We start from the raw sequence: 127,638 nt of genomic DNA on the forward strand, positions 1-127,638 counted from the left end.
GAAAAATAACCAGAGGTGTAAAAAAAACCTGACATTTATAATCATCAGCTGATCAGTTGACCTCTCTGAAGCCACGGCGATCTGCTAATTTACAGCTGGAGGCAAACTTACCCACCACCCCACTGTGACAGGTGCAAAAAAAAAAGGGAACCAAGGTGTCTGTGGATGAAAGATAAGACAGCACAAAGTATCGAAGACCGAAGCTGAACGTGTCTTGGGGTCAAAAGCTCGGGTGTCAGGATTTTATCTGCATGGACATTGTTTGGGGCGTCAGTCAAAGCTATCAGATGGCCTCGTCTGACCGACAGCATTAGATGCGTTAGAGAAATGCTGAAAATACAGTCAAACAGACCAAACAGTTGCTGCTTCGCACTGAAAAAAGCCAATCTGCTCCACCCAGGACTTTGTTCTGCTTGATTCAATAACTGTTTAAATGCTGATTCAGCATTCACACTATTGTTTTCCTGTTTATAGCTTCAGAAAATGTTTTGTACTCAATCTATTTCTGCATACCTTGTAGTATTTTAACCTTTCTTATATTAAAAAAAAAATGGGTTAATCAGGAATAGTGTGCTATAGTTGTTAATACTTGTAACATATGTATATTTATTATTTTTACTTTATTTATTTATTTTTATTTGTAACAGCCATGCTAGCTTTCTTCACACCTATTGTTTTTGTTCTGCAGATAGAAGCTGGGGAAGATAGCAGATAGAAGATTGGGGAAAGCACAGGCCAGACAAGGAAATTACCATATTTACTAGGAAAACTGAAACATTATCTGTCATAAATGCTAAAATAAAATAAAAAACACTGCATTGTATCTTTGTTGATTTAGAAAAAGCATATGACAGTGTCCCAAGGGAGGAGGTGTGGTATTGCATGAGGAAACCTGGAGTGTATGTTAGACTGCTACAGGACATGTATGAAGACAGCAGGACGGTGGTGAGATGTATTGTAGGAGTGAAAGATAGCTTCAAGGTGGAGATGGGAGTGCATCAAGGATCGGCTCTAAGCCCCTTCTTGTTTGCTCTGGTGATGGACCGACTCTGGCAGGAATCCCTATGATGTTGGATATTGGATCACTTTGATGACTATGATGTTTGCAGATGACACTGTGATCTGTGGTGAGAACAGGGAGCAGGTGGAAGAGAACTTAGAGAGGTGGAGGTATGCACTTGAAAGAAGAGGAATGAAAGTCAGCTGTAGTAAGACAGAATGCATGTGTGTGAATGAGAGGGAAGCCGGTGGAACAGTGAAGCTACAACGAGCAGAGGTCACAAAGGTGCAGGACTTCAAGTATTTGGGGGCCACTGTCCAGGAAAATGGAGAGTGTGGTAAAGAGGTGAAAAAGAGAGTCCAGGCAGGATGGAGAAAAGTTTCAGGAGTGATTCGTGACAAAAGAGAGGCAGCAAAGGTCAAAAGAAAAGTTTACAAGACAGTGGTGAGACCAGTTATATTGTATGGCTATAACTTAAATGTGTGGTCAAATTAGATCATTTCAGACACAGATGGACAGAAATAAAATGTTATATTTTTGGACACTGAAACTTGCTAAATGCAAAGACAATTTAAGAAAGTATTAACATCAACTTCCTCTCCCCATTGTATGTGTTGGACCTTTGGTGATCAGTCAAACTTTCACTGACTGTCAAGTTTAAAGAGATTATAATCTGACCCACAGTAGACGTTGTCACTGGGGAATTGCAAGCCTTAATCACAAACACCAACTAGGACATAGTTGCATATAAATATACTTTGTGTATTATTGTACTTACTGCTAAGTGAGGACAAAGTAAAAGGGTCTGAGTTGGTCTAACAGTACACAGAAAATATGCTTGTGTTGGTCGTTATGTGCCTGTTGCTATGGCACAGATTTTATAAATACAATCTGGAAAGATGATGAGAAAACGTGGCCGAACAAATACAAGTAATTCCACTGTAGGACTGTCCCACCCCGCCACTTTGACAACCCTAAAGACTCACCCTGGGTCTGTTTAACCACTCAGCCAAACTGTTTACTCCCAGTGGTGTGATGGGGAAGAGGAGGGGGGAAAAGATGCATAGCTGCTATTTTTACCACTCGGTGGTGCTTTCTGTGTAATTCTGGGCACAAGAGCATGTGTGAGCCGCCGTCGATGAATGTTGGTGTCACAGCTAAACAGGAGGCTGGCATGGCTCAAGGTGACCGTCTGCTTGAGCCTTCCTTGCTGTGGCCAAATCATAATGTCGCCCCTGGCAACAGGATGTTGCCCTGGTCTTGTGCCAACCTGCTGCTCTGTGCCAGACCCAGAACAATCAGAAGACCCGGTGTGAGGGACATGTCTCTCCTCCTGTTTGTTCAGTCTTATTTTCAGGCTTTCTTCCTGCTGTCGCTCTCATTCCCGTTTAATCCGTCAATTCTCTCATCATGGGAGTTTCTCTAAGTCCTCCAGATGTGCTGAATTATGTTATCTCCTCCCCTGTCGTCCTACTCAGCGTTTAGCAAAATATCATCGAGTTGCTTATCGAAAGTTTGTTTCTTTGTGTTGTTGAAGCAAAAGAGGATTTCATTAAGCCTGTGTAGGGAAAACCTCTGAACAAATTAAAATTTAGGCAAACTTGTCTGCTTTATAGGCCAGCTGACAGTAAAACCTGGAGGGCATACGCCTCCGCCACCCACGACACAAACAGGTAGAAACCTGAAACAGCAAAAAACAACACATCGCTTTTCTCATTAGCAAAAGGAGAAATACACAAATTCCACAGCATATGGAGGAGTTCAGGCTGGGAGGTGTTCAAAGCGGCCTGACTGTTTTACGCCATATGGTGTCACTAATTGCTGTTCTTTCACAGCAACGGAGAGGTGCGTCAGAAGAGACGGACAAAGGGAGGTAAACACAGCCTCCAAAACTGGGGCAAAAAAAAAAGTTTGGATGGTTCTGATGCAGCAGCGAGCGGCTTCTGCCGACTTACAGACTGAGCCTGAAGGCAGAAATTCATCAGAACTGTTGGAGATTTATGGAAAGAAACTAATTTGAGAGAAGTTCATTATCTAGAAAGATAAGAAATTTGTTATTCAAGTGTAGTCATGAATTAGGTATCTACATTAGATTAAAAAAACAAACAATTACAAGCAGGATTTTGCAAAAAACATTTAAAGGAACAATCACCGAACAAAGATCGCACTAAAGAGGCATGACTAAAGGAAGCAAAACCCATCTCTGCTAATTCTGTTTAAACTGCTTTTGGTACTTCTGTTAATCTTGTCATGCAGAAACTAACAAATATTCTCATCTACACCTAATTTTAGCTTGAAATCTAGAAAACTGACTGAATTATCATCATTTTTAGGAAATGCTAAGGTCAAATAACGGTGGTGGCCATCTTAAAGTGAGTTGACTTCAAGAGTTAATCAGTTGTAGATGTACATCAATTTATTACTTTTTGATCCTTTTATTAAAATGCATTCGTTGTTTCATTAGCTATTTTGCTAACAGATACACACACAAATACACACAGGCAAAAACATTATTATCTACTTTTTGCCTTTCAGTAGCAAGCAGTAAAAAAATGCATTTCTCTTTGTTTTATATAAAACATCCAACATCAGCTCACATTTAGCAGGACAAACAACACAAGCTGATCAGATAAATAATCCCATCCATCCATCAATCAATCATTTTTTACTCGCTTTTTCCTTTTCGAGTTACAGAGGTCACTGGTGCCCATGTCCAGCAATCACTGTGCAAGAGGCAGTGGACACCCTGGACAGGTCTCCAGTCCATCACAGAGACAAACGAGACAAACAACCATTCACTCGCTCACTCACACCTAGAGACAATTTAGAGTTACCAGTCAGACTAGCATGCATGTTTTTGGTCTGTGGGAGGAAACTGAAGTACCTGGAGAAAACCCACGCATGCACGGAGAGAGCATTCAAATTCCACCCAGAAAGGCCCCCAGCTGGGATTTGATCCAGCAACCTTTTTGCTGAGAGGTAACAGCTCTACCAGCTGAGCCACCGCGTCACCCGATAAAAGATCCCATCACAATAAAACCTACAAAATGATAGCCAAACATTTAAAAAAAGGAAATGGATAGCTAAAAGCAAAAAAAGCAAGCCAACAGTAGCCAAAGACAAGCTAAAATAATCAACTACCAAAATAGGGAGACAAGTATTTCTGTTTGTAAAAATCTTTGATGCTACAACTTAAATTAAACAACAAATTTCTCCATCTTTAAAGAGCAACATGTTTTGAATTTTGCACACCTCTGCATTTTCTGTGCAATCTGCTTTTAAAACGGGCGTGACTTCTAAAATTAGATCAGCCGAACGGGACTCGTAGTGTGCGTCCACACCTGCACACAGTGATGCAGAGGAGCCACGTGGCTGCTGATGCTGCGGCTCTCAGCTCTCACAGAAAGTGCCACCTCACAAGCCACACAGGGAGCAGCCATACTGGATCTCTGCTCTGCTGTCACCTGACTTTCCCGCTAAATCGCAGGCGTCATCAATCTGATGCTGACAAAAGGGAAACATGAGATCCAAACACACAGAGGGGCATTGTTGCCTGAAATGTTTGTGTGCAAGTCATGTGCTGTGAATAAAGAAAACGGGATTTTTGGTAAATATGCAAAAGAAGCTACATTACTTTAAATAAACTCAAATGTCAAATGAACTGCGAGTGGTTTTATTAAAAGTCCTGCCGTCAAGTTAGGTAAAAAGAAACATACTTCATCCTGTCAGCTTCTGCAGGGATTAACAGTCTGCTTTATCCTCATACAGAACTTATACTGTCACACATAATATAGCTTAAACTGATGTTTATTTTTACTGTTTAAGTGCATCTAAACAGTAAAAACTACTCATTCTGTCAGCAGGATTTCTGATTTGACTGCTTACAGCAACATAAGCACTAACAGCTGCATTCATCTCCATCATTATTCAAAAAAAATAAAAATTTCAGCAGTGCGACTCAAATTAAAGCACAATATTAGTTCAAACATAACTTACTGTGACCCAAACGCTTCAGTCTGTTTGCAAACTGCAGCTTATGACATTGCAAATGCCTTGTCCATGCCATATCAAGTAATGTTTTCAATTCAATTCAATTCAAAAATACTTTATTAATCCCAGAGGGAAATTAAATAAATAAACAGGAAATTAAATTTAACCATGCAAACTTAATTTCCTGAATTACAGTGAAAACATGTTTCCTCAATGTAATTCAGTTCAGTTCAGTTTATCCATACAGCACAAAGTCACAGTAAAGGTCAACTCTGGGCACTATAAAAAAGAAAAAAAAAATCCAAATCATACATTAAATTCTGTTTGAATTAGACTCCATTAGAGATTCAGCTATCCTGAGTGATAACATGTGAAAATCTCTATTGCTTTACACAATCTGTGCAAAGTGAAGCACTAGGTCACCTTTAAAAATGCTGCAAACCAAGTTGTGTCAGTGTGAGTAAGCACTTTACCTTGCAGCCTCTGCACCACGTTGGCGATGTCTCTGTAGTGCCTGGGTGATGCCATGCTGCTGCCTTGAGGTCACCAAAGTCACGTCCCGGCTCCTGCGTTTGTGTGTGTGTGTGCATGTGTGTGTGTCCACCTCTGCAGGACTCTCATGCTCTGACTGAGCAGCAGGTTGTGTTGCAGTAGTTTGCCGTCTTCACACTGACTGCAGGATTATATCCCAAGTACTTCATGCCCAGGTTACAGGGATCGTGCCTGTTACAGTAGAAGGCTGCAGTCCTCACACTCACCAACGCTCCTCCCCTGGTACTGATGATGTAAGAGCGTACTGTATGTGCAGGCGGGCATGTGTGTGTACTTCACATCTTAAAGCTGCCACCTCCCCTCCCTTGCCTGAGTGTTATCCTGCAGAGATTAGTTTCTGGTCTGGAAGTGCTGCCATCTGCTGTCCAACTGTAGGATTGTTCCTCAAACAGACCTCAGATCTTGAAGGACGTCTTGCCTGCAGAAAAACACACAATACAGGACAATAGAAAACAAGTTACTGCAGAGAATGTCTAACATGTTAGCTGAAAGATGAAGGTGGATGTGTGCGTTTGTGTGCGTGTCTTTTACTAAAATATTTTATGAACCACAGGGCAAATTTTAATGAAACATACAGAAATTATTACTAGACAAGATAAGAAAAACAAGATAATCACCACATCCAATGAACTTTACAATAAAAAATTTTTATTTATTCTGACAATTTTACCAATATTGTGCTAAATTTTGGTGTGGTAATAGCTGAGAGGCGTTCACAACACATACTTCAAGGGTTCTTCTTATTGCACAAGATCTTTGCTTAAAGCACATGTTTCAAACTCAAGGCCCGAGGGCCAAATATGGCCCTTGTTAACATTTCATCTGGTCCCCAAGATGATATTTTAGAAGTAAAATTATTGTATTGCTTCTCATTTTACTTAAAAACTGAGCTTACATTATTTAGTGCAGACTTCTCATTGCAGCCAAATTTGAAACAATGAAAAGTTAGTTACAATTATTTTCGTAATTTGTAAAATTTTATGTGGAAACAGTGAGCGAGAATGTCAAGTGAGAACAATGAAACTTGCTGAGGAACCTGCAATCAAGAAAAGATGTTGTGTGTCTGACTGGAAGAAATGCATTGGCTGAAATCGACCCTTGGTTTGAAATAGGATTTTAATTTTGGCTCCATTTTCTAACTGAGTTTGACACCCCTAGCTTAAAGCATTAACTTTATTTTTTAAATTTGATGAAAACAAGTAAAGGCAATGGGCATTCTATCCAGAAACGCTGGACATAAAATTAATTTCTTATAGTTTGTGTGCTGGTTTTATTCCTGTCCACAGAGACACGTGGCGACTATGAGACACACAAAGACAAGAGACCAACAACCATCACTCACACCTAGTGACAATTTTAGAGTTACCAATTAGTCTAACATGGCTAGGTTCATTTCTTTCAGGTTAAAGGAGAATTACTGCACTTCGCAAATCACATAATTTACAGCACATTATACAGTTTCTTTAACATAGCAGACCTCTCGTATAAAGAAGTGCAAGAGCAAAAGCGTGCAACTAGATTGAAGCTAATCAAAGACAACAATAAAAACATAAAACACCCATCTCTGCCTATAATCGCCCCTCAGAAATCCAAACTCTAGACTGCTCTGCTGCACGCCAGATCAATGCCACTCTTTGAAATGCAGGCAGGTGTGATGAACCGCTCGGCTCCGAGCACTTATCACAACGTGTAATCCCATTAGACAGGACCTTTCATCGTCCTCTCCGGAGACTTCTTGGGAAGAGCTGGAAGAGCAGCCACGACGCTCTGACCAGCAACGCCTTTCAGTAAAGACAACAAAACCAGGACCGTAAATTCTTCAGGTGTAACGAACGACTGGCAGCAGGTGAATGAGAATTTGAAGGAACAGCCCTGATAAGAGTGTTGTTGGGTCCCGATTATTTTTTCCAACAAAACCAACCACATAAACTCAATATAAGCATTGTTGTATGCTGTCATGTAAAAATGAAAATAAACAAGCCCCAAAACAAGTAAATAAGTAAACATCCATCAGATTTAGAGTTGTCCAATCGCAGCTACCACAGCAAAAATCTCAGACGTGGATTTATCTTTCCTACAGAGTGGCTTACAGCTACACATGTCAGAACCTACTGTTTGAAATGCAAGTGCACTGAAATGTTGCAGAATAGGCTGAGCCCTCTGCAGCAGCAGCAGCAGACTGCTGATTCCTACATTTTTACACAGCTCAGCTTGGGGTGACCTCTAAAATTCAGCGTCCCTGAGGACCAAACAGATCCAGCGAGAGTGGAGCACACAATGCTGCAGCAGAGAGGAGCCGACACAAAGCTTATGGGTCAATAGGAAATCTTCTGCCGGTGGCAAAAAATAAATAAATAAATAAACTACCCTTTAAAAATCCCTTTACTTATCTAATCGTTGCACAGGCAGAGAGCTCGGACCAGAACCACTGGAGTGGTAATCTCGTCAATTCTTAGTCAGCACTTTTCTAAAACCTCATTAGAAAGTTTGTTGTCACGCTGAATTGTCAAATGAACAAAAAGGAAACAGAGATAATGCTGCAAATCTATTTTATGTGGGAGCCGAGGGAGACAGGGGCAAAAATGTTACCATTTTTTTACTTTTTTTTATATTTATAATAAAAAAAAATATATCAAAACACAACCCCAAACCCAAAACTAGACATGGTTTAAAATGTAAATAAAAAATATGCAACATTTTCAAATCTCATAAACTCATATTTTAATTACCATGGAACAAAGTAAACATCAGGGATGCACAATATTGGATTTTTGGCTGATACACGACATGCCAATATGTTAAACTTATTTGGCTGATAACCGATACCAATACCGATATTTCCCCCCCCCCCCTAGACTTACTTACAGAGACTGCATAGCTTTTTCTGCTGTGGAATAAAAATACCACATTATTCTGCATGGTCTTTGTCAATTTGGCCTGCTACCAAATGCAGATGCCAAAAAGGGGCTGAAAATGAAGTAACACTTCAACTTGGATTATGTTTATTGTCAAATTTGTTCATGACATTTACTCTTTCTAACACAATGACAACACTCAGTCATAAAAAAACAGCACTTTTCACATATATATATATATACACACACACACACAGCACCTTTTATATCAGTGAGTTATTTTGGTGGAATGGCTGATGTCCAATATTTAACTTTATGGTTAATATCAGCCGATACCAATACCATGCCGATAATATCGTGCATCCCTAGTAAACATGTTAAATGTTGAAGCTCAAAGATTTTTTTATTTTTTTATTTTTTAAATAAGGTATATTTAAAATTTAAGGCAGCAACACATCTGAAAGAAAGTGGGACAGGGTTGTGTTTCCCACTGTGAATTTTCTCTTCTTTTAACAACAATCTGTAAACATCTGAGGTGGAAGTGACTGACTCATTCTTGTCTGATTCTAGTGATTCACCAGTGCTGCATTGGGATTTCTTTTGTTCAATGAGAACTTAAGTTGTTCTAACACTTTAAATACATTTATGAACTGATGATACCTTCAAAGATGTGTAAGCTGCCTGTGCCATAGGCACTAATGTAGCCCTATACCATCAGTGAGACGAGTTTTTGAACTGTGTGCGGATAACTCGTTTATCACAGGGTTTAGGGGACCGCGCCCCCCATGATAAGTGAAAAACCGTGAAGTAGGAATACAGCAGCCCAAATTCAAGTTTCACTCCCAATCTCCCTCCTTCTGTGTAAATAAACAATTTAAATTTAAATACTGTAATATTTTAAATAAACAATCCATGCAGCATGGATTGTTTATTTAAAATATACATTATTTAAATTTAAATTGTAGAGAAGAGAAGTGCAGCAGGACATCAATGAGCTTCGAGAAGCCCCTTCAGCCGGAGGAGAAATGTGGAGAGCAAAAAGAGAAAGAGAGCAGAGGGAGCTTCTCCCTACACCTGTGGGCTGCACACAGGGACTAAATCATTTAAAATAATTTGTTTAAAATAAACAATCCATGCTGCTCATGTGGCTCATCCATCCATCAGCCAACTGTGTGCCATGTCTAATATCACTTTGAAAAACTGCCAAAGAGCGAGTCCGCGAAAGTCGAGCCGCGAAATAGCAAGGGACTACTGTACAGAGAATGCCCTGTCTGTGGTTTCCAAAAATAATTTCAATTCCTCTCACCACAGAGCAGTTTTCCACTTTGCCTCAGGCCATTTTAAATGAGCTTTAGCTCAGAGAAGGCAGTGGCATTTGTAGATGGTATTCTCACTTCTTTGTATGATAGAGCTTTAACCAGCATTTAACCAGCAAACTGTGTTTCCAGACAGCAATTTGTGGAAGTGCTCCTGGTCCAGTGCAGTGATGTCAACAACAGAACCAGACCTGTTTTTAACGCAGTGGTTCCTCAGGGCCTGAAGATCACAGGAATCCAGTATTGACTTTCAGTCTTTGAGCTCAAATATTTCAACAGATTCTTGAAATCATTTTATTATAATATGAACTGTAGATGATGTGATATTCAAAGTATTCCCAGTTTTCTGTTGAGGAATGTTGTTCTGAAATTGTTTCTACATTTTTAGATGCAGTTTGTTGCTGGCTGGTGAACCTCTGACCATCTTTACCCCTGAAAGCTTCGCCCTCTCTTAAATGCTCTTTTTAAACCCGGACTTCTTGTTACCAATTTACCAAATTATCTGCCAAATGTGTCTCCAGCTGTTTCGAATTTGTACCCACACTTTTAAAGCCCTTTGTTGCCTCTGTTTAAGCTTTTGCGAAGCATTGCATCATCAAATTCAAAATTACCATGGACTTTCCTAAAAATGGTCCAATCAATAGTTTCAACATTTTATGTTTACTGTGTCCTTTTTAATTTTTTTTTGAGAATTGCAAGTCATTAACGTCCCAACTTTTTTTTAGTTAGTCGTATACAATAACTTAGAAAACTTTATAACCAATTAAACAGTTTGTTTACATTGATGAAAATGTGACAAAAAAACTAAACCTGAAGATAAACGATTCAGAGCAGTAAGTCATTTTGCACTTTCTAAAGAAATTATTACATTTTACTAAATCACTTTTTTTTTTAAAGCAACTGGTTTGCAACTATTTTGTATTTATTTTTGCAAACATATAAGTGTATTTAACTTGAGAATTAAGAATAAAAATGTTAACTTTCTGAGATATTCTGCGATAAAGAGAAAGCAGGTGCTAAAGTGGAGCTTGCTCTGGCCTGTGTGGCTCAGGGGGGAATCTTTTAAGCAGCCTTTATGACATTAAATGTACAAACAGCAATTAATCATATTAAATAAGGCACTGTAGCTAAAAAAAAAAAAAGCATAATAAAGTAATTAGTAACACTTGCAGCGACCTTAATATGTCATATCAGCTGCTGTTAAACGGCCTGTTGTAACGGGGTTGAGGTTGAATACAGTACAACTGATAAAACATGCTGCTGCTGTTAATTGGTTTTATAATTAACAAATCAGTTTGGGTTTGATCTTTGGCTTAGTATTTCATTTTTAAATTTACTTTGTTTATTGTGATTCAGCAGTCATATTCTTGATTTTATCATCGCCTCAGCCATCAGATGCCCTTGGTTTTCTTCAACTCTTCACTCGTCACCTGTTTCCATTTACACGTCACTCTCGCAGTACAAATACTTTTTATGTTTGTGTATCTTGCATGTGTTTGTCTGTTTACTGTGTTTTGGTCAAGATCAGATGTTTTAAAGTTAAGTCTTGTAAACAAACAACAAACAAAATTCCCTGTTGTAGTGTTGAACAACGTGAGCTTGAAATAATAAAGTGCAATTCTGATCAACTGGGACATGTTGGACAGACATCCAAGTAGGGATGCACGATATTATCGTCATGGTATCAGTATCGGACGATATTAGCGATAAAGTTAAATATCGGACATTGGCCATTCCATCAAAATAACTCACCAATATGAAAGGCGCTGTTTTCTTATATATATATTACATATTTATATAATATTACATCATTTTCAGCCTCCTTTTTGGTATCTGCAATTGGTAGCAGGCCAAACTGACATAGACCATGCAGAATAACGCATTTTAATTCCACAGCAGATAAAGCTATGTAGTCTCTGTAAGTAGGTCTAGGGAAAAAAATATCGGTGTTGTATCGGTTATCGGCCAAATAAATTTTAACATATCGGCATATTGGATATCGGCCAAAAATCCAATATCGTGCATCCCTACATTCAAGCAAGACCAATACCAAAGTTGGGTTGTTGCTATCTTAAAACAGCTTAAGTGTGAACAATAAAATCATTTTGCTTAGTTTTGAATTTTCTCGTTACACAATTATTCCAGCAGAAATTACATTTTCGCTACAGGCTAACTGCCCCGGGCTGCAATGGATGTGCTATAAACTAGCTTTTGCTATAATGTGCTTGCAAATAACTATATAATTCAATGTAAATAATTGTGTAAAACGACAATTTATGGGCTCACAAAATAGTCATTGCATGAACCGCTATCTATTTTAAAGGTTGCAATTATTTTAAGAAGGCAGCAGCAACTATTCACTCGGGTCTTGGTCCCACGTAGGTTAGAGGTTAGTTTGTTAAAATGCTTGTTTATGACCAAAGATACTCAATGAATAGCCACGAAGACTGGACAAATAAACAAATAAATAATATCCACAATATTTTTCTAAGCATTAATGTGCCATAGCATTTAAAACTGGAAAGCACAATTTGTGACCGGATGCCATGTGTTTACCTCTGAGCCAAAAATGACTGAAAACAGGTCAAACATTGAACTTATTTGTTCACCTACTCAGACTGAAGCCAGATATGTAAATAAATCAGTGGTTTCCACGTGGTTTGCAGCTGATTCAGCTTTGTTTACACCGAGTGTGGACCCACATTTTAGAATATAGGCTTCAACATCTGGGGAAACTATTAACTTTAAAATCATTTACCTCTTTCAAATTGTTTTGATATACTTTACAATATCAGTAAATGCATTTTTAAGTAGCTGTGTCCATTTTAGAACAAAGGTTTCTTTAAACCAGAAATCAATTTTTGTTTCATTTCTGAATTTGATTTTCAAAGAACTAAAATTGGAGTTACAGAGCTGTGTTGTTTGTAACATAATTCAATGTCACAAATTCAGATAATTGCTGGTCTGCACAACCACGCAGCTGCTAATTGATTTAATTGTCGAGTAATGGCTGATTTGTGTTCATTCAAGTCGTTTCAGCAGACTTTTCTCACACCAAGGCTTACCTCTGTGTTGATCAGTCGTGTTTAAATCGCCTCATCATCACACACGGTGGAAAGAAAACTTGTTGGAAACTTTAAATATGACTGGATTTTTACTCAACGAGACCAAAACAACCTGAGCGCCACAAAACCTCGAGCTGTGATATGTGGCGCCCCCTTCAGGACAAAAAAGAGAACAACCTCAAAAAGATGTTTTTATTTTTTCAAACCCTGATTAATATATTTTTAATTTAGTAAATTTAAGTTGCTCTTATAACTCCCCCAGCATAAAAAATACACATTAGTGTCATTTTCACAAGCATGGATTTTAATATTTTTACATCTCCGTCTTCTATCGTTTATGTGTGGACGGGACGAGGAGGCAGCAGGTCGATGAGATGAACCCAGATATTCCTCTGCTCAGCAGCACTTTCTATCACTGGGTCTCCCCTGGGGTCTCTTCCTTGTGGGACGTGCCACACTTTCATAGGAAAGTGTCCAGGAAGCATCCTAATCCGATGTAAGCGACTCCTTTCGATGCAGAGGAGCAGCAGCTCTATAGCCTCGCCCCGGATGACGGAGCTCCTCGCCCTGTCTCTACGGCTGAGCCCAGCCACCCTACGAAGGAAGCTCAATCTGACTGCTTGTATCTGTGATCTAATGCTTTCAGTCAACCTCATGATAATAGGTGAGGGTTAGAATGTTGACAGACCAGTAAATCGAGAGGTTTGCCTTTCAATTCAAATCTTCTTTCACCATGACCGACCGATGCAACACTCTCATTACTGAGCATGAGGCCCTAATCCATTGATCTATCTCCTGCTCCATCCTTCCATTACTCCTGAACAAGATGCCAAGATACTTTATACTCCCAGACCCGGAGGAGGCATTTTTAATATCATATTTTAAAAAAAAATGTTGGATGTTAAACTAACCCTCGGGGAATGTCGTGGACGAGGCCAACCATTGAGTAAGAGTTGAATCAAACATCTGACTCCCCCCAAACTGCAGTCAGGATTACTTATTTGTTTGCTTTTAAACAGTCAGATCTCTCTTGTAAATGAGTCCCCGAGGCTCAATGGGATTAACCTGTCTAAATAAAGGTTGAATTAATAATTATGTAGAACTGTTTTAGTTGCAGATTTAGGACAATACCTTTTTATAATTTTCTGTAGGAGGTGGAGATGCAGCGAAACTCTGTGGATCTGTACTACTAGGGCTTAGTGTATTTTTAATTAATGTTTTTCTTAGTTCTTATCTTAGATCTTATTGCCGTTTTTCTTTTACATTTTATACTTTTTTTTATTGGGACCCTGTACACAGTTTCATTCCACCTCATGTACCACATGTGATGCGAATGATAAGAACCTTGAATTTGCTGAATTGGGTTTTCTGTTTTCATCTTATACTTTTTTAATTTAATAAATATGTTCTGTGGAACGCAGAAAAGTATGCATCACATGAGAAGTCACACAGTTATTACAGACTATATAACTCCATCTTTTGGAAAAAGAAGGAATAAAATAAACCTTTTTTAAAATAACCCCCCCCCCCCCCCCCTCCATATTGACCAGGGTTTGTATATTTATACACAAAACTGCTCAAAGCATTAATTTATTCAAGAATAATATATTGTTGTTCTTAACTTTGTATTAAACTTAAATTTAACATAACTTTATTTGATTTTTTTTTTAATGAGCCCACGTTTTTCAAACACCTGACAACGATTAACACAATCACACACTGTTAGCAAAATACCCCAAACTTTTTGTAAATTTAAATAATTTCTGTATAAATTACACTCATTTAAAAACTGTATTTTGTACTAAATAAATAAATAAATAATCTTGGAGTGTAAGCAATCGTAAAAACTGTAATTCAAGAGCGATGTTGATGAAAGTATTATTATTCATTAGGACAATATAGATTGAAAAAATAGTCTAATATAAAGAAAACGTACCATCCTTTGATTAGCTGCAGCAATATATAATGGCTACGTCTTTTAAGGATCCATTAAGTACTTAGTTTTAGAACAATGTGAAGCTATCAGCCTAATAAAACACAACCAGTTCTACATTTTTACACAATTATTGTTCAACTTGATGTCAAGGTGAAGATTTGACTGTACAGAAAGTGGTTAATTTGACAGCTCTCATCCTTTCATCTACTTTGTATACACTGATGGTTTAGATTTACTAGTCTGGATTAAAACAATGCATATTTTCCTCATTGTAGTGACTTTCAAAAACTCATAAAGGCAAACGTCCAATCCAGGCCTCGCTGCTCCGGCAGCCACACACGGAAAAACTGAGCTTAACAACAAAAATGCTGAAATTTAGGAAACAGTCAGGTCCCATTCTTATAGGCTGGTTAAAAATATGCAAGAGTAAGCTCATATTTGCACCGTACCACTAAGTAAAGCAAAGCCAATACCTCCATCAAGTAGGATTTTAAGTAAGCTCCTGCAGACTGAAGTAAAACAATATGAGACTAACCTTTACATGATTTACCTAAAAGTATTGACTCTCATGCTGTCGTGTTAACTTTTATAGCATTTGTTGGCCTTAAGGAAATGATGAAAAAGGAAGGGATTGCAGAAACACCCTGCCTCTCCACCTCCAGGATCTCTGTCCCGCTCAGATAAGCCACTCCTGTTACTAATTTCTAGCAGAAAGGCAGGAAACGTGACAGTATAGTTTTCCGCTCTCATAAACAAGATGACTGCCAGGGTTTGCCGTCAGTCTCTGCACGCCTCTGGGTCCAGTCCCATGTACAGACAGAGAAAGTGAGCGAAGGAGAAGAGAGTGAGGGAAGTAAGGAAACAGGAAAGAGACGAGGCTGAAAGACAGGAAAACTCATCAGAAGAGAGGAAAGAGAACTCGCAGAGGGGGGGGGGAAGGAGAGACTTTAAAAAGAAAAGCTTAAAACAGAGTATTAAACACTTTTTTTGTCATGGCTGAGAACAACACAAATGTCTTTCTGGACATTCTGCAGTCCTTCGATGCTGGTGAGTTTCCAACTTTCCATCCTCTTCTGTTTGATGTGGTCACTTCGCTTGGTGCTGCTTTGTCTCAGGAATTTCGAGCTTTAATCCCTCCTGAAACTGATGCCTGGCTGCTTTTGAGCAATAATTGATAAAAATCAATAAATTAGACTATACAAAAGAAATCTTTATCATAATATGACAAGTTTACACCAGTGGAACTTTGCATTATTTTCGCTCCAGTTTGTCTAAAAGTCACATTTATACAATATTTTACTGGTGTCTGCTTTTCCCTTTTCTAAATTTGGTGGTAAAATAAAGACTTTTGGCCAAGTCCTTTAAACACTTAGTGGTTTGAAAGGAAACTGCTTTGTTGTTTCTGGGAAAAGTCTGAACTGATTTATCTTATCTGCAGCTTTCTCTCTTTTTTTCTACAGAAGAAGAAGTGAATAAACCTACTCACTAAAACTAGTGAACAGTTAAAACTGCAAAGGGCTAAGTGTAAGACAGATTTAGAAAAATTCTAGCTAAAAAAATATTAGTTAAAAGCGAAATGCAATTTTTTTTCCCCTAAAAGATTAAAGTAACAATAGTAAAAAGCTAAAAGGTTCAAGGTTCTTTATTGTCATTTGCATCACATGTGGTACACAAGAAGGAATGAAATTGTGTACTCAAGGTCCTAGTTACACCCAAAAAATAGCAAAAATATTAAGTATAAAAGAAACAGAAATGATTTAAGATATACACCAAGTTATACGCTAAATGAATGCTAAACAATACACTAAAGATCTAAGATAAACACTAATAATGTAAAATAATATGGTGTATTAAGCAGCAGCCTGAACATGAGTCTGTAATGAGTAGATGGGTGTGAATACAGCAGCATAAAGGCAAGAGATCAGCAGCATGGATAATCAGCAGCGCAGATAAGTGACATATCATCAATTAAAGTGGCATTACAGTGATTTTTCTCTTTTTTTTTCTTCTTACAGTGATTTTCTGGTTATGGATTTATGAGTCTAACAGCTTCCGGGTAGAAGCTGTTCCTAGAAGCTGTTTGTAAAAGTAGCAAAAGGTTATATAATTGCTAATGTAGTAAAATACTAGCCAAAAGCTAAAAGTAGAAAATAATGGGGGGCGGGGCAAAGCATTATTCAACTAGAACAACGCTTTTGAAGAAATTGTAAATAAAGTTAAATGTTTTTAAAAGTGTAAAAGTTACAAAAACAAAAAGTCATAGCAACTATTTTATATAACAAGGTTAATGTTTTAATACATAAATTACTAGAATACCATAACCTATGCATAAGTAGTTTTCTGTATTTGCACAATTGGAAGAAGATGTTTATGTATAACAAATGAATGTATATATTTGCATCAATATGTAAATGAAGCCATCGGTGACTTCTTTGGCCTCACCATTAAAGGGGGAAAGAAGAACTAAGAGTGTTTGATGTTTTTATTGTATAGTTGAAGCACAAAGCATAAAATCTCACTTTTTATTTCACAGTTCCTTTAATTATAGCTTTCTGTGTCTCCATTGCTGTGGGTCTGCTCCTGGGGGCCATGGTTTACGTGATCCTGACATGGATGTCTCGACACAGAGCAGGCTCTGCCAGCATCACCCGGCGCCCGCCCCGCACCTCGCACACTTCCTCCCGCAATCGTCCTGGGTTCAATCACAGCAGCAGCTACGATCGCAGGAGCAACAACAGTTTGTTGAGCGCAGCTTTCAGCTTCCACCGCCAGAACTCGTCCCCGGATCACCTTGATGCTGTGGGGCATAAATCCAGCTTCAGGGCCTCCACCTTCCACCCCCTCATCCAGTGCAGCCAGATCGCAAGGGAGGCAGAGCAGGGGAGCCAGACCACGCTGCCTCGTACACCAACTCTGACCATGTCAGCTGGATCAGCTCAAAGTGCTGCCCAGTCACCTGCCACCTCACCAAGACCTGAGTCGTTTTGGGGGAACAACAACCTGAGGGGGTTCAGTGTGACGCAGACCCCACCTCCGGCCTACGAAAGCATCATTAGGGCTTATCAGGAAACGACCACCTGACAGGAGTGTCACATGAATGAGCTCTGACCTAAAAATAGGATGACTATTCTGATTTACAACAATAGAGGGTCAATTCAAAAAACGTTCAATACAAAAACAACTGGACTTTGTAAAGTCCAGTTGTTTTTGTATTTAATGTTTTTTTAATTTATCATGTCCTGGATGACTGAGAATCTTCACCAGCACAAGAGGATCAATGATCCAGTTATCTGATCAACACGTTCACAAGATGAAAAAACATATTTAACTTGTTTTTCTTTCATTATAGCATTCCTTTGACACATGTGAAACTGTCTGGTTACTATGTGAACAGATTTTATCGTTTTGTAATTGTTTAGACTGGACTGACAAAAATATGTAAATGTGTCCTTCAGTTTTATGCAACAACGCACAAAAAATGTTTTATGTGTGGAGTCAAAAAAGGGAGATGTGTGTTAATTTGCAAAACTATGCTGAAGACATGGTTAAACTGATAATGTTAATGTATGTTTGAATTGGGAGACGTGTTATTTACTGAGTCACCTTGTGGAAAATTCTAATAAATATGTTCGTATGAAGAATAACTGCGAGAGGATACTATAAAGGGAACGTGTGATGTAAACAGATTTATGCAGTTTATTATGCTTTTGATGGACTTAACTTAATGCAATGCAATCACAAATCAGATGTTTTACTGAATAGATATGGAGAGCATACGAATGTATAAATAAAGTGGTGCATTTCTTTTAACAAAGACAGCAGGTGTTATGACAAAATACGTATCGTTGCTGGAGGTTGAACTAGTTTTGTTGTAGAGTTTAATTGGAAATGAAGTGGTCTGACAAAAAAGGGTGAACAGTGTCTTTGTCCTAACTTTTTGATTCTTGTAGAAATGTTACATGCTTATTCTATTAAAACAGGTCTTTTTTTTTTACATCATTCTTCTATTTATTTATTTTTTCAGTTTATATGCGTCCTTTTACGATAGTGTGCTGCTGTCATTGTCGTCTACTGTTGCCATCATTCTTTGTTAAAAATAGGTCTCTCTTGTAAATGAGTCCTCGAAGCTCAATGAAACTAACCTGTATAAATAAAGGTTGAATGACTGAATTTAATATATTCACAATATGATAAAAAACCTGTTCATCCATCCATGCATGAATGGATGAACTCCAATCCCCTATGGTCAAGATGTCTTAAATGATGCATAATAAAAAGAACGAAAATGCAACGTAAACAATAGAAAAACTTCCAGTTTAAACATAAAAAAGTTGCATAATTGTATTGGCATTTTATAGCTATTATTTAATATTTGTATATTTAATATTATTTTATGGGTTACTGACAGTACTGTGTTACTTTGGTTTTAAAATCAGTTATTGCAGATTGCTTTACTGTTTGGTGCATTTGTTTTTGAAAAGATAGCACAACATTGTAAAAATATCAATGTAGTTCTTATATATTTTTTAAAGATTGTTTGTATATTTTATAAATGAATCCAAAGTTAATGTCCAGTAAAAAAGAAGAAGAAAGTATCCTAATATTTAAAAGGACTTTCTTGTAAATGAGTCCTCGAGGCTCAATGGGATTTACCTGTTTAAATAAAAGTTGAGAGAGAAAACGCTGCGGCTGCAGTTGATGACGTATTATTTACGAGACGAAGTTGTGTTTACGAACCTTAGCTGCTGCAAGAAGACATCGCAGATTTATGAACGCTGGCTTTTAATTAAAAGGTAATTGTGTAATTTCGTTATTAAAGTTGGCTCCCAAACCTCTGCACATGTTAACTTTGTATGTCAGCTCCTGTTTTACCGTAAATGCGAGCCACAAAAAGTACAATTAATCTTAATTTCACTTCCTCCTGTTTTCAAATATTACTGCGTCGCTTTTGTGTTATTTGCCTTCCTATAACAGAGGCTGTGTTGCGTAAGTGTAAGATTAAAAAGATAAAAGTAAGTAAACTGACATTTAGTTTCTTAGTCGTCAATTTTCTATTTCGAATTAGCAAAGTTAGCTAAGGTTAGCTAGGACAGATGAATGAGTACTGTAGAAAACGACTATCAACAGCTGTGTTGCTGTGTGGCTTGTTTGTTAAGAGATTTGTGGTTTAAGTGATCAAACATTCATGACTTCGTGTTTTTGAATCCTAGCTCACAACGTTTTTTGTTTGTTTCTGGGTGGTCTAATAACAAACTCAGAAAAGAGGTGGAGGATGTCTGTTACAGCTTTACGTTTGATCCACTGTCGAAGGTTGAGCTCAGCTGGGCCTCCTGCTGTGAACAAAGTGCTCCAATGGAAAGCTTTAAGTAAGTTATTACACCTTTTGTTGGCCTGCCTCTGTCAGCAGTCTTGATCAAATAAAAAATAGGACACCGACTCGAAGATCAAAACTTTAAGGAGATCCATTTACAATATTTAAACCTTTACCGTACTAAAAGCAATGCGTTTCTCTGTGAACTGAGGAGAACGGTGTTGTGGTTTGGATGCTGAATGTTGCTTCTTTAAATGTTCTTTTGGGATTTTAATAACACTTAGTGTAGATCTTTGAGCATAGCGGTGATTTCTTTCAAAATCAAACCATTTAAAAGATCCTAGGGCCATTAACTGCAAAAAAAAGGTTGTTTTTCCATCCATCCATTCATTATCTTTTACCCACTTCTTCCATTTTGGGTCACGGGGGTCACTGGTGCCCATGTCCGGCAATCGTGCGAGGGGCGGGGTACACCCTGGACAGGTCGCAAGTCCATCACAGGGTTGTTTTTCAACGCAGGCAAAAAAAGAAGTCCTACGTCCAAACCGAGATTATCATCTTTGATGGTTGTTTTAATTCTTTTCATCAAGCAAAAAGTATTTCAAATATGAAAAAGATAAAGTGGCTCCTACAAATGGTGCATTCAAAGATGTGCAAGTTAAATGCACCACGTCCACTACTGCACCTGCATCCAATTAAAGAGGTTTGTTAATCTGTGTGCTGACTCAGCTGTAATCTTGGTTCCAAATACCAAACTTGTGATTTTCCTACCTGGCAGAGCCATCAGCTAAAAAATAATATTTTTTTGGCTAATGGAAATTTGCTTTGATCATGATTAAGAATTAGTTACTTCATCTATTTTTTTAACGTCCTATTTGAGAGATCGCTAAGGCATAATTAGGAAATTTTGCTCTGACGAAAGCTGCCTGATTTTCTGGAAAGTACAAAAAAGACTGATATTCTATCCACTACAAAAAAGATAGTCTGAGCATTCATCAAAGAACATTTGCTGACAATTTCATAAAAATCTGTAAAAGATTATGCCAGTTTTCATAATGGATGACACTTTTCATTGAACAATGAGGCCAGAATTTAGAATATTAAAACATTGCAACTTTTCTATTTTTAACCCAAATACATGATCTTGGTATCGTTTGGAAGTGTTTTTTTAAGCACTTTTCAGTTGAACTTCTTTGTTTTAAATTTGACCTTTCTTGAAAAGTTTAACACGACAGCATTAATTATTCTAGATTTTGAAAACGTTGCAGCAAGGGTCAAAGGAAAGTTTTACAAGACCGGAGTGAGACCAGCTGCATTGTATGGTCTGGAGACGACCGCAATGACAAAAAGACAGGAGAAAGAACTGGAAGGGGCAGACATGAAGATGTTCAGGTTCTCCTTTAGGACTGACAAGGATGGATAAGATTAAGAATGAGATCATCAGAGGTACAGCACAGGTTGAACAACTGGGAGATAAAGTTAGAGAGGCCAGACTGAGATGGTTTGGACATGTCCAGAGGAGGGACAGTGGGTATATTGGTAGAAGGATGTTCGAAATGCAGCTGCCAGGAAAAAGACAGAGGAAGTCCAAATAGGAGATTTATGGATGCAGTTAGAGAGGACATGGAGGTAGTTGAAATGAGGACAGAGGATGCAGAGGACAGCGTGAGATGGAGGAGGATGACTCGCTGTGGCGACCCCTGAAGAGGAAACAGCTGAAAGCAGAAGGTGCAGTCAAAAGGGACAAACCTTTGACCTGAGCACAGTAACCACCTGTACTTTTTTGGAAGATGCCAAATTTTAGAAATTACAGTAAAATACCAAGAATAGCTTTATGAACAACACAACTGAACTGTTTTATTCTAAGCAGACTGTCCATAACCTTTAGTTCTGCTCATCCTAAACAGACTCATTCAGAAAAGTGGTGAAGTTTTAAATATGGTTTGTTAAAATGCTTTTTGCATTGTATAATTTAAATCTGCATTTGTGGATGTAACGACAAACACTGCTCACTGACAACCTTACAGTGATGTGTAGAGAATCATGTTTTAATGCAGTGCTGGCTGAACTGAAGATAACCAATTATTAGGCATTACTGACTTCTTTATTTAAACATATTTAGATTTACACGTATTGTCAGAATCATGCTGTTTATTTTAGGTTATAAATCAAAAAGCATTTATTTTTCATTATGATGAGAATCATTGTTACATCCTTATACAGTATTTTAGTGCAATGAGCTTCTCTTTTGAAATATTTTTTGTTTGTTTAAGCTGTTTTTATATTCAGTTTAGTTTCTCAATTGTTGTAAGTTAATCATTTGTGAGATATTCCCATTAGGTGTTGTTTTAAAACACAATGAATGTCTGTACTAACATTTGAAATGCTCCACTAACTTTGATTTTCTTTCTCGTGAATTTAGGGAAAGTAGCTAAAGTAACTGGCGCAGTTGTCTTTGGGTAAGTTTTAATATTTAAAAGGCAAATTTTAACACTTCTCAATAACCAGATATAATTCCTGCCATTAATGTTACAATAAAGAATTGCTGTGCTACAATTTATGTATTTACCTCTTTGTAGGGGTTGTCTTTTTATTACTTATGAAATGGTTGCCTTGGATAAGGCTGTGACCGTCGACACAAGTGCAGTCCAGCAGGAGAAATATAAATCTTTCGTTTATCTCAGGGCCACGCCCTCTGCTGAAAATGAAAACTTTGCTTCAGGTAAATCTAACAGTAAGAATGCGTCTCGATTTATTTAAAATGTTTTTTAAAAAAGAACATTTTTAGCTAATTCAATCCACTTGGAGGATATTTGGCAAATATACTCTATATTAATGTATTTCTTATATGTGTACAAAGTCCTACAGTTTTTTTTCCACGTCCAGCTGGTTCGTGGCTTTTGTCTTATTTTTTTGTTGTGTGTTTCCTTCCTCTCCCTACTGTCTTTCCTGTCTGAATCTTTGGGTCACTCTGTTCCATGATCTCCCTTCCACAAATCAAAGCTAACATGTTTTAAGGGAACTGTCACGACAGACTTGTGCTTTAAAGTTTACTCACAATATTTACCTGAATATCATTCCAGTTTTGTAAAAGTTGGTAGCTGTTGCTTCAACTCTGCTTGTGCTGCAGGCCTCACGCACAAAACGAGAAGGGAGCTTCATAAAGCGGCGAGGCGGTTGGTGGAACTATCCTCGAGGCTTTTCCTGCAATCCCTAGATGGTAAGACATTTTTAAGATGCCCTAATAGACTTGCAGATGCTGCACAATTTAACACTGATTGCAGGGTATTGTATAAAGCATGTATAATTTCATGTTGGTTAAAGGAAGCTTAAAAACACATTTTTCAGAAAACCTCTACAATCCAACTTTGTGGTGTGTACATGAGGAACAGGGAAAGGAAACACCTGCCGTACACGTAGACATCCTGTTTTAGATCCTCACATAGTTTCTGCTTTATTGTTCATAACACCCTGTCTCTTAGTTTGTTTTTGCATTGAACACTTATGGCTTTAATTAATTTCCACACATTCTTCTGTGTAACACCTTATACTCAAACTTAGTCTAGTAAAATGTAACTTTTGATCCTTTAGCTGCAAAACTTGCTTCCACAAGGTGTTTGTAAAAAACTAAAGTAGATCATGATAGTTATTAGATTTAGTTTGAATTTAAGATTATTTGTGGAGACTGTTCTGTAGTTCTAAAGTCAATCTGCTATTTTATTCTAAATGTAACGTTTTTTTTTTTTTTGTTTTTTAAGAGCACTTCAGTCGTGTTGATGCAAACCCGCATGAAGTTGCATTATGGGTACTGCTGAAGAGGACCCAATCAGCTGATCGTGACACAAGGCTGCAGGCTGTAAAGGAGCTTGCAGACAATCACCACTGGCATGGTAGAAGTCCACGATCTGTACTCTTTTCAAATTGCTTTACACAAACTAAACTTGTATTAGATTACAGCTTTTATGAATAATCCAGACTACCAGTACCAGACAGCAGCGCAGGTTATCGACCAGCGGACAGCAATAGGCCTGGCCCGAACTCCTCAGGTGGATCTGCGATTCTTCCGACCCCCGCCTACACTGCCGGACATGGAAGATGTATGTTTTAAGAAACAGTACCCCCTGTAAGATACCTGACGTCTGAGTCTTTACCTCACACAGGTATTGCATAGAAGAGGGAAACAATGTTTTTTGTTGTTTTAGGGTTTGTCTGCAGAGGATGGACTACGGCAGCTGCTTGGCTCTCTTCCTTTGTCTGAGGTGGACAAATGTGTTCAGTACTTCACCTCACTGGCGCTCAGGGAGAGCACGCAGTCCATGGCTGCACAAAGGGTAACAATGACAGAGATATGCACACATGTAATTATGGATCACAGGACAGTAAGACACAAACGGTTACCTAAAAGTTAGACAATTCTAGTCCAGTTAATAAAACGTGCCCTCACTGATGTTGCAGGGTGGACTGTGGTGTTTTGGTGGCAATGGGCTGCCTTATGCCCAGAGCCTGACCTCTGTTCCCTCAGAGAAAGTGGAGTCCTTCTGTCTGCAGGCTCTGGTGCAGCACTCAAAGGTAACGATGCATATGAACATAATTTAGTCTGGATATACCAATTTCCTTTTTTTTTAAAACAAATTATTTTGATTGTTGCACATGTTTTTCTTAGTTCATATCTTAGATCTTATTACCGTTTTTCTTATATTTTATTGTTGGATGTAACTGGGACTCTGTGTACATAATTTCGCTCCACCACATGTTTCACATGTGGTGTGAATGACAACAAAGAATCTCTGAATCTGACATTGTGTTTTCCAAATCTGCACATTTCGAATTTTAGCAAAAATTAATTTAAAATCAGAGGATCTGTTTGATTTTGTGGCTTTTTATGGCTGTAGGGATTTTATTTTGTTTTTATTCCCATGCAATTTTAGCTCTCGATTATCTCATGACTGAACTATTTTAATTAGTCGGAATGACTCAAAATGTGGTTTATTTGTAGTTTACCAGAAACACTTCTAAATACTTTGCAGGTACAGAGCCACTGTGACCACATAGTTGCAAATGGAGGTCTGCAGCTCCTTCAGAGGCTTTACCAGCTCAGAAGGGAGTCCCTGAAGATTCAGAGAAACATTGTTTGTATTATAGGAAACCTGGCTCTAGATGAACGGATCCACCAGGCCATAGTCCAATCTGGTAAGTGTGTGCGTGCATGGTGCAGTTTAGTTTTAATTACAGATTATCACATTTCCTGATTATGATTTAGAAAATTCCTGCTTGATTATATTTTTTGTTAGTTTTTGATGTCATTTGTCTTAAGTGAAAACTAAGCAGCACATTATATTTGGTCCAAACATTTTTCTTTCACCTTCAGGCTGGCTGCCTGTCCTGGCTGCGATGATGCAATCTCCTCACGTCATGCAGGCGTCTCATGCCGCTCGAGCTCTGGCCAACCTGGACAGAGAAACCGTGAAGGAGAAATACCAAGATGGCGTCTACATCCTCCACCCACAAACACGTAGCAAGTAGGACAACAGTTACTGTTTTAAAGATTTATTTTACATAAACAAACTTTTCCAACACTTACTTTTGACAATGTGTTTGTTTGCAGTCAGCCAATCAAAGCAGACGTGCTGTTTATCCATGGGATTTTAGGAGCAGCTTTTAAGACATGGAGGCAGAAGGACCGCAATACGGTAGAAAAATCGAAAGATGCTGAAAGCAACGATGACTACACCGAGTGCTGGCCAAAGGTGAGAAATGCTCCTAGTTCTTCTAAATGAAAAGTAAACATTATCTCAATATTCTTTTGTTTGTTCTTGTTTATTGGCAGTCATGGTTGGCAGCTGATTGTCCTAATCTGCGAGTTCTGTCAGTGGAGTATGACAGTCATCTTAGTGACTGGATGGCCAAGTGTCCTGCTGAGAATCAAAGGTGAACACTTAAGTTTCTTCACTTATCCACTTGTGAGTTAGTTTAGATTAAAGTTACATAAATTTTCTTTGCTAATTGAAAAAAACATTTAGTCCAGGGGTATTTTTAATTAGGCCTGCCGCGATAAACAATAAAGCAGTGAATTGCACGATAAATGAAAATTATCAACCTCATTTTCTTTTATCGGCTTTATCGTTTCTTCTCTCTTTGCTAAAAGCAGTTAGTAGCTGAGAAGCTAAGCTACAAGCTAAGCTAACTGGCCGACCTCGGGGGGGGACTCCGTCTTGCCGAAGCGCCAAAATTCACAGTTGAAATCCGTGCCTTTGTGTAAAAAGTTGTTTTTCGCTGCAAAAAGAAGCTGAGAACTTGTTTACTGATTTTTTTTTTTTTTTACTAAAAGTTTTGTGTGAAAAATGCTATGTTAAAGAGCTCAAGCCACACAGAGCGTCCGCCATTTTGAGAAATGAAGAGACAGCCCATGTCATGTCAAGGGGCCTCCCTCCCATTTTTCTTAAAGAGACACGCTGCTCGCTCGCTCACTATCCATCCTTTGGTTCAGTTTTATACTGCCATCCGGTGGTCAAAAAGAGGTACTACACGCAAAATAAATTAACCAACATTTCTTCTTAAATTTGACAATAATTACTAATTATTGTCAAATTTCAAACAAAATTATTGTTTATTGCAATAATTTCTGAGACAATTAATCGCCCAGCAAAAATGGTTATTGTGACAGGTCTATTTTTAATACTTTAAGTGCAAATAAAATGGCCTAACATTCTTTGGAGGAACACATAACATCTGCCACCATTCATGCCAAAGTTTGACTAAGATCATCCAGAAGTTAATAAGGTATTCTGCTAACAGATACTGAAAGTAGCTTGTATAGTTAATGGCACAGTTTTAAAGAAAGATCTTGCCAGTCTGTTGGAGCTCAGAGTTTTGTATGCGTTGGGAATACCTCTCAGATATGAACACACCATATTTAACTCTATATCTGCAGAACTAACTTAGTTAAAGCATTTTATGTTTGATAAGTTCACTTAGCTGTGGCAGCCATCTTTAACGAGGTTGACTCCAAAAGGTGGATGTACAGATGTAGATCCACTGGGTACAATCTGAGAGTTTCATTAAACTCTTTCCAGTGGTTCATGAGATATTTTGTAAATCATGCAGATAAATGAACACACGGACATACAAAAACATTAACGTTTCTTAGCTTCCGTGGTAAATTATGATTACATTTATTACTGGTCCATCTGCTAGGTTTATTATTAGCAATTCGGTTCAATTAAACTGAAGATTATTTGTTTCTTCAGGAAGTCGTTGGCTTACAGAAGTCGAGAGCTGCTCAATAAGTTAAAGCTGGCAGGAGTTGGAGAAAGGCCCGTTGTTTGGGTAGCTCACAGTATGGGAGGTATTCTGTCAACAAAATCTCTTGAGTGCACTTTAAGAACAATTTATTATATTTCACACTTGTGCACTAAGATTGTGTGGTATCTTCTGTTTGATTCTTCTGTCAGGATTGCTTGTGAAGAAGATGCTGCAGGACGCAGCTGACGACCCAGACATGCAGGAGTTGTTAAAGAACACTAAAGGAATAATGTTCTATAGTGTTCCTCATCATGGTACCTTGATGGCAGAGTACTCTGTTAATGTCAGATATCTCCTCTTTCCCTCTATAGAAGTCAAAGAGCTCTGCAAAGGTGAGTGTTGTTTTGCTCTGAGGTTTAAAACTTAGAATTTTTAAATTGACATCTCTCTCTGTTTAAAGACTCACCAGCTCTACATGACTTGAATGAGAGCTTCCTGAACATTGCCAAAGAAAATGAAATCAAAGTTTTGAGCTTCACAGAGACCAGGCCTACAAATATTGGACACATGATCAAGATTTACGTGGTACCAACACAGTCAGCAGGTAAGTAACACTATCATACGGGAAATGAGGCATTCCTGTTTTTGAGCTTCACATTAGCTCAAATAAGCCCTGTAGTTTCTTAACTTTTGCATCATCTCATGTTTTGTTTTAGACCCTGGCATTGGAGAACTTATTCATGTAGATGTTGATCACCTCAACATTTGCAAACCAGAGAAGAAGGACTCGTTTCTCTACAGGCGCAGCCTCCAGTTCATCCAGGAAGCACTCCAAAGCTACATCAGCCAATGACAGAAACTTATGAACACAAAATCCAGCGCTATCACCTGCTGTATGCTTGAAATCTGAGGAACACTGACAACCTTCCACTGACAAAACCCCAAGCTCTATCTTCCACAGTTTAACAATGAGTGATCATAATACAGACTGAATTTTTTCCTGTGATTAAGAAACATGCATCCTGTTTGTTTGTCTCCCTTATGAGTCAGATAACTTACAGATTGGTTGCATTCTTACAAGACACATTTCCAATTGAGCTCAGTTTTAACTTTGCATTTCAGACATTGTAATCTTGCACAAAATGAATATAAATTTACTTAAAGATGTACTCGCGTTTTTTTCCCAAAGGTCCTCTTCTGTAGTTTGGATCAGAGTACACAGTGGGTTAAAATGTTATTTTTATATTATGAATTTTACTCAAATGTCTCTGTTTTGTGCCAAATGAATTTTTTCCACACCTTACACTGGATGGCCCTGAATTAATATAATTAGGTTACTGTATTTATTATTCAGAACTGAAAAATAAAGATTGATTGCAGTACATGCCTGATACTAGCAATGCTGATTGTTGTCAATGAATTTAATAAATAAGTTGAACAGTTTCTTTGGCTTGTATATGCCGTTTTATCTGGTAGTTTTTCAAATTATTGTATATACAGAGCAGTGATGTGCATTTATGCAAATGAGAAAATAAAAAAATTTGTAATACAAGTATTTTAACATATAGTGTGCATATATTTCTGAATACAGTATATAATTTATAGCCATAATTAATATCGACTTATCAAATTATAATAGTGACGTATGTATGGGAACATTTTTGGTATAATTCATCGGTTTGTAACAGAATATAAAAGTAAATATTTATAAACTATAAAGCTTAATGGATTAAAAATGTAACAAAAAAAGGCTACATTTGCTTTCCTGTTCGCGCTGCATGGAAGAAACATTGTCCCTTGTTGCACACCGTAGATTATCAATGCGACAACAGTTAGCATAAGAAGCTGCTTTCCCTGTTAGCATATGTCTGGCTTTCCCTGTCGGATCTGATTAAACTGAAGTAGTTTTTTGCCGTAGTTAGCGTTCAGTTAAACATTTTCAGGTAAGATGGTACCGGTTTTATACTTTAAGTATATGAAAGTGGTTTTGTCATTCTACACTGTTATATTGAGCTAACATAAAAGGCTAACCAGGAAGGATCATTAGAACCAATGAACTAATATTTTCTTACAGTTTATCTTAAAAGACAAAGCGTCGTTGCATTACTGAAATTTGATACTGTACGTTATGAAAATGACGCATTTGATTTCCTGTTTTTCTTCAGTTAATGAGAAGCGATTTACCTCAGCTGGTGAACAACACTACCTGTCAACATGGTGAACGTGCACAAAGGTGTACTTGTTGAATGGTAAGTAAGCTTCGAAATAAGGTGTTTCCATTGATAAACTACCATCACTGGAGTGCTTGTTTCATTTTTTTAAAGTCTTTCTGTATTTCCCTACTCTGCTCCTTGGACCAGTGATCCTGCCATGAAGCAGTTCCTCCTCCACCTTGATGAAACCATGGCTCTGGGAAAGAAGTTCATCATTAAGGACCTTGACGACACACACATTTTCATCCTGGCGGAGGTGGTTCAGACTCTGCAGGAGAGAGTTGGAGAGTTAATGGACCAAAATTCATTCCCCATCACACAAAAATAACTTCAACTTTTTCTAAGAACTTACTCTTTTTGGACTGCTTAGAAACCTTAGGAATTAAAGACATGCTTTACTACCGATACTTGGTATTTTATGTCTTTTATTTTAAAATTCTTATTACTTACGAGTACTAAAAGTTTATCTTTGCCACAATATTGATTCATCCATCCATTGTATTCACTAGCTGTACTATCCAGGGTTGCGGGGTAGCTATGTAGAGGTAAATTAGTCAAACAAAAAAAAATTCACATAAAATCGTACAAGATTTGAATGCGTACAAGGTTGGTGACAAACTGGGACATCCGAGTCTTACAAAGTAACTTAAGTCACATGCACGGGCAGGCAAGTGTGAATTGTGTACATAAAAAAAAAACATTTTTATGCATTTGTGAATTGCTGTTATACAATTGAATGTTGTATACATTTGTGAATACTTCTGAGACTAATTTATCTCCATGGAGCTGGAGTCTATGGCCAACCATCCACATTTTCATTCACACTATCAATATATTTGCTTCTAAAATTCAGTAACATGGTTAGAATTTGTAGCAACTTACTGTAATATTAGTGTACTGACTTACAGTTACTAATGTTCATGCATAAAATTGGGGATTGCACTCCCAGATAGTTGCATATATTGTACACCTGTTTTTTTAATTTACTGTCATATATAACAGTAATATGTTTGTATATATACAAACATATTTGTAAATTAGTTTTATTGGTATTTTACTTTGAGCACAATGTGCAATGTTGCCAGGTGTCTGAATGACTGCAGAACACAGCTGAAACAGATTTAGATACAATGTTAAGACTTTCAACAAACCGGAAGTAGAGATGAAACTATGTAGACCACAATGCATTGTAAAATAGTGAATTTGAGCATGCGCGTTACTCATAACACATGTACATGCATAGACATGTCTGTACGTGCATGTGTTCCCTTGCGTGAATCTACAGTACTGTACCGTATGCAGGTATTTGTTTACACATATGTACTCTGTTTCCCTCTAGTGTTTACTTTTTAAATTGCACAATAACTGACTAAGGCGCTTGGTTTGCATTACATTTAAATTCATTCGCGGGGGAAAAACCTTATAAAATATATTAGAACCATAACGGGGTGCACTCATTTTTTTTAAAGTTATGTCATCAACAGTAAAACCATCGATTCGTGTTTGTTGGAATGCTTCATTTCCGGTGTTCAAAATAAAATGTCTCGATTATTAAAAAAAAAAAAAAAAAAAACTTAAATTCTGTAGTTGAAAAAGTTTCTTTGCTTTGAGTTTGAAAAGATTCCCGGATGAAAAACAAAATGTCTTATATACACCAGAAAATAAGTTACTTTATTTTTCCAATCTTAAATTCCAAAAATGAAGTAGCTGAAGGGCCACTATCAAACACTCCATGGCATGGATGAAAAATTTCCTAATTTGTTCAACTGTCTCAATCGAAAACATTTATCGGTTAATCCTCAGCATAATTAATATTTGACGACTTTGAGATATTTTTTTAAGATACTATTATTCTGAAAGATTAAAGGAAGTAACATTTAAGGCTACCGCTTTAATTGACAAGCAGCGACCATGGACGACTATCTGGCAGAAGAGGAGGTTGGTTTTGATCCTTGAAACTTGTCATTCCACGAGTGTTTTGCCCATATCAATTAAACATCAACGTGATATTTTGATGTTTTTGAAGCGTTTTAAGTTTGTAAAGGTCGTTACAGACGCCGAGTTCATCTTAGCAACTGCGTCGGCTGGCTAGCTTAAATGCACTTTATTTTTTTTCCTAGCAGACCACGTTTGTCGTCGAAGAAGTGAGCAGAATCATAAAAGATGTAAGAAAAGCATTAATTCTTGTGTGTGTGTGTTTACGTTATTTACAATTTCATGGGTTTTTGTTCGTTCTGTTAAAATTTGTTTAGCTATGAACGGTTGCTAAGGACGCCATAACGGTTGCTAGGCACCGTTTAGTCGGAGCCTTGTGTTTTGTTGGGCTTAAACAATAAACGTTGATTTAACGCGGTTTAATTCAAGTTTGTTGTATTGTTGTGTATGTGTGTAGTCAGTAGAAACAACCATAGGAGGAAATGCTTACCAACACAACAGAGTGAATCAATGGACAAACAGTGTAGTGGAGCACTGCCTCAGTCAACTCAGCAAACTGGGGAAACCCTTCAAATACATTGGTATGAGGACTGCTGACCCAGTATCAATACGAGGCATTTTCTTGTATTTATACAATAGTAACATTATTTTCCCCTCCCTTTAGTTACTTGCATCATTATGCAGAAAAATGGAGCAGGACTGCAGACAGCCAGTACATGCTTCTGGGACAACACTACTGATGGTATGCTAAGAAAACACTTAACACTTTTGGATATAGTTTTTGTGTGAGGATGAGCTAGCTTTAAAAATAACATTTTCAGTAACTTAAAAAATTGTAAAAGTAGCAAATATTGCTACTTTCTTCAACTAAAACTGACTATTTTATCCAACAGCTACCTGTGCAGTGACATGGCAGAACAAGTCCATGTACTGCATCGTCAACGTGTTTGGTTTGGCCATCTGAAAACACGACATCCAGTCTGAAATCTGTATATTTTTCTTTTTATATACAGTATAATAGTGTTACCTTGTTAAACATTTAGGTTTGATTTCAATGTTTAGTGTTAAGTGCAACTGATCGCAACAATACTATGCCATATCTACTTTGCTTTATTTACACGTCACATTACACCGCCACATGTACAGCCTTTAACTCACAGAGAAACAGCATTTCAAAAGAACGTATTTTGAACACCTTAAACATAAACTAGTCACACTTACATTTACATATTAGAATCATTTAAAATGAAAAGTAAAGACAAGGCACCATCCTGATTAAAACACTTCTGTTTACAACAAAAACACATTTGTTTTGGCTGTTTTTGTCCACAAGCTCCTGACTTGGAAAAGAAAGCAAGTAAAAGTGGCAAACTTAAAAAAGTTATTATGAAAATGATCACTTTAAATATGTTCAAAAAAAGGCAACATTTTATTTGGCCAACAATGAGTACTGTACATGCTGGGATAAGAATTTTTTAAGTACCAGAGCAGTAGTCTCATAAGCACAGAGTTCAGGAAAAAGTCAAATAAAGTCATGAAAATGTGTCCATATACATCGTCTTATAATACAATAATAAATCAATTTTTGGCAACATAAATAAAAATTGTGAAAAGTGCAAATTTACAGCTGCTTTTCAAAAATAGTAAGACCTTATATAGCCAAGGCTCTCTATACAATTAAACACTTCTGAGGATTTAATAACAAACACCTTTTACTTCCTACCGTCACTATAATGTTAGAGTTGTATCTTTCAGTGGTTTCTGATCCTCAGACTCTCAGAGAGCAGAACGGAATGATATAAAGAACAAAAGTATTAAGAGACAACATTGGCTTACCGCAAAGCATTAAAAATAACAGTGGGTCTGCGTGAACCCTCATCTCTTAGTAGCACTTTTCCTGGTCATTTTTTAATCAAGTTGGGAAGAAGTGCTGCTTACGAGAGGAAAATTGTTCACAATATCAGTAAAAACTATTTTCTGTTGATCTTGCCCTTGTTGTTGAGTGTTCACCTTAACTTTCAAAAGTACAGTACATTCAGCAGAGTTCTTTTAAAAATATATCTGTGTACACTTACAGTATCATTTTAAGTTACATGTGCACTCTCACCTTGTTTGCACACACGTTAATCTATTGCAATTCATCCATCATAGTGTTCAACTGGGAGACACAGGAAGAGCGATTTGCCGTTAAGTCTTCAGTCGCTGTCGCTCTCATCCTGATATTTGGCAGTTACTTTGTTAGCGCGTCCATTTTGTAACGGCATGTCTTCATAATCACTCCTGTAGAAACACGAGAACAGACCAGTTAGGTTTGCAAACGTTTACATGAAACGATCAACAACAACCGATGATTCAGAAAAACGACAGAATAGGACTGTTACCCATAAATGACTTCGTCATCCGAGTCGTTTAACATGGAGAAAGCTGGATTATCCTTCAGCTGAGAGTCTGACAAAGTTGGATTAACATACTCATTAGATACACACTGCAAAAAGTCTTCCAATTTACTACAAAGTAAAGCATTACCTACCATAAAGGGCATTTTTTGAGGGGGAGTACACAAACGCTAATGTGTACAAGTAGAAGTTGAGCAGACCGTAGAAGGATAAAAATTCAGCTGGTATTTTTTAATTAAGGAGGAACACGTGTTAGAAGGTTGTTGGATCAAATCCCAGCTGGGGTCCTTTCTGGGTGCAGTTTGCATGTTACCTCCAGTATACGTGGGTTTCCTCCGGGTAATCCGTCTTCCTCCCACAAACCAAATACATGCATGTTAGACTGATTTGTAACTAAATTGTCCCTAGGTGTGAGAGTGAATAGCAGTCTCATTTGTTTCTCTGTGGCCCCGAGATGGACTGGAGACCTGTCCAGGGTCTGCTGGACATGGGCACCAGTGACCCCCACGACCTGGAAAGGAAGAAGCGGGTAAAATGGCTATGTTATTTTATGGTCCAGATTATCTTAAGCTGAACTGAAAGGGACCAAAATGAAACACTGCTGAAAGGATATAGTTTTGATAATGAGTAGATAATTCAGCCACAAAATTATCTTGAAGAGCCTTGGCACCAAACCTCAGGTACAAAATGACCATGCTAGAAGAAAGAGACCGATTGGAAAAGTTTCAAATCGAAAACTTAACAAGACAACAATGGTTTTTCTTGAACGCACCTTATAATGAGGACTATGAACGTTAGTGCTGTCAAAAACTTTAGCCTGAGATCTAGTAAAGAAAGAAACCAATTAATGTTATGTTAAAAGCTGTGGTTGAAACTAATTTGGAGTACTGAGGGATGCTGGGATACCTGAGTAAGGCATGTTCTTCAGTTCAGAACAAGCTCGGACAATCAGAAATATTAGGTAGAGGATGTAGAAGATTACAACAATCAGGAAGAAGACCTTCATACCCTGAAGAAACAAAACGTTACTACACTTACATTGTTTCCTGGGATGTTCTTTAAAGAGCCACAAAAGGCGAATGTTTTACCTGAAAGTTTGCAATATCCACTTTGTGCAGGTAGGTGGGATCCTGGAGCTCATTAACCCTGAAATGTCAAACAAAGATCTTTTCTGTCTTGGTTTGAGTTACAGCTAGAATCAAATTTATAGGTAACACTTACGTTTGCCATATGCCAAGTGTGACCACTGAGAGCCACAGAAGACCTACGATAATCAGCTTGGGCAGGTAGAATGTGAGGAATTTCCTCTCGCCCTAAAGAGAAAAAATAAAGACCATAATCGACGAGTTGAAGAAAAAAGCTGAAAATATGGATCAGTGATGGATGGCGTGCTCCCACCTGAACCCTGATGCCGTGGTAGACACAGAGCCAGAAGAGCAGGAGAGCACACAAGAAGAGAGCCTGCAAAAAAGCGTCCAACGTCCCCGGAAACCAGCTGTTCACCAGGAATGACAGCGGGAAAAATGGATCTAAACAACCACAAAAATGTGTTGACAGCACTTTGATTAGAAAACCGTGTTGATGAGTTTGTCTAAAAGTAAAAAAAAAAAAAAAAAAAGGTTTGTTTTATTAACCTCATAAAGGTGTTTCACCTGAGTATTTCATCATAATCACCTAACGCTGTAAATGCTCCTCTGACAGGAACAGGTTTAGATCGAGGGGAAAAAAGATTAAACGTATAAAAATATCTAATGATCAGACATTGTCACAATTCAGAACCCACCAAAACATTTCTGGCTTTCCACTGATTTATTCACAGGCTCATTAAAGAACTAAAATTAGTATTTGTTGTCCTACCAATTCCTGGATGCGGTCTTAAAATGTATTACATTTGGTAAAAACTACCCTATGATAGCCTTATTGGGGCGGTTGTGAAGCGGTGGTAGGGCTGCAGACTTGGGATCAGAATGTCACAGGTTTGCTTCCCCACCATGCCCACATATCGTGGTGTCCTGGAGCAAGACACAAAATCCCAAACTGCTCCTTGGGTGCTTAAACAGCTGTCTGCTGCTCCACCTGGGTGTAGCTCACGTGTGATGGTCAAATGCAGAGCACATCAACGTATGGGAACATACATTAATGACAATAAACGACACATTTAAACATTGATTGGAAAATAGGAATAAATCCATGTTTGTGATTGGTTAACATGCTCAAAGAATGGAGATGACAGCAAGTATTCTGAAATCACACACATTTTTGTTACAAATAATAAAACCAGCAAAACACTGGGTGTTTAATAATAATTTGCACAGCTTTCAGAAAGTGATTAAATAAGTACCGGTAAGTAAACATTCCCCACCAACTAAAATCTCACCATTGTAGAGAAGCAGCAAGGGGAGCAGGATAGACATCCACTTCTGCTCCATGCCCCAGTCCCTCATGGAGAATTTTCTCAGTGAGTGAGCAAACAAGCACTGAATCATAAAAAATATAAATTAAATTGGTCATTCCGGGTTCTGTTTACAGTCTTTTGTTCTAAAATAATCAGACTGAATTTAGGATGCTGACATTTTTTAGAGGTTTTGGTAGTAAATGTAAAGTTCTTACCGTCACCATGAAGGTCAGCACCACAAAAACAAACCGGAACCATATTTCCACTTGGGAGAAGGTGGGATTGTAGGTTTTCCACTGAGACAAAACAAACAAACAAAAACAACAACAAAACCTAACAGGTAAAAAGGTTGTAAAATTCATGTAAACTTGAATCCAGTGACAAGAACAGTCTTTTTCCACCTACCACAAATGTGACCTTGATTCCATACGTTATGTTTTCAAGACCCTTGAAGCGGACTGTGACCCAGTACTGAGTGTAGTTCAGGTAACCCAAATGCAGCATGATAATCTCATCACATTTCTGGAAGAATAAAAAACAAATCATGTCTTGAACGCCAACATCTGCTCTGTGGAAACCATTTTAACACAGCGATCAAATTCAGCACGTTTATCTCAGCTCTAAAAATTTAATTAGCATCTTTATATTTTTTATTAACTCTTGTGTGAATTATTGTCGCCTACGCTGGCATGTTGATGGACACCTACAGCGCCACAGTGGAGTGTCCGTGATTTCTGCGGCACCGTCTTGATGTGCCTCACGTTGGCTTCCTGCATCACTCCCTTCAGCTCAACTTTGATCTCAAACGACTGCTTGAAGTCTCCCACTGATACAGACGGCAGTAATGCTTTATCAGACGTGTGAAGGCATAAACGGTAATGCTATCAGAGTGTAGGGTTAATAATAAAAATGTAAACTTTGAACAGCGATCTGTCGAGGTAAACGGCTCATTTTGTGTTCTTACTGTTGCTGTTTTCAGCCTGCATCACACAGGTGAGCCACAGCTGCTGGTTGTAGGTGGTGAGAAGAGGAGAAAGTAGATTAAAGGGTCCAGTCTGAAAACATACAGTCAAGGAACAAAACAAAAAGCATAAAAAAAAAATGCATATTTTATACACATTTTTGTACGTTTTAGTTTATATGCTACTAAATATTTCATTTTTGTGTTTGTTCAACCCTTTTCTTAGCTTTAGTTGTTGCTGCTATAGTTCTAATTACTAATTTTACAATGAATATCTAATTTTACCTCTTTTTTTCAGAACTCAACAGTAATATGTTAATTTATAGTTAATTCAGAGTTTTTGATATTCATAAGGGCATGAGATTCTTGTACCAACAAGACATTGTGTATGAAAATATTAAAAACAAGTTTATTAAACGCCAGTGTTGGCTGCACACTGTAAGACACGCATCATGTGCAGATAGGTATAAAAAAACTGTAAAAAATATTCAATAAGAACTGATGCAGTGTACGATAGCACTGACTGCACACATTTTTATACTCTTGTGCAATAAATATTTGGTATTTAAAAAAAGGTTGGAGGAAATTTTCACTAAGGGAGAAAATCTTTCCAGCAAATTGTATCTTGCAGGTAAGTCTTTCTTACATCAGGGGATTTATTTTTATTATACTGTACTAAAATTCTTAATAAATAAATGAGAAACAAGCGTATGTCATGTTATTAGTAATTATATAATATTGTGGTGTTAAACACATGACTTGCTTCATAAGTCAGTTGTCAGGCAACTTAACATGTTGCTGGAAACTACACCTGGTTTTGTTTTTAAGTCTCACCTTTACAGAAGCATTGTTTTCCACTAACTGATCACAATTGTGCTCAGCAATAATCCTTGGACCTAAAAAAAAAAAAAAAAAAAAACAGTTGGATGAATGATATTAGGTTATCTTTCTGCTACTTACTGTGAGAGTTGCGGACTTCTAAAGTCAAGTCCCCACACCCTGAAAAACACCTCTTTTGCCATTTGAATCCTCAAACCCAACTCATCCCCACTTAAGCTTTTTGTGCTCATGTGCTTGAAGACAAATTACAGCAGAAAATGTATTATTATTACTTATGGATTATAAATTACTCTCAGCTACCAATAGCATTTAACTTTTATTTATTATTAATTTGTAGTATGCATCTCTAAGTTCTGTCTACATTTAGGAGAAAAAAATGTTGCATCCAAAAATGACAGAATGAACTGACTGGTGTCAGTGGTGACCTACAACAAGCAGGTTTATGATGGATTCATTGTAGTCAGAGGCCTCAGTCTGAGTAACTAAGAACCATTGAAGGCTTTGGGTATAATCTGCTGAATAATTGTTAATACAATTTTGTTGTTACTAAATCTGCCTTTTTTTAACCATTCTCAGAATTGCAGCAGTTAACTTGTTTTTTAAGTGCCTGAAAGGGCCAGATACTCATTTTTGTTGTAGTTGCATGCACTCTGTATAAAGGAGTCATTTCCAATAGCAGTTTTTAGCAATATAGTTTCTAAAAAAAAAAACCTGCTTACACAATACCTTGTACTATCAGTGGATCATAAATGTTTTAAACCTTCGATTTATGATATTTTTCTCTACTTTAGGTTGGTGGTAATGTGCTTTGTCACTTGTCACTGCAAGCATGTTTCATTTTGGTAGAAGATAATAAAAAAGTTTTTGTCATAAAAAAGTGGGGACCCAATGTTTTGTGACAAAACAAGAAAACTGCCTGCAGTGAGCTGTAACATGGGCTCACCTCAACTCAAGCATCTGTACCAAAATGTATTATTTTATCTGAATCTGGCTGACAGTTATTGATAGATACAAAAAAAATACCAATTTATACATATAGTTGATATTATGTATGCACAAACATTTGTGAAAATAAACTCTGATCACTGATGACTGACCTGCTACTCCAATGACGACTGTGAGGCCAAAGCAGATCAGGAAGACCACAAAAACCAAGACAAAATGTCTTTTAGACAAAGTGTAGAGCCGCATGGGGGCCAGTCTGTCACGAGAAGACAGTGAATAGAATAAACACGAACACAAACTGACAAAAAGCTCTCATTTGTTGCAACAATTTGAATCGTGGTCAAAGCGGATATGTAATGTAAACACAATGCTAGCGAGATGCTAGCAGATGGAAAGAAAAAGCGGCACGGGAGCTTGAACATTTATCCGTCGTGAATTTATGCATCAAATACACATCACGGGTGTGTCCGCTGAATACAAATATTAAACTCACAGCTCCATTTCTTTCGGCTGACAGCAGTTGTAGCTAGAAAAAGTGTTAAACTTTCACCGTGAATCCACATCCGTGTAGCAACATCAGCCCACGACAACTACAGTCTGTCAACGTAACGTTCGCCACTGAGGAGGAGGAGCCAGTTATCACGTGATATTAAGGCAAGTCTTTATATCACATAATTATTAGTCCAGTTCTTGTTTCAGAACCCCCTACCGAGCCACCCACCAGAAAACCATTTAGGCACGTAGCTATTGATAAAATAATTGAAGCACAATTACTTGGATTTTGCATAAAAAAGAGAAAAAGGAAATAGGATAGACGTCTATTTTCAAACAAATCTCAAGCTTTTTGCAAAGTTTTTACTCAATAAAATACTGTTAGTCTAACGTTCATCCTGTATATTCCTACAAGTAAGAATTTAAAATTAAGAGATCTGAAATAGTATTTCTAGTGGAAAAAAATGCCAATATCCCCACAGCATTGACTATTTATAAAAAAGATAAATGAAACTGTATTTGTTTTAACCGTTTATTTTTTGCCATTCTATTGCTATACTTAGTGGAGATCCATTATTCAAAACTCTACTCAAAAATAACATTTCAAATAACCAATATGCCATCTGGCTATTTCAATCACCACTGCTCCAAGGACAAAATACACTACTTTTCTAATTCATGGGCTTTCAGCCCCAAATATTTAAAATACACAGTTTCTATGAGAAATGAAAATGATACCTAGAATCTTAGAAGATACAAGGTTCAAATATTTGTAATGTAGTAATTTTTCTAGGTATAATTTGAATTTAAACCATTTTCTGAGTTAAACTCACTTTCCACCAAGCTCATAATAAATATCCAAAGCAGACTTTTGGTTATGCCAGTCATTTCTTTAAACTACTTATAGAGGACCCAAATTACATTTGTGGGTGTTAAACGTTTTGAGGTATTCAGAATTTTTTTTACAAATATCTGAGTGTTTTTTGTTATTAATTTAGTAGCAAATATATTAATGTTCAGAAAATCGCGCAATGTTTATAGATTTTAAGAACATTTTGAAGGACTTTATGATATGATCATAGAGATACATAAAATGTTAATTATAAGTTGCATAAGTTTGAGAAGTCTTGAGGGATACCTGAGAACTGGACGCCTTTGTGAAAACGAGCTTTGTGCGCATGCGTAGCAGAACGACTCGGCACGTAAACGTCCACTTTTGATTTCTAAGCGTTTTTCTGATGTTTATAAACCCAGGAGGGCAAGTTAACGTTTAGTTTGCATTTAAAAATACGGATTAAATAAATAAATAATTAAAATTGCGACGTGACGTCCACACTTGTCTCGAGCAGAAACGATAACTGATGCGTTCAAATGTCATGATGACATTTGAACGCATCAGTTATCGTTTCTACTGATGATCAGTACCAGTTTTTTCAGTGCTTCCGCTTTTCCGCATCTCCTTAGCGTCCACATATAAAAATTAAAACGATAAGTCCACAAATCAAAAACATTTTTAGCGTTAACGCAACGACTTTGTTAGCATCGTAGGCCCGTAATGAGAGCTAGCTGCTCAGTTTCCAATCACCTACCTATAGAATCGATCATCACGGTAAGGTGTAAGGTCCTCCTTCAGCTCGTTGTAAGCCTCCTGTATTTTCCTACAAAAGTATTTTAGCTCGCTGTACAGAGGATTTTCCAAGCCGGGCGAGTAGTCATTGTCCATTATTATTAATATTATTAATAGTAATATTTCCCCCCCACCGAGCAGAGTCAGACGGCTGAAAGAAATGGCGACGAGGGAAAACCGGTGATCAGCGCCGAGGCCTTAGGGGCGTTAGGGGGCCATTAAATAAAGAAAAGTGCAACCCAAGCTGTTCTGTTTGTCTCGCTTCATAGAAAGAGGAAAAATAGGAGGGGGAGACATGCGTTAAAAATGAAAAGGGGGCGGAAATACACCGCCAACAAACGGGAGGAGGGTCACGTGATCGCCTTTCAGCACCATGGACAGGGACGAGCTGCAGCAGTGATGCTCACGAGTCATACTGAAATCAAATACAATGCCAGGTGGAGCATGTTGGAGTTTTAAGGTACTCCTTTCAAACATGAAATCCAACACAATAAATAAAAAAAAGAAGAAAAACAAAAGGTGCAGTTTGAAACGGTTTACTCCATTATTTTTCCAGAGGTGTTGATGCAGTTCTGAAATGCAGGTATGCACTCAGTGTAAACAAAGCGCTCAGCTGAACTACATGGAAGCATGACCTACATTGTAGGTAGGTAAATATGGCTGAATCAGCTTAGAAGCTCAGAGAAGACGTCCATGTGGAAAAACAAGAGAGGCTCTGCTGTTAAACTTAAAAGAAAAGAGAATGAACAAATATCGAATAAAAAATAATGATATCTGGAATCAAATAGGGCAGTGGAGCATCCAAAGGGTAGAGCTTGGCATCTAAAGACACATGGTATTTGCATTTCTTCTGGACCGGTGATTTTAACGTTTCAACCCGTCTTTTTATTTGCAGGCTCAACAAATCTGAGCGTAAATACGTACAAACGCATCTGAACTGCTGAAGTTGGTTCACAAAAGGCTCTTCCACGAACGCCACTATAGCTGACCTAATTTCAGTCACATCAGCAGTTTATGTAAGTAAACAAATGCAGTTATTCACAAAGTTAGTTTACAATTATTTAAGGACCCGTTAATCATCGATATATTGTTTTTACTTTACAAATTCTTCTTTACATTGCAATGAGTACTTTTGAAGTTCTTTCATTTAAAAACACAAACTCTCCCAACTTCGCCTTTCTTTGAATTAATTTAGATTTTCTAACAAAGAGCTCCAGAAAACCCAACACAACAGCAATATTCTGTGACTAACATTTATCAGTTTCACAACATAAAACTGATCATGGTGAAAATTGTACATTTGTAAAACAAACCATATGAGTCTTACCTGAACCCTGGCCCAAGGAGTCTATTTTGTGACCTTTTTAGGTTATTTCGATAGATTTATTCAGTTTTCTAAACGGTTTCAAAGTTGGCCTTTTCTCTAAATATTTTGAACTATCATCTTGGATACCAATAATAACCCCAGATACATAATTTAAAAGGCAAGACTTTTGTTTTTTCCTCAATGACATTTTATTAAAAAGATGAGTGACATATAGTTAAAAAATAATTTACATGGCATGCCTTGCTATCCATCCACCGTAAACATTCAGTCACCGTATCAGAGTCGTAAAATTTTTCAAGTGTGTTTTATCGTCCTTTAGATCTACACCTACAAATACAACGCACAAATCTCTTCTAGAGAAAAACTAAAACCTACAGTATCTACAACCGGTCATCATCTGTTTAAAATGAATCCTTAACAGAGTCCATGGGTCATGTTGAACATGAACCGAATGGTTTCCACAAATGAACCCATGTGAATGATGTGTGTGTGTGTGTGTATGGAGTGATGACCAAACACATATGAAGAAAACAAGTTTAACAATGACAGGATCGATGGACTGCACAGGTGAATCCAGACACACCGTTACTGGACACTTACACTCTATAAACTAGTCTACCAACTACATCAAACAGGGCAACTTACTCATTCAGGTCTTTTCAACATGTTAAACTGAAACTGCCTGTTCTCCCCACTCCCCCAAACAACCCCACATTCCCATCTTACAACTCGAGTTACTTCTTGCAAATCCACCAACACACAAAAAAAAAATGTTCAAAATTTTCACATTTACAGAATGAAAAGACACTTTTACCTCTGTTGGGAAATAATCTCATAAATAAAATGGACTGATCAGCATCTGAGATACTGAACTTAAAAAATAAAAGAATTAGTATTAAAATGTGATTTAAAAAAAGCAACATGTTTCTTCCCTATACAAAATATTGCACAACACAATGTTTGTTTTTCATGACATGCTTGTGATCTTTTTTTCAAGATTTGAAAGTTTTTTTTTTTTTTTTCCTACAACCCATTACCAACATTCATGCAGCTTGCTGAGATGGAGAAGGATCACAGAAATGAATGCATGGATCTCACCATCAGACCAAAATAGAGTTGGTTCAAATCACTTTTGTTCCCATTAATGAACTTCCACTTCCATCTAGGCTTGCTCGTTCGCACTTTAGGTTTAGAAAACTTGCAGTTTTGACACAAATCTTTGAGGTGGACCTGCCTAGCTTTGTTTAGTCTGGGTATTTCTCTTCATTATAGATGAAATTATACATTATAACGTGCCTTTTCATGTATTACTGCTCATTTTTCTTGTAAGGGATCTATAGTTTAAAACATAAACCAGCAGTTCAGGTTACAAAATCAGCTTACCAAGTAGACAAATGTCCACACCTTCATTTTTCCATGGAGGCTTACTAAACTGAGTGACAAAGGTTTCAGCTCAACAACAGTTACTTTGTGGTTCTTACTGTTGACCTCAGCAGTATTACAGCTTTACTCCACACCTGAAATTAAAACAGTGGAGGCAGGTGTAAACAGAAAACTGTGTCCAAGTCGCCTAAATATCTTTACATTTACACGACTGATTTATTTACACGACTTCTGAGAAGAGCATGAAATGGCATAGGTGAAATATACAAAAATATTTCCTGTCCCATGCTTAAATGTTTAGTGTTCTTAAAGAGCAAAGACTACCTCCAAATACATACTCACTTCACAGAAGTGACAGCAGGTGACTTTTTTCCCCACTTCATACCAGAGGTTAAATGGTTCAGCCGAGGCTGTGGCGACGTCTTTGGCACCCATTTGTCACCATATTTAGATATCCAAGTATGAGATACGTCAGCCAAAGCTATTGTGTAAACCACTCCCACTTGAAGTGCACGGCAATATTCAAATTCAGTCTCCCAATCAAAGCAGGTAAGGAAACTGATGAGAGGGTATTTTACTATTACCAATATAGGCAAAAGTTTCTATCTAAATAACAAACATGTACATATAAATTATTCCATGTAGCAGATGTTTCCTCAACCTGCAAACTTCAATAAGATCGACTGCACCTCACCTCAGCCGTATTATTTACCTTTTGTAAATTTTTACAGTGAAAAGTCTCACCTCTTAATAGTGCTCCTAAATGATGCATATATCAGCTTCAATCCCAGCCAGGGCACATTAAGATAAAAAAACAAAACAACAACAGGAATGACAGAGTAAAAACAAATAAACCCTCCTAACTTTCATTATATACCAATTTTTTTTTTTTGTCATTTAATAAAATATAAGCAAAAGCAGTCTATTAATGTGATAACTGTTTCACTAAAGTTTTATACAGCAATGGATTTCAGTGCCCAGTAGTACCTGTGCGCTCTGGGGGAAAAAAAGTAACCTTTAATCTCCAGAGTGTGGTTTTCAAGTATTACTGCTGCTTTTATTGAAAACTGCACCTCGACGTTCCCTCTCCCCTTTAATCTACAAGCATCTTCTATCTAAAGCAGCATTTATTTGCATGATTACCCAAGCTCAGTTCTTTGGCCCTACATGCTTGGAGGGTGCCACTGACTGCCAAACGGAGCAGATTTGGCGGCGTTTACAAACGCTGATAACGCCTATTGCACCATATGTAGTGGCAGCACTGTGTAGTGCAGTGAGATTGTATTTCTCTCTGTGGTTTCAATTTTCTTTTTATTAAATCTACCCCGAGAGCTTATACAGCTCAAATTGAACAATTAGGCCCCCTTTAGTGGAATTGCCTTCAAATTCCAGATAAACTCAGGGTCAGATGAGAGGGGTCAACTCATTTGAGGCGTTGAGTGACGTTTGCCAAAGCCACAGCAAAAGCCTGAACAGCAGAAAAGGGGTACTGGAAGTCCAGGATGTAGGCGTTGCCATCAATCCTGCCAAACTGCATCACCTATGAAGCAAAATTATACAAAAAGGTACTGTCAATAAAAGGCAAACGAATGACCTTCTCATTATGTGTAAAGATGATTTCTCCCAGTAACCTGATCTGAGCAGATGTCTTACCTGCCTGCCCTCCAGTTCAATTTGAAAGTTCTTGGCTGACTCTTGTGTGACGCGTCCACCAAAATCCAGCTGGTACACCTGTGTGGCTTCATTCCACAGTGGCTGCTTGTTGGCCATGACGTAAACAAACCCCTGGCTGCCCAGTCCTCGGTCTTCTTTCTCATTGGCTTTTCGACACTTGATTTCATCCAGCTCATTGGCAGCCCTCAAGTTCCTTTTATTCTTCCAACCCTTCTTACCGCTCTGACACTGATTAAGGAGCTCATCCCCACTGATAAAAAGCTCTGGTTCACTTTCTGAACTATCTTGGAACTCACTGTTGGCAGTGGCCTTGCTCAGCTTCTTGGTCTTCACTTGCTGTTCTTTTTGTCCTTTCAGCTTCTTCTTGTCTCTTCCTCCCAGCCGTGGACTAGATATAAGGGAGTTGAAATCGCCAAGAGCTCTGCCCTCCTTTTTTGTTTTGCTCCCTTCGGCTAGCTGAGACACATTAGCCTCCTCGGCCCGACCATCCACCCGCTTGCGGTTCTTCTTGGTGAACTTCTCAGACCGCTGTGGCACAGGGCTCTCAGTCAAAGAAAGCACCTCTTGGAAACTTTCCAATGCCTCCGCCACGCCCTCTTGTAAAGCACCGTGACTTTGTAGTTCTGCTGGTGGTGGTAGTGGTGGTGGCGGAGGAGGGGGAGGAGGAGGGGGTGGTGGTGGTGGTGAGAGCACATTTTTGTCTGCTGCCATGTGAGACACTTTGGGTGGTAGTGGTACTGCAGGACTGGGCATAGGAGGACAAGAATTATATGTTCCCCACGGTGTGTGAAGGGCAATGGGAGGTATGGGCAGTCCAGCACAAGCACTTCCTCCTGGGTACAAAGGTGGGAGGGGACAGCAGGCCAAGTTGGCAACATTTGCAGAATAACCTGGAGATAAGACGAGGGTTTCCTCCTGCTGTGAGAGGGGCACAGGCGCCACCACCTCCTTTGGGGAGGTGCAGGGGCGTGGAGACCCAGGGATAGCTTGCAGGTGGGCTCCATTATAGGCAGTTGCAGGTGGGTACTGAAGAGAGATCTGGTAGCCTGTAGCTGCTGCTGCAGCTTGGAATGATGCAGCACTAAGGCTGGTGGGGGACTTTGGAGAAAGGACTAAAGGCATTCTGGTTACATCCAAGTGCTGGGCAGAGCTAAGAATAAGAGGGGGTGGTTTGTGAGGTGCAGGCGGGAGATTAGAGTTCAATGAAGCTGTTCTTTCCTGAGGAACCCAAACCTCCTCTGTTGCAGCTGGGTCCCATTGATATGGGGGTGGGCGTTTAACAACAAGCCCTAATGCCTCATTTCCTCCTAATGCCAGATGCCTCAGTGACTGGTTCAGCGTTTCATCCTCAGTAAATGCTGAATTCACATAATCAGCCCTGTCTCTGTTACTTCCTCCTCCTGCTGCACTCCCAGATCCTTCAAGTGAGCTCATCAAACTATATGAGGACTGGGAGGCTAGAGGAGCTGCGCTGTTGGAGTGAACTATAACTGTGCTGTGTGGCGCTCCATTCCCCAGAGGGAAATCCTGTCTGATAATTGTTCCTCCTGCTATTCCATTGGCGCTCCCTGGTGCAGTGCCTCCAACACTGGACCCACTGCTACACTGACTGCAGGTGTATAAGGCTGTTGGCACCCTCTGCTGGAATGAGGATGTTAGTGCATTATTTTTAGCCTTGGGAGGCAGTGGTCTAGGTGGTTCCAGCATCTGGGAAACTTTGAGTGCTGCCTCTCGGCTGTTCCTCCTAAGGGTTGCATGAATCAGACCACTATCAAGCCTCTGACCAGAGTTCCTCCCAGCCGCATTATTGTGATTGGCTGGGTCAGGGTATGGAGGTGGGTCTCCACTGGGTATAGAATAACGAGGTGCAGTGAGTCTGTTAAGGGTAGCAGAGGTGTAGGGCAGCTGAATTTTCTTGTCTGCTGCAGAGGATGACGAAGTGACCCTGAGAGTGGCAGAGTTGCCAGGTCCTTGGAGAGTGTAGACATTCTGATTGCAGACAAGACGCGTTCGAGGGCGACACACTTCTTCCACATTCCCACTGCTATCAAAGGTTGTTATTCTCTCGTAACCCATTGGTGTGGGATACTGCGCTTGTTGCGAACCTGATGGATAAAGCGAGAAATCTCCCTTTTTCAGGCAAAGATCACCAGGGGGAGGAGTTCCACCTGTGGCCAGTCCTGTTGCAGATAAGGAGTTGGAAACTGCAGAGGCGGCTGACGATGAGGCAGCTGCAGATGCTGCAGCAGCAATGGCTGCAGCCACAGTCCCAGGGTAAGGAGGTGGTGGGTTCATCTTACTGAGCTCTAAAGGGGCACTGAACACAACTGTATCACTGTCAGCCAGCTGGGGAGTTGACCGAGTTGTTTTGATTTTCAGTAAGTGCTCCTGTTCACCCCCCACTGTTCTATCAACAATTAAATCAGCTGGTATGTGAGGAATTTGGATCTGCAGGGCTCCTGGCTGCAGCTGGTGCAGAGCAGCACCTGAGGTTTGGCCTGATGACACGGAGGAGACAGGGATCTGAATCTGAAGCTGCTGCTGAAGCTGCTGTTGAGAATGAAGCTGATGATGCAACTGTTGTTGCAGCTGAATTTGTTGCTGTAGTTGTTGCTGCTGTTGTTGCTGTAGTTGTTGCTGCTGCTGTTGTTGTTGTAGTTGTTGCTGCTGCTGCATTTGTATGTGCTGTTGGAGCTGCTGTTGAAGCTGCTGCTGAATGTGCTGCTGCTGTTGCAAGTGTTGGTGATGGAGCATCTGCTGTTGCTGAAGCTGCTGATGGTGGTGCTGAATTTGTTGATGATGTAGCTGCTGCTGTTGACTTGGTTGTTGCTGTTGTTGCTGTGATGAATGAGATGGTGGAGGTGCAACCATTAGGCGCCCCATTTCTAGTCCCCCAAAAATGACCTGACCAGGACTGGAGTACCTGGTGGGTACAGTGTACTGGGCTGTCAACATTGTATCTTGGCTTTGGTCTGGCCCACTGGCAGATGCTCCAGCAGGGGATGCAGTGGGATTACTTAGAACATCCAGCTGAACGTTCTGATTAGCCAAGAGTGACTGGACCAAACCAATGTTTTGGGCAGGAGACATGGCCTGTGCAGGACTGTGGATAGGGGCAATGGGGATGTTTACAGTGCAAGGAGGGTTGTCATCAGCACCTCCAGCAGGACCTGTGACAGGTAGGTCATCTTCATCCTCGCTGAAAACATTAGGGCTGAAAACAGGCAGGTTGATGTAGTCCATAGAGATCTTGCGCACCTCTGGCAGGTAGATGGTCATCTGTCTAGGCTGCAGATGGAGGAGGCTTGTCTTGTAGATAACTAAGAAGAGAACAAAACAGGTTAAAAACAAAATCAAATTAAGTTATAAACAACAAATATTAGGATCGTGATAGGTTAAGGAGTTAACCGATTACCTGCTCCAAGATTGGTTGGTAAAAATGCAGCCAGCCCCACTATCTTGAACTTTGTCCCCCAAATATTGGATGTGACCTGAGCAAGATAGTTTTGCTGCAAGACAACAAAAAAAAATGCTGTCACTTAAGTGTTAAAATAAACATTTTATAAATTACAAGTAAATAAATAAAACATTTTTTGGAGAAACAATAGGTCTTTACCATATTATGCTGACCTACCTGGCCCACACAGACATCACTGCCAATTGATAGAGAGGGCTATGATCCTTGAAAGGCTTTTCTTCCCAAAATTAATCTGCAATTTACCTGATTAATGTCATCCAGAGGAAATTCTCTTCGAGACAGACTGGGTGAACCAATGGAGGGTTTCCGTATGGGTAAGCGTGGAGACCTGGAGATCTCTTGCGTAGCTCGGGACAGTTTGGGTGATTTTCTGGGGTCAATATTAATCCTGTTGGTAAAGGGACAAACTAAGTCTCTACAGAGAAAGTAGCAAATGAAAAAAAAGGTTTAAGCATGCTGTAAAACAAAACAAAACAAAACAAAAAAAACAATAATTTAAAGTTCTTAGTTAACTTCGAAAGGGTATTTAATTTCAATAGCAGGAAAGTTATAAATGAAAAATCACAGAAATTACATAACTCCATGGACATCGCTTCGTAAATTTTCTACTATCCATACAAAGAATTACTGGATTTTTATCAAAAATAAAATGTTTTTTATATTCTTGTTTTTTGTGAATACTTTTGTAGCCATCTAAAAGAAAAAGACAAATATGATTGTGCATAAATTGCTTCGTTCAGCTCTAATTAAACAAACGGATTAAAAAAAAAATTAAACAGGACAAATTTTCAACACGATTTTCTGTGATTCTCTGCAACTCCCACTTCTTTCTGCTATAGTTCGATTATTTATCACAAGTCAAAGATGTCATAATATTTAACTTTTTTCATTTTAATGAGCACATCTTGATATTTACATAATTCAGTTTTTAAACCAAACACATTTGGTTTTTTGTTATTTGGTCAAAGGGAAAAAAAGCTAGTTTTAAACGTTGTAGGAGTGGAGTTAAATTTACAGTCTAAAGGTGGCTGTCAAAGGTGTTAAAAGTTGTATAAAATTAGAATTTAAAAAATAGAATGTGGGAGACAATTCTCTTGTTCTACAAAAAAAAAAAACATCTAAAATTTACTTTTCATCCTTAATTTGCATTTTCTGAATCCACAGGATGTTTTTACGCAAACGTAACCATTGTACTGCTCGTCATAAATGCCTTGACTTCACTTCAATCATGTTTAAAGTTGCAGTGAACAGGCCATTATTTTTCATTTGACATGGATCGTTGCAGGAAAGTCAATTTAAGATGTAAAAATAAAGAAGAAGAAGTTTGGCACAGTTTTTTGCAGGTCATTTAACTAGTCAAGTTACCTTGGGAGTTTGGGAGATTTACTTCCTCTCGATATCTTTGGAGACTTCTTGCCGACCCAATCGTCACTCAGCTCAATGTCACTAGAGTCTGAGCAGTTACAGCTGTCAATCATCGCTGATATCAAACTGTTGCCATAGATCTCATCTGGGAAAAATATATACAGAAAGTCATTCAGAAGAAATTAAACTTTTTTTATTATGACAAACATCCATCCATCATCTGCTGCTTGTTCCAGATTCATGTCATGGGGCAGCAGCTTGAGCAGGGAGGCTCAGACATCGATTTCCCCAGCCACCTTTTCCAGCTCTTCCAGGATTCCATTCCAGCCAAGAGACTCTCCAGCATGTCTTGGCTCTTCCCTAGAGTCTCCTACCAGCTGGACATGTTCGGTAATCAGATGTTGACTGGTAAACAGAGATTCACCTTGCAGCCCAGCTTCCTCTTTATCGCAATGGACCAGCACATAGTACACAAAACTGCGAAAGCCGCACTGATCAGTCTGTTGATCCAACGCCCTATTCTTCCCTAACTTGTGAACAAAACCTCCCAAGATACTTAAACTCCTCCACTTGAGGCAGCACCTCACTCCCAACCAGGAAGGGGCAGTCCATCCTTTTCTGACCGAGGACCATTGTCTAAGATTTGGAGGTGCTGATGCGAATCCCAGCCCCTTCACACTTTGCTGCACACAAAATGGAGAACACAGCACGAGAATACCAGCAGGACATCTGAAAATAGTAGCGATGGAATCCTGAAGTCACAAAACCGAGCCTTGCCTCCTGATTGCACCAATAAATTCTGTCTATAAAAGTTACGAACAGAATTGGTGACAGATGACAGCACTGTCTGATTTGCACACTAAAGAGGTCCAACTTACTGCTGACAATGCAAACCAGACTTGTGCACCCTTTTATAGGAATTGAATGATCCAAAGCAATGGACCCACAATCCAATTCTCATGGAGCACCAACCACAACATATCCCTAAGAACACAGTCGACAAATGACATACATTGTATACATTTAACCAATCTCCGTGATGATCACTGCTGAAATGCTCATGTTGAATTTTGAAAGAGATCAAGCAAATATACAAATAAGAGTTGCTTCAGGAAATTAGTCTATTGGTATTCTGGCACTGCAAGAGACATTTAGAGAAGTACCATCATTTCCAGACTATAAGCAGATATTTTTTCCACATGCTTTGAACCCCGCAGCTTATACAATGCTGCGGATGATTTATAGATTTTTGTAATTTGACAGGCTAATGAGCTTCCTGCCACTAAAACATTTACCCTCATCACACCCCGGCGCTCACATAGGTGCTTAATACACATCTCTCCTGGGGGGTGGGTCCTCGTGACTCAGTGAGACTACCTGTATAAATAAAGTAAAAAAAAAAAAAATTGGACCGACGAAAAAAAAAATTGGACCGACGAAATTACCAAACAGGTCACAGTGGACCAATGAAATGAGGAGTGGTGGAGAGAACGAGGAGGGGGAACTTGTCGTGAAGGCACAACAAAGTATTCGCAGCCACTCAATATCAGTATGAATCGTGTATTAAAGTGACACTTGGAGCCAAGGTGGGAGGCTTGGATGACTGGTGGCAAGAAATTGTTTACAAAAACTGGTGACATTCAAAGAGCAACTTTTGCTCCAGTCTGCCAGTGGATCCTGACAGAGGAGCAGTTAAAAAAAAATTATCTGCAGGAGGAAGATGAAGATAGCGATCAATGACTTCCTGGTAAAATTTAATGTATGTATTTGTGTATGTTACCGGTATGTATTTAATCAAAAGTTAAAAAAATCTTTCTGTGTAAATATCTCATGTTATAGCGTGGACATCCCACGGCTTATACACAAGTATATATGTACAAAATTATTATTATTGTTTAAATTTAATGGGCGTGGCTTATATTTGGGTGCACTCAATAGTCCAGAAATTACAGCATTTTTATGCTTTCACAAAATTATGACAAAACTACAGGAAACCATGTGAACTCTTTTAGTCAACCCCCTTTTTTAAAGTGATTATAATGCTTCATTTTTTTGTTTGCCATAGACCAATGCCACTCCAGTTAGAGTCAAGTTAATTTATTATTTATTTGATGGACATCAAAGTGTGAATAGACTGGAACCATTTCATGGCTGGCTTCATTTATCACTGTTTAGGGAAGAAGTACGTAGATCTATGACAAAAAAAAAAAACTAAGGGTCATCAGAGCTCCCATTACACAGCTTTTAATTAACATGGATCCAATCTGCCTTCTGCAGCTTAAACACTCACTGTGTGCCGAGTCAGCAGAATATGGAAAACTACAGAAGGATGCCAGAAACACAGTGAGCAGCTGCACTTGGATTTTCAAGAATAGATCATTTGAAATAAACAAGTATTTTAGAAAACAAATTGTAATGAGTTTTGACTTATCAGAACATCAGATCATGATGCTTTTGTAATCATCAAACTGAAGGGTTTGCAATATCATGTATTCTTGAACTAAATTAATGACATGAAATAAACTCAGTCCTACCTGTTTTACCATCTGACTTTGGGTCCATGATGACAAACTCTGGACGCAGTTTACTTATCCTTCGGCCCTTCAGGATAGGCACCAGACCTCCTAGGTACTCCAGATACAAAGTATAGCATGGCCCTCCCACTTCAGGGTTATCCTCAGTACGCTTCATAGTGCAGTGCAGTCGCTCGTTCCCAGACGTTGGGTAGCTCACAAAATCACGCATGTTATTGGGATCTGGAATCGGGGGCTGGAAAAGTGACGTTAAAGCAAAATATAATAACATATACACCAACCATTAACACAACAGGTTTTTTTTTCAGCTCAATAAAAACTTGAAAACCAATCATCTTAAAAATTCATCACGAATATTGATCAGGTAAAATTTGACAAAGCTCTTCACAGTTTTTTTCAAGGCTTTGAGGGATTTTGTCCCCTTCAGTGCTGAGTTACCTTAATGGTGGGGATAAAAGCAGCAGTGACGTAGGAACAAAGACGAGAAGGCATGGTGAGCTTGGCAACATCCTTTTCCTCCTTTACTGCTGTGGCAACAACTTGCTGGCAGAGTAGCTGAAGCGACGCAACACGGTGCTCCACTCGCACAACGTAGAGCGCCGGGCCCGATGCCAGAAATAGACGCGAGTCCCGGTGACCCCAACAGAGCGTAGTGATGGGGCGCTGCGGTGGGAAGGAGACGATAAGTTATCACACAAGGTTGGTGTCAAGGGGCTGAATGTTAAAGTTTTTCACTTTACTGGCTAAAATTCTTTCTGAGTTTGTTTCTTTTTCAAGATGCATCACTTCTATATAATTTTGATCAGTGACAAACAAAATGTGTGAATAAATAAAAAGGTTTACGTCAAATAAAAGTTTTATGCTGGTAGTTCATTTTTAGTCCACAGTAGTCTGTCCTTGAATTTTGGAAAGTCGTAAAATTGTTGAATGTCAGAAAGTACAAACTGAAACATCTTGACCAAACGGTCATGGTTTATAATCAAATAAGTAAAAAAAAAAAAATGCATTAAATTTCTTAGAGAAGTGTCTGAAAATTTACTTTACAAAATCAATGTTTTAAATGACTCACTTTGTTCTTCCAGTGGTTATTTTTGATTAACGCATCCTTTAATAAATAATAAATACATAATATAGTATTAGATTTAGTTATAGGACATAGTTTGTTAAAGAGAAAAAAAAAATCAATCAGTCACAGATTTAAGAAGACTCTCAACTAAAACAAACTAAACTAAAAGTAAAAAAAAATTAAAAAATACATCAGGGACTTTATATTAAAGGGATCCATGATTAGTTGTCACAATAGACTTTATTTGAGAAATATTTATTTTAGATGTAAAAACAATACAGTAAAAATATTGTAGGCCATTTAGTTGTTATAAAATTGAATAAAATATTGTCACACGGACGTCGCCATGTTGTTTAAGCTGCAATGCATTCTGGGTAAATGAAGTATGCTAGGTCCTGTAGTGCTAGCTCCATCCAGCCAAAACAGCTATGAGTAATGTTACTCCTTTTCAGTTTGAACCAGAGCAGATTTCCTGTTGCAGTTAGAGCTCATCACCTGTGCAGGTGTGTCGAGAGTGTAGGTGTGTTCTCCAAGAACATTGTAGAACTTGACAATAGCATTCCTGGTGGGAAGGGGACAGGGGGTTTCAGGAGAAAGGGGGGTTCTCTCCATCCCTGCCACAGCCAGGAGATCTCCCTGAGAGCACCACAGAACTACAACATCTAAAACACAGGAGACAGAACAAATTTTAATCAGCATGAACATAATTCAGGCATTCTCTAGATCTCACAGAAGCTGTAAAGAAACCAACAAGTAATTGAGCTACATAAAACACATAAAAATACAAAGCCAGTGGAGCATTTATGTGAATAAGACATTTATGCACCTTTTAAACCAGTGTGGATGAGGGTGGGTGAGAGGTCATCATAATTGTTCATCAGGCTGATGTCTCCAGAGGTGAAGCTGACTGTTAGTAGAGGTTTCTGGCTGTGCACTAAGAGACAAAGGACAAATGTAAGTTAGACAGCAAGTGTGAGAGTTCTTATAAAAAGAATACTCAGTGATGCTTTTCATTAGTTTGTATTTTACAGAAGCTTTGAGTTTGCCTTCTGGTCAATTTCAAACTCAAAGATGTTGCACAGAATAAGAAAGAACACAATCACAGCACGTACCCAGGGCACTCACCTGTTGTTCAAAGAGCATGAACTTAATGCTATGCATAATTAAGATTGATCAAAATTAATTATACAGGCAACACTGGTCTCATTTTTTCAGTCTCAGAGGTTGATTTTTAGCACATTTATCACCTACAAGTTCTTTCACCAAGACATTAAAAAGGAGTTCATTAATATACACTGTTTTACTTAATGAAATGTATTATTTATTCTTTATAATTTAGTTTTTAGGTATTTATCAGTACATACTTAGGCTTAAATATTCAACGCTTACCACAACTATGATCTGACCTATGGTTTAGGGTAGGTATGTGGCTGAAGTGGCCTAATTACAGGACAAAATTATTATGTCCAACTACGATAGGACACTGCTTCTTTAAATTACTGTAACATGTTATGTTTTGATTGGTCAGTACTACCTAGAGAACATGACAGTCGACCAACAAGACTTCCATCCATATCTAGGATTATGAATTAAAGAAAAGCTAAAACAAAAATCTCCCTCAAAATAATTCTCCAAATTTCATTTCAGAGTTTGCACCTCTGCCAGCTACATCACCTAATATTTAGATTTATACAGAAAAATTTACCTCTGTTAATTACCATAGATAAATATGATGCAACTCTAAATAGGATGAAATAATTTTAAAAAATGAAGCATAATGCAGTAATGATGTGAACATTAGTGATAATTTTTATGGAACAATAAATTCTTATTGAATGATTTAAGTAGTTAGAGCATAATCAGTGTTCCAGCTCAAGCAATAACTTTTCAGCTTTACTACTCGGCCTGTGGTGAAAGAAAAGGAAACAAACAGCAAAGTGGTTGAAAGACAGACCCACAAAGACATAAAATGGGCAAGCGGGAGTAATTATGGTACCAATAAAACGTGCATGTTATTTGTACTGGTAAAATCAAAAAGTGAAAGCGATTGAAGAAATACATTTTTCGCTTCTGGTTGTACTTTAAAAGTTATCTTTTTCACTTCTCAAGCTTTATGAAATGAAAATACACAATGCCTGCAAGCTCAGCACTACAGATAATTTCCTATGACTAACTAAAATTGTGCAGATATTTAAATCAAAATCTTATGCTTAAGAAAATACATAAAAACCTGTAAAGTGCTGTAAAGAGAAGTCTCAGTCAAATTATTTTAACATACCTTCAGATAGAAGTACTCCAAATAAAACCCTTTCGAAGATAGATGATTTTTAATGACAATTAATATTAATAGACCGACTTTGTTGAAAGGGTGGAAGGAAAAAAAAAGCATCCTAAGCCTTATAGGTGAGACAATGAAATGTTTGCTTTGTTTCCCTTTTTACCTCTATATTTTGTTCCTGGACACAAATGAACCAGGAATTTTGAGCTTTATATGTTGTATCCTCATATGTTGTTCATTGGTGAGCTCATGGAAAGACTTAAGTTTGAAGGTGAAGAACAGATTCAAGGATGAATTTATGTTCAGACAAAACTTTAAGATACCTTTAGGTGGAGTGTAATCATCAGAGTCTGTGTCACTCTCACTGCTGTCCTCCACCAGGAAGCTGGGGTAGTTCCAGGACATGCTGACAATACCATCCGACTCATGCAGCAGTATGTGGGCCAGCATCCGCCCGTGGCAGTCCATCACTATGACCTGTCCGTCCGCAGTACCAAACAGCACCTGTGGAAGAAACGGTGCAATATTATGGTACTTGGAAAAATACGGACAATAAAAAAGAACAAGGAAATAAATAGAATAACAAAAAATGAAATGGTTTCACTCAGAAAAGAAAAAAAAACAACAACCAAAAACAGAAAATAAACAATTAAAGATTCATTAAAAATGTTGAATTAAACATAAATAAGGGCACTGAACAAAAACAGCAGCATACATGTATACACACTAAAGTATATATAAACAAAGCCTAAAAAATAGATTTGAAACAGCAAATGCTTGCTGTCATTTATAATAAGCACTTTCAGACTGTAACTCTACCATATAAAAACCAAGAATAAATACTCAAGTTAGCAAAAAAAAAAAAATCTAAAACTTTACTTTCTATTAGTAAGGATGATAAGGCATTTGAGACTAAATGGTCGATCTTTTAAAAAGTGTTTTAATTATTACCTAAACAGTATAAATCAGGGGTTCTCAAACTTTGTGTTCAGGGACCCCTTACAGGGGAGAAAAGTTTCAGGGACCTCCTCATAACCCTGATGTTTATTAAATAATTGTATTCAATTTGTCTCTTTAATGCAATGGAAATATTTGTGTAACATAAATACTTAAGACCTGTTCTTTAATAGTGTTAATACAATTTTATACGTTTAAACACAGGGTATTTTTCATTCAAGACACACTAAATTAACAACATTTTTAAGTTCTACTTCCAAAAATTACAGTGTTGAGAAAATTACCAGTATCAAAAACCACTTTAAAACCCACCTATTTCCATAATGAACATAAATGTATTGCAATTTCTTCAAGTTACCACAGAAAACTCTTTACATAAAACTGAACAGAATCAAAACAGCAGTCATACCACATAACAGGCTTCATTTGTAAACTGATCGATGCCGGAACGCATCTTTTTCTGGGGGTCCTCCCCCAGAAAAGTTTGAATAAAGTAGATGCAATTTCCTGCATTTTGGTGCATTTTAACAGGTTGTTAAACATCTACGTGCTTGTAAAAAAAAAATACAAATATTAAAAAAGTAAAAGTTTTTTTTTTCGGACCCCCAAGCACCAGCTTGTGGACCCCAGGGGGATCCAGGGACCCCAGTTTTAGAACCACTGGTATGAACAATAAAACTTTGTGTCCATCTACTGAGCCTTAAACATATGCATCCACCATAATTTCAACATTAATATTAAGTCTGATTAGATATCATCTGTGCGTGGCAAACATTGAAATCCTAACTATGCGTTTGTGGGTCTGAATGTTACCTGCTGGTCATCTGGAGTCCAGATTCCACAGGTAATCTGGCTTTCCAGGTTGATCTCAGAAGACCAGTGTCTCTGTCCGCTGACAGAGCCCACCAGGACAAACCCATCCCGATATGAGATGAGAGCCTGCGTGCCGTCATGTGACCAGGTGAAGTCACTTACCTACATGGGTGAGTAATGAGAAAATAAATCCATTTCAGAGTCCAGCTACTGATGACGTATAACAAATTAAACAGAATTTTATGCAGTGCCTTGTCCATTTTAGAGATTTTTGCAACTAAACAATTTAACAGATGTATTATTATTGTATTTTTTTACTTTTACTGAGTTACATGATTATAGTACCAAACTCAGTTTTCAAATATGAAGTTTTTTCTTTGTCAAATCAACAAACAGAAAGAAATAACAACATAACTTCAATGCTTAATTTATGAGGTAAACTAATGCAATTACCTGTGTCTGCCCATTAGCAAAAAAAGCTCATGAACCACTGGACAGATGTTATTGAAACTGAGAAATGAATCATTGGATGTATATCTGACTAAATTCTGGAGTCAATCAATTCAAGATGGCAGCCATAGCTAATCAACCATAGCAAATACAAAACTGATATAAATTCTGTCAATTTTATAGATATTACGCTAAAATTTGAAGCCGTAGCACCCGAGTCTTCCTCAACACATGTTCTGAGCACTAACTAACACTTGAGATTTTAGTTTGAACTTAAGTATGAAAGGTGGCACGTGATGCACATTCCTTCAAGGAATGCTTGTTAAGAAAGTTAGTACCATATTTAGATTATTAATAGTGAGATTCTCAGTCAAGTCAGTCCTATCCTTTGGCATCCTGTTAGTTTTGCTCTCACAAATGTTTTATTCAAGTTCACCGGCTTATTTGATTTTCAGATGTTGAAAATGATGTTGTTTAAGAGTTTTTTCCCCCTTCTTTGGCACACTGTCGGTTCAAACTAAGTACATTTGAAAAAGTTAAAAATGCATTTGAAACTGCTGACATACATCTTGATGGCATTCTGCTCTTACCTGAGCTCCACGGTCGTTGACGAGCTCCACAGACCAGCGGCCCTCATACTGAATCCAAACAAAAATCCCTCCATCTGTATCACAGGTGGCCAGTTTCTGGAAAGGTTCATTCCACCGCACCAGTACCACCTTTAGGGCGCATACAAAAATAACACAAAGAAACAACAGACAAAATATTTAGATGAATTTCTTAATAATTTGCAGACAAATATTCAAACATGCTCATTCAAGTCTTTTTTTATGCAGAAATCAACTTAGCAGAAGAGCTTGAAGATATTCCAAATTATCAACAAAGAATCCATCGACAGGCTCAGTTTGAGTCTTTCAAGAGAATAATCTGCTGAATGTCAAAAATAGAGACAGTAACATCTAAAACCTAAATTAAGAATCATGTTAGATTTAAAATTTAAAAAGAAAAAAAAAGGAAATATTGGGTTAACCTAATTCTGAGTAGTCACAAACTATCCAAAAATAATCCAGCACGTTACAAAACAATTTTATATTCAGTTCATCAGGTTCATAAGAATGAGCATTTTCTATTAACTCTTTCAAGCTATGTGATAACAACTTAAAAAAAAAGCTTGCTCCTACTGTGTTTGTTTTAAGTCAAAGTCCGTTTTTTTTTACCATTTTATGTTTAGAGCACTTCATTTGTTCACATGTACATTTTTCAATAACGGTTAAAAAGAAAGCAACAATAAAATATGCAGTGGAAAAGGAGTTAAGTAAGACGCTGAGAGCACCGACGCTTCGCTCGCAATCCCCTCAGAAAATATACAGCGCCTGTAAACGTGCAGAAAGACAGGCAGCTTATACCAGAGTTGACTCAACTATACAAGGATTTGTTTTCCCTGAGCGATAACGCAGACGGATTGTCACTGGCCTCAAGTGTAAGATGCAGATGAAGAGGGCTTTAAACACAGTGGTACAACAGAAAGTATCAAACTATTTATAACCAGTTTTGTTGACGCTGTCACCATCATTAAAGATGCCCAATATGCTTCTCTCCTCTCTGGTCTCGTGTAGCGTGACTCAGCCTATTCCCAGAGGAGTAATCCTAAGAAAAGAGCAGCTCTGCTTTCACTGACTGAAGCACGTGGGCTTTTCACGCTTAAATACACAACACAGGACAGGGTTTTAGTGAGGCTTAGGCTCTCGGAGTGCTACTTCAGTAGATCAGTGTGTGTGCTGGATGAGCCAACCAGTCTGCCCCTCGCATTTTAAAAACAAAGAACACATCTTTCCCTTATTCTTGTGCAACACATTCACTGTCTGTCTATAAAATAGGAATTAAAGGTAGTTGAACAACCTAAACGCTGCTTTTTTTCAATTAAAAAAGGTAAAGCTTGATAACTTAACAGAAGCTCATGTTCTTTAAAGATACAGAGAAGATATCAAATAATTGTTAAAAAACGCATCTCTAAAATTTCCAGATGTTATTAAACCACACAGGACTTGTAAAAGGCATAAGGTCGATATTCTAAATATTACAACATAATTCATAAGAACAATGAAAAAGGCAATCTTAGGTTTGCACATGCCATGTTTCACGTGAATTCAAATTTTACTAGTCGCAAAGAGTTGAGCCTGAACGGTGAATGTACGCTGTTGTTGTGAGACAGCCTGCAAAGGGGACAGCTGAGCACCTCAGTGACACAGCGATCAGGGAGATCAGACATCACATGGAGACAGACAAGATAAGAGCGAGACACCGCAGGACAACAAGGGACCAAAGACAGATCACAGAAAAATCGAACGAACACGTGAAAACACAAAAACACGCTTCTCTTGAACAATTTATCATAGTGAAATACAGGGACTATTGTCCACGTGTTTGTGAAACCTTGATTATAAAGTTAAGCAGCATAATCCAAATCAATCAGATACACAGAACAGAAAAAAAACTTTGGCATAATAGTTTCTGTTGGTAGAGCCAGATGGTCCAACAGAACGACTGCTCTGCAAGCAGGCTGGTCAAGTTATTGACTCCTGTGGGTGCAGTTTTAGGAAAATCTACTGACCCTTGCAGCTTCACAGAAAAGCCCAATCAAATCATGAGAGCTTGGTGTTGCACTGATGTCAGCAGGACTGAAAGGACACTGACTGTGAGATGTCACAGTGGTGTAATACTTGCTCAGAATATTTTGCAAACAGGTTGATATTTTTTAAATGAGCTACAAGAAGTATTTAAAAAATGGCTTACTATTATGAAAAAACTCAATAGCCTTAAATTATAATGATGATTAAACAATGTTGACTGAAAAACTGTAGCAGCTATGTTGGATTTTGGGACAAATTTGCCAAGAATTGTTAAAAGTTAGTTCTTACCAGTTAATGTGATGTAAATATTGAATTCCTAGAAACAAGCAAGAAGAAAATAGACCCCATTGTCTCTACAACTCTACTGCTTTGTCTGTTCTGGGTCTGACGAGATATTAAAACAACAGTCAAAGATAATCCCTTCGATCTGCTCGTACAAGAGCAAGGAAGTGTGAATGAGCAAAGCGAAATAGATGAATTTGCAAAGTGACAGTGGAGATCCTTCAGGGAAGGACAGATTTCATCTACTTTGAGCTGGGAATGCGATGTACTCTCCCCCGGCAGATCCGGTCTTCTTACTGAATGTCAAACCGAGGCAAACGTAAGCAAAGTGCCAGAGTTTAATTTCTGTCCAAGTTTTTGAGCTCGTTTAACTTCTGTCTTCTCACATTTTTTAGAACTATATGTTAGACAAGACAGAATGGTGTAAATATAGTACATTTATTTGACTAAAAAACTAACCTGCCATGTACAGGCTACAGCATTTCTGTTGGAAATTTTGAAGCGAGCAAGCAAATACGCCTAGAAGCTGAGGTGGCAGCTGAGCAATAAGGTTACGCAACACGTCTTCTCTAAGGATGGATTACCGCAGTAAAGCCATTACCATTAAGTACATTTTGTGAGACCATTGTAACGCATGAACAGGTCATGTACGATTCAAACCTCAGCAGGGCGTCTATTGTCAAGAGGTCAGGTGGAGAAAGAACAGCAGGCAGAACTCAGACATGTATACGACACGGTAGCCACCAGAGCAGAGTGTTGGACAACTGGCTTTCTTGTCTATTCAATAAAGCTGTGCAGTTCCCAGATCAGTGTTAATTCTTGCACAAGTCACCTACCAGAGATCTAGACTTATTTATTCATGTGACTTTGGAAGCAGTAAAAAGAAAGAAAGAGAGGGAGAATAAAAAAACTTGTCACACAGTTCAAGTTAAAAATAAGGAACATAGGAAAATATACTGGTAGGGGTTTATTTTAAAGCCATACGAATTGTCTAAATGTGCAATTTGTTCAACGTTCTGAATATTTATGCACAGTCTATAATATAAATTACTACTAAACACGGCTCGTTCACTACCAAACGTCTATTGTTTAATTTAGAAAAGTGAGCGAAATCATCAGTCGGGTTTCGTTTCCAACGGTGGTATGTTTACATTCAAACATTGATGAGTACAAGTCCAACAGTCTCAGTGCACAGCGGATATCGAGTCGGTAAAATAATCCCAGAATGTAAACGGTGTCCGTGGGAGAACAATGGAATCAGAGACACCAGCTCGAAAGCAATAAGGTAAAGCTCTTCTCTCTTCTTCTGAAAAGCATTGTGACTAAAAGCAGTAAGGATGAAAGTCAAGAGAAGTAGACGTTAAGAAATGGAGCATTAGGTGGAGAGCGTTGAAGCAAATGTTGGAGCCAAGCTCAGATGAAAATGAGCTGTGCAGAGATATTCTGAACATAACTGATCTCCAAATTTAGTTGTAAATAAAGGTGGGGAATATATGACATTATCCAACTAAATTCTTTGAATTACATTAACTGAACCTCAAACAATCGTTTGCTGTAGAAATTTTGTTTGAAACATAAAAGTTAAAAAAAAAAAAACAGTATTTTGACATAATATGGATTTAAATCTTTAAATTCAGTTCTCTTAATTGAATGAAATTCCCTTCTAAACCCACGTCACATAAGGATTAATTCAGTGTGGAACATTTTAGTGCTGCTACAGTATACTTCTGTTGCTGCTTAGAGCCAAAGGCATTTAGAGTAGAGCCTTCTCCACTGCAAACTACATGTAAATGAGCTGCAAAATGTAATTTATACAATACTCAATATTTTGTTCATTGTACAGTCGTGTTTAAAAATACATAAATATACCACTAGTGAACAGAGTAAGTTCTAAACTTTTAGTACTATCCGATTTGAGATTGAATCGAAAACGTTGCTCTCTCAGCAAAACGTGTATTCAACTATTTTATATATGAAAGAATTATAATTAGAAAAGAATCACATTTTTCATATTCAGTATGCAGCATCACATATATAATCACATGATAAAATGTAAAAAATGTCTGCTGCATTTATTTTTCATTTCAGTCTTGATCGACTGGAATGCCTATTACCCGGTAAAAGTTTTGATAATTACAATTACGATTAGGGCATTAAGGCACAATTTTTTTGTATTTATATACTTTTTTCCAAGCTTTTTTTTTTTTTAATAATTCACAATGTTCAGTCAGGTCATCTGGACGGTTTCTTTTTTTTTGCTGAGACGTTTTGTCCTTCATCCAAAAGGTCTTCTTCTATCTGAGGAGCCACCAGACAAACTCTGTACCCACAATCAGCACAAACATAGTGGGTCAAACAGTTTACTGGTGATAAGATGGTTTCTGGGGCCTGCCCTCTCCCCTGTCAAATCCTCTGAAGCAGCCACGCCAAAGTGGTTCAAAACACCAAAGTCCATGCTCAATAATCCAGGTAAAAATCTAACAATGTTCAGTCAGGCCATCTGGATGGTTTCTTTTTATTTGCTGAGACGTTTGTGAGGTGGCTTCTCAGATTGAAGAAGTCCTCTGGATGAAGGACGAAACGTCTCAGCAAAAAAAGAAACCAGATGACCTGACTGAACATTGTTGGATTTTTACCTGGATTATTGAGCATAAACTTTGGTCTAAAAATATTTTTCAATAGTCATAACAATTACATTTTCATTAAGGCACTCAGATTTCAGCATACTAAGACGATAAAAACAATACTTTTGTAATGCTGCATTGCAAGACTTGTTAAATTGTCAATTAAAACAAGTGCAGCGTGCTTATAATTGACCTATGTGGGCCTTGTTTGAGTAAATACTCAAGTTGACACCAGGAACACAACCATCTTGCTTGAATAAACTTTAATGCATCTATGTGGTGCTGTCACGCTCCACACAGTGGTGTAAGCTTTGCAACAGAGACAAACAGTTATGGCTCAGACATACTGCCAGTTTTAACATGTGCTTATATTTAACACCTTGTACAAAGTTGACACACGGCATCTGCAGCGTAGTTTTCAAGGCTTACCCTAAAACTGCCATTTTTCTCAGGACCTCACTATCTGGAGTCTATGTTTATGGGACATGCGAGTACATGAACTTTTTTCCCGTTATTTGCATCAGTTAGCATAGAAGCAATTTTCTACCGAGTCTAATATTTCAAGATATAAAGAACAAACTGCAACTGCCACCATACCATGATGCGGCCTTGTATTGCATTTTACAATGAAACCTGAGTAACCATGCTGCATTAAAAATATGGTGAAATAAGATAGGAAGGAGGACAAATGTTTATAAAGTTACATGACCTAAAAAGATTGTCTGGCATTTGAATAATATAACAGAAGACTGCATAATGGGTAGGACAAGACAACAAAACATGTTTGTATTCCCACCAATTTGTAGTGTCCCAACCTCTGGATGCAGATTAAACCGGAATGTAATTTAAGCTCCTATTCCAGACACTGACACAAACAACAGAAATATCTTTAACCACCTGCTCAGGTCTCAACGAACGTCAGACAGATTAGGAATCTAGAACCAAATGTCCAATAAGAACCATGCTTTCTTGAGAAAACAAATCTATAAATCACAAGGAACAATGGTTAAAGATGAGATTTATACATTTACTAAAGATCTTGGATGACTTTTTTCCCCTCCATCAAGAGGAGTTATTTTTTCCCATTTCTGTGCTCTTGCTCAAAACATGACGACATGAGCTAAATTGTGTAACGGGACACACAAAGTCAATGAAAAGTGTACAATGACAATGCTGACGCCTAAAGGACAGTTCTGTTGAGAGATGGAACTGCATTTTAAAGCTGAATTTGCAGCTTTTGAAGACAAAGAAAGGGTAAACAAACATCTTGAAGAAGCTATTTTTAAACAGTTTGCTTGAAAACTGCATTCTGTCTTTGTCACGTCAGAAACATGACGAAAAAGTGTCGCATTTTGTAAATTATGGATAAAAATGAAGAGTATAAAATCAAAATCTGAAAATGCACAAACTGTAAGGTGCATTATCAATGTGAGCTATAAAATCTATTAAAATTAAAGCAGCTCTAATCCAAAGGGAGCTATACTTGAATCAGTGCAAAAAAAATGAAGTCATATTCAATATGAAATATAAAATAAAGGGAAAACTGTTATGCAAATTTGACCTTCTCCAAACAAAATAAAACAACAACAAAAATCAGTTCTACTGAATTCATGCTTGGACTGAATTCAAGTGGGCAGAGTTAAATGACATTTTGTTGTTCTTCAGTCACTTCATGCAGGGATTCATCCACTCCCCTCAGCTGCCTTATGGAACGCTGACACAGCACGTTTCACCATCTGACCAGCAGCTACACCCACTAAAAGAGAAAACACAACCTGCGTGCAGCCCCGTTTGTGCCAGCCTTGTTACACGCTCGGCACAAAATTTGGCTCAGTCGTCACACTCAGGAGGATCTAGTCATACAATTAATTGGATCTAACAATTTGGGCTCAGTGCATTAGTGATGGGAAACTTTAAACATGTGGTATTATTAGCAGCACCTGAAACTAAAGCTCTGTAAAGTTTCCACTACAAGCAGCAGGGAGGGCTGGTGCTGGACTGTTAATTCAGTGAGAATATGCCAGTCCTGCCAAACACAACGAATAAATAAATTTGAATTACTGCATCTTGAAAAGCGGTTGAAACTTGCCTGCTTAACCGTTACTGCACAGTAAAAACAATATAACAAGTCTGCCATAAGCACATTTTTGCTTTCGATATTGTTTTCAGGAACTTCGATGCACTAAACAATTTTAATCACGACATATTTGTAAGAAAAAAAAAAAAAGAAAAACTGTACTTTTTCCAACAGTTTAAAATTTTTTTTTGCCTAAATCGACTGTAGATATGTTTTTATTTAAACCACTTACCTCACTATTGTGTCCTCTGAGGTTGAAGTTTACTCTCTGTGGGCTGGACCGGTCTCGTCTGCAGTGGCTGGATGTGAATGTGACCCCGACAACTCCACGACTGTTCCCTGTAGCGAGCCAGCCCTCCTCGTAGTACCGCTTTCTGCACACCGGTTTTTCCTTCTCGCTCTTGGGTACCCGGCCCTTCCAGGACAGGCACAGGATGTTGGAGTCGCTGCAAAGCACCGGGCCATGCTCCACAGCAGCAAACATACCTGCAGCTTTCTGCACCCCTTGATTAAATTTTAAAAAATCCAGAGGGAGGTTCTTCGCAGGGGGTTGAGAACCGTTAAGAGCACCTCTCCTCCACTGAGGTCAGCAGTTCAGTGTTGGGCATGAGACAGTTAAACTGGTGCATAGTACAACCCCTTTGCCATCAATCAAAACTCTCCCATAAGCCCCAAAAAGATCAAAACAGCAGACTTCAGCATCATAGGGTTAATGGTGTCACATAATCAAAAGGCACTCAAGACATTGTGATGATCAGTGAGTTGCCTTGATAGTGCAGTTTTAATGGCAAGGCAAAAAAGTGAAGAGAAACAGAAGTTAGAAATCCACCGTGGCAAAGTCCAAGTTCATTTGAGCAGATCCAACACCATTTCATAAACTCAAAAAAAGGTCATCACAAGTCATACCCAACGGTGCTTCCAGTTGATTTGAGTAATGTTTTTCTCCAAGTCACTGTCTCTTTGTCCTACGCATTTATTCCCAGTAGTGTACTTGCAGAGAAGGAGAAGGGACTCCTGTCATCAGCTGTCAGCCAGCAGGGGAGACGCTTCTCCGGGGAATGTCATGTCAGCCCGCCTGCCTTTTCAAGCAGCCTTTGGGGTTCCAACCAGGGCTGCGGGGTAATAAAAAAAAATGCCATCACACACAAACTAGAATTATCAGTGTGTCTGAGCATAGCAAAATGAAAATTTAAGTGGTTGTGACCACATAAATACTCACCTGCCGTCCAAAGCCATAGATTTGAATATTAATTCACCTGCCTAAAATAGTTTCTCACCTCTTGGCAGCCAGACTCTTTTTACTGCTTCGCAAATGGATGTTAAATTAGTGAATTATCTGTTTTAGAAGAACAACGAATCACGTTAGCCTTTGTTTCAGTGGGACAAGAAACTTTAAGCTCAAGCTTACTTAAATCATGAACAAGAGGTAAATAATGTAAACAAGAGCAGAAACACAAAACTAACAAAGAAAAGGGGCGCCTATTAAGACACATTAAACAAAGGATGCAAAAGAGACGCTGAATTTTGAAATGACACCCAGAGAACAATTACTGAGACGACGAATCGACTTTATTATGGTGTGGGAGAATCAGAACCAGAAATCCAGACTTGCTGTTCACAACAATGCAACAGACTGAATTAGCATACAGCGACGAGGGGGAGCCACAATAACAAAGACACAAAAGCACCGACTTTACAGACAACAGAACAATTCCTACTGAAGCTTTAGACACCATGTGAACACATCCATCACCATTTTCACCAAAAGATGCCTGCTAGCTACAGCTAGCTGTGATGATGTATCAAACTCCGAACACATCCAGAATTAATATTTTATTTTTGTTCGTTTCCAAACTAACCGTGTCTCCTTTGTGTTGAAACGTTAACCTTGCCCGGGTAAACAGTCTAGCAACGGCATGTGTCGACCGGAGCGATATGTGCTAGCAGAGCCATACCTCGAGCTCCATCATCGGACTCTCTCCGTCCAACCGCCGCTGTTCAGTAACTGTCGCTAACGGCTAATAGCACTAGCCGACGGTTTATCCTGGTTTTTATTCAACGTTAAAATTAAACAATTTGATAAGTAACAACCAGCGGGCGATATTTATGACTAGGCGTGGGAATAAAAGCCGTCTTGTCGTCAAAAAAGCCGCACCAACGGCCGGAGGACTCTTACCTCGGCGCTGTGCGTGGAGTGTTACCGCTCCCTCTCTGGCTGCCTGGAGGAGCCGCTGTACAACAGAGGCTGGGCCCGGACAGCTGTGCCACGTGACGGGCACGTGACTCAGGCCGTTGAATTATTTATATCAACAACTACAGCGGCTTAACTTTGATCTTTCACGTGAGGCTAAAAATACAAATAAGGCACGCTTTGAGTCGTTCCCTCCGCTCTCCAACCTACAGAAACCTACAAGACATTTATAATATTTATACAAAATACACACTACAGTATTTACAATAGAACAACTTTTATTTTTTAAATTGGGTAAACTTATTAAAATATACTGCTCTGTCTCTATATCAAGACTGTCCTTGCTTTATTCTATTGTTTTGTTAATAATTATCCACCTGTATAATTTAAAAACACCTAAAGTCCAATTTTTTTAACCTTTTTTTCTTCCACTCACATACATACATTCAACTGTTATTTATACAGGTTAATCCCATTGAGCTTCAGGGACTCATTTACAAGAGAGACCTGAATTTTAACAGAGTGATGACAACAGTGGATAACATATGTAAACGTTTAAAAAAAAACATACAAAAGTAAACACGTGCACACATGGCTTATAAATGAATGGACTCTTGTTTTCTTGCTTTATAAATGATTTGTGCGGTGTTTCCATTGTGATGGACTGGTGACAATACATCACTGAAGAAATACTGTTTTAGACATAGCACTTGTAGCAATTGTAGCAGGAATGTACATAAAATATAAAAAGTAAAAGCTGTTAGAGTATTGTGAATTATTGCCTTAAATAACTCAAGTTCTAGTTAAATTAATTTTCTTTTGTCTGTTCCATTTTCCACCACAAGTTATCATCCTCTGCCCTCACTCCAACGCCATATATCAACTGGCTTTTTCCTGGCAGATGCATCTCTAACATACTTCTACCAATATACCCACTGTGACATTGTCCCTCCTCTGGACATGTCCAAACCATCTCAGTCTGGCCTCTCTAACTTTATCTCCCAGTTGTTCAACTTGTGCTGTACCTCAGATGATCTCATTTCTAATCTTATCCATCCTTGTCACTTCCAAGGAGAACCTCATCATCTTCATTTCTGCCACTTCCAGTTTTCTGTCTCCAAACCACACAACTGGTCACAATAGTCTCTTGTAAACTTTTCCTTTGGCCTTTGCTGCCACCCTTTCATTGCAAATTGTTATTATTATTACTGTTTATTATAAAATAAAGGTTTATAGAGTGTAAATCAATTCATCCATCCATCCATTAACTTTACCTGTTTCTTCCTTTCAGGGAGTTGCTGGTACCCATGTCCAGCTATCAAAGTGCGAGAGGCGGGGTACACCCAGGTTGCAAGTCCATCACAGGGATTGGAAGTTGTAAAACATTTAATTATTCTCTAACAAGGTTCAGTCCAGAGGACCTGACTTAACCTTGTTAGATTTTTCTACATGTATTAATGAGCATCCATCACAAGATTTCATTATCTAAACTATATTCCACCCCTTGATATATTTAGCAAAGTTTTGTGTACAAATTAAAGTTTACATCATTCTATTGTTTTGTGACCTAAATTTATCTTATGTATGAAAAAGCATTTGTTTATAAAAAGGCCTAATTTAAAAAGGTAATAGCTTCTGTAATTCCTCCTCCTGACCGCGTGGGGGCAGTACAGAAAAGTATTAGCTTCAATTTGTTTCTTACGGAAATATGGCTGCATGCTTGGTCCTCAGGCGACAATTATTCTCTTTAACAAGGATTTTTTGTGGACCTTCACATACGGTATGTTAAATTATACGTGTGTTGTTCCCAAAATGAACTATATTCTATAGATTATTTGGTATAAAATATGAAAGCTTGTGTTCAGATCATGTTAAGGTCATTCGTGGCTGCTGTAGCATCGCTGGTTAGCACTGTGAGTAATGTCTCTAAATGTAAAAATGTATGTTGTTGTCTTTCAGATACCAAGAGCTTTGAGTGTCTGCTCCAGCCATAAAAGTAATTTAACCAGGTAAATCTAAGTTTTTTATCATTTGCTCGGTTTAAAATTTGAAACAAATGTTGGCTTCGAGCCCTTTTCGATTATCGATTGTTTGACCTGTCAGCAAATGCTTTTAAAACTTTTGGGTCGTTTTATAGGTCAAATTAAAACACAGCATAACTTCATGTTATAAGCTAGCGGTAAAATGAAGTAAATATTAAAATGCTAAAACCTCCACACAGCGAATGATCTGAAGAGGAAAGGCTACAGCAGTAATTTGTTTATATTGAGGCATTTTACCATTAATTCATAAGTCAAGGTTAATACATAGGTCAGCTTTCAACTCTGTAAGTATAATTTTCAGCGTAGACAATTATTCAAGTTTCAAATATATGTGAAGCCAAAATAAACAAGCATGTTTATTAGTTTTCTTAATACACATTATGCAGGATTAACCTCCCTCAGACATGCAACTCTGTTCACGTGGCCACATTATCAACAACACCAACGGTGAGTTTTTATACAGCTCTTCTGTTATAAAGTCTCAAATTATTTTTTTATTGTGGCTTGTTTCCATTGTCCTTGTATTATAAATTATTTGGCTCAGAGATTTTTATGCAGAATTTAAATAAGTTTCACCAATCATGGACATGCGCCGTCTCTTTCCTCCAGATCACCGTCACAGAGGAGCCGGACACACTCATCCAGAAAGTGGCCGTCTTGGTCAAGGGTCATGACAGAGCTGTGCTGGACAGCTATGAGTTCTTTGCCACCATGGCAGCCAAAGAGCTGGGTATCAGCATCGGCAAAATGTAGGTCTTAATAGCGAGTAAAGAAAATGTTAACGATGGTTTGCCTTTCTGAATGCGAAAATGTTTATCCTTTGTTTCCTGTCACAGTTCAGAACCACGCTACCAACTAGACCGACTGACAGTGCTGAAGTCCATACACATCTATAAAAAGCACAGGGTGCAGTATGAGATGAGAACATACTACCGCTGTATTGAGGTGAGGAACTTAAAGCAGCACAAGACAAATGTTAAAGCTACTGTGAATATCCACAGTAAAGCTTCAATGTTTTTGTCATTACGTCGTCTTATTTTTTAGCTGTTGCATGTCACCGGCTGTACAGCTCAGGTATATCTTGAATATATCCAGAGGAACCTCCCTGAAGGTGTAGCAATGGAGGTAACAAAGGTAAGGCAGTCAGTGTAAATCTACTCCAGTGAGGCATGGTATTAAAATAGATCTGAATTATTCTCCTCTGTTCGTTTCACTGTCAGACCACCATGGAGAAAGTTCCAGAGCATATCCATGAATCCATGTGGAAGGATCACCCCACTGATGACAAACCCAGCCAATAAATCACAGAACACATTTTCTCTGTTGGGAACATGTAATGCAAATGGTTTTATACCAATATGTTCAACTAAGAATAAATTATACAAACATGTTTTATAAAAATTGTGTCCACGTCTGTAAACATGTGCATCAGATTGCATATGCTCGTCATTACCTTTTCTATCCACCTAGTAAAAACATTCTGAATTTATTGTTCACAATATAACTTTGACATATGAATAAACTGTGATAGTTGTCATGGCTGAATATTTTTATTGATTTGCAATGAACACAAGACCAGCAAATATTTAATGTATTTATTGAATATTTGGCAAACGTTACAAAAAGGAACACATCTAAATACATTTTCTCCAGAGTAATAAAAGCAGCATAAAATGCTAAATTAAACTCAAATATAACTGAAACACCTTTAATCCTGTTTATAAAACATGGCAATTTGAACAGTAAATATTTACCTCAAAATATTTTAAAATATTAACACTTCTTATTTACTGTTTGAACCTCAAGCTAATCTCCACTAGCTTTTTTGATACCATTTAAAAACTTGAAATTGAAAATATTCAACGTAAAAAAAAAAATGCATTTGCAATATTGTACACTATTTTTAAGACTTCATTTAAAAAAATTCTGTCTGAGGCGTGCAAATGCAATAGCTTAATCAGTTCTTTTAAGGAAATGCCTGCATGGTAAATGCCTTAATGTGGTAAAGTGGCACAGGTGACCTAACAATGACCCCATTTTATTAAAGTTTATTGTTAGGTTTGACAGCAAGCCTCTGAGCCACAAAGCACTTCAGCAGGTTCATGATAATAAACCTGCTACATTGGTCCCAAATGTTGCGGGGTGGAGAAGCCCTGTTACGTAATGCTCGTAGTGCTTCTTGAATAATTTGTAATAACTTCGAAGATTTGATGTACCTGTTAATCCCAAAAATATTCATCTTGCAGTTGCACCTCTGGCGTCGTTTCACCTTCCCTCCTGAAAAAGAACTTCCTCGTTTCAGAGAGGGATTATTAAGACACAAGAAGAGGCTCACCTTTTTAAATAAAGCGCGGAGTCTTGGGTGTCGCATCACAGATGAAGGAAGGAAGAGATGAGAAGGAAAGCCAGGGTTCTTGAGGCCAGGGAGGTTAACTGTACTGTGTGCCTCCCCCTTCAGGAGACAACAACAGTCAGTTTGTTAAAATCAACCAAGGCGAGAAACAAGATGGAAGTGAAGAGGCTGGAGTTAGCAAAAATTAAAAGTGCGGAAGAGATGGAAACAAAGTGAAGCTGAGGTAGTGCAGCAACCGTGTTGCTAGATGCTAATCAACCGCTTCTGTCTGCTGCAACACTGGACTGAATGCATACGTAAATGTATTCAGATTAGCAATCTACCATGATGTAAAAAGTATATAATTGTGGCTTCTACATAATGGCTGGTCACCTCTGTTACTGCAACGTCCATATTTGTTTGAATTTCAAGCAAGCTTAAAATAAAATATTTAATACTAATATTCACAAACTGGAAAACTTGAAGACCTCAGTTTTCTTGTTTTGTCTGTTTAACTTCCAATTACACGTCAATACAGTATAAATTCAAGAAAGAATGCATTTCATAATGTCAATTATAAACCGTATTTCTGCTACCAGATACTGCAACTTTATAAGCAACTACATGTCTGGTCAAATGATTAAAATATAGGATAGAGGAAATAATTTCAAACAGGAAAAACTGATAAAAAATATTTTTTTAACCTGTGAACCCGGCCAAGAGGATACAACTTTTAGTCATATCAAAGTTTATCCTTTCAAGATGATGTCCTCCTTTTAGACATGCTACCACTGATTTTTGCTCTAAGATGTGACGTTTGGGCATTTTGATGCTTTGCAAGTGGAGCGGTCTTGAGTCCTCCGGTCAAATTAAAATTTAATATACAGTACTTCTTGGTACATCCTTTTTATTTCCAGTTAATATAAATACAAGTCATACCTGCTGTTTCCAAGCCTTATCAGTCTGCACTAAATTTTAACACTAAACTCCTAGAAGACTTGGTTCTTCACAAAGCAAAAAGACAAACAAGCATTTGCCAAGCTGTTAAAAATAAGTTATTTAATAAAATGCTTAAAGAATTCAAATATTTTAAATTCACAGTGGCAATACAATGTATTTCTGCTTCATATTAAACTGCAAATTGTAATGAAAACTCAGACTTGTTTGTGAATAAACCAAAAAGGAGAAGTAGTTTATTTTAATTTTATTATTTTCTTTCATGACTCATATCTTGATAGTTCTCAAAACACATTCACAAGTTCACAAAAAGTTTTGTTATTTACAGTGAATAAAGAAGTGACACTTCAAAAAACCAAACAGGATGAAGAGTAACTTCTACTCAAGTAAATCAATGAAATTAAATTCTTGTAAAAACTACTACTGTAAATAGTTCCTCAGTATACTATTTATTTGTAATGCCATATTTTTGTTATACAATAAATTGCTGGAAACAAACATCAATTCTTTCCAACAGCAATATTCATAACTTTAAATAGCTGCACATATAAAATATATATTGTATATAAATAATGTATAATCAAATACACAAAAACTTGACAAGCTCAGCCTTATCATTTAACCAGTGTTTAACAATATTTTCAAATACATAACTATCTTCATGTAACCAAATATAAAGTTATAGAGGTCCAAAAGGGTACTAAATCAACAATGGTGCTGTAGGGCATTGCGTACCCAGTATTCTTTTCTCCTCTCCCACCTACAAATATTCTTAAACCCTTTCTTTTATCTTTATTGAGAAATCAAAAACATATCTTAAGGCTAACAGGTGACTGTAACAAAAACAAAATGCACTAAATTACTAATAAACATGAATTATTTTCTCTTCAAGAACAGCGAGTTCAAACAGTCTTTACATTGACAACAGTCTGTATGGGGTACAGAATGTATGAATGCCTTCAGACTGCCATGTTATTGATCTTTTTGCAAGTCTTAAGCTGTAACTACTGTTCCCTCATTCTCAGTAGACAATATCAATAATGTAATGCCAGAGTATTTTATAGATACTCAAGACTTTATTGTACAACAGAGTTCATGGGCGTTTCATTCCCTGCTCCATTTTAGGCCTGTTCTACATTAACAGGTACTCGTTTATAGTGTTTTGGGGGCAGGCTGTGCTTAAACTCGATGGCCATGCAGGGGGCCTGGCCACCTTTGGCCTCTGCCAGGTGGGGGGTGAGGCGGAGGAGAGACCGGTCCATTGTGGTAGCTGTGTAAAAGGATAAAATCACACATTGGATATTTGGGTTTGGCCAATAGGTGGCACACTCTGATAAGAGCAGCCATTTCTGAACTGCAAGAGTGTCTAAGATCCCCCCCACCCCCCACTTCAGTCAAATTTGTATCAGTGACGCAAAAGATGTGCAATATTGTTCCCGTTCCATAATCCATGCACTGCCTAATACTTTGGCTTCAAATTGACCAAGTGATTTAAAAACTGACTGAAATATTGTTGCAATACAAAATATGAATGTGCTATTTCTTATAAATGATGAAAATGTTTTAAATACATTTCAAGAGCAAGTTTAATAAAACAATGGAAAGACCTAAAAAAGGGAAGAATTTTTTTTTGTCTGCCTTTCGATCACAACCTTTAGAGCTTCTACGCCGTATATTAATGAATCGCTAAAGTGTGCAAGCAAGTAGGAGAAACTTATGAAGTGAAGAATTCAAGCATGATTACTGGTAGTATTGAAGAAAAAAAATCTTACCCTCTTGGGCCACGGGGGTGGAAAGGGCGTGAAGGTCCGAGAGGTGGCATGCCACGGCCTCTTGGATGCAGTGGATGCCCCCTAAAACCAGGATGACCTGGAGGAGAAAGTGGAGGGGGTCTATGCCTGTAAACAGAAACAAGCACAACAGTGAAACTTACATTATTGGTAAGAAAAAATTTAATGTACTGATCAAGTCACGTCTTCTTTTTGAAGGGAAATTAATTTTTTTTTTAAAAAGGACAGTAATGATAGTACTGTGTATCCAAGTAGATACAGTTCCTGCCTACTTACCGTAGATTCAACAATTCCTATGTTTAAGAATAAAAATTTAAAAAACACTTAAGAATGCAATGCTTTTAAAACTTGAGCGCCATCTATAAATAAAGAGGATTATCCACCAGGCCTCAGTTTTAAAACAGAAGCCTGGTGGATCTTTTTCATCCAAGGGCAGCAGGAGGATTTTAAATTATTAACATTTTTATTCTATTCATTCTATTCTACAGTATTCTATTCTATTCAATATGAGTTCCTGCGCATGTTTCATTTTAATGATTACAAAATCTACCTCAGCATTTGGGGAAAGGGGCCTCTGAGGTGCATGGGAGGAGGAATAGGAGGTGGTGGGAACGGAGGAGGGGGGCCCATTAGTCCACCCCTACCACGATGGCCTCTCAGGTCTGGATAGGGTCGCATCCTCCCCATTCCTCTGTTAAGGAAAAGAGGATGAAATTTCCTTTATTTCCTTAAAAAAAGAAAGGAGTCAAGCATTTTTGTGATGATTCAGAACAAATTACTCTAAACAAGGTTCAAGGTGACTTTGTCATTCGCATAACATGTGGTACATGAGGTGGCATGAAACGTGTACTCAAGGTCCCAGTTACATCCAAAAATGGTAAATGGACTGTACTTAAATACTACCTTTCTATCTTATCAAGATACTCAAAGTGCTTTACACTACAATCTGTGCCTTCATTTATCCATTCATACAGCACTCTACTAGATTCTATACCAAAATAATCAGTGCTTTATCACATTCATAAACCGATGGGACACACATGGGAGGCAATGAGGGGTTCAGCGTCTTGCCCAGGGACACTTCGGCATGTGACTGCTGGTGGAATCGAACCCCCAACTCTTGAAGGACAACTGCTCTAACCACTCAGCCACAGCCGCCCAAAAATAGCAATAATCTAAAGTGTTTTTTAAAAAAGAAACAGTATACAAGGATCTAAGATATATGCTAAACGATAATAATATAATAAAGTGTATTACAAGTGTTTCCAAGGCAGTACCTCATGGGTCCAAATCCATTTGTAGCTCCATCTTTCCCTCGACCTCTCCCACGTCCTGTTGGGCCAGAGATTTTCATCATGCCTCGTCCACCACGCATGCCACCTCGACCCATGCGTCCTCCACGACCACGGCCTCTGAATCCACGTCCCCTAATAAAAATGTTGAAAAGACACTAGTCACACTTCATTCAAGTTTCACACTGTCTTTAGACTTCAAAACTCATTAATAACTTGTCCTAATGCATGCTCAATAAGCCAGGTAGAAAACTCAACAAGGTTAAGTCAGGTCATCTGGACGGATGCTTTTTTTGTTGAAACATTTCATCTTTTATCCAAGACTTCTGAAACCCTGCAAGAAACAGTCAGTTTCTGGAGTCTGCCCTCTCCCCCGCCGAACCAAACTGGTTGACCCATTATGTGAAGGCACCATTTATAAGACGAGTTTTGGTGTGGTTCCTCGGACTGAAGAAGTCTAGGATGAAAGACAAACTTTTCGAAAAAAAAATAAATAAATGTTTAGAGGACATGACTTTGTTGATTTTTTTTTTACCTGGATTATTGAGCATGAACTATGATATTTAGTTGCCTTCTGTTGCATTTAAAACTAATTTATAGTATGTTATACCAAAGCAGCATTAAATAACCGAAACACATTTTTAAGTCCTGTTGATATATTTATTTATTATTATTTAATTTTTATTGGGGGAGGGTCTTTCTGTTTTTGGTTTATATTCAGTTTAATTCAATTTATTTAAATAGCACAAACTGAGGAGTAAGCACCTAGTCAGGTCATTGGTTAAAAACAGCATCATATAAAGAAATAACACAGTGCCAACTTAAAATTACTAATAACCTCAACAAGCAGTTTTTGGATAATATAAAAGCTCAGGGAGAAAATATCCTGATGCATGCTCAATAATCCAGGTAGAAAAATCTAAAAAAGTTAAATCTGGTCCTCTGGACATTCAAAAAACAAAACAAAGCAAAACAACAACAAAAAAATGTAGAAACATTTCGTCTTTCATCCGAAAGACTTCCTGAGGAAGTCTTTCAGACTTTTTTTTTTGCATCACCAAGCACAGGGAGCATTATTACTTTCTGATCCGAAAAAGGACAAACGTATACTACCGTAACTATCTACAAAGACAATTTTACAAGTGAACATTCTCAAGGCCAAGTTAAAAACATGAAAGTATCCACTTCCTCTGTAAATAAGGGTGTAGTGGACGTAAGTAGAGATGTTTTGCACCTGTTTCCTGAAACACGCCAAAACAAAACCCTCTCGGTCTGTGAGAACATTTCTGATCTGTCTCATAACAAATTCTCGCTGTCTCTAACCTCTTACGTCACAAAACCCACCCCGTCTGGTCGTTTCTGACCAATGAACAAATCCCAAAAAGTGAACCGGGAAAGAGTCTTTAAAATGTCAGTACTTCCTGATCTACAAAGAAGTTCTCGGAGTTGGAGAGTTGTCGGAGTTCTAAGAGTTCTGAGAGCGTAGAGTTCGGTGAGAGTCTACTCAAGTTCTGCTGAGTTCTGATGGAGTGCTGTTGGAGTTCCTGACATGACAACAAAGCTCTCCCGAGTTCCATGGGATTATAACATTTTCCACTGAGGTGAATATGTGTCGAACAGAGCCTCGCCATTACTTCGGACGAGTAACAGCATCCTACTGAGACGCTGAAAGGGTGCGTTAAACGGAATCTCACCTGAGACATCTCCAGGTAAAGGAGCCGATTTCATCACCTAAGTGTACTGTAAGGAAAAGCTGAAGAAAGCCGGAGAGTGTCGATTCTGGTGAACACTTAATTTCCCTCACATACCATCTTAACTCCCTCTAAACTTCTTTCCATCTTTAAACTTTTCTATCAAGTAGAAATTCTTCCAGATATTTAGAAATGTCTGTGTAAAATGCTCACCCACATTCATGTGGGCAAAAGATCATAGTTGTACAGTTTTCATAAATGTCTTTGGTGCAGCAACGGAAAAATCATGGCCGTATGATTTTTCCTGATTGATTGCTTTGTTGTTATTTTCATAATTTGCCAAATTAATGTAAATGTTTGATGTTAAATTTGATTCTGTAAATAAATGACCGCATTCATTTTGATGGGTCAAATATAAATGACGTCTCACTTTGCATTTCCTTAAATTCAATGCACGTTTTATTCAGTCCAGAAAAATGAGGAACCCGCGTTAAATGATGAATATATCCCAGCATCTGTTCATCTACAAGGGTAAATGCAAATAAACCATTGGTCACCACAAAAAGTGATGCATTTTAATTTCTCCCACACTGCCTGAATCCTCAAAACACCCCTCTCCAGATACCTAAATCCTTATCAACAGGACACGATGTGCTTGTAAAAATAGCAGACGTCTCAGAGAAACAAAAGAACAGACCTGGAGTTATATTCAATTGCTGGTTTCTTAGATTCATCCTTAAAAGGCTTTGAAGTTTCTGTGGTCTTCTTTTCAGCATTCGCATCCATCTGAAATGATTCAGGTCGAGAGTTACACATGTAGGCTTACATGGGGCTTTCAAGTCTAGGCCATGATGTAATAATTATAATTTGAGGAGTTATGCATGAATAAATTTTTATATTCCCCGCAGCAATAAAGTAATAAAGCATGAAGAAGACAAATGGTGCCATGTTCTCAGCATTCAGCTCGTAGAACACATTTATATTCAAGAGGATTTCAAGCAGTCTGTTCAATTTGACCTATTTTACACTGATGTTGAAAATGTTACTGTCTATGATGTATAATATACATCATATAAAGCTTATATAATAAATTATTTCATTTTTAAAAATGTTAAGCAGCAGACTGACTTTACAGCTTGTTGTAAAAAAGCAGCTGCCCCGAAGACGTTAAATCTCAGATCAGACCAGATGTGAATATATGCTAAAATAAAGAAATTCATTCAACCTTTATTATCGTTGAGTTACGAGGACTCATTTGCATGCACTCAAATGCATTAGAAACAAAAGCAGATACCCAAGGAGACAAAATATATATTATTTCATAATTGCATACGTGCTTGAGTAAGTAAGCATGCTCGAGTTTTAGGGTGCAGTATAAGAAATTAAAAAAATCAAAGCTAAAGTATGAAGGTATATTTAAGTTTATACTGCATGCTATATTTTGTATTACTGAATTGTGTATATTTAGATTGGCGTCACTGCATTTTTATTCTGATTAAGTGCTAGGTTGTTTATTTTTATTATCCATCCAAATTTATCACTTACAGAAAATAGACGACTGCAAAAGTTTGGTCTCTGCTTATTTTTGGATGAAAGCAACATAACAGAGGATGTCGCTTAACAATAACTTCAACTGCACTGCCTGATGAACACATAAACTTTAACCTTCAGAAACCCATACCTACATTTCCATACTGATATTTAAGTGAAGGCAAAGGCAAGTCGAGCGTCATGGAAACCGGTTTATCCTGGTCCTTCGAGGCAGAGGATATATGAGCTCTTAGTATTTATCCAGCAGAACCAAAGTGGCCTGGGTACAAAAATACCTCATATGTTACCTGTTCCTAGACATGCAGTAAGATTAGGTGAGCTCAATGACATTCGTGATGCGAAGAAACCTTGAAGGGCTCCGACTAATACCTGGAATTACTGTCTTGCATCGTGTAGCTTTGTTAACGACCGAATTAAAAATGTTCAGCTATGAACATTAAATACTGCCCTATGATAAAATCAACATATATCCAATATTAAGGTTTTAATAAGATTAAACGCTAGCCTTAGCTTAATCAATGAACACAGTGTTTCTGTATCTCTTCGGCGAAACAATAAACAGAAATTACTTACTTCAGCAGGTGATACAGTGAATGTAGTTTTATTTTAAGTAACAACTTCCCTAATTGCTAATAAAATTAATATATATAAAAATAAAGTAAAAAAAAAAAAAAATTCCCACAGCTCATACGATTCCTGAGACTTTGAAAATGGCGACTTCCCAGATTGGGATTTTTTTTGTAAAACCTTGTTCCAAGTCACGCCTAGTTTGTAAATACTTGCTTCTGATTGGCTGCTTTTGCCGCACGCTCTCAGTATTTTATTGTTGTGATTGGTTAAACAGACTGACGTCTAACCAATCGTCTTCTCCTTTCACATTGGTTCGATGATTGACAAGGCCACAGATTCAACACAATTTTATTATCACGTTGGAAACAATGATAAATGGAGAAAAAGTCAAAAAAGGAAAATATATTGAAATATTCCGAACGATTGAACTCATTTAACAATATTTAAATCTAATGAAGAAAACTTTGATACAATTCGAGCAAATGCGTAACTTGTTTACACCAACAAAAAAAAACACGTAAAATTTGTAACATTTAGGCACCAAAGAAAAGTATTCAAAACAATTGTGATCAAACATCGACATTTTTACTAAATACGTTAAACAAAGGAGCATGTAACAACTATCATATCTAATTAGTTCCAACAGGGCAGACTCATATACAATAATATGCCCTGAAAATACTCATGTTATAAAACCCAGAACAAAAAGTAAGAGGAAAGCATGAAAGACCGTTTTTTTTCCCCCTAGTCGTCACAAAAACTCAAAGCGTCAGTTTCTGACCCAGAGATGATCCGGTGCGTAAAAGCGGTCCATCCTGCGCCCGTGACGCACGGCTCAGCGTGTCCGCAAGCGTGTTGATGTATTCAATGGTGTATTTGAGCGTTTGGATCTTGGTCAGGGGTTGGCCTCTCTTGCTGTAGACCGGCGGGAGGTAGTCCCGGAGCTGGTGCAAAGCCTCTGCGAGACTCCTCATCCGCATCTTCTCCCTCTCGCTGGCCTTCATGCGCCTTTTCGCGGACATCTTGGACTTGCTTTGCCTCTGCGCCGCTGGAGTCGTGACGCCGCGCCGCGCAAAACCAAAGGAGAAACCGTGGATTTCATGATGCTCGCTGGGGCAGCACATCTCTGGTGAGACGGACTGAAGAGACTCTCGAGTTTCTCCAGATGTGCTCTCCAAGCACTCCCATTCAGAGAGTATTTTGACGGTAACAGCTTCCAGATCCATAGTGGGAATCCAGACCTCTGCGCAGTGGGGCTGGCATAAGGCTTAAATGAGTCAAAGTCATTTTACTAAAGCAGATATATACAGAAGCACAAAGTTTATGAGTTCACAGTTTAGGCAGAGGAAGGAAAAAAAAAAAAAAGTTCAAAGAACTCAAGTGCCAAAAATGCAGCTTCCCCAAAGACATTGTTAGTTCTCACTGTGGTGTGAATAAGGCCAAACAGACGAATAATGTGATAGAAAGAAAAATAATTGGATTCCTGTTGTGGGAAATTACTCGTTAAAGTCTACACGGAGACAATTGTCAGTTTGATGTGATCTGTTTAATGAAGGTTGCTGTTTCAACTCAGACCTTCACACTGCTGTGGTAAGTCAGACCTGCGCGTGTCTTCAGACTGAAATACAAATAAAAACCATGGACCAGAATCATACTGGAGAACAAAACCATTCAACTAAAGACCAACATCAGAGAAGTCATGGTCTAATCTGAAGCAGTCACATGGTACGAAGTCTTCATTTATGGGCAAAGAAAGCGGTTTCAGCTGCAACATATAAGTAAACGAACCTATCAGTGTTTCATGCATGGAAAATAAAGAGCTGGTAATTTTGGACTGGGATGCTATTTAAGTAGAGGATGCAGCTGTCACCGGTGGTCCTGCCAGACCTTTCATGTCTGAAAAGGTGTGAAGCTTCACTCGTGATCAAGGGGGACCAACACCCTGTAAAACCACTGGTTTAGCAGTTGTCCCCCTGTCCCTTCAGCTCTGTGCAGCTTGTCAGAGAGCTGCAGGAGAATAAGCGCACATGTGGAGCTGTTCATGGATATTTAATGCTTAAAATTGTTCATTCACACCGCTCGGATCAAGTTAAACATTTAGCATTGATTCCCTCTCTAGTCTGTAATACAAACCAAGAATCATTGAACCTAACATGTGATTTCATGCTCATAGTATGTGTTGTGAATGACTCTCAGCTACCACATCAAACGTTAGCTCCATATCTGTGAAACTGACCGAGTCATTTCCATGTCTTCAAAGGTGAAATGGCTCTGAAAGCCATCTTGAATCAGGTTGACTCCAAAGATTCCTCAGTTGTAGATACACATTATGTCTAATAATTACTTTATGCAAGTTTAATTAAAATGTGTCCAGTGATTAATTATATTTTTTAGAGCAGACGAAAACATTTTAACTGCTTTGCCTATCTGGCAGTGGGCAATAATTATTTAAAAACAGATCTGATCCAAAGTCCAACGGTCTAAAATATCAACGTTCTGAGCCAAAGAAAAGGAAAAAAGTTTAAGGATTAAGCTTGAAAATCTACGTAAATAATTACTGGTTCATTTAGAAACAAACGGGATATAATACGTCTGCATGACCGAGTATCACTCAAAGAAACATTGATGAAAACATGTTATCACTGCTCACTGAAGAAATTTCAGTCTCAGTCTCTCAGCCAGCGGCAGCGGACTGTCGCTGCAAATCACCGAATCGTCGCTGTCGAACAAAGCGACAGGTGATGTAGGAGTCTGAAGAAACACGTCATCGCACTCTTTAGACGTCTGCACACCCTGCCATTTGCTCTCACTCGATGCGTCACCGTCAATCTTTCCTCTGCCACTCTGAGATACCGCACCCTGACGCTTGTGAGAAGCTTCTGGATTTGGTTCGATACTTTTGAATGGGTCGGAAACGGTTTTCAGAGGGAAGTCTGAAATAAAGCCGCTCTCGAATTTGTTGGGTTTTGTCTGCCTTCGAGGTCCAGAAGGCTGGTTTTCCGTATCGCTGTCCTCGCTGGACGAACGCAGGCTGCTGCACACGCTCTTCTTGGTGGTCGGCGGTACGCTCCTGTTCTTACTGTCACTTTGATCTGGACCAGAGCGGCACCTCGGCAGAGAAGAAGACAGAGCTGTCCTGACAAACTTATATTTCTGCGGAGGCTTTTTGGAGCCATTCGATTCCTCCCTTGTCCTGTTGTGAGTTTGTAATAATAGAATTTGCTGCTCTTTTAAACTGTGAGTTTGACTTTTGTTTGTAATCGGTTCCTTTGTATTCCAAACTGATTCCTTCACTTTTCTTGAATGTTCTCCACCGTGCTTTCCTTGCGAGATGCTGGCAGGAAGAGTTAGCTCATAGATCAGATGTTTTGAAACTACATCGCTGCCTTTCTTTGTCTGATTTGTAGCTGCATTCCTCATGAGCAGCCTGTCTCTGAGAGGACACTCTGTGCAGCAGAGCTCTGCAGCAGGTCTGGAGTCTGCCTGTCTCACATCACTCGATGGTGCTCGTTCTCCGTTTCCACCTTGTGTCTCATCCTTGACTGTGGTCTCAGCTTGTGAGGTAGGGGAGGACGTGAAGGACAGAGTGTCCCAGTCAATGTCGCTCAGATGTAAAGCATCAATAACAGCGGAGACAGAAGGTGAAGCAGCATCGCCTGATTCGGCTCGAGAGAGTGGACGACTCGGAATCGAGCAGACTTCTCGTTTCTCCTGAAGCTGCTTACGACTCTGGGGAGTGTCCAGAACGATCACTTCTGTTTTCTCAGAGTACGAAGTGGAAGGGGGCAAAGTTTGTGTCTGAGTGGAAGAGCTCTGAAGAGTCAGTTGATCCAAGAGATCCAAAACACCATCAGAGGGATCAGACGGTGTCTCCTTTTTACTTTTTGGTTTCTTTTCTGTGAAAAAAAAAAAAAACGAGACAGAATGTCAGAAAACTTATAAATAACATCGCATTTACTTTGTATGTTTTTTTAATCTAGATGATGTTATTTTGCAATTTTTTTCCTAGTAAAGTTGTAAAAATTAAACTGTAAATAAAAAACAAAATGCAGTGATTAAAAAAAACTATTTTTACTGCACAATAAATAAATAAAAAACATACATTATCATAACTGGTGTTAAAATATGTTATCCTATTCCTTTTGTAAACTATCCACATTAATCCTCAAAAAGTTGCAACGTGGGGCAAGAAAAAACGGAAATGCCAGTGGATTTGTGGACGTGATGCAGGTAATGTCCAAAATGTGAAAACCAGATAAAGGCTGAATATTTACAGGCATTAGAGCAACGTGTGCTCAGATGTTTTAGTCTTAGAAAATGTTTAAATGTAAGTGTAACAACGTCAAACAATACTCTACATATTCCAGGTTTGTAGAAAAGTGTTCAGATTCTATTATTTTCTCTCCATTTTTCATTAGTTTGAAGTTTCTTATGAAGGTCTATTACTTATAATGAAACTGAAAATCTGCTTGATTCCTAAACACTCATGAAGAGTCTTGTTGATGTGCCACAGGTGATGCATGTCAAACTGCTGCAAAACACACCATTAATGAAAAAAAAAAAACATTCTACCTCTGTTGGGTTGTGGAGACATAATTTACAGACATGCTTGTAAGAGTGTCCTTCATAAGCTGGACACAATTTATCACTCTGCTATTGGCTTTGTTACAAATGCTCCTTACAGAACACATCATAGTCTCTACTCTTCTGTCAAATGTCCTTCTCTACATACTAATCATGGAATTCATTGGTTTACCCTCATTTATAAGATGATGCTGAGTTATTCACCTCCATACTGTATTTAACTCATCTACTGCAACTAGCACTGGTCACGAAGTACAACACCCGATCCTCTCAGTATTTGTGGTAAACAGCTTTAAAGACCAAGTCTGGCTTTGGCTCTGCTGCTCCATCTGACTGGAATCTGCTTCAAAAAAACTCTGTTTTTAGTTTTAAAAATCATTTACAAGCCATGTGTAAAGATACTTGCAAACATGCTTAGTAATGTCATTTAGCTTTGACAATGAACTGTTGCTAATGTAATTTGTGATTTCCTTGTTTGTTACAGACTACTATCGTTTTGCCTAAGTGTTTTGTTGCCCTTCCCTTGACCCTACAAGGACCCGTTGGTGCTGCCAGGCCAGCATTGTAAATAAGAATTTATTCTTAGTGTTTATGCCTGGTTAAATAACGGTGAAATACCGTATTTTTCAGACTATAAAGGTGCACTTAAAATCCTTTAATTTTCTCAAAAATCGACAGTGAGCCTTATAATCTGTTGCGCCTGGTTGTGCTCACTGACCTCAAACTAATTTTATGTGGTACATGGCGCTCAGAAGTCTGTCAAAATTAACTTGTTTTGCTTAATGAGCCTTATAGTCCGAAAAATACAGTAAAAAAATAATAAAAAATACTCAAAATGAGAATGTTTAAAAAAAAAAAAAATACTATAAAAATGTCTCATTTTCAGCCCCATAATATTCTTGTTCCATTGTCTGTAAAATCTCTTGTAAGATTAGCAAATCCCTACACTGTGTTGTCGTTTACCATTTATTCTGCGCAACAACTTTTTCAAAAATGGAGGTCAGACATATGAAGAGGCACTGATATGAAGAAGCAGACTGAAGTGACAGAAGACCCCGAGACTGACGCCTCTCGGCTGTATTAAAGCCTGCCGTGTTAACTGCTAAGCTCAGCATTTTCAGGTGTCAGGGCTGCTGTAACAGGCAGCTTTAAAAGACAAGTAAAACCTCCAAGTAGCTTTGATCAGTACCTCGCTGTCAGCACAACGTGGGACTTGGGAAGTTTGTTAAATTTACAGGTGAGCTTTAATAGAAAATGTACCCAAACTATCAAACATCAAATACTCCACCTAAATCTGAATGTTTAAGCATTTAAGGTCAATGAATATTAGCATCTTACTCTTGGTTTTGTTCTCTTCAGCCAGAGCTTTAATTCTGAGGTAGCTCTCCACCACTTCTGGGAAGGCGATGCGAACGAGCGACTCTTCCTCCACAGTTCTCACCTCATGTTGATCCGCTGCAGGTCGGTCCTCGGGAAACACGTAATGTTCTGCATAAAAAGAAAGACCAGAATTGCGTTCAATTTTGTGTAAATAAATCAATCTACTGCTTACCTCTTGCTCCGTTAACTCCATTTTACACACAGATGTTATTTTAAATGACAGTATCAGGCAAATAATGAAACTAAAATCCTTAAATACTTAATAGGACAATTAGCTTTATTCCCATGTTTGTAATAAATAATGGCATTCCTCCTTTAAGAAAATGTCTGAATGATTATTGAAAAATCAAAATAGTTGTCCGAATCTCTTTAATGTGACTAAAATCAGAGCATTTTGTGGTTATTTTTCAAATTCGATGATATGTGTTGATCACTGAGTGATTATGGTTTGGTAATGTTGGCTTTACAGACTCGTGTATTCTAAAAGTTTATTTTACATCCAATTTAGCAGCATTTGCCCGTTTGATCACACAGAAAATAAATGATCAAGTGTAAATAAAGCAGGAAACAAGTTTAATGTCACAAATTAAATTTGCCGAGACACAATATGTCCTAAATGAAACAATAGATTTGTAATTAAAAATAAATGTGTTATTTTCCTTAAAACATTCATTTATTTGTAGGACTTGGATCTCTTCTTACTTGATGCACCACAGACTGCGAAAAACCATGATTTAAGTTAGCAAACAGATATTTTCTCAGGCCGGTGATGTCATCAAACAGGCTTGTTAGTGAGGCAGACTTTGATATGACAGATTTCTCAGTTTAGAGGAAGCTGGTTTAGCACCTGGTGGGTGACGTGACTGACCTGCCACCTTTGAACCCTGCTTCACAGCCGGTCACTAACAGACAACCCGGCAACAAACCAAACTGCCTCTTACTGACTGCAGCAGTCGCGTCACTCATCACAGATGCTGCTTCCCCCCCACCCCTGATCTAATAATGGAAGCCTGCGTTAAAAAACCTGCACGTAAAGAGGTGATTTGGTGATTTTTAACTGACCTGGGGTGCTCCAGATGATTTCAAAGCAAGCAACAGCATTCCTCACCCTGGGTTTAAATATTCTTTTGTAAAAAAAAAAAAAAAAAAAAAAATAATTGCATGTGATGCACAGATTGAAACAGCTTTTCAACATCATACAGAAAAACAATCTTTTGATTAAAAATAAAAATAAATCATAGGACTACCGGATGGGCTTGATTTGAGAGGGAACTTCTCTTTTGTGTTTTCTGTTCATCAGCTCAGTGTAGGTCATCAAGACTAAAACCTTCTCACTGGTGTAGTGTTTTGGCCACTCCATCTTGTCAAAGGCAAATTTCTGATCAAATAAAACAAAAACGTGCACATGCAGCTTATTACATCAAGAAACGTTAGCAATAAATAGAATTCACTGATTACAATTCAATGATTTATAAATACCTTACCTGCATTAAGAACATGTTCGGCTGTCGTCTCTTGAAATGTGACACAGGTTTATCCTTGGGAACCAGAAACTCACTGATGATCTGCAAGATGAAGGTCAAGTATTTAAACAACTGATTATAAGTGTTTAAAAAAAAAACACACACACACACAGGTGAATATGTCTGTACCTCTGTGAAAGGGAACTGTTGACTTGCCAGTGTTTTTCTGAAAAATAGATTAATCACTGTGAATACACTTTGATCACACCAATGTCAGGCTCAAATAAAAAATGCAAATTAAGAGCCAATGTTTAAAATCTTGTTTGTTTTTGTGATTTCACATATTTTCAACATAAATTTCCACCAGTTCCAGGCAAAATAAAAACAACTGAGGCTGCTAAAGACTTTTGATGATAGGGAAAAAAAGTTCAGTTTAGCTAGTATTACAGTTTTGCAATGTTTTCTAATGACATTTCCCCCTCTTTTTTAAAAAGAACCACTTAGCATTTATTTTATTACCCAGAATAATGGACTTACAGCTTTATATCTTTTTAACTTCTCCTCAATACGCTGACTTTATGCTCCAATTATCTTCATAATTGTGTAAATGTTTATGAAGCATTCACACTATTGTGATTCATTTTTCTTCCATACGGTTTTCGGCGCAATTCTCGTCTCGCATTTTTTAAGCTACCGGTATTTCAACAAATCATATATCAAAACATTCAGCTCGTTCAAGACAATCTTACTATGACTTTTGGTACTGGTGCAATTTTAGCTTTTGTAAATACAGTATTTAGCCTTTTCTGCCACTTTTTTTCCCCTCATAGAAAATGAACTGAGCTCATTTTACATCCTTCAAATCTTTACATCTGTTTACAACCTTTTACTGCTCCTTTCATATTTTGTTCTGGTTCAGCTTCCTTGTGCAAATTTCAATTTTTTTTAGCTACTTTCAGCTAATTTAAGCAGTTCTGTGATCCTTTTAGATTATTTCTGCCAGCTACATTTTTGAGCTTCAAACTTCTTTCTGCTAATTTCAACCTGTTATGCTCCTTTCAACTTATTTATGCAAGTTTCAGCTATTTCTGCTATTTCATTTAGTAGGGGGACGTGGATGTTGAAATTTTACATTTTTCAGCTAATTCTACATTTTTTTTAACTCAAACTTTTTTCAGCCTAATTCATCAAAAATGTGCTCTCTCCACTCCCTTCTGGTAATTTAAGTTTCTGCTTTTTTAGCTACTTTTCAGCTGTTTTTATTTATTTATATTTTGCTAATTTCTGCTTTTTTCAGATAATTTCCGCTTCTTTGCCCAATTAGGCTGAAAGAAGCAGAAATGAGCACAAACATGTTCTTTCTGACTTCTTTTGGTAATTTAAGCTTGTTCTACATGTTCAGCATTTTTTTAGCTAATTTCAGCTGTTTGCTGATAAATTTTTTTGGTGCTAATGCCTGCTACTTTCAGCCTGTCAGGCAGTAATTAAATTATTTCTGCTAATTTCAGCTTGTTAGGCTCCTTTCAGTATATTTCTGCTAGTTTCAGTTATTTCAGCTACTAATTTGATGATTGATGCCAATTATAACTTTTTAAGATAATTTCAGATTTTTTTTTCTTGCTCATGTCAGTTCATTCTGCTTCCTTCTGGTTGTATAATCTTCTTTTTGCCTTTTCTATTTATTTGCTAATTTCAGCATTTTTTTAAATCTAATTTCCTAATCTTTGTGCTAAATTCTGAATCTATTTCAGCAAGTATGTGTTCTTTCTGCTTTCTTCTGATAATTTAGACTTGTTCATCCATTTCAGCTACATTTAAGCATGTTGTTTTAGCTAATTTTAGCTGTTACTCAAAGATTTTCTGAAATAAGCATCCACGCTGCATCTTCACAGGAAATGCAATTTGTCTAGTCCACTTTTGTGTTTAATCACATTGATTACGATTGAATTTGCCTTTTAAATGAGGATTCAGAGTCAGGGATACCTTTTGATGTTTGCCTCCAGAGACGAGGCCTGGCGGGTTCGTTCGTAGCAGTGCCAGTCGCAGGGACACGGATAATCAAAGTCCTGCGGTTGACAGAACCGTCGGCTGTCGCAGAGCTCACAGCCGCATCGCTCGTGTGCCTTGGCTGAGCCTAACAACCAAAGAGGAATCAGTAAGGTGTTTGTTTTGAAATATCTCACACACGTGTGTTCAGTTTTTCCAACATGGCAGATTTAACAGCTTTTAAGCAGCAACGTGTGAGACGTGTCCCTTCGTCTTCTCCTCTGAATGTATTCATGATTTCAGTTCAAAGCAGGTCACTCACCAGGATGTCGACATATGCTGCAGTGAGAAACTTTTTTTACAACTACATCAAGCTCATCTGAATTCACCGTCTTCCACTGGTTAAACCTTTAACAGTTGGAGAGAGATTTCATTAATACAATACTCTAAACTCAGCCCAGATGGGATTTTATGTTGTCATTTAAAGTGAAAGTAAATCACCTGCGGAGTGTTTAGAGAGAAATGTTTCCTACCTCGTCAGAAGCGATTGCCCTTTCAGTGTCTCTATAAGCCGTAATGCTTGTTCTTTGCCAATACCTGGTACACCCTAAAACAAACAAGAAAATGTGGAGTTAAACTGTAAAATGTGGCAAGTTTTTCTATAAATGCATCTCGCCTACCTTAGGAATGTAATCACAGCCAAGCAGAATGGCTAGACCAACAAGATTCTCTCTGGACAGATGTAACTCTGTGTGCACTCGAGAAGTCTGGTAACAATCCACCTGAGGGTCCTGGATGGAAAAACAAAAATACACAGGTGAGTTCGCTTTGGATCATGAATAAGGGTTAAAATTACAGTTTTTGGATTTGATGGTTTTTACATATGTGGATTATTTTAGACGACATTTTCAAAATGGAGTCAAAAACATAAGGACACTTCTTGTAGTTTCAGAGAACTTTTCTGAAAAAAAAAAAAAAGTATTAATCTAAATTTCTATTGTTGTAGTCAGTGAATCATTTGTATTTTTAAAATACTACCCAAACCCTAAATACTGTTTATCAACATTCTGATTTTGTCTATTCGAGGTTTACTGAAGGAGGTTTTACACCAATTTACCAATTAGCACAAACAAATTGAAACTAAACTTTGTCATAAAAATTTAAATTGTTGCAATTTATAAAATGATTGGGTCCTGTAAAAACTGTTTAATCACATATAAATGAAAACATTGTGCTTTAAAACACTTTTATAAGCTGGTCTTTTTTAAGTAGCCCACCATATTTGCATTCTATTCTGAAAGAACCAATCCACAAACACATTAAATACTTTACATAATTATGTACAGAAAAACCTTATTATTAATATTAACTATTATTATTATGTTGTGGCATCTCTGAGCAAGACACCTAATCCCTAATTGCTCCCCGGACACTTACATAGCTGTCCACTGCTCCACCTGGGTGTATCCCAGGTGTGATGGGAACTAATTTTGTCATTGTATGGGAACATACAATGATGACAACACATAGCACTTATTCAAAACATCTAGCATAATCAATAAGTTTGTACGCAAGGAGACTTGTGTGGTAAATCAACTTAAATATGTAATACAGAGTCTAAGTAGATGGTGCTTATTTACCTAGTTAGATAAATATAATTAATTAAAATGGACATCCACATTACCCATTATACTGATGCACAAACTGCTCCAGTCTTAAAATGTCTCACACAGGTTGGTTAAAAGAGGTCAACTAACGTGACACATTCTAAAAATCCGCCATAACATGTTGCCAACATTTACCTCAATGTTCTGTAGAAGCTTTTGTCTGGAAGCTTGGATCAAAGTGGTACAGAAAGAAAAACTACAAACGAAGGAAATTTGTGGGGCAATGGACTGTGAGGACAGCAGCAACAATTACTGGAACTCCCCTGTCCTCTGAATGGGACTTGTGTGCCTCAAGAACCAGGAAACTACTTCTGACCTCTTACGCCCTAGAGACGCTGTGGTTTTACTCTCCACCCATCTGGCAGGAGACAGAAGTCTGCAGACCAGAACTAGTCACAATAGGAAAAGATTTTCCCAAAAGCCTTTAAAACAACGAACTAGTGTTTGTTTTTACTTCTTACATCTTACTTCATGTAGCATCAAACTATCTAAATGAGTCATACTGCACGTTATTGCCAACTTTTGGACTGTGAAATATCTGTAAATATGCCTTGATCTGTAAGTATTGTATTGTCTTATACTACCTGAGAGACAACACCAGACAGAAATAAATTCCTGGTCAATTAATACGACTCTGATTATTTAATCAGTTCTGGTCATTTGGGGCTCACATCTCTTTGGAAAGTGAAATGAACTCCTTCAAACATACTTTGCTGTTCATATTGAAGTTCCTGTAGACTGTCCGGGCTCCATATAAAAAGGCATCCCCATCATTGGTGATGCAGCCGTCCACTAGATCCACTGAGTCCAGGTAAGCACACATGGCCTCTGCCTCCCCGGCAGCTGTCACCCAGGGCACACCCAGGTAGTCCAACATCTCTGCACACTGAAAAGAGGAGAGAAAGGAGAAGATAGGGGTGAGGAAGTTAATGACTAGAACTTTTCGTCATAGGAGCAAGAGATCAACCAACCTCTTTGAGAACAGCGTTAAAGCGCCCCCTGTTGGTGCTTCTGCAAGAACTTTTTTTAAACCCTCTGTATCTCGTTTCTGTCCTCTTGCTCATTGTTTCCGATTTAAGCTTGGGAGCTTCTCCTTCCATGACAAAAACAAGCTTTACCCCCATCAGAGTGAGGGACGACACTCGGAAAAATAAATTCCTGCAGACAAAAGACATGGATTGGGTACTACTATCTCAATCGGAGCTTACAGTAAGATGAATGCATTAAGAATACTGTAATGTTAGCATTACCTCAGATGGGGCTTCGTGACTCTGCCCATCATCCCCTGAACATGCAGAGCTTCGCACACCCATAAACTCAGGTCTACCGCCAAAGTCTTTCCGCCCAAACTTAACAACGGAACCGACTCACGAACGGGCTCGACGATAGACCACAAATCGTGAACGCCCATGATTAGAAGTGATTAGATACAATAAATAAATAAACAAACCGAAAAAGCAGGGAGAACACCGCGAAACAAAGTTCGACGAAAGGAGGTTTTTCAAACAATGGCGCCGTTAAGGGCTGCGTTCCAAATTTGTCAAGAGCTTCACTTCAACGCTCCTTGCTGCCGATTAAAATGCGCCTGCGTTAAAGATAAATACATAAAATTTCATGTAGACAACAAATAATTCTTGGTTGTTAAGCTTTTTGCACACACTTGGTCGGTTAATATAATTTCAAAAGAGCAAAGTCGCAAAAGAAGCCAAGCCATGACAAAACTGATCGAAGCCCAACGGTTCATGAACCTACGTCATATTCAAGCGCCTGTCACAAATTCGTTGCTATGGATACGAGCTGTTTGTGTACATAGAGAAGGATTCTTCTCAACCATGGGCTCAAAAACGCAACTCGAAGTTGTTGGCTTCATTAAAGACCCAAATTTTCATGTTTCTAAATGTATTGCCGAGGTAAAAATGCACTATTTCATCACATGATTTATTTTAATTTTCCCCTCACTGCAGCTGTCTTTGCAGGGACTGCAACAAAACTTTCCCAAGGAATTTATGGAACCAGAAATTCTGCCCCTTTTTGAACTTGACTGGCAAACATATCTGTGCAACAAGAAAAGGGTAGGTTATTGTGCTTTTTTCTTTTTATTACTGAATCATTAACACTTGGGTTACTGTGTCAAAACATTTTACATGCTGGTGTTATAAAATTTTAGTTATTTAAAATAAAAAAGCACTTTAAAAAAGCACTTGTTCTAGAATTGAAAAAAGCACTTGTTCTAGAATTGCGCCGCTCAAGGTGGCTGCATGTTGGAGCAGCTCTGTCACATTCATTCTGAGATTTTGCTTTTGGAAATGTTAATTCCTCTTTTTCTGGATGTAAATCACATTTTTTTTTGATGATTGTTTCCTCTGGTATCAGATGCTGTGCAGCTGGAAGGATTTTTACTGAAACTTTTGTAGTTTTGGACATTTGTTATGATGCGTAACCATGGCAACGAGGCAGTTTTCGACAACAGCAGCTGATTAACATCTCAAAAGCTCAAATAATATCTCAACTACAGCCCCAAATCCCAAATGAGTTGAAAAGGATGTTCTGTGGACGCATTCTCATCTACCTGCCAGCTGTGCTCGAGTGCCTGACCACTGAGATCCTGGAACTAGCAGGAAGCACGACTCATTACAGCGGAAGAACAGGATCGTCCCTCAGCACCTACAGTTGGCTGTCTGCAGCAATGAGGAGCTTGGCAGACTGCTGGGAGGAGTGGCCATCACGCTGGGAGGAGTTCTGCTCGGCATTCGGGCAATCATACATCCCGGGGGAACTGAGAGGTCAGTTGAGTCTGGGTGGATGGATCGGACGGCATCTGCTGCCAGTTTCTTAGGAGCCACTGTGGGATGGACCTTTACAAGATATCCTTCCAGTCTACAGCCATCAGTATCTGTAACATCTCTTAATGAAATGAGGATAATGAGTTACAACAACAAATAATTTCCCTCTGGAATTAATAAAGTATTTTTGAATTGAATTGAATTAAACTGCTTTGATTTGATCACATATTAGTTACTGGTTGATTTGTTTTGTTCTGCAAAGCCCAATGTCTCAAACCTATTAGGATAAACAGTGCAAAAAATGTTTTGTAAATTCATACAGCTCCACATTTTACATTTCAGATTGTATCCTCTGAGAAGAAAACAATGTTGCTGTTATAAATAAAAATGTGAGCTGTTGCACGTCACGCCTACACAGCAAGAAATACTGCGGCGGTTTGACGTTCGGGTTTTTCTAAAATGCTGAATCACAGCACGATCATCGTCTCAAACTTGTGATTTCAGGAGCTGCGTGGTGAAGTGTGGCAGTACTCCAGCAGCCTGATGTGCTTTCTGAACGGCCGTCTCCTTGGGAATGAAAAGCATCTTGCCAGCTGGGCTGAGAATCAGTGGCGTTTCACTCTCACTCACCCGCAGACTTTTTACACAGCTCTCACTGAGGACTATTACACCAAACACCTCAAGAAAACAGGGGCAAGTCAGCACATCAATGATAAAATTGATCTAGTTTTACTTTCATTAACTGTAAACTGGGTATTCAACATGAACACAACTCCACAGAAACTGGCATGTTCTCACTCTTGAAAATAATACTGTTATATTTTTCATTTTAGCACCAGTTTGTCTTCATGGACATAGATGTAGCTGGAGAAGCAGTGGGGCGGTTATGGTTTGAGGTGAAGGAATCTGTATACCGATATTCTACCTTGATGTTTCTATGCTTTTACTTTTCAGAGCATCCTTTAAAATCTAACCTGATTCAAAATTAAATATAAATTATCACTGCATAGTTGAATGTGATTCCGTTGTTCCCCTCCTCAGCTGTTCTCAGATGTGTGTCCGAAGACTTCAAAGAACTTTGAGGCTTTGTGCACAGGAGACGAAGGACTGTCAGAGAGCGGACTGCCGCTCCACTACAAAGGATCTCTGTTTCACCGAATTGTGCCAAATGGTTGGGTGCAAGGTGGAGGTAATTTCGGTCATCTCTTATCATTCAAAATCCATTAAAAATCTATAACAGAAATACATTTTGACAGATTACTTTCTTCAGTCATATAAATGCCTTTTAAAGCAATAATTTACTTGACAAATTTGAGGGCATAGTTGTATTTCAATAAATGAACATCCATTTTATTCTGTATTTCATAAACAGTAAACAAGAGATTATGTTTCACAGTAATTTAGAGCTTTAAAGTATTTAAAACCTCTTTGTTCAGATGCATTAGTGTCTCTTTACTTTGCAGACATTTCTCCAGGGAGTAAAGGGAACGGTGGCGAGTCTATCTATGGACCAACTTTTGAAGGTGCAGTCACAGTTTGACAAAGACATACCTGTAGGTGTGTGTTATCTAATTCACTCACTCTTTATTCACCTTTCAGATGAAAACTTTGCTGTGTCTCATTCTAAGCGGGGAATGTTAGGAATGGCCAATAAAGGCCCCCACAGCAATGGATCCCAATTCTACATCACCTTGCAGCCAACTCCATGGATGGATAAAAAACATGTTGCCTTTGGGTTTGTGTCATTAACTGCATTTGAAAAACACTTTGTTTTATTTAACTTTTTGTAACATTACCTCACATTTAAACTATTAAAACTTTTTTTTTCTGTTTCTAGTCAGGTGATTGAAGGTGTCGACATCCTGAGGAAATTAGATGAAGCCCCAACTTGCAATGAAAGACCAAAGTATGAATGTAAAGTGACGGCTTGTGGAGTGTTAAAACTGTAGTTTCTTTTTATTTTATTTGACTGTTTTGATGATGTAAATAAACTGAAGATACATAAGCAAGCTGATTAACATGCTTTTTTTTTGTTTCCTAGAAAATGTTTCCATTAATTGTTAAACTGTCAGTTGTAATTTACAGAACGTTGCGTATGACCCAAAAGAGGCCACATAAGAATTTGACAGTAAGCAGTTCATCTTTTTTTTCTAGAATTATTGTCAGTTTTTGTGTATAGAAACAGTTTTGGTTCATTTATATTCTATATATTATAAAACTACACTTTATGTTGCAATTTAAAACTGTTTTTATTTGTTTTATTTTTTTGTGATGCAATAAAAAATCCTTTAAACAAGATAATTACATTTTTCTTTCAAAATATGCAAACTTGTTTGAATCTTTCTCATACTTTTTGTGGAAAAAATTAATTAAACAATCAACTTAGAGATACAGTGCCTTGCGGAAGTATTCGGCCCCCTTGAACTTTTCAACCTTTTGCCACATTTCAGGCTTCAAACATAAAGATATAAAATTTTAATTTTTTGTGAAGAATCAACAACAAGTGGGACACAATCGTGAAGTGGAATGAAATTTATTGGATGTGTCAAACTTTTTGAACAAATAAAAAACTGAAAAGTGGGGTGTGCAATATTATTTGGCCCCCTTGCGTTAATACTTTGTAGCGCCGCCTTTTGCTGCAGTTCCAGCTGCAAGTCTCTTGGGGTTTGTCTCTATCAGTTTTGCACATGGAGACTGAAATTTTTGCCCATTCTTCCTGCAAAACAGCTCGAGCTCAGTGAGGTTGGATGGAGAGCGTTTGTGAACAGCAGTCTTCAGCTCTTTCCACAGATTCTCGATTGGATTCAGGTCTGGACTTTGACTTGGCCATTCCAACACCTGGATACGTTTATTTGTGAACCATTCCATTGTAGATTTGGCTTTATGTTTTGGATCATTGTCTTGTTGGAAGATAAATCTCCGTCCCAGTCTCAGGTCTCTTGCAGACTCAAACAGGTTTTCTTCCAGAATGGTCCTGTATTTGGCCCCATCCATCTTCCCATCAATTCTGACCATCTTACCTGTCCCTGCTGATGAAAAGCAAGCCCAAACCATGATGCTGCCACCACCATGTTTGACAGTGGGGATGGTGTGTTCAGGGTGATGAGCTGTGTTGCTTTTACGCCAAACATATCATTTTGCATTGTGGCCAAACAGTTGGATTTTGGTTTCACGTGACCAGAGCACCTTCTTCCACATGTTTGGTGTGTCTCCAGGTGCTTGTGGCAAACTTTAAACAACACTTTTTATGGATATCTTTGAGAAATAGCTTTCTTCTTGCCACTCTTCCATAAAGGCCAGATTTGTGCAGTGTACGACTGATTGTTGTTCTATGGACAGACTCTCCCACCTCAACTGTAGATCTCTGCAGTTCATCCAGAGTGATCATGGGCCTCTTGGCTGCATCTCTGATCAGTCTTCTCCTTGTTCCAGATGAAAGTTTAGAAGGACGGCCGGGTCTTGGTAGATTTGCAGTGGTCTGGTACTCCTTACATTTCATTATGATTGCTTGCACAGTGTTCCTTGGGATGTTTAAAGCTTGGGAAATCTTTTTGTATCCAAATCCGGCTTTAAACTTCTCCACAACAGTATCTCGGACCTGCCTGGTGTGTTCCTTGGTCTTCATGATGCTCTCTGCACTTTGAACAGAACCCTGAGACTATCACAGAGCAGGTGCATTTATATGGAGGCTTGATTACACACAGGTGGATTCTATTTATCATCATCAGTCATTTGGGACAACATTGGATCATTCATAGATCCTCACTGAACTTCTGGAGTGAGTTTGCTGCACTGAAAGTAAAGGGGCCCAATAATATTGCACGCCCCACTTTTCAGTTTTTTATTTGTTCAAAAAGTTTGACACATCCAATAAATTTCATTCAACTTCATGATTGTGTCCCACTTGTTGTTGATTCTTCACAAAAAAATAAATTTTTATATCTTTATGTTTGAAGCCTGAAATGTGGCAAAAGGTTGAAAAGTTCAAGGGGGCCAAATACTTTCGCAAGGCACCGTAAAACACTAAGCTGCAGCATAAATTTGTTTGCAACTTAATTATGACTTTTTTTCCCCCCAAATTCAACAACCTTAATTTAAAGGAAAACATTTTTTTGTTGAGTATTTTTTATTTTATTTGCCATGTTGTAAGAAATTAGCTGCATGCTTCTACAATGCTATATTTTAATGCCTTAAGTTTACAACCTCCAACAGATGAGCCATACAGTATTTTCTTTATGTACAACATAATTTATATAGATGTGTCAGAAAGTTGCATAAACACATCTGAGAACAGGCTAACAAACTACTAGCTCAACAATAAAACAAATGATTATATCTTAAACAAATTTTTAGTGAAAACTTTATTCATATTTATCTTATTTTGATACTAAAATAATCGAAAGCTACATGCACTTAGTGCACCGTTGTAAAATTCATTGTTATCATTATTTTTGGTGGTTAAGATTTTGTAGTTCCACAAACCTACTTGGAAAGATTTTGAAAAGGGCTCTTTTGTACATATAATAAGCAGATTACTGGTTTTAAAAGGATATTTTGAAAATCTATTAGGAATTTTGACGTAATGTTTTTATGCTATTAGTGCTTAGTGTATTATTTAGTTGATGTTTTTCTTAGTTCATATCTTAGATCTTATTACTGTTTGTCTTTTACATTTTATTGTTGGATGTAACTGGGAGCCTGCGTACATAATCTTGTTCTACCACATGTACCACATAAGATGCAAATGACAAATAAATCTCTCTGAATCTCTGAATTTATTATGATGCTATTATAGTAATATTGATCATAAAGACAGTGACATATAATTTTTCCTGGTAGGAATGTTATTTTAGATGTCTTTGTTTTTAATGCGAGTAGCAAAAATGTTGTATAACTCACAATACTTGACATCAAACAAAATAAGATGGAGTAATGTTTCATTATATGCTACAACGTATTGTCAGATGGAGTAATGTTTCATTATATGCTACAACGTATTGCCACACATAGCGTGTGTTGCTTCTGACGTGGAGAGCGCTCGCGCACGCTTGATGTTTTTTTTATTTTTTTGCACCCCTCCCTTAACATGCGCCACATGACCTGCGGAGTAGGAAGTGTCGAGCTAGCGGACAGCGACCACATCAGCAGACAGTAAACGCACGACGCGAAATTATCGAAGTCCTTTTCTCGAAGTTTCTCCGCGGAAACGTTCGTCTTTCTCTCGGTGTTCTCTCTCCGCGAAGGCTGAGCTGTAAGTCGGCCGCAGTCATGTACCCGAAGGCGGTGTTTATCGCGGTGGTTCTGGCGCTGATTGGCGCGGCAGTCGCGTCAGACTCAGGTAAGTTTCTGCGACCTCTCGCCGCTCAGCTAGCGGCTAATTGCGTTCCGGTTCCTGGCGGGGTAGACGGACTTTTATCGGCCTGTGTGGCCTCATATGACGTCCGCCCTCTCTTCTTTTAGTTTGATAGTGTCCCATATTTTATGAAATTTAGATAAAATAATTCATCTTGGGGGAACTTTATTGATATTTTTAACCAAAAAGGGACTCTAGCTACCTGCTAACCTGCTAACATCTGTTATATAATTGTGCAACGTTGCCATGAATTGATATAAAGTGAGCACATTATGACAATAAATTTATGTTAATGTGGTTTGAATTACCGGAATAGCTGATTATGTAATAGCATTTCCACTAAATTGTAATTATTTCATGTAATATGTCCTGTTTAGGTTTTAATTCAATTTAAATGTATTTTAATAAATCCTAGAGAGAACAAATGTTTGGTTAGAGCACTCCATAAACAGAATAAAAATTAATGAAAATATAAAAGAAATTAAAACACAGCCAGGATTCAACACTGTAATTCAGGAATAATGGAAACTAAAGAAAATGAGTAAGTTAGTGCTAAATTTATATGTTTTTTTTTAGACATTTTCTAAAATTGTAAAGCTTTGGGTTATTTCATTCATGTATGTTTGAGATGGAAGGTATAGATTTAACTTTAGGTTCTTGGCTGTAATGTTTTCCCCTCTTAATGTGGAAGTCCCTTTTTTATTTACAATAACTGAATCTGATTTATTCTTTTCAGATGGTTGTTCTTCTCTTACCTCCTGTGAGGCGTGTGAAAATGCAACTCTGTGTGACTGGGTCATCTGCTTGACACCAGGTGAGTACCTCTTGAATATGAAGTCAGCAATGTAAGCAGACTTTGAGTGACTTTAATTTTTCGAGACAGCAAAGGTTATTGAACACAAGATTCCTGGGAGCGACGGAAGACGTTATCTTGATCGCTGTAAAGAAGCATTGAACCACATTGAAATCTTGAGGCATCACTGCCCAGTTTTATCGATCTGAACAGGCACATGAAGCAGTGAATTTTGGACAACGAGCCAAAGCTGAATGAAATCATGCAGTTGATTATTTTCTTTGTTTTAGGTTTGAACTTGCTATGCATGCTCGTTAAAATCATTTGTCCAAATGTTGCCTGCTAATACACGTAATTTTAATTACTTTGTAACATTTGCACCTTTTTTACTTCTGATGATGGAACCCATTGTTTATCTTAAGGCACACACCTGTACTGAAATAATTGCAAAGCCACAATTTTTGTCAAAGTTTTTGTCTTTTAAAAGCAGGAATTAAAACCCTGTAAGTAATGAACAATCATAACATAGTTTAAAATGTGCAGTAAATACAGTTGTCTCTCTTTCTATTAGCTGACTGCATAGATTTGACTTTTTTTGGCGACAGAAAGCTTTTAGTGTAGAAATCAAAGCTTTTTATTTTTCTGAACGTGGCAGTGGATCAATTCTGCTTGTGAAAAAGATCCCTTACCTCTGAGCTGTACTATAATTTGAATATGGTAATACCAATTTATTTAAAACACAAGTGCTCTGAATATTAAAAAGAAAAATCTCTGATTTCTGCAGCGTGGAGGAGCAGCTAGAAAACAGGCTGCAGTGGTTTTCTTTAACCTAATTTGGAAGTCTGCTGGTTGTGGTTGGAGGTATGCATTATTCAGTTAGAGGGACTTGCCAAAATAAAACTGCGTGACAGATTGTTTCCAGGATCAACCAACGGCTTTCTGTTCACATCTTTTTTTTTTTCCTCCCATGGTTTTATTTATTTTTTTGGGTTTGGAGAGGAGCTGCTTGTTTTCGTGCTGTTATCACTGTCGTGTCATTTGTGTTTTTGGTGGGGAAAGTGGATTTTAAGTTTATCTTTGGAGTTTAATTGGCTGATTATAAAAGGATTGTGTTTATTAAACCGTTTTGTTGATTAGGAAATTAATATCTTATTAGACTCTTACCAGTATGGCAGGCAGTTTAACATGTATTACAAACCTTTTTGGTAATTGTTACACAAGAGAGGATTCAACACTTGTAACAGCTTGAAACACCTGTACAACAGGAGCTAACATATTTGACAACCCCATCACCGAAAAGCTTTGAATCACTTCAAAAAGGAAAAAAGACTAATTTAGGATGTCTTCCTACTCCCGCCTCCAGCTTTCTGTAACATTAAATGGCTTTTTGATGATACAATACTCTGTGATTTACTGAGTGGCTGAGCAGGACAAGCACTACGTTTATGCGCCTCCTTTCAGTCCTGTAAGACTAGATGGGTAGGTTTCATTGTTTTTCCAGAGGGAGAAGCTTGACCTGCTTTTATTGTAACATTTTGTGCACAGGACATTGTCGGCTCTATACAGGCTCAGGATTTGAACACACACATCAAACGGTCTTAAGCATTAATCTATATTAAAAAAAAACTAAATATAAAGGTCAGAAAGGGTGTTCTTTTACTTGAATCTACATAAAACTTACACAACAGGAAAAGAAACGCAACTCATGTGCCAACTCGTCATGATTGCAGGCTGTAGGAAACAATGTAAAACTTTCACTTGCTCAGTCAGGAATGGATCACCTCTTTGAGAACTGGACTGAAACTGGAAAGGTCAGCTCTGACCATTGAGGTGCTTTTTGTGTAAGCGCACGCAGTGGGAGCCAACGTTGTCGTCAGATTTATGTTTGGTTTAGGGATTTTCTGTAAACAAGTAGTTTTGTGCTTGAGCGCTCCAAAACCATACACGTGTACACCCAAGCTCAACAAACCGTGCTATGACAAAACTTCTTGAGTGTTTTTTTTTATTTTTTTTATATATATATTTTTATGCAAACTTGAGACGGGACAGCAGAGGTGATGTACAGCATAGTGATAATAATGTCACCATCTTGACAAAGGGTGAGAGCGAGTCCAAACTCTCACAGTTGCCTGCGAGATGGCATCCCTGTGACCTAATGGAGGGAGAAAATAGCCTTTATCCATATGGCTCAACCTACTTGGATTACACAAAATGTGTGTATGTTGGGGACAAATAGGTTTTGCCTTTTATTAGCTATGAGCCACATGGAGAAAGATAATGAGTTATTAGCTTTTGAAAGGTTACGCTTGTAAATTTTTCATTTATGAGACAATTTCTCATTTTGTTTCCTGTCCAGTTGCTGCTAAATTGTGTAATGCAGCAGTGATCAGTTTGTGCATTATAAGGAGGTGAAACTGCACAGGCAGATGGTAACTGTGGTGGCCAGTTTGCTTTATGGCATCAATAGACTTCTAATGCGTCACATAAATGAAGCAGCAGCAAAGCGACAGTCCTAATACAATCACGAATCATGAGCTCCACAAACTAATAATTACGGCATAGCAGCTGCTACTTGCTACTAATTTTATACAAGAACCACAAAACATAGACTTGTGAGTTGTGGAAAATGTAACATAAGCCAGTGAGTCATTTTTGACCTTATTTGGCCACAGACAAACGGTGCTTTCAACGATAACCGCAGCCTTGCTTTGTGTTAAAGTTGGCGTATTTGTAATTTATGGGAAGCCATCTGGTGGGAGTCATCAGGTTTGCTCGCTCTGGATTATCAGATGAGAGTCAGCAAGGATGTTGACGAGCATTTTATAGTACAACAGAGTAGGAACTGCTGGCTTTATGGTGTTCCTGTGTTCAGGGTGATGATGTCTTCATATGTTGTTGTAAATACAGTTAAGGGTGAGCTCTTCACACAAGTCAGAAGCACGTACCAGTAATAGTCTTCCTCGCCACCATACTTGCCAGTTTCTGAAGGCTTGTACGAAATGTTTTTCTCTTGTTTGGGTTGTTTAGTCGTAGGACCTGCACAACCATATTCCAAAGAAGACTGGTAAACAAAAGCTAAATGCAGCTATGCGCTATAATTGCGAGCTGTCAGTTTTTAGCTGCCTATTCATAAAGTAAACCATGAGTTTTAAATTGGTTAAAGTTTGAGTTTAAGGCCAGTTTACATTGTAGAAAAACTTATTTAACAGCTGCATTATTAGAACCAATCACTAACGGGTAAAGGGAGTAACGCCAGCCAGTCATCTTGTTCTGCTGGTAAAACCTGCATCCTGTGATGGTTGACACCTACCAAGAGTGTCTTCAGCCTTCTGTGAAATGGAAACTATGCGCCCACAGCAACCCACTCCCAAAACTTGATCATGAATTGCTCAAAGATTACGCTAAATGAATCTGAGATGCTCTGTCTGTGCTCAAACTTGTACAATACCAACAAAAGGAAGCTCCTGCAGGAAGCAAATCATAACGCTAATTCACAAATTGTCTGTTGTTGTCGCTATTGTCCATTGTTTTCTTCATTCTTTGGTGAAATCAGGTCTCTCTTGTAAATGAGTCCTCGAGGCTCAATGGGATTTACCTGTCTAAATAAAGGTTGAATGAATGAACAAAGATCCCCCAATTTGCATAATCTCAAAGATATTGGATGGTTAAAGCTTTTTTTATTTATTCCAAAGCAACTCAGTATTAGTGTGGTCATAATGTTATGGCTTTTAACCTCATTATTTGAACTGTGGTGTGTGATGAGCACCCACTGTGTCTGAAAATGATCCACAGATTGGCTAAAAATAGCATAGTTTATTAACGCATATTTGACTGCTGAAACTTGTTCTTGTGAGGAACGTTTGGTTTAAAAGTGGGTTTTTGCAGCATCATTCTTGATTATGAATCTGGTCCATATCAGATTTGTGTTTGTTTAAAATCTCCTTGTTAAACTTTACCAGCAGCAGTCAGGTTTGCGTAGCACAATAGAGAAAAGACTGCCCTGTCACAAGATGCAGACTGCCACAATGGCCCATTATCTTATCATCATGACGCACCAAGAAAGTGACACAAATGGATAAAATTCCTTCCATTTCTTGCAGATTGTGTTTGTAAATAAAAACAAAAAAGATAACGAGTGTAAAACAAAACCTTTGCCTCCTGACCTAGGTAAATGGCACAGGTGAGACCAGATGGAGGGGCAAAGTCTCCTGTCGTGGTTAATAAGTGACGAGGTGACCGTACACTGTAATATAAAGTGCAGATTGATGTTTTACCTGTGACTCGACAAACTATACACACAAAAACCAGCGGTAAAATATAATATCATTAATTTATTTCAATTTTACGATCATTCTGTTAAAACAGTTTTTAGTGTTGTTTATTAGACATTAACAATTACGTCTTGATCAATAAACCTGTTTAAAATATACAACTTATTGGTTCAGACTTATAGACAGTAATTAAATAAAGCATGAAAATGTTAAATGTTTTTATTTTATAAACTTTTATAGAAGCGTATGTCTGACAGGAGTAGTTTTGGTCTACAATTGATATGCTATAATGCAAAATAATCTCTATTCTGAATGTTAAACTGTTTTAAAATGCGTGTACATTGTTTGATCTTAAATTAGTCCATTGAGCTTGTAAACTTTGATTTTGTTGTAAGTCGAGCTTTCGTACTGAAAAAAATTCACAAGTTCAAGTTCGTTTGTGTAAAAAAAAAAAAAAAAAAGATTTTTTAAATTAATTTGTGACGTTCATCGCTGACTCTGAGGCCAGATGATTGCTTTTGTGAACTTTTGTAACAAATAAAAAGTGACAATTTTCCTATAAAACTTGGAGCTTGCTGTCTACACTGATTCAAAAATTGCGCTCGTCTTGTCGAAGCTCCAAAATTCACGGTTGAAGCCTGTGCCTTTGTGTAAAAAGTTGTTTTTTCTCTGCAAAATTAAGCTGAGAACTTGTTTACTGATTTAAAAAATTTTTTTTTATTGAAAGCTTTGTGTGAAAAATGTTATGCTAAAGAGCTCAAACCACGTCCACCATTTTGAGAACCTAAGAGACACAGCCCATGTCACGTCAAAGGGCCTCCCTCCCACTTTTCTTAGACACGCTGCTTGCTCCCTTACTATAAATCCTTCCGTTCAGTCTTATATTGCCATCTGGTGGTCGAAAAGGTACTGCATACAAAACAAATTAAACATTTCTTCTTAAATTGGACAATAATTACTAATTATTGTCAAATTTCCAACAATATTATTGTTTATTGCAATAATTTCTGAAACAATTAATCGCCCAGCAAAATGTATTATTGTGACAGGCCTAATATTAACAATCAAAAAGTATTTTTGGAAGACCTCCTTAGTGGTGGACCTTGGGCTCATCAGGTTTTCAAACACCCTCAGGTTGGACCAACCAATGTTGATCAGACTTCCATCTGTGTAGTTTAGCCAGCTGGGTTTATTAAAGAGTTAAGTTTAGGATAAAAAATAAAAGTTTTTTTTTTAGGTTAGATGTTCACTTAGATTGTCGTAGTGCTGTCACTTGAGGAGGGTTTAGTGTTTCTAAGGTGGTATTTGTAACTACTGGTTCAAACAATAATTGTATCACATATTTGAGTCGTAACAATACTTTAGCTCTCTGCCCTCAGATTAGACAGTTTGATTTATGATGAGTAATCCTAATCAGTGTGAGTCGGCGTCAACTGCACCCATGGGGTCAATCACAATCCAAGCCAATCCTAATTTATATCTGAAGCACTTCAAAACACCAAAGTGCTCTACAGAGTCAACACACACAAAAAAAGCAAAAATACAATTTAAACATGAGCCAATTTTAAAACTAGCAACAACACAAAAAGGTGTACGACTTTTTTTTTTTTAATGTTGAACTTTGCACATTAGTTGCTTTGTATTTGTGACTGGATGTTACTGGATTCTTTGTTTTTGTTGATTCCCCTCCATACTTGAAAATAATTCCAGTACTTTTTCACCAGTTCATAGTATTTAGAGAGCACTATTCTGTGTGTTTTGGCTAAAATAAATTATTCCAGCTTTTACTTATAGGATATCCAGTTTTAACAGAACTACTCTGGTACAGTGGGGGGGCAGGCAGGATACCATCTAACTGCAGGATGTGGGTCTATGTGAGCAACAGTACTGACCTTCCTGTGGGGGACTTCAGGAAAAAGCTGTTCCCCCTGCTTTTACATCATGTTGCCCAAATATTTGTATCTAATTGGGGTTTGATGAGATCATCAGGTGCAGTTGTGTTCTGGTCTATATGAACATAATGCGTATCAAACGAGTCGTTGCTTTAGAGGATTATCTTTTAGAGATCAATGTTACTTGGCTTCTTTGTAAAATGGTGCTTTTAATGAGATTGCATGTGGTGACTTCCTGTCTATTTTAATATGCATATAAAACAAAAATGTTTTATTCTTACTGTTTTCATCTGTTTCAGCATCATCTCTTTGTCTCAACAAGACGGTTTCTTTGGACAAAAACTGCACCGTTGCTAACTGCTCAAGTGCCGGTAAGTATATGACACCGCAGGCGTAAAATCAAAAGCAGAGTTTAACATACTTCATTAACGTGCTCTTTTAGACCCTGACAGAATCAGCAGACTTAATTTTGTTATAAAAATGTATTTTGCTAAGAGGAGAGTACCAATCCTCTGCTGATTCTTTGTGGGTCGACCTGTTCTCTTATTAAGGTGTAAATGGTTTTGAGCAGTTGTCTTTTCATCTGTCTAAACCTTTTGTTTTTTGGGTGTGGGTTTTTTTTTTTTGGGCTTGCTTCCTTTTGAACATTGTGTTTTGGTGTTGGTTCTTCTGTTCAGCTAATTCAACCCAGACTCCAACTTCTGCTCCTTCAACAACGTCTCATGCCTCCGTTTCCTCCACCACCTCTCACACCAACGCCTCAGGTAACTTGCCTAAAAACCTCAGCCTCATGTAGTCTGCAGTGTCAGGTGTGCTGTGGTTGGTAGTAATCTCTTCAAATTGTAGTACTTTTTCATTTTCAGCATTTCAGAGTTATGTATTGGTAGCAGCCACTTGAAGCATATTTGGAAAAAATTATATGGCCACCACCAATGCAAAAGTCTTTGTTTTGCCTACAGTGAGCTAGACTTTTGTAACATCTTAAATTATCTTGATCAATATTTTAGTCTTTCTGAACAACTAAAAGCTTTCTTTTTCTTTTTTTTTTTTTTTTTACATTGGCTATGCATTTCCTTTTAAGATTTACTTCCAAATCTGGCTTCTTGGAAAAAAAGTATAAAGATACTGGGCATGGTTTGAAATCTTTGCACAGTACTATACTTCCATGTTGTCCACTTTTTAAGAGTCATGCTCAGAACGCCATGTGGAAGTCACATTCTGACCATGTCCACGTATAAAGATCTAATCTCATTTCACTACTTTCCCTTACATTTTTTTCTTTTTTAGTTGCAGGTGTGAAAATACACGTCAAGTCTTATAGATGGGGCACATAATCACTCTATTTTACAACAAAATGTTTTGCACAGATCCTTTGAACATGTTAAAATGTCAAATTCAAACAAGACTGCGGACAAACATTGAGACATTTGGAAACCTTGCGAATTAGAGATGCACGATATTGGATTTTTGACCGATTTTCGATATGCCAATATGTTAAAACTTAATTGGCTGATACCTATATATATATATATATATATATATATATATATATATATAATTTCACCTTTTTATATCGGTGAGTTATTTTAATGGAATGGCCAACATCCGATATTTAACTTTATCGCTAATATCGGCCGATACAATACCTTTCCGATAATATCGTGCATCCCTATTGCGAATGATGTTTGCAAGTCACCAACAGTCACAGCCCAGTGAGATACTGACTTCGCTCTAAGTAATGAGATTTAGTTGTACTCATTGCGGCATGACAGCAGTCCTTCTACTTTAGTTAACAGGCCACTTCTGTGGAGTAAGATGAGAGGTGAGCCTCAGTTGTAACTGTACCAACATTGCTTGGTGCAGTTTTGTGCATTGGCAGCAGTCGAGTGGTTTGCACCAGATGTTCTCCCTCAGAATGCTGCATTACAACACAACCCTGTAATCACGAGAGGAATGACAAACGCTCACGGTCATCTTCCTGACCCAAAGTGCCTTCTTTGGTTTGAAGGACTTTTCATTTTCATTTCACCTTTATATAACCAGGCATAAACACTAAGAACAAATTCTTATTTACAGTGCTGGCCTGGCAAGCACCAACAGGTCCTTGTAGGGTCATGGGAAGGGAAATGGTTCAGTTAGACAAAACTATAAAATATAGTAGTGAATAACAAACAAGGAAATCACAAATTATAATAACAACAGTTCATTGTCAGAGTGAAATGACAACATTGGAAACATTTACAAGTACTGGTATCTAAAAATGGCTTTTTTTAAAACAACTTCAGTCATTTGTCGCTGAGCGCTGTTTAGTCTTTTGGTCATGGCTATAGATCAGAGCTATTCAACTGGTGGCCCACTGGTGAGCACAGTTCGGCCCACCAATGGGTTCATTTTTATATAAAACTAGATTTTAAACTTAATTAATGACTAACTGCAGGATGTCCGGCCCCTGAGCTCTTGGCTTTCAGTAACTGTGGCCCCCTGAGCATTTTAGTTGGAACATCCCTGCTATAGATCCACCTCTCTTTGCAGTCTTAGGTTCATGGCGGGATCACAAAACACACAGGCAAGTGGTCAGAACAGAACTTCTGCCTTTAGTAGCACTGACTCATTAGGGAAATTCAACATTTACAACCAATGCTGCTGGATTTTAACATGGTTAAACACTAAGTTTACACTTAAGAAAAAAAAATGGCCAAAGCCAGAATAAACTCTCAAAAGAAAAGTTAGTGTGAATCATGTGCTTGACACCTTCAGACTCCTCCACAAAGTACCTTATCACGCTGAGGCCCTGCTGGTTTCTTGGTTGTGGGTGAATCTGTATGCTGCTGAGTGTGAAACTAAACTCTAGGCCCAGGAATATTTGATGTACATCTCTAATGTTTATACTGTCAACTCAACAGATGTAACCGTTTAGTTCGTGTTTTCCTTTAATGTGACCCTGTTTCAAATGATTCAACAGTTTCCACAGTCACACCGATTCCCAGCAACACATCCTCCACTTTGAGTAAGTCCAGTTCTGATAGACAGTAAACTATCCTTTTAACCCAAATATACAAAAATATCTGCTATTCTTTTAATGCTTTCTAGTGCCAAATACCACCACAGTCCCGCCTCACAAGAACTCAACGTTTGATGCTGCGAGCTTCATCGGTGGAATAGTGCTGGTCTTGGGCCTACAGGCTGTTATCTTTTTCCTCTACAAATTCTGCAAATCCAAGGACCGCAATTACCACACCCTTTGAAGTGGCTGCACATTAGGATCCACATCGTCCAAGCTTTCCTCTACAACTACACCCTTGTAGAGAAAACGACCCCGCTCATGATGGTAGACTCAGGCAGTGTTTCCAGGCAGGTTTCTCCCGACTTCTTTCATTTTGTGCCACAGTGTTTTAGACCTGCTATTCCTGTGTAAAATTTATTGACTTCCAATTTTACAGATTTCCTCTGGTAGGCATTTAGGTCTTGAGCGTATGGATTACGTAATTTGTTAGCAACCCCCACCTCCGTCATGCCCTCAGTCTGCAACAAGCATTTTCCAGCGAATCGAGTGGGCTTGTTATTTACAGCCCCTCTGCTCATACCTTCAGTTAATTGCGCCACGTGACGGCAAGAGAATTACTCACATATACAGAGTTGATTTCCTGTTGACTCTTTACATTTTTACATTCACATACAAAATCCTGATGGGAAACACTGTTTGAGCTATTCTTAAATGTGACAACTGATGGTTCAAAACTGCTTTTAGTCTGTTTAATCTGTTTTCTCTCCTCCACACAACTGTTTTGTGTATAACTGATCAAAGGTGATGGAAAAGAAGGAGCAGGGTTACTTACAAGGGAATAAAAGCAACATTTAATCATCTGATGCCAGATTGAAATAAGTCCCATTTGTTGAGTGTCTCCTCTGTCGTTGAGGAGAGCTATGGGTTTTCCTGAAACATTAAAAACGCCAACCTTCAAGTATAGCTGCCCGATGCAATAAATCACGTGTCGAGTTCATTTCAGAACCACAAATCTCTCAGCTGTTATTCCCGATCGTTAAATCGTCTGGGTTGCCAATGTGGAGCTGGCCCCTTCCCTTCTGAGTAACTCGAGCCAGTTATTGTAGGATATTTAAAAAACGAGTGATTGGTTAATTGTGTGGAATAGAGGATGAAGTGACTTAAAACAAAATGGCATGCACCTTTCTTGATGTGGACAGTAAAGTGCCTTTAATGTCCGGTATGAGTGTCGGCGAGTAAAAGAAAGATTTCTAAACCTCCTAGGCTTCAGCTCCAAGTCTTTATTTTTATTTTTTTGGTTAGAGAACCAGTATTGCGGTGCCAATACTGCAGACAGCTGTACTGTTCCCAGCTGGAGTTGAGAACCTTTTATCGTTGAAGCGTACAGTTGGTCGTTACCGTTCAGTCTGCAGGTACAAAAACTCAGATGAATCGATCATCCCACTGGCAACTGCAGAATAAATTATTTAAATGCCATCTCTGGTTCTTGCAGCGTCTCATACCATCACTGACTTTTCTCCCACGTTACTGCTCATGTTTTAGTTCGGCTGTTTAAAACCGTTGCATTAGACGGTAATTTGGCAAAAAGTTTTGTCGGTGCGGGAAACTTTTTTTTCTTTTTGGTTAAGAAATGGCAAAAATATTGGGCTTAATTAAAGTAAATCTAAGTATTTGAGAGTGTTTAGTTGGAAAATGTTGAACTGTTTTGAGTGTTGGTGTCATCAAACGATGCACCTCTAATCTGCTTTGTGCCGTAAACGAAGTGCGTAAATCCAAAACGGTGGCTGTGTTCAAGCTCGTGTTCAGTCGTTTGATTAGCTCGCTGCTAACTGGTTTTGTTTTTTCATCTTGTATATAGCCATTTTTCTAGTTGAGTTCATTTTCAGATTTCTGCTGAAGAAAAAGTGAAATGTAAAGCAGAGCGTTTTGTTTGTAGCGCCGCCATGTCAGATGTTTTATCCCCCCCCTTCTGTTATTGCATGCTGAATGCTTGGAAAATGTAATTGTTTTTCCTCACTCTCATTGCATATGCTCTTAAGGATTTAAATATACACTCAAACCACTTGTTATTTGTGATTAGCCCTTATGCTAATTGAAAGAATGCCTTTAAGCAGTGTGCGTTAGGCCAAAGTCCTCAGTTTTGGCATGGAATATGAGCGTTGCACTGACGAGCTTTGTTTTGTAACTTTATCTTTTGTAAGTGTTTTTCATGGTTCAGCTCAAAAAAAAGAAAAAAAAAAGCCTGTATAAATAGTCTTTAATATTAATAGATTACAACAAAGATTTAAGAGTTTATTGAATGCAAATTATGCTTTTTGCTCGCCTGATTTTTGGGATTGCATGCTTTATGCTGCTTAGTTTTACACGCCTTCTAACTTGCAGCCCAAAGACACAAGTGTGGCGATTTGGCTGCAGACTTTAGCTGCGTCCTTTCTGCATGTGGAGTCCCTTTCACACAAAATAGGAGAAATATTTCACATGTTCATAGCTGAGCGCTCTGCTCGCACAATTATGGCTGCATTCTTTACGAACACAGCATCACGTGTCACTACGTCAACGGTATTCAAGGATTTCTGACGTCCGTCCGTGTTGCATCTCATAATTACTCTGTGCACCTCTTGATAAGTGCCTTATTCAGTTAGTATCCACATACACTCGTGTTGTACAAAAGAGATGCCATACTTACTAAATATCAGTGAAACTCAGCACTTTTAGGCCCCTGTGAAGTGGTTGTGTTGTATTCCGCTTAAACGTGTGCTTTGTCACGCTCGGCCTTAACTTTTTGATCTAAACCACAGAGCTGCTGTAAGTGAGAAGCTGCTCGGGCGATAACCGGGGTCAGTTTTGTTTGAAACGAAATGGGGTTTTATCAATGCATCAAGCTCGGATGCACCATTTAAGACGAGTCAAATGAACGGCAGATGATGGTTGTGGTCTGAGGAGCTTCTCCCCAGCTCTTTGGAATGACTCACTGGAAATGTAACCGCAGACCTCTAGTGTTCTCTTTAACGACACCTAATGACTTGAACTCCTGTTTGTTGTAATTAGCGCCTTTTTTTTTTTTTTTGCATTTTGATGGCTTATTTTCTGTTCTGTTGGATATTTAAATTTGAAAGTCAGATGCTTGGCCATATCAGTTTTCACCCATTCAGACACAAGTACAGGCTGCGTCCTTTGCCTTGTGATTTTATAGCGAAGCGCTCACTGCAGTGCTGTAACTTTACCCATTTAGTACCCATTAGTCTTGTTGGTACGACTTTTGGCTTTTCTCTCAACCTTCTTCGACAGACAGCCATATGTAGACACTTGACAGTGCCACAATGCCTCCTGAAATGTATTTTGTTTGCTTTTTTTTGTTCTCGTTTTTCTGCCTCTCAAGCCTTTTTAAAAATGTTGGCCTCGTTTTCTGGTTTTGCCTTTTTGTTTTACGTTAAACCAATAAAAGTTTGAATATTGTTAAACGAGTCCCAGCGTTTACTCTTTGATGCCGGCTTCAACTTTCTTGGAGCTTAATGATTTACATAAGAGGGAAATGGATGCACTGTGGGGGTTTGTTGTCATGGTTACAGCTGCCCCGACCAAAAGAAAAGGTGGAGTATCAGGTTCGAGTGATTCTTTGTATTCGCTGAAACTAAAAGTCAACACGTTTAGGTGAAGAGAAAGTGAAGCAAGACAGCAGTACAAACAAGCCAGGTTTTTTTTTTTTTTTAAATATTACTCAGAAAATATCCATGTAGATAAATTTTATTATCTTAACATTTTTTAATTGTTAAAATTACAATGTTTAGATCAGTTTACACCTTGATTTTAATGTCCAATGTACCTGATTTCTGCCTCTGTAGATGCAATGTTCGCAAGCTTTATTTATTCTTATCCATAACTTTCACATTTTTGTTTTAATATTTTGATTTTTAATGCAATCCCAACCTGAAATCCCTAAAAACTAGAGATTGGAAGGAAATATTGCTTTATGTACACAAATTTAAAACAACCAACCGTTTTGGATAAAAAAAAATAAAAAATAACCAGACACTAGATTTACATTAGGGCAGCACGGTGGCGCAACTGGTAGAGCTGCTGCCTCTCAGCGAGCAGGTCCCTGGTTCAAACCCCGGTCCATGTGCCTTCTGGGTGGAGTTTGCATGTTCTCTCCGTGCATGCGTGGGTTTTCTCCGGGTACTCCGGTTTCCTCCCACAGACCAAAAACATGCATGTGGCTGACTGGTAACCCTAACCCTAGGTGTGAGTGAGAGAGTGAATGGTTGTTTGTCTCGTTTGTCTCTATGTGTCCCTGTGATGGACTTGCGACCTGTCCAGGGTGTACCTCGCCCCTCGCCCAGTGATTGCTGGACATGGGCACCAGTGACCCCCGTGACCCAAAATGGAATAAACGGGTAAAGATAATGGATGGATGGATAGATTTACATTAATATCCCACTTTTGCTCCACAAAGGTACAGTCCTTAATAGCCCCAATATGTTTAGTGTAGTAAAAGCAATTTTAGTTTCAATGTTTAGTTTTATTGTATCATTTTTGTCCCCAAAAACACTACCTTGGACAAAAGTTAAAAAATATAATTTTTGGAAAAATAATGGAAAAACACAAAAACCTAAAAAAATAAATAAAGTACTGTACAAAGTCTGACATTAAAAAAATATTTATTTAAACTTTGCACATAAAGAGTACATTTTCTGCAGCCATTTGTAAAGGTTTACAAAAAACAAAAAGGGACTCTTCTCAGGGTCACAGTTCTGCATAAGTAGCAAAACCTTATCTTCAGTGGAAGTGCGTGTTCATTCTCCAAAAACAATTTCAGGACCAAACTGTTATTGTTTCTCTTGTTCATGGACAATAAGAATAAACTGCAACAATAAACTTTTAATGCTGTTAGTTAAAACTCGACCTAATACGCCAGGTTTGTTCATTCTCAGCATTTCACCAAAAAATGAATTGGATGCTAACTTTTAGCAGACATGCTGGCAATACATTTAGTTAACGATTAAGAAAACGAGAGGAAAAAATGTTTAGTCTTGTAAAAATAGTGCACCATTAAAACACTCATTTGCTCCTGTTGTACAAATGCTGAACGCGTTCAGAGCAAAATGCCTCCGGTTCTTGTTTTCCTATGAGCACACCCCTGTCGTTAAGGCAAAGACAGATGTGCAGCAGTCACAAGGTTTCAAAGTTGCAGGGTCAGGAGAGCGCACACATGCATCCTCTATATGAGGACACGGAGCGATCCTTAGCTGCCTTGGCTAACCTGATTGTTGTGTCCAGCCTTGCTCTAATCTAATCTTTGGAAGCACAGAGAAACAATGCATTTTGATTCAGTCTTTCTTGGAAACACCAGCTCAGTCTATTTAACCTCTAATTCATGCCAAGAATACCAGGAGCAAAAAGAAATGTTAACTTCACAATGATCCTAATGCAGAAACTAACAATAACGGATTCTTTCCTTCTACATATCCAGATATTTAGACCATCTTGGACTCTTGGGGCACGTCGTGAGAGGATGCATTTGTAGTAAAGCAAGCGCTTGAGATCAGGAGACCTGATGAAATATTGACAGAGGCTTGACAATGAGAAGACAAATTAAGGAATGTTGTGAGGTAAACTGACATGATTGTTCAGACCATAAATGGTGACTCAACTTGAACAGAAGTAGAACTTGGGAACACACAAAAAAAGTCATCTGACCAGAAAACAAAGATATGTGACGGCTTTAAAAGAAACGGGTATATTAAAAAGTGAAAGGATGAACTGCTTTTCTATACAAGCCTATTTGTACAGAAGAAACTACTCAGCTGCTTTAACAACATTCACAAAGCAATTCTCACGTGCCAGACTTTGCAAACTATCAAAAAAAAAATCTAAAAAAAAAAAAGGCGTAGAAATGACAATTGTACATTTATAAACAAATAAACATTTTTATTTAAAAACGATTTAAAATACATTATATGAAAAAAAATCCCAACTTAATTTAAGACGAGACCTTAAGCCACAGTTTTCTCATCATTTTCAAAATGGTTTTCAGTTAAAGTTCATTTAAAAATCCTGAATGTGCAAATATATCCCAAACCCTTCATAGATTTTAAAACGAAGTCCTGTGTAAAGCACTTTATTACACGTATGGTTTAGTACTAAAATGTCTCCCAAGCTGGTTGAAGATGGAGGAAAACGGGCTGAGGAGGACCGAGAAAAATTGTCATCAAATGCAAAGCAACAAAATGTCTTCTGGAAAACCTCATGTTTCCCAGGAGAGGTCGTCCTGTTTTAGGCTGTTTCTAAACTTTTGGGTCTCTCTGAGGAGCTGCAGGTTGTTTTGAGTCCCCGTACCTTTCTTTCCTTTTTTCTTAGTCTTAACGGGCGAGGGAACAGGTGGCTTGATCCCACTCAGCTTTGAGGTTGTGTGTTCCTCATCATGTGACATACTCTGGGTCAGTTTATGGACCTGCAGAAGACAGAACACATTAAAACCTAGAAACAGAACTAGAGATGGTGCTCACTTTAACAGATGTTTATTCAGGTTAAAACCACTTGACCACAAAAATGTATTTTTTCCTGACCTGAATGGTTTGGCTACAAAAGAATACAATTATCAGGTGAGTACACTTTTATTTATATCTGGAATGTATGAAAATGCATATATTAAACAATGGCACATAGAGTCTACTCTGTTTGCAGCAGAGTTTGAGTTTTTCTAGAGCCCGACCAATCAGGGCCGATAATTTAGGCTGATATAGACGTTGGGAGATATAATTTTAACCCCTAAAATTATGTGAATAAGCTGTAATTGTACAATGTATCCAGCAGAGGGCGCATGAAGACTACTTTCAAATCATTGCCATTCACTTAAGTTTCACTTCCATGTTCAGCACAGACAAAGCAGCAACTGTGTAGCTTATTTTGCTGAATAGAGCCTGGTAAGTTTATTTTAACTGATCTGTAAAACAAATCAACAATAATAAATTATCTTCAATCCTCCAACCTGCTCGTCATCAGCTACGTGCTTCTCAAGTTAGCAAACTAACCCAACAAAGTTAAGTCAGGTCCTCTGGATGGTTTTTGTGTTGAAACGTTTCGTCTTTCATCAAAAAGACTTCCATCAGTCTGAGGAGCCACAACAAACTCAGTCCCATAAGTAGCACACTCACATAATGGACCAACCAGTTTGATGGTGATAAGATGGTTTCTGATGGAAGATGGTTAGCATGCTAACATTTAGATAACCTAGCATAAACTATTGCCTTGTAAAACTTTAGCCAGAACAACAACTCTAATGTAGCAGTAAATATATTCCGTGTTAGTAATGTTATCTTTGTCATCCTCAATGAAATGCATCATTTGTCTGCAATCTCACCTTCTTTATAAAGAAAAATATACGCTGCTGCAGTCAATACTAATTAGACCTTGACCATACGTGACTGTTTAAACAATGAAAAGGGTGTTGCTTTGTTTAATTTATATTTATGTAACACACTTGATAACTTTATGGTAAATAGTGGAGGATAGAAAATGTGAACGCAAGTTAGGAAGACTGTTTTTATGACCATTTGTAAACCTAGTGTGTGATTACATATAGCATGGATCTGATTTGCTCAGCTTCATGGTTGCTAACAGCTGTGCTAAATAAACAAGCCCTGCACCACTTGGTGTTTACTTACATTTTTGCGGGTAGACAAGGCAAAAAATATTCAGCCAATGTATCAGTTATACCCAATATCTGTAATGGCGATAGTCAAAATTTCCATATCGGTCGGGCTCTAGTTTTTACAAGAAGAAGCATACAGGCAGACAAAACCTTTAGCTGAGCTAAATGTATGCACACACAAAACTGCTGCAGTTATTAAACCAATTTATTCTCAACATAATAGTCTGCCAGAATAAAACCATCCTTAGATTGAGCAAAATTACTAAACAGCTAAAAAATAAAAAATAAATAACTTGGGTGTGCTTATAGAACATGCATCCATCTGTATTTCTTGAGTTAGACTTTTTTAAAGTTATTTTGCTGCACTAAATAAAATTTCAAATACCGTCTGCTGGTGTTTGCGTAGCTTAGTGATCTGAGCTTCCTTCTCCTCCATCCTGGTGACCAGCCTTTCCAAGTCTTTCTGCAGGTCCTTCTTCTGCTCTTCCTGCTGGGTTGCTTCTATCTGATGGTTCAACTCCTGATGCTCACTGAGAAACACTTTCATTTACAAATACTGACAGATGTGGGAAGACAGTATATGATAAAACAAAGAAAAAGGTAAGAGTCACTCACAAGCTCATGTGTCCGAGCTCATCCTGCAGAGCCAAGAGCAGGTCGGACAACAAGCTCAGTGACTGATCAGCAGATGGACTGACAGGCTTCTGGAAAGCAGTGGACGATGTAGAAAAGTCCTTGTGGAGGCTTTTCTTGGCTCCACATCCAGACCTGTGCAGGGCACCCACTCTCTCACACAGCTGGGGCTGGTGGTGCTTCATCATGTGGAGGATGCTTTGAATGTTTGCATGAACGGAATGGCTTGGACTCGTCGACTAAGACATGGAAGGAGAAAAGAAATTGGTCAAAATTATTCAAAAAGAGGGGGAAAAGGTGAAACAAAAGAAATGACTTACTGTTCCCGCAACAAAGGGCATTCTTGTGTGCCTCGGGCTGTCTGAAGCCAGCTCATTCTGTTTCAGTGATTTCTTTAAAATAATATACCTGTCATTTATAAATCGCACACAATCTAAAAAACATTAGTAAACAAACATTAAAAACAAGAAATGTACCCCAACGGTCCTTTTAGTTTTCTTCTTTGGCTTTGTTTCTTCAGTAGATGACACAACCAATCGAAAGTTGGTATCCACCTCCCTCTGCAGCTGAGTAGAAGAACAGTTCAGCACAGTTAAAATCACTGAGAAATACTTCTTGATCCTTTTCTTTCAAGCTGCAATCTTAATCTTTGAACTGTGGCTACTTTTTCCACACACCGACAGCCAGCATTAACAATGACAAACTTGAGGTAAAAAACAAACAAACATGATGCATGAAAAAAAAAAAAAAGTCAATGTACACATATAGCTTATCAAATATCCCATTTCCACCCCTTCAGTTGATCAGCCATATGCAACATTTTTAGATAGTGATTTTAAAATCCTCTTGTCAATATAAACATACTATTCTAATGCTTATAATGTTACATGACTTTTTTTTTTTTTTTTTTTACAAAAACATGGAAAATAATAAATAAAGATACATTTGTTGTTGTGAGCAGCTATAAATTAACTCGGTGTGAACTGACCTCATCTGCCTTTTCCTGAACAAGTTTACGCTCATGCTCTTCTTTAAGCAGCTTCTGCTCCAAAATGGAAAGCTTCATCTGAAAGCATCCAACACAATGAATAAACTTATAGTTCAGTTTGTTGTTTCCTTTTTCAGGTGTCGCTACATCGAGCAAACTCACGTGAAAGATTTTGCAATTGTTTTACACTGGATACCCTTCCTGATGCAACCTGGGCTCAAATCCACAGCATCTTATGAACCACAGCACTGACCACTGATCCACAGCAGCGTTCTTATAATTCAGTTTGTAATGAGTTAATGATGTAGGTACTGGGTATGAATGTATAGAAAATTGTATAGTATAGTATAACTATATGTACTGTGTAGAATTGTTTGCAATTTGTGAGTTTGCGTCAGGCTCCAAGTTCAGAAATATTTAAATATATTTCCATTGCAAATATAAGGAGAAGTAAAAAAAATAAACAAAAAAAACTCAACCAAGTGGAGAAAAAAATGTGAATCTGTTTTCAGTTTCATGAGCAATGTCCATGTACTCAGTTATGTACAGTATACAAATTAAATGTAAGCCAGACTAAAAAATAAATATAAAGCAATAACATTTGTCACTTGGTGTGCAAAAGCTGCTCAAGATTCTCTCTGATCAGTCAGTGTCATCACTAATTTGGCTCACTTATTAATTCAGTTGGAGTATTACCGAAAAGATCCGTTTAATTCACGTGGTACAGCAGACAGAAAAAGAACTACAGAGCTTTATCACACCAGACCGCATCTTGGCATGGAAACTTGAAAAATGTGTTACCTCTGCAAGAGTTTGGGTTCGGCTCAGTTTAAAATATTCAGACTCTAGCTTCTCCAGCTTCTCGCTCTGAATTTGGTTATTTGAGATGCTCTTTTGTTGGCTGTGCAATGAAACCTAGAAAGAAGTACAAAGAAAATTAGAGCTTATTATAATAGCAGACTGTTTACTAGTGCAAAATTGATGATGATGATGATGACAATGATTTTATTTTTATATTTTAACATGAATTTAAAAAGGTACCCTAGAGTTAGATATACAAAAATGTTAATATTTCTTATACTGGATTAGATTATTGAATTTATTTTGAAGATTTGAAGTTCTACCTCCTTTTCCATCAGAACATTTCTCTCCTTCTTGACGTTTTCCACCATTTTCCTCATGTAGTCCAGCTGCTTCTCCAGAACTTTACAGCGAGCCTCTGCTGATTGCAGTTTCATGTCCACCTCTGTCAAAAGCACAACAAACAACTGAAAACATGCACACATGATAATGTGTGTGTTTACAACATCATAGGTCGTATTGCAAGGTCCCACAGAAGTGCAGTATTCTCTTTACACTCACCTTTCCTGGCTGAATCATCGGTTCCAAGAAAGCTGGCTGACAGTGATGATGCATCCTGCTGGTGCTTTTGAGCTTCATGGGAGAACTGAAGGTAATTCTTCTCTGCTTGTTTTCTTTCCAGCTCAAGCCTTTTAATTTTCTCCTGGAGAGTCTTCAGTGCATCTACAACAGCTGAGAAAGAGAGTTAGCAAAAAGTAAACAAACATAACAAATATAGGTGTAGAAAAAGAAAAAAAAAAGAAGTTGCACTGCACCTTTGCTATCAATATTATGTGCAGTCGGAGACCGAAGGCTGGCAGTTCGATCCATGTTGGAAGATGGTTGTGCAGGAAACTCCAGCTGTCTCGATACTGATAATATCCTGTCTGGAGGCTGGTAGTAGCTCCCAATGTAACTGTTTTTGGATGGCGAATCTAAAATCTACATGTAAAAAGACAATCCGTTAGAAACAGAGAAAAGACTGCAGCCATTGCCTATAGTTTTTTTTTGTTTGTATTTTATTTTATTTTTACATTGTGCAGTACATAAAACGTGTTCCAGATTCAAGGATCCTATTTGAAAATTCAACATTTTCTCTTATTTCTGCAACTTTTATTTTGTTATTTTATATTTTATTTTGTTGTTTGTACAGAGATGCAATCTTACTGCTAATTGAATTAATAAAGTCTCCAGATGGGAAGCAAAACGTCTTCAGCTTCAGAATAGAAGTCCTGTTGTTTTGAGTTTTTATTTATTTTATTTTTTTGAAGAAATAAATGCAGGAGCCTTGTTAAATGAAAACATTTAGCCAAATTCACGCGCAGTTTGTTTTTTCTTTGCGAAATGTTTATTTAAGTTAGGGTCTTGTTATGTGTTTCTGCGTTATGAACAAAAATAAACATTATGTCCGGAGTTATGTCCACTTATCTAACAAGAAATCGAAATTTCATGTTTTTACGCGTTTGCTTATCCACCATTTAGTGCTTGAACTACAAAACTTTCACCCTGCACTGCGTTGGTGAGCTACTTAAAATGACTTAAAACAACCAAGCAAACTCAAATAAAAACAAGCTCGTTTTTGTTAAACATTTGTTTGCTGACGGTTATTTAACAAACGGACACGTGACAAAACCCAACGGTCAATTAGCAAATGTTACCTGCTCGTTTTGTGTTTCCATTCTGTCCCAACAGTAAGGAAAATATTTTCAAAGTTTACAATTCGTGTTTTTTAGTAAAAAAAAATGACTCCCAGCTATAGTTAGCCGAAGTTAGCAAACATTTATCAAGAAGTCCGCAGTTTTAAATTTCCCTCCATTTCTCAGTTCCCCTCACTTTGGTTCCGCCTCTGCTCATTTTTTTTCTTTCAGACTGTTCTAGACCTGTCAGTGCACAAGAGATCTTGAAAAAAATTGAAAGGATAAAATTAAAATGTTTACATAAAAAAACATGTTGATAACAGATTGCATCAAACAGTTATTTGTATGCTAAGTTGGGCCTTTTCAAAATAATATTTACAACAATAACCTTCTCTGCTCTGTTTACTTTAGTTTATTGTCACTCTCTTGTCAGTTAAAAGCTGCTGGTTAAGTGAAGTCACTGAAACAAGTTTTTCTAATTGCTGCTTTGGGGAGAAAATATGTGTTTGATTATAAACACCAAGAAACAATGGGACAAAAAAGTATTGAGAGTTTTGACACTGGAGTCCTTGCTTGAATTAAAAAAAAAATCTTTCAGTAGTTTACTTTAGAAAAAAATATGCTTAGTTTTCATAGTTTTTTAATTTTTTTACTTTGGGTCTTCAAATGGTAATCAATTATTTAACTCTATGTGTTTATCAATCTTAAACCAGCCACTAGGGAGCACAAGCCAGTACTGTATATCTCTTGTGATGATCCCAAGCTTGGCTAAATGGTGAGTGTTGTGTCAGGAAGAGCATCCAACATGAAACACTTTTGCCAAAACTAATATGCGAGTTAATCTAAGTGACACCATACAGGACTGATCAAGGCCCAGGTTAACAACTACTGCCACGGGTGAAGTAGGGTGCCGGTGGAAATGTGCTACAGTCAGTTGAAGACCATGAGGAAGGAAATGTGTCAGGAGACAAAGGGAGAAGAGGAAAGTCACAAATGTAGGTTTGAAGGTGACAATTCTAAATGTGGGGACAACAACACGCAAAGAGACCTGGCTGACATGATGCAAAGAAGGAAGGTAGATGTTTTATGTGTCCAAGAGACCAAGTGGAAGGGCAGCAAGGCTCATAGCATAGGGGCAGTGTTAAAACTGGTTTACCATGGCGGTGATAGAAAGAGAAATGGAGCATGGGTGGTCACGAAGGAGGAGTTAGCAAAATATGTAGTAGAGGTGAAAATAGTATTAGATAGGGTGATGTGTCAAGGTAGAAGTAGAAGGTCTGATGCCAAACATTGTCAGTGATTATGCGCCACAGGTTGGATGTGATGTGAAGGAGAAAGATACATTTTGCAATGATCTGGATTAAGTGATAGAGAATATTCCCAGGGAGGAGAGAGTGATGATTGGAGCAGACCTGAATGGACATGTTGGTGAAGGAAACAGAGAGGATGAGGAAGTGATGGGTAGGTTTGGTGTCAAGGAAATAAACCAGGAAGGACAGATGGTTGTGGATTTTGCCAAGATAATGGAAATGGCTATAGTCAACACTTACTTTCAAAAGACAAAGGAACATATAGTGACCTACGAGAATGTTTTGATAGAAGATGCAGAGGACAGAGTTAGATGGAGGATGACTTGCTGTGGCAACCCCTGAGGGAACAGCTGAAAGAACAGCTGAAAGAAGATATGTTTATCAATTTTCATCTGGAACCTGGTACTGCTGCCTTATGGTGCAGGACTCCCTTGAAAAAGAGATCTTGTGTTTCAGTGAGACCTACCTGGTTAAATAAAGGTTGAATATCCTGATGCATGCTCAATAATCCAGGTAGAAAAATCTAAAAAAGTTAAATCTGGTCCTCTGGTCCTATCATAATTAATAACACATCTAGTTAGGACATGATATGCATTTTTTAAATCCTCACAATTTAGTTTTATTATGTCTTTATTTCAATAACTACACATTGTTATGAGTTTGTCTGCATTACCTATGCTTAAGCATAGAGTAAATGGAAATGTTCTACATTTACTCCTTCACGGCTTCTTGTTTTTCTGCCTGCCAATGTATTTCTTTTTGATAAACAAGAGAAAAAAAGGAGGGGGTGTGTGTATGTGTGAAATGTGTTGTGGGAAATGTAGTGAAATAGCAGTTTTTGTCACATCAAATTTTGAATAAAAGAATACAACTCCCAAGATCCATTTTCTCGATAACAGAGCGATGCTTGACTAACCAATCGCTTGACAGAATCCTAAAGCACCCGCCTTTAAATAAATATGCTCGGTGCTCATTGGTTAAAACCACCTGCCAATCAAATGTTACCTCCCCTCAAGTGGCTGTCCCTCTTGTCGTTTCTTCCCCGGGTGTCTGGTCAGTACGAAGGGAAGGAGTCCAGTAGCGGAAAACCAGCACCAAAGAATGTGGACAAAGTGAGTATATGTCAGCGACACTATTTGTTTTTTTGCTTCCGGTGAAGGTTTAATGTGTGAAAATATAATTTTCGGCGCCGTTCTGGTTGAACAAACTGGTGTCTTTGTTAACGGTCAACTGAACATGTCTATTCTACTGCAGCAACTGATGAATGGACTTTACTAACATGTCGAGCTGTAATGTTTCTAACAAAAAAATAAGGTTTATTATAAAACATGCCTGTCTCAATAATAATGTTTGTAATCCTTTAAATATCAGAGTCCATATTCATTGAATTTAGTCAGTTAAAATAACGCACATACATAATATACATTTAAAATACGCAAGAAAGTCAAAACACTTGTTTTTATTGTGGACCAATACACGATCCAATGACAAAAATAGAGGTGGAAATATTAAACAGAAAAATAAAACACAGTAAACAATTGATAATGTTAACAGTTGTAACATTTTGTATAATAATGAAAATATAATATGTAAAGACTGTACCTTTGTATAAGAAATAACAAAATAAAATGGGTCAGATCTGGTATTATGGTGGGTTCTATTTACAGTAATAGAAGCCATTGAATAGGACGGGGCTTGGCGGAAAAGTATATTGTATAAATAATTGTGTTTCAATTGTTTTACTCTGAGGTTGACTGAATCTGCATCTTGACCTGTTTAAAACCCAGAGTGACCTATATAGGTGCATGGTGGGGCATTTAGAAGATACCAAACTATTTTGTTCTGGGAGGTCTGCAGACAATTTTTATGTTTCTAGGAAAAAACAATAACGAGGCACTGGGATAGTCATGGTTTTGTATGAGGGCTGAGATGAGCAGCTTTTCAGTTTCTGTATCAAAATGCCTGATCTGCCTGTACAGAAACATTAGTTTGGTAGTGATGGCATTTTGTAAGTACTTGTTTATGACAAATTTTGGCAACATAAATTAGTGACCAGTTTGCTAATCTAATATGATTACAATAATGCACATACCCACTCTTTTTATAGGCACTGTGTGATTAAAAAAACAGCTTAATGTGTGTATTGTGTGTTTGCAGCCTGTTCTAAAACAGCACAAGCATTAGACCTACGAAAAACGATGGAGGTGCAGGACCAGAACTCTGTGGGGAGATGGGACGGGCTGTGCAGCCGTGATGTCGGCTCCAGAGCTGAAGCGTTGGAGAACATCTGCCAGGAGGTCATGAGGAAAGTGGAAGCCATCAACCCGATAACAGCTTTGGCCCCGTTGTCCCCTGCCTCAGGAAGCCCTCAGAACAGCGACCTGAACGACATCCTGGTTCACTTTCTGATGTTCTCCAAACGTTGTCCTTTTGAAGATGTCAGAGACCGATGCATCCAGCTTCTGCAAGACATCCAGGTAAGGAGGTTCATGTTAAAAGCCCTGGCAATCTGTTGCAATGTGCTGCTGCCATCTGCCACCTTCCTCTCTTCGCCATTTCATAAGCTCAGCAAACATTGTGACTTATTGAAAAGCTTCTCAGTGCAGCCAATAACAAGACAAAAACTCATTAAACTTAACCAACCTAACATCATCCATCCATCCATCCATCCATCCATCCATCCATCCATCCATCCATCCATCCATCCATCCCAATTTTTAAGGCCTTTTTAGGCACAGTTGGTGTAAAAACATCTACATTTTGAAAACATATATTGCAATTTAATCTAAGTTTGTTAGATAATTTATTTTAAAAAAATTTAATGTTTCTTGATCACTTGCAAATATTTTTACAGAAGTTGTAGTTGATAAGCTGATATTTTCAATGTTAAAAGCAGTTGGTGAGTTGTACATGTAGAGTACCCCTAAACCTCATGCTTGCTCTACACACAACAGTAGTTTCAAAGGCCAGAACTTTCATGCCACATCTTCATAGCTTTTATTGTATTTTTTAGAAACAAAAAATGCTGATAGTAAAAATATCAGCTAGATATGGAACAGTTTGAGTAGTGTGAGTATAAAATATTCTCCAACTTCCGTACCTGACAGGATGTTGTTTAAGCCCACACAGCAACTTCTAGCAATAAAGAATATTGACCAAAACATGTTAAGTTATACCTATTTACTGAAAACACTAATGCCCTTCATCATCAACTTCAAAACAAAATGTTGCCTTATTTATTTACTCTTTTAAATTCAAAATCTAACATTACTCTTATCATGGGATTTAGTTTTGGTCATTGTTGTTTTATGTTGCTGATTTACTAAATAGGAGTTAGTTTTCCTTTTAAGGCAACTGGATTCTCACAAAATCAAAAATCATGAGGGATTCAGTCTCACTTGGCTCCAAGTTTTGTGTTTGTGGCCAAAATACAGACGTTTGGATCAATAGGTGTCTTGTACTGCCAGCTGAAGGCAGTTTTTATGTGTAACAGAAGTCAACAGCGGCAGCTGCTTTGTAACTACGATAAATGTGTGTCGCTGTCCTGATTGGTTGAATTTTGCTTGTATTGGTGATAGACACCCACTTCATCCAGTATTCAATATTTTTATACAAGTGCTCTCCTCTTTTTATGCATTTTCCAACAGTGGGGGTCCCAGATGCTTCCGTATTAAAACGCTTCTGACACCACAGGTCAAGTTTAACCACCCACTGTGTCAGTTCTTAATGAACATAGAGGAGTTAAATTACAGGAATGTCATAGACAGGTGAACTGGTAATGCCTGCTGTTGACAGTAATGCATCATCTAAAAAAATTAATTTGCTTTGGCACTCTAATTTATATATTGATGCATCTTCCTTTTCTGATTTCTGCTAAGCAGGAGGGAGTGGATGCTTGGGCTAGTGCAACGTTTGGGGCAGCTATATCAACATTTTTTTCAAACTTTTACAAAGTACATTACTAATTATGTTCATGTTAACTTGAAACATTCTTGTGACACAAAGCAATGCTGCTCTTAAGTGTAAGGTAACAACTAAAGTCTGAAGCACGGTGAACCTATAACTGCTAAATAGCTTCTAAACTACTCTGTTACAGTTTATTTTTTAAGTTAGCCATTGCTGCACAGTAAAGTTTGTTTTCTCCTAAACAAAATAATGTTAAAGTGTCATTGACAAGATTATCAGCAAGCCAATTTATAGATAACACTGCCACAATGATTTATTAAGCCATATCAGCTACAATCGTAATAACATCAAGAATATTTAGAGCAAAATAAGATGCAACTACAGAGTTTTGAATAAAAAAAGAAAACGGGGACAAAAAAAATGCAGATTTTATGAAAAAATAATAGGTTCTGTGAATGACTTTACAGCCTCAAAGGGATTTTGCTGCATGGTCCTCAAGATAATGATAAAAATACAACACTGCATCAGTCTTCTACAAAGAAATAGAAATGTTTATAAACCATTATTGTTCAGAATTACACAGAGTGAAGTCATTTATTCAATTTATAGTACAGTACTGTATTGACAGTTTCTTAGGAACCACTATGGGATGGACCTTTACAAGAGATCCTTCCTGTCTACAGTCATCAGCATCTATAACATCTCTTAATGAAATGACGATAACGAGTCGAGTTACAACAACAAATAATTTCCCTTTGGGATTAATAAAGTATTTTTGAATTGAATTGAATTGACTTAAACACTGTAAAATATCTGAAACAAATTAGTCAGAATCACACCAAAAACCATTAAGCAGCTGGTAATTGATGCAGGCTTCAACAAAGTAAAACTCTTTCCACACTGAAAATAAGTAAAATAAGGTGTTTGGAAAATAAACGTTCACTGAAAGCAGTGTTACTATTTGGGGTCCCTTAAGTCTTGGGGTCCTGGACTACTGCCAGGACTGCCAGCCCTTCAGAAAGTCCAGCCATGGCTAACACCATCAAAGTAAAAAAATAATAATATATATATA

The 127,638-nt window shown here is 38.0% G+C and overlaps 13 protein-coding genes across 15 annotated transcripts; 7 read left to right on the forward strand and 6 right to left on the reverse strand.

The window, feature by feature from the left end:
• Positions 1-15,706: 15,706 nt before the first annotated feature.
• On the forward strand, positions 15,707-17,795 carry myct1a (myc target 1a). Its single transcript, XM_037685489.1, has 2 exons — positions 15,707-15,761; positions 17,248-17,795. Exons 1-2 carry the CDS (start codon positions 15,707-15,709, stop codon positions 17,793-17,795), a joined length of 603 nt encoding a protein of 200 aa, XP_037541417.1.
• A 1,618-nt stretch (positions 17,796-19,413) lies between these two features.
• On the forward strand, positions 19,414-28,222 carry serac1 (serine active site containing 1). Its single transcript, XM_037685491.1, has 17 exons — positions 19,414-19,507; positions 19,973-20,080; positions 22,448-22,484; positions 22,605-22,747; positions 23,156-23,245; positions 23,784-23,915; positions 24,001-24,122; positions 24,228-24,356; positions 24,481-24,594; positions 25,053-25,215; positions 25,394-25,544; positions 25,631-25,772; positions 25,853-25,953; positions 27,273-27,370; positions 27,477-27,659; positions 27,728-27,871; positions 27,984-28,222. Exons 2-17 carry the CDS (start codon positions 19,987-19,989, stop codon positions 28,118-28,120), a joined length of 1,980 nt encoding a protein of 659 aa, XP_037541419.1. The 5' UTR covers positions 19,414-19,507; positions 19,973-19,986; the 3' UTR covers positions 28,121-28,222.
• Positions 28,223-29,082: 860 nt separating this feature from the next.
• On the forward strand, positions 29,083-29,887 carry gtf2h5 (general transcription factor IIH, polypeptide 5). Its single transcript, XM_037685492.1, has 3 exons — positions 29,083-29,210; positions 29,433-29,516; positions 29,628-29,887. The coding sequence occupies exons 2-3, from the start codon at positions 29,482-29,484 to the stop codon at positions 29,806-29,808; spliced, it is 216 nt and encodes a 71-aa protein (XP_037541420.1). The 5' UTR covers positions 29,083-29,210; positions 29,433-29,481; the 3' UTR covers positions 29,809-29,887.
• Positions 29,888-31,353: 1,466 nt separating this feature from the next.
• On the forward strand, positions 31,354-32,680 carry dynlt1b (dynein light chain Tctex-type 1b). Its single transcript, XM_037685494.1, has 5 exons — positions 31,354-31,418; positions 31,601-31,645; positions 31,873-31,996; positions 32,080-32,157; positions 32,309-32,680. Exons 1-5 carry the CDS (start codon positions 31,392-31,394, stop codon positions 32,377-32,379), a joined length of 345 nt encoding a protein of 114 aa, XP_037541422.1. The 5' UTR covers positions 31,354-31,391; the 3' UTR covers positions 32,380-32,680.
• Positions 32,681-33,005: 325 nt separating this feature from the next.
• Positions 33,006-41,401, reverse strand: tmem181 (transmembrane protein 181). The gene is made up of 17 exons (XM_037685493.1): positions 41,034-41,401; positions 39,105-39,208; positions 38,002-38,063; positions 37,171-37,261; positions 36,890-37,032; positions 36,612-36,728; positions 36,422-36,502; positions 36,189-36,288; positions 35,210-35,340; positions 35,033-35,124; positions 34,900-34,957; positions 34,718-34,820; positions 34,584-34,635; positions 34,425-34,507; positions 33,946-34,035; positions 33,797-33,863; positions 33,006-33,695 (listed from the first exon to the last, which is right to left on the reverse strand). The coding sequence occupies exons 1-17, from the start codon at positions 41,165-41,167 to the stop codon at positions 33,611-33,613; spliced, it is 1,593 nt and encodes a 530-aa protein (XP_037541421.1). The 5' UTR covers positions 41,168-41,401; the 3' UTR covers positions 33,006-33,610.
• Positions 41,402-45,204: 3,803 nt separating this feature from the next.
• tulp4a (TUB like protein 4a) lies at positions 45,205-66,693 on the reverse strand. The gene is made up of 13 exons (XM_037685495.1): positions 66,242-66,693; positions 58,987-59,115; positions 57,947-58,108; positions 56,500-56,680; positions 54,725-54,832; positions 54,394-54,560; positions 53,271-53,495; positions 52,833-53,067; positions 50,299-50,443; positions 49,177-49,321; positions 48,871-48,964; positions 45,435-48,775; positions 45,205-45,321 (listed from the first exon to the last, which is right to left on the reverse strand). Exons 1-13 carry the CDS (start codon positions 66,491-66,493, stop codon positions 45,205-45,207), a joined length of 5,301 nt encoding a protein of 1,766 aa, XP_037541423.1. The 5' UTR covers positions 66,494-66,693.
• Positions 66,694-69,875: 3,182 nt separating this feature from the next.
• mrps10 (mitochondrial ribosomal protein S10) lies at positions 69,876-71,741 on the forward strand. Its single transcript, XM_037685496.1, has 7 exons — positions 69,876-69,980; positions 70,160-70,209; positions 70,629-70,689; positions 70,852-70,991; positions 71,079-71,187; positions 71,287-71,376; positions 71,463-71,741. The coding sequence occupies exons 1-7, from the start codon at positions 69,909-69,911 to the stop codon at positions 71,541-71,543; spliced, it is 603 nt and encodes a 200-aa protein (XP_037541424.1). The 5' UTR covers positions 69,876-69,908; the 3' UTR covers positions 71,544-71,741.
• Positions 71,742-74,213: 2,472 nt separating this feature from the next.
• si:ch211-51e12.7 (uncharacterized protein LOC336335 homolog) lies at positions 74,214-80,577 on the reverse strand. Its single transcript, XM_037685497.1, has 6 exons — positions 80,429-80,577; positions 79,002-79,090; positions 76,599-76,748; positions 75,872-76,012; positions 75,304-75,429; positions 74,214-74,801 (listed from the first exon to the last, which is right to left on the reverse strand). The coding sequence occupies exons 2-6, from the start codon at positions 79,088-79,090 to the stop codon at positions 74,711-74,713; spliced, it is 597 nt and encodes a 198-aa protein (XP_037541425.1). The 5' UTR covers positions 80,429-80,577; the 3' UTR covers positions 74,214-74,710.
• A 609-nt stretch (positions 80,578-81,186) lies between these two features.
• On the reverse strand, positions 81,187-81,651 carry msgn1 (mesogenin 1). Its single transcript, XM_037685158.1, has one exon. The coding sequence runs from the start codon at positions 81,649-81,651 to the stop codon at positions 81,187-81,189; it is 465 nt and encodes a 154-aa protein (XP_037541086.1).
• A 1,420-nt stretch (positions 81,652-83,071) lies between these two features.
• LOC119418240 (flap endonuclease GEN homolog 1) lies at positions 83,072-92,916 on the reverse strand. Its single transcript, XM_037685498.1, has 13 exons — positions 92,756-92,916; positions 92,477-92,663; positions 92,215-92,391; positions 90,519-90,629; positions 90,372-90,445; positions 90,161-90,246; positions 89,836-89,986; positions 88,042-88,078; positions 87,874-87,954; positions 87,637-87,767; positions 87,452-87,513; positions 86,348-86,497; positions 83,072-84,321 (listed from the first exon to the last, which is right to left on the reverse strand). The coding sequence occupies exons 1-13, from the start codon at positions 92,914-92,916 to the stop codon at positions 83,072-83,074; spliced, it is 2,658 nt and encodes an 885-aa protein (XP_037541426.1).
• A 378-nt stretch (positions 92,917-93,294) lies between these two features.
• Positions 93,295-96,237, forward strand: ppil6 (peptidylprolyl isomerase (cyclophilin)-like 6). Its single transcript, XM_037685499.1, has 8 exons — positions 93,295-93,415; positions 93,482-93,577; positions 94,793-94,981; positions 95,122-95,184; positions 95,330-95,477; positions 95,752-95,811; positions 95,888-96,023; positions 96,126-96,237. The coding sequence occupies exons 1-8, from the start codon at positions 93,338-93,340 to the stop codon at positions 96,235-96,237; spliced, it is 882 nt and encodes a 293-aa protein (XP_037541427.1). The 5' UTR covers positions 93,295-93,337.
• A 3,161-nt stretch (positions 96,238-99,398) lies between these two features.
• On the forward strand, positions 99,399-110,464 carry cd164 (CD164 molecule, sialomucin). Of its 3 annotated transcripts, XM_037685500.1 has the most exons (6): positions 99,399-99,626; positions 100,378-100,455; positions 106,897-106,968; positions 107,275-107,361; positions 109,560-109,604; positions 109,688-110,464. In XM_037685500.1, the coding sequence occupies exons 1-6, from the start codon at positions 99,557-99,559 to the stop codon at positions 109,840-109,842; spliced, it is 507 nt and encodes a 168-aa protein (XP_037541428.1). In that variant the 5' UTR covers positions 99,399-99,556; the 3' UTR covers positions 109,843-110,464. The 3 variants fall into 3 exon arrangements, with proteins under 3 accessions (XP_037541428.1, XP_037541429.1, XP_037541431.1); XM_037685501.1 differs by lacking the exon at positions 109,560-109,604; XM_037685503.1 differs by lacking the exon at positions 107,275-107,361.
• A 5,381-nt stretch (positions 110,465-115,845) lies between these two features.
• cep57l1 (centrosomal protein 57, like 1) lies at positions 115,846-121,481 on the reverse strand. The gene is made up of 11 exons (XM_037685504.1): positions 121,372-121,481; positions 120,490-120,655; positions 120,236-120,406; positions 119,998-120,119; positions 119,675-119,788; positions 118,874-118,951; positions 118,362-118,451; positions 118,206-118,277; positions 117,868-118,124; positions 117,638-117,782; positions 115,846-116,052 (listed from the first exon to the last, which is right to left on the reverse strand). Exons 1-11 carry the CDS (start codon positions 121,390-121,392, stop codon positions 115,846-115,848), a joined length of 1,443 nt encoding a protein of 480 aa, XP_037541432.1. The 5' UTR covers positions 121,393-121,481.
• Between the last annotated feature and the right edge of the window lie 6,157 nt (positions 121,482-127,638).

The sequence above is a fragment of the Nematolebias whitei genome, chromosome 12, assembly GCF_014905685.2.
Source record: "Nematolebias whitei isolate Nwh7 chromosome 12, NemWhi1, whole genome shotgun sequence".
Classification (NCBI taxonomy): domain Eukaryota; kingdom Metazoa; phylum Chordata; class Actinopteri; order Cyprinodontiformes; family Rivulidae; genus Nematolebias; species Nematolebias whitei.

Bases quoted from the DNA above. Each gene is read 5' to 3' on its own strand.
- myct1a (XM_037685489.1), top strand. From the start codon at position 15,707: ATGGCTGAGAACAACACAAATGTCTTTCTGGACATTCTGCAGTCCTTC. The intron at 15,762-17,247 runs GTGAGTTTCCAA...TTTATTTCACAG, and splicing joins TCTGCAGTCCTTCGATGCTG to TTCCTTTAATTATAGCTTTC.
- serac1 (XM_037685491.1), top strand. From the start codon at position 19,987: ATGTCTGTTACAGCTTTACGTTTGATCCACTGTCGAAGGTTGAGCTCA. The intron at 24,595-25,052 runs GTAACGATGCAT...AATACTTTGCAG, and splicing joins CTCTGGTGCAGCACTCAAAG to GTACAGAGCCACTGTGACCA. The intron at 27,872-27,983 runs GTAAGTAACACT...GTTTTGTTTTAG, and splicing joins GGTACCAACACAGTCAGCAG to ACCCTGGCATTGGAGAACTT.
- gtf2h5 (XM_037685492.1), top strand. From the start codon at position 29,482: ATGGTGAACGTGCACAAAGGTGTACTTGTTGAATG. The intron at 29,517-29,627 runs GTAAGTAAGCTT...TCCTTGGACCAG, and splicing joins AAAGGTGTACTTGTTGAATG to TGATCCTGCCATGAAGCAGT.
- dynlt1b (XM_037685494.1), top strand. From the start codon at position 31,392: ATGGACGACTATCTGGCAGAAGAGGAG. The intron at 31,646-31,872 runs GTAAGAAAAGCA...GTATGTGTGTAG, and splicing joins TGAGCAGAATCATAAAAGAT to TCAGTAGAAACAACCATAGG. The intron at 32,158-32,308 runs GTATGCTAAGAA...TTTATCCAACAG, and splicing joins CTGGGACAACACTACTGATG to CTACCTGTGCAGTGACATGG.
- tmem181 (XM_037685493.1), bottom strand. From the start codon at position 41,167: ATGGACAATGACTACTCGCCCGGCTTGGAAAATCCTCTGTACAGCGAG. The intron at 34,958-35,032 runs GTAAGTGTTACC...TTGACATTTCAG, and splicing joins ACACTTGGCATATGGCAAAC to GGTTAATGAGCTCCAGGATC. The intron at 33,864-33,945 runs GTAGGTAATGCT...CAACTTTGTCAG, and splicing joins CTCAAAAAATGCCCTTTATG to ACTCTCAGCTGAAGGATAAT.
- tulp4a (XM_037685495.1), bottom strand. From the start codon at position 66,493: ATGTTTGCTGCTGTGGAGCATGGCCCGGTGCTTTGCAGCGACTCCAAC. The intron at 59,116-66,241 runs GTAAGTGGTTTA...TGCGCCCTAAAG, and splicing joins TCAGAGGACACAATAGTGAG to GTGGTACTGGTGCGGTGGAA. The intron at 49,322-50,298 runs GTAACTTGACTA...CTTTACCAACAG, and splicing joins AAATCTCCCAAACTCCCAAG to GATTAATATTGACCCCAGAA.
- mrps10 (XM_037685496.1), top strand. From the start codon at position 69,909: ATGGCTGCATGCTTGGTCCTCAGGCGACAATTATTCTCTTTAACAAGG. The intron at 70,210-70,628 runs GTAAATCTAAGT...CACATTATGCAG, and splicing joins CATAAAAGTAATTTAACCAG to GATTAACCTCCCTCAGACAT. The intron at 71,188-71,286 runs GTGAGGAACTTA...CTTATTTTTTAG, and splicing joins CATACTACCGCTGTATTGAG to CTGTTGCATGTCACCGGCTG.
- si:ch211-51e12.7 (XM_037685497.1), bottom strand. From the start codon at position 79,090: ATGGATGCGAATGCTGAAAAGAAGACCACAGAAACTTCAAAGCCTTTT. The intron at 76,013-76,598 runs GTACTGCCTTGG...TTTCCTTAACAG, and splicing joins AATGGATTTGGACCCATGAG to AGGAATGGGGAGGATGCGAC. The intron at 74,802-75,303 runs GTAAGATTTTTT...CCTTTTACACAG, and splicing joins CACCCCCGTGGCCCAAGAGG to CTACCACAATGGACCGGTCT.
- msgn1 (XM_037685158.1), bottom strand. From the start codon at position 81,651: ATGGATCTGGAAGCTGTTACCGTCAAAATACTCTCTGAATGGGAGTGC.
- LOC119418240 (XM_037685498.1), bottom strand. From the start codon at position 92,916: ATGGGCGTTCACGATTTGTGGTCTATCGTCGAGCCCGTTCGTGAGTCG. The intron at 88,079-89,835 runs GTATCCCTGACT...TCTATTTTTCAG, and splicing joins CTGGAGGCAAACATCAAAAG to AAAAACACTGGCAAGTCAAC. The intron at 84,322-86,347 runs GTAAGATGCTAA...TTTTTTTCACAG, and splicing joins TGAAGAGAACAAAACCAAGA to AAAAGAAACCAAAAAGTAAA.
- ppil6 (XM_037685499.1), top strand. From the start codon at position 93,338: ATGGGCTCAAAAACGCAACTCGAAGTTGTTGGCTTCATTAAAGACCCA. The intron at 93,416-93,481 runs GTAAAAATGCAC...CTGTCTTTGCAG, and splicing joins TTTCTAAATGTATTGCCGAG to GGACTGCAACAAAACTTTCC. The intron at 95,478-95,751 runs GTAATTTCGGTC...TTTACTTTGCAG, and splicing joins TGGTTGGGTGCAAGGTGGAG to ACATTTCTCCAGGGAGTAAA.
- cd164 (XM_037685500.1), top strand. From the start codon at position 99,557: ATGTACCCGAAGGCGGTGTTTATCGCGGTGGTTCTGGCGCTGATTGGC. The intron at 99,627-100,377 runs GTAAGTTTCTGC...TATTCTTTTCAG, and splicing joins GGCAGTCGCGTCAGACTCAG to ATGGTTGTTCTTCTCTTACC. The intron at 106,969-107,274 runs GTAAGTATATGA...TCTTCTGTTCAG, and splicing joins TGCTAACTGCTCAAGTGCCG to CTAATTCAACCCAGACTCCA.
- cep57l1 (XM_037685504.1), bottom strand. From the start codon at position 121,392: ATGGAAACACAAAACGAGCAG. The intron at 118,952-119,674 runs GTAACACATTTT...GGATGCTTTCAG, and splicing joins GAACCCAAACTCTTGCAGAG to ATGAAGCTTTCCATTTTGGA. The intron at 118,278-118,361 runs GTACATTTCTTG...ATTATTTTAAAG, and splicing joins AAACTAAAAGGACCGTTGGG to AAATCACTGAAACAGAATGA.